Source organism: Mesoplodon densirostris, chromosome 7, assembly GCF_025265405.1.
Source record: "Mesoplodon densirostris isolate mMesDen1 chromosome 7, mMesDen1 primary haplotype, whole genome shotgun sequence".
NCBI classification, from domain to species: Eukaryota; Metazoa; Chordata; class Mammalia; order Artiodactyla; family Ziphiidae; genus Mesoplodon; species Mesoplodon densirostris.
In genome coordinates, this window is record NC_082667.1 from 12,028,650 (window position 1) to 12,172,828 (window position 144,179).

The 144,179-nt window shown below is 39.3% G+C and overlaps 5 protein-coding genes across 8 annotated transcripts; 3 read left to right on the top strand and 2 right to left on the bottom strand.

Moving 5' to 3' along the window:
- Positions 1 to 12,099: 12,099 nt before the first annotated feature.
- Positions 12,100 to 18,241, bottom strand: CNTF (ciliary neurotrophic factor). Its single transcript, XM_060105540.1, has 2 exons — positions 16,393 to 18,241; positions 12,100 to 15,147 (listed from the first exon to the last, which is right to left on the bottom strand). Exons 1-2 carry the CDS (start codon positions 16,504 to 16,506, stop codon positions 14,659 to 14,661), a joined length of 603 nt encoding a protein of 200 aa, XP_059961523.1. The 5' UTR covers positions 16,507 to 18,241; the 3' UTR covers positions 12,100 to 14,658.
- An 80-nt stretch (positions 18,242 to 18,321) lies between these two features.
- Positions 18,322 to 54,082, bottom strand: ZFP91 (ZFP91 zinc finger protein, atypical E3 ubiquitin ligase). 2 transcript variants are annotated; one of them, XM_060105536.1, is made up of 11 exons: positions 53,616 to 54,082; positions 48,579 to 48,607; positions 29,851 to 30,060; positions 29,559 to 29,595; positions 29,087 to 29,188; positions 28,036 to 28,170; positions 27,201 to 27,251; positions 26,698 to 26,776; positions 25,042 to 25,156; positions 22,513 to 22,612; positions 18,322 to 22,155 (listed from the first exon to the last, which is right to left on the bottom strand). In XM_060105536.1, exons 1-11 carry the CDS (start codon positions 53,957 to 53,959, stop codon positions 21,645 to 21,647), a joined length of 1,713 nt encoding a protein of 570 aa, XP_059961519.1. In that variant the 5' UTR covers positions 53,960 to 54,082; the 3' UTR covers positions 18,322 to 21,644. The 2 variants fall into 2 exon arrangements, with proteins under 2 accessions (XP_059961519.1, XP_059961518.1); XM_060105535.1 differs by having other exon boundaries at positions 29,087 to 29,191.
- On the top strand, positions 53,297 to 91,446 carry LPXN (leupaxin). Of its 3 annotated transcripts, none has more exons than XM_060105537.1 (9): positions 53,297 to 53,349; positions 62,508 to 62,665; positions 67,830 to 67,876; positions 75,299 to 75,398; positions 79,026 to 79,193; positions 80,118 to 80,291; positions 80,407 to 80,488; positions 90,084 to 90,232; positions 90,557 to 91,446. In XM_060105537.1, the coding sequence occupies exons 1-9, from the start codon at positions 53,310 to 53,312 to the stop codon at positions 90,824 to 90,826; spliced, it is 1,188 nt and encodes a 395-aa protein (XP_059961520.1). In that variant the 5' UTR covers positions 53,297 to 53,309; the 3' UTR covers positions 90,827 to 91,446. The 3 variants fall into 3 exon arrangements, with proteins under 3 accessions (XP_059961520.1, XP_059961521.1, XP_059961522.1); XM_060105538.1 differs by lacking the exon at positions 53,297 to 53,349 and adding an exon at positions 54,317 to 54,936; XM_060105539.1 differs by lacking the exons at positions 53,297 to 53,349; positions 67,830 to 67,876.
- An 8,807-nt stretch (positions 91,447 to 100,253) lies between these two features.
- LOC132494111 (olfactory receptor 5B21-like) lies at positions 100,254 to 111,787 on the top strand. Its single transcript, XM_060105148.1, is given in 4 exon segments — positions 100,254 to 100,262; positions 110,812 to 110,952; positions 110,955 to 111,408; positions 111,411 to 111,787. Coding segments are annotated over 4 exon segments (981 nt in total).
- Positions 111,788 to 134,272: 22,485 nt separating this feature from the next.
- LOC132493752 (olfactory receptor 5B2-like) lies at positions 134,273 to 135,220 on the top strand. Its single transcript, XM_060104539.1, has one exon. It carries the CDS (start codon positions 134,276 to 134,278, stop codon positions 135,218 to 135,220), a length of 945 nt encoding a protein of 314 aa, XP_059960522.1. The 5' UTR covers positions 134,273 to 134,275.
- Positions 135,221 to 144,179: the final 8,959 nt, after the last annotated feature.

A 144,179-nucleotide genomic window follows, 5' to 3' on the forward strand; every position in this document is an offset into this window, starting at 1 on the left:
GCATGAGGGTCGCAAATTCTAACTGGGAGGGTGCTGATAATGTTTCTGGCATGGGATGGGACTCTTGTCTCAGCCAGGCCCATTTTCAGATTTGCTCAGTTCTGCTGGCCCAGGAGGATCCTTTCAACAGAAACCGAATGCCCATTTCTGATGGTCTCAGTTCATTTCCTGGAATAGCCCTCCAGGCTCTAAAAACTGAGCTCTCCGACTGATACGAGCAAGATGGGGATCAGGGCATAATAAAAGATTTTGATGTGGAAAAAAGAAGAAAAGGGGCAAAATGAACCATCCTATAAGTAGGGTGGCTCTGTAAGTGATCATCCAAATCTGGACCCTGTTGAGACCGAGAGGAGGCACTGTAAATAATTATATAGGACATGTCAATCAAAAGATACGTCGCTCCACTTTTATAGGTGACTGTTTGCCATTGGGCCTGGGTCCACTTTATCACCTTGATCTCCAGCTAGCCTCTCCCCATGATACACATTCCCTGTGCTGATTCCCACATCATGTCAATTCCTGGCTGATGAAGTCTCTTTTTTTTTTTTTTGCGGTACGCGGGCCTCTCACTGCTGTGGCCTCTCCCGTTGCAGAGCACAGGCTCTGGACGCACAGGCTCAGCGGCCATGGCTCACGGGCCTAGCCTTTCCGCGGCATGTGGGATCTTCCTAGACTGGGGCACGAACCCGTGTCCCCTGCATTGGCAGGCGGATTCTTAACCACTGCACCACCAGGGAAGCCCCAAATACTATTATAGAAGATGCTCCCATTGGTCTTACTGCAAAGGAAATTCCAAGGGTTTTGGGAGCTGCAAGCCAGGAACCATGGACAAAAACCAAATATATGAGAAATATATGTTTGGCCATCTGAATAACCAAATGTATATTTCTTTTTTTTCTTTTTTTTTGCGGTACACGGGCCTCTCACTGTTGTGGAGCACGGGCTCCGGACGCACAGGCTCAGCAGCCATGGCTCATGGGCCCAGCCACTCCGCAGCATGTGGGATCTTCCCGGACCAGGGCACGAACCCATGTCCCCTGCATCAGCAGGCAGACTCTCAACCACTGCGCCACCAGGGAAGCCCCTGGCTGATGAAATCTTGCTCATCAATCAAGACTGGATTCAAAGGTCACCTCCCTGAGAATACACAAGAATACATTTCTGTTCACCTCCTCTCCCCCTACCCGCACATACGCCTTCAATTTCCCAGGAAGAATTTGTCTCTTACTCTTCCTAACCTCTTAAGCAGCACGTAACTACGAGCCTGTCACTGCATGAGTTCTCCTTCCAACCCACTCATGAGCTCTTTGAGTGGGAGAAAGGAAGGTGTTGCATGCCGCAGAGCGGCTGGGCCCGTGAGCCATGGCCGCTGAGCCTGCGCATCTGGAGCCTGTGCTCCGCAACGGGAGAGGCCACATCAGTGAGAGGCTGGTGTATCGCCAAAAAAAAAAAAAAAAAGAAAGAAAAAAGAAAGGAGGGTGTTGTGTTCATTGCAGTTATTTCCAGAGCTCAGCAGCAGGCAGAACACCTGGTAGCTGCTCTACAAGTTTGCTGAATGAAAGAAAACCAGAAGAGATTTTGGGAGGCCCCAGGTGATTAGACTCAGCTATCAAATCCTTTTAGTTTATCTGCCCTTCTGGGATTCTTAACTGTATTATTTCATGATTGAACCAGTTTTTTTGTTGTTTTTCTTTTTGGGTTTTTTTTTGTTTTTGGTTTTTTGGCTGCACCGCACAGCTTATGGGATTTTAGTTCCCCTGGGATCAAACCCGGGCCCTCAGCCATGAGGTCACAGAGTTCTAACCACTGGACCCCCAGGGAATTCTCATGAATGAACCAGTTTTAAGCTTCATTTTGCCCAGTCTAAGTGCTTGAATAAATACAAAGATAAGGGCTTCCCTGGTGGCGTGGTGGTTGAGAGTCCGCCTGCCGGTGCAGGGGACGCGGGTTCGTGCCCCGGTCCGGGAAGATCCCACATGCCGCGGAGTTGCTGGGCCCGTGAGCCATGGCTGCTGGGCCTGCGCGTCCGGAGCCTGTGCTCCGCAACGGGAGAGGCCACAACAGTGAGAGGCCCACATACCAAAAAAAAACAAAAAACAAAAAAACCCCACAAAAAACAAAGATAAATAAAATCAGTTTTCACTGTCTCAAAATATTCTAGGCAAGTAGACAAAAAGTAAAAATAAAAAGGATGGGAGAAGGGGAGGTGGTGGCATGGGGTAACCACCAAATCTCCAAGTTCCTTTTAGAGCTCTGAGTAACAGGGTGGACAGCCTGCTGAAATTCCATCCCAGCTGATAAAATGGGGACGGATGGACAACTTGCTGTCAGGGAGCTGTTCCTTGGATATCACACAATGTCCCCTCCTGGAACAGGCTTCTCTTGGGCAACTGGGTTGTTGCGATCTTACAGACACTGTAAGTCATATAAATCAAAGAGACCTTTCTCCTTATTTTGACTTCCAGAGAGCCTAGAGCCAAATTTTGGCCCCGTCTTCAACATTCTTGTTGCTAAACTCAACCTTAGTCCCAATTTTCTGTACTTATATTCCCTCTTGATTAACTCATTTTTCAAAATTTTGTAAGATATGCATTTACATAAAACACCATGTATTATTTTTAAAAACTAAAGAAATGGGTAACAGAACTGAGCAGTTGTAGAGGAAGATTCACAAGGGTGAACCTGGGAAACCTCTGAGCCCCAGCTTCCAAGCCCACTCCTTATCCCAGTCGCAATTTCACTACCTATAGCTTTAGGCTTGGTCCAAATCATCCTGTAGTGATTGTTCTCTGTACTTCATAGAGAGGGCCTGTTGTAAAGCAGATAGTCTCTGGTTATCTCAAGGAGTTCCTGAAAATTTGACAATGAAAACTAATTTTAAATTTAATTTAAAAACTATGTTGTTGTTTTTAAAACAGGTTGGAAGGGGACTTCCTAGGGGTCCAGTGGTTAAGACTCCGTGCTTCCACTGCAGGGGTCACAGGTTTGATCCCTGGTCAGGGAACTAAGATCCTGCATGCTGTGAGGCAGCCAATAAATAAATAAATAAATAAATAAATAAATAAAACAGGTTGGAGGTGCAAATAAAAGTGGCTGTGTGTTTGTTGTAAAAAGAATGTGGTAGCACTGAAAGGCTGGGAATCACTAAGTTATAGGCAAAAAAATCAGCAAGGTTGGGGGCTCAAAAATCAGACTGGGGTTCAAGAATCTCTGCTGAGCTTCATGGTTTGGAGAGTCCAGGGTGGGGAGAGCTCAGGAGGTAAGGGAGAAAGAAGGGTTTTCCATTCTTTCATTTAAATCATTCATTTATTCATTCTTAAGGGGCTCCTAAGAGGGATGACCCTTTACTAAGTGGGGAAGATAAAAAAACTGGAGGAGAAAATATAGGGGAAAAAAACTCTGTGACGAGTTAGGCAAAGATTTTTAGATATGATACCCAAAGCACCATTCATAAAAGAACAAATTAATAAATTGGACTTTGAAGGAAACCAGAAAGTCATCCCAAAATATGCTCTTTGACATAAAAATGATTTTGAACTAAAGGCAATTAAGAAGCAGCAAATGCAGGAAAAGCTCCCCCTTTTCTGCTTAAAAGCAGGATATAGGGCCTCCCTGGTGGCGCAGTGGTTGAGAGTCCGCCTGCCGATGCAGGGGACACGGGTTCGTGCCCCGATCCCGGAGGATCCCACATGCCGCGGAGCGGCTGGGCCCGCGAGCCATGGCCGCGGGGCCTGTGTGTCCGGAGCCTGTGCTCCGCAATGGGAGAGGCCACAGCAGTGAGAGGCCCGCGTACAGCAAAAAAAAAAAAAAAAAAAAAAAGCAGGATATAAATACTATTTTTACTGAGACAGACTCTTATCAGCCCAGAGAAGGCACCAGAGGAACCTGCAAACAAACTTTACTCCATTAATTTTCCTCCCATATATTTATCTTCCCATAGTTTCCCCCCCTTGGAAGCCTAAGCTTTTCTGTGTCCTGTCATTTCTCTACAAATTTATTATTCTTGTTGACGATGCTACATAAATTGGAATTCTAAGCCGCCATTTTGAGTTACTTTTGGTTCAGTTTTCTCCTGAGTGATGTACACTGTATGCTTTTTAAAAAAATTATTTATTTATTTATTTATTTATTTAATTTGGTTGCGCTGGGTCTTAGTTGTAGCAGGCTGGCTCCTTAGTTGTGTCATGCAAACTCTTGGTTGTGGCATGCGAACTCTTAGTTGCAGCGTGCATGTGGGATCTAGTTCCCTGGTCGAACGCAGGCCCCCTGCATTGGGAGCAGGGAGTCTTAACCACTGTGCAAGCAGGGAAGTCCCCACTGCATACTTTAATAAACTGTTGTTTTTCCCTTTTTGTAAAGAGTCTCAGCTGAAAATCTAAGGTGGGTAGTGGTAAAGTTTTGCCTCCCTTGCAACTTCATCAAAGTTAAAAACTGGGCTGAGAGGAGAAGGACTCAAAGCTCTGAAGCATAAAATTCATACAAATCTGGGGTCAGCAAACATGGCCAACAGCCTGGGACCTGTTTTTGTAAATAAAGTTTTATTGGAACACAGCCACACTCATTTGTTTACGTGTTGTCTATAACTGTTTCCATGCTGCAGTGGCAGAGTTGAATTGTTGCAACAGAGACCTCATAACACAAAAGTATAAAATACTTACCATATGGTCCTTAAGAAATAGTTTGTTAACCGTTCATATAAAGCACAGACTGTCCAGTGGATGCCAAGATACATTGATCCCTTCAACACTATGGTAACTAATTGGGGACTGAGGCTGCCAAATTTACAGTGCTTATCATGGTCCACTTTCCTCCTTCCTAGAGCACCCTTCTCCTAGAACCCAGATCCTCTCCAAGTTAGCAACATTATCATTTCTGTCAAAAAGGTTGGGAAACATCAATATAAACAGTGATCATTCTTCTACTACACACCATCTTCCATTCCCTTCATCACTATATCTACCTGCCTCCCTCCTCTCATTCAGGTAACCTTTGATGAGCATCTACATTATGCCAGGGAAAACACAGCTCCTGCCTTCAAGGGACCCACACCCCAGCAGAAGAGAGACATAGATATAAATAACCAATATGCAGTGTACTAAGTCATATAATAGCTATGTAAAGAAAAAATGTGACTTGTATATTCAAATACCTCAATTTGAATCCCAGCTCTGCCAATTCCCAGCTCTGCAACTTTGGGTGAGTCACTTAACCTTTCTGAACTTCAGTTCTCTTATCTGTAAAGTAGAAATGATTATAACCTTGAGTGTGATAGGTTGTTGTGAGGATTAAATGAGCTGCTTTGTGCAGAGCACCTAGTTCAGTGTCAGAGATCAATATTATCATTACCAGCAGCAGTGGTCGTCATAGTAATCAGTAGTAGAAGCAACGGTGATAGTAGATGATGTACCAGGTGCAAGTCGCGGCAAAGATGAGAGGGCAGTGATACAGGTGTATAGATCAGGGATGTTTTCACAAAGAAAGGGATATGTGATCTGGATCCTGAAGCAAGAACAGGAGTTAGTCATGTGGAAAGGGAGGTAGGGGCACAGATAGAATAAAATGAATAAAATGAAACACTTTAGAGATGCAAATTTTCCCAAGACAGGAGATGTAGAATGGGGTGAGTTCCTGATATGCCTTAAGTCTAGTAAAGCTGTAGTGACCATCAGAATCAGATCTGCACTTGGAGTTGGACAAGAGAACACTTTCGGTTCCCATTAGGACTAAGGCAGAAGAACCGACCTGACCTTTGGTGATTTGTATTTTTCCTTTCCTTCCTTCTTGTCAAGGTTTCTTTTATGCTGACTTTAAGAGGGTCATTGATCTAAAACCTTGAATGGTTCCTCACTGCCTATAGAATGAATCAAGATTCTTTAGCATGGGGTTCAAGACCCTTATTGTTGAGTCCCAACATTCCCAACTAGCTTCAACCTCAGTCACTCACCTCCCAACCCCTTCCTCCATGCTACCTATGCTCCACATTCAACTCAACATATGTAAAAACCAGGCTTGCAACCCCCTGTTACCCCCAATATCTGTTCCCCCTTCTGTGTTTCCTGCCTAATTTATTCACCCTCCTCCTAGTTGGCAGGGGGTGTTTTTGGGTTCCTCCCTCTTTCTAGGACTCACTATCCTTCTCCCCATCTTCCCATTCCAAACCTCTGTCATGATCTTCAGAGATTTTCTCTTTCCTCCACTCCCACTGTCAGTTATAATTCAGGTTTTCCATCATCTAGATAATATTTTGCTTCTAGTCTTGCCCCCATAAACCTACCTGTGCATAGTGGCTTGAGTGCTCATTTTAAAAATGTCAACCCTAACATGTCACTTTACAGCTTAAAATTTTTCAATGGTTTCCCTTTGCAGTGTTGATACCCTTTAGCCAAAGACCTCCAGGACAATACCTATAGTCAAACAAAGTTGAGTTTATTGGCTTGTTGCAATGGGCACCTCAAAAAAGAAGGGTTAGGAGGAATTTGAAGCTATAAGCTTTGGAGCTGGGTTAGTTAGTTCTGGGAAGGATTCAATGAGGCATAGTTTTGTTCTGGAGTTGGGTGCTGTCAGAAAGCAGGGCCAGTTCTATGATTGGTGTCTTGGTCATTTTTATCTAGGAGGAGCTGTTCTTTGTTATCTACGTGGAAATACTCTTCACACATTGACTTCTGTCAGAGTTGGCTGTAAACCTGTTGTCTGTGTTCAGCAGTTAGAAGAAAATCCAGTTCCCTTTCCTCACATAATCTTATTAGTAGTGAGGGAGAAAAAAGGTAGCCTCTGATGTCCAGAATTGAAATGACGGTCACAGCTGGTCTGCCACAGTCTTACAAGTCAGTCTGGGGCTCACAGCCAGTGATCCTAAACACGTTAAACAACCCCATGGAACAGCGACCTCACACAGCTCCCTGAGACCATGATAAATGCAGCAAAACAAGGTCACTTCATAGTTTTATCTGATCACACACAAAAGCAAGGTCACTGGGCCACCGACAAAATACCCAGTCATGGACTTGCCCCCATTTTCTGACAGCATCTAAACTAGAGCAAATTCCTTAGGCCCTCCCCCAAATCACCCAGCCAAAGCCTAAATCCTATATAAGTTCTTTCCAGAACTCTCTTGCTGAGAGAGAGTCTCCCACAGTGTGCGTTCTTCTTCACTGCAACAGGTGATAAACCCACCTGTTTACTTACAGGTGTGTTTCCCCTGGTCTTTGGCTGAGGGCCTTGGCACAGGCATGGTTCCCCTGCTCACCTGGTTTCAGCCATGTTAGCCTTCTTTCAGGCTAATGTGGCTTTGAGGACAGAAAGCTCATTCCTGCCTCAGGGTTTGCACTTAACCATTCCCTGGGACTTCTCTGGTGGCACAGTGGTTACGAATCCACCTGCCACTGCAGGGGACACAGGTTCAAGCCCTGGTCCAGGAAGATCCCGCACACCGCGGAACAACTAAGCCCGTGCACCACAACTACTGACCTGCGTTCCAGAGCCTGTGAGCCACAACTACTGAGCCCGTGCACCACAACTACTGAAGCCCGTGCGCCTAGAGCCTGTGCTCCACAACAAAAGAAGCCACCGCAATGAGAAGCCTGTGCACTGCAACAAAGAGTAGCCCCCGCTCTCCACAACTAGAGAAAGCCCACGCGCAGCAACGAAGACCCAGCCCAGCCAAAAATAAACAAATTAAAAACAAAAACAAAAAGCAGTTCCCTGTGATCGAAATACCTTCAGGTCTACTGGTGGCTGCCTCCTTGTCATCATTCAGATCTCAGCAGGAAATAACCACTTGAGAAAGGCCTTCATGGCTCCTACTCTCAGTAATTCTGTATCACTTTTTCGAGTTCCTATATAATTTTTAACACTCGGTTATATTATTGTGTGTTCCTGTCTTCCCCCACCAAAATGCAGATTCTAAGAGATCAGGGACTGTGTCGTGTTCACCTCTATCTCCTAGTGCTTCTAACATTTCCACAAATAGCTGAAACATACCTTACCTTGAGCAAAAGAGCATCTTCTTAATGGGTCTCTCTGCTTCCAGCAGCTTTCACCTCTAATACAGCTCTGACTTAGCTGCCTGAATTCCTTTTCTGAAACAAAGGGTAGATGCTAGCATTATCCCTCTTCAAAAACCTTTCATAGATTCTTTCTTCAAGGCATCATCCCCTCACTCCTTGCACCTCATCTTCCACTGGGGCACTTGGGGGAACATTCTGGAACATGCCACATGCCTTCCAGAAGCCAAATCTTGACAAGTGCTTCTGCTTCTACCTGAGATGTCCTTGCCCATCCCTCACCACCACCACCCCCCCTTATTTTTTCCTGAGGGCAAAATCCTAGTCATTTTTCAAAGCCTAGCTCCCAAAGTGCCTCTTTGTTTTTTGTTTGTTTGTTTTGTTTTGTTTTTTGCGGTACGCGGGCCTCTCGCTGTGGTGGCCTCTCCCGTTGCGGAGCACAGGCTCCGGACGCGCAGGCTCAGCGGCCATGGCTCACTAGCCGAGCCGCTCCGCGGTATGTGGGATCTTCCCGGACCGGGGCACGAACCCGTGTCCCCTGCATCGGCAGGCGGACTCTCAACCACTGCGCCACCAGGGAAGGCCCCAAAGTGCCTCTTTTGAGAGGCTTCCTCCAACCCTTCCTTCCTCTGGGCTCCCCCAGCCCCTCTTTAGATTCTCGTATGACTAACCACACCCCGATTTCTGTCACAGTTGAGTGTGTACCTGTTATCTTTCTCAGGAGACCATGAGTGTTTCCAGGGCAGGGAAGCATCCGCTCTCTGTGCCCCTGTTTCTTCAGTTGTAACATAAAAACCTTTGTACCTACCTCATTGGGTTCTTGTGGGGAGTAAATGAGTGAATGCACATACAGCGATTAGATCGATGAATGGCTGAGTAAACACCATATAAATGTCTGCTACTATCATTAATATTCATTTCCATATTCTTAGTGCTGGTCCAAAGTAGGTGTCATTATGCATTGGTTGGAATCTGGCAAAACACTTCTGAAAGATTTAGAGCTTTATTGCTGAGAAACAGGTTGAGAACTTTTATTCGTCTATTTAACTTATTTATGTAACTCCCAACCCTCCTTCCACCCCAAGCTTTGGGGATAGGAACTAGGGATTGCTAAGTAAGAAAAGAGAAAATAGTCCTAAACCTTTCCTAGTGGTGTCGCCTAACGGTTGGTCTGACCTAAAGATAAGAAACCTGCCTCAGAAATTTATTTTTACAATTTTCCCTGGGCCCTTTGTTCAAATGCTACTCACCTGGAAGGAATATTTAACCATTACCTCAGAATGTGTCCCATTTTCCTCATAATATTAGGGGAGGAGTGGGATATGGGACCACCAAATTATAATAGAGATGGGGTCTGGGGAGGCAAAAGAAGTCTGGGTTGGGCTTCCCTGGTGGCGCAGTGGTTGAGAGTCCGCCTGCCGGTGCAGGGGACACGGGTTCGTGCTCCGGTCCGGGAAGATCCCACATGCCATGGAGCGGCTGGGCCCGTGAGCCATGGCCGCTGAGCCTGCACATCCGGAGCCTGTGCTCCGCAACGGGAGAGACCACAACAGTGAGAAGCCCATGTACCGCAAAAAAAAAAAAAAAAAAAAAGAAGTCTGGGTTATGAGCTGCTGTTCCCAGAGCTTCCAAAGTCTTGTTAGAAGGAAGGGTGCCAGAGAGCCCTGGACGCAGGAGAGTGAAAGGATGCAAACAAAGAGAACTGAGGCTTCCTAAGATGATATTGGTCTAATGGAGAAGCAGGGAGGCCCAGTGGGGAATGTGCTGGACCAAATTATAGTTCTAATTCTACTTTGCAGCCGGGACACCAGGGCACCTCTCTGGCTTCCTTGTGCAATGTGTTTAATGGTGAGATTGAACTAAATGAAGTTTGAGTTCCTTCTTGTGTTGAGGAGGGTGCTGGCCAATGGCGGGGTGACTCCAAGTCTGAATGCATGCTTTAACACATCCTGGGCGGTGCCTTGGCTTGCGTGTTTCCTTGGCTCTTTACAGAGCCTGCCAGGCTTCTCCAGAACTTGTCTGATGCTTGTGAAAGCCATCTCAGTGGATGTAGTGAACAGCCTGGTCTCACCTCTCCAGAGAGGTGGATGATTCCTGGAGGCTGTGCGTGCAACTGGGTCGGTCTCTAGTGGCCAAAGGCCCATGGGCACGACAAACAGGGTGAAGTCTAGGCTGTGACCAGATGGATCCTGGGAAGCAACTGGTATTTCTAAGATAGTCTTTCCTCAGTCGAAAGTCTTCTGTTAATCCAAGCTGTTTGAGGTATTAAGTATACTTGATGTTTGTATGTCATTTACAAGTATTTTCAGATTCTCAAATTTGTCTAAACCATGTAACAACTTGTGAAGTTAGTTATTTCCATTTCATAAATGAGGGAGCTCAGAAAAAGTGACTTGCCCCAAAGTTTGGAAAACATAATAGGGTTTGTGACAGAGAGTGATTTTGTACAAGTCTGTAGCTGGCTTTATCCAAGAGAAGTGAATTACAGAGATGGAGAATGGATTTCAGTCTAAGATGATCTCGATTGCTAGGTGTACCGTGGCAGCTGGCTATTGTGGAATGAGCCTTGGAGCCAGAACTCTCCAAATCTGTCATATACTAGAGGAGGGACCGTGGACAAGTTAACACTCATTCTCATTTCCCTTGTTTGTGAAAGAGGAGCAAATGACATAAGACAGGGTAGAGCTGTCTGACATAGTAAGTAAATGCAGTATTCCCTTTCATACGACTTTGAACATGTGGATAAAAATACTCTTAGCCATGCTTTATATTTTCTCCTGTGTATTTTCCTCAATTTAGTTTCTGCCTTCAAACCAACTAGAAACAGGCTAGTAAGGATCCTTCTGTTTCAAAGGCTTGATTAGGGTTCAAATACTTGAAATTAAACCATATAAAAGGAAATCTTCCTCATCTACAGGCTAGCTGATAAATGTAGGGGGAATCTACCTTTTTGAGGCTGACTGGCCTTGGGAGTTGATGCCAGTGGCCTGGCATCATAGAGATTTACCTAGCACGCTTGAGTGAGCCTGGCCCTGGCTGGGAGGATTACATTTCATCCAGTGTTGAAATCACTTTAAATTCCCCTTATTCATCCAGATACAGAAATAAAAGGAGCAACTCGTGGTCTTGCTGAGGCAAAATCTTTATTGTTAGCCATTACTGAATCCTTTATCCTTTTCATTCTTGCATCTATCTGCCCAAAACAGACCGATCAAAGTAATATATTATATAAAGAATCACATGCACATGGATTTTCTTATCTCACACCCCACACATATTTCATCAAAAGATCAAATTACATTTTTACTCCATCTTTATCTGTAGACCTTAGAGCTCTATAGAAGCTTTTGAATGAAACAATGAAATTTTTATCATTTTCACTTTTTAAATGTACCAATGTTCAGAAGGTTTGTTCTTGGGTCTGATGCCTGAAGCTGAGGTAGGATGAGGCAGGAGGACAAACCACCCTTTTAAAATGCCCAAACACTGTTGGTAACACACACGCACTCACACACAGATAAATCAATTCAAGTGATATCCAAAAACTTTTTTTTTTTTCCTTTTCCTCTTCACCTATCCCTTTCTCATTCTGCTGGAGGGCCCTCTGCGTCCTGCATTTCTATTTTACTCAATAGGAGGAGTTGCTCAGCTACTGCATGAGGAGTTGGGGATTCACAAACAGAAGTCATTCTAAACAACTCGTCAGATATGCCTCCCACAAATATTTACTTGTCCTCTCCCTCTCTGACCAGGGGTCACAACAGTGAGTCATCCATTGGGCTTTGATCCACAGCAGCATGAAATAACAGCAATTCTAGGACTATGACCCGACACTTTCCATTTTTATTAAAATTCTCACTTCCTGGGCTTCCCTGGTGGCGCAGTGGTTGAGAGTCCGCCTGCCGATGCAGGGGACACGGGTTCGTGCCCCGATCCCGGAAGATCCCACATGCCGCGGAGCGGCTGGGCCCGCGAGCCATGGCCGCGGAGCCTGTGTGTCCGGAGCCTGTGCTCCGCAACGGGAGAGGCCACAGCGGTGAGAGGCCCGCGTACAGCAAAAAAAAAAAAAAAAAAAAAAAATTCTCACTTCCCTCAAAACCTGATTGTCTTAAAGTCAATTTTATTCCACGCTTGGACTTTCAGTTTGTGCTAATTTGCAAGTCTTTTCCAAATTATCCTCGTAAATCAATGCATGAAGTATTTATCAACTCTCATACATACAATTCCTTGACAGATTCAGGAGAACTGAATCTCTCCCCATAGAGAGGACTTTTCTGGAGGGAGTGGGATAGAGGAATCCCCTTTATGAAATAAGAGTTAGGGGATGGGAACTAAATTTATGCCTTTTAAGACCTTATTAATATATAGAGTTATATGTGTATGGCCTATTGTCAGTCACTTATTCAGTTTGTTTCATCCATTTTAGATGAGCATGATGCAAAGTCTACAAACTCAGAGCCACACGCTTATGTCTTTGTTATTATGGCTAAGATCCCACATGCCGCAGAGCAACTAAACCCGTGCGCCACAACCACTGAATCCCGCGCACCTAGAACCCGTGCTCCGCAACAAGAGAAGCCACCGCAATGAGAAGCCCACGCACCGCAATGAAGACACAACATAGCCAAAAATAAAATAAATATAACAAATGTATTAAAAAAAATTTGAGTCACGCCATTCTTCATTAAATAAAAAAGCCAAAAAGTACTGTACAGATAAATCTAAGCGCTTCACATTAATAAGCAAGTATTTTACCAATCAAAATACTGCTCTTAAGCACAAGAAACAATTTAAACAAGGAAAAGCTCGAATGAAAAAAGCCTCTATGCATTCACTGCAAAATTTTATACCATTACCAAAATTACAAACAAAACAAAATGATAAACTTCTAGTGGTAGTGGACCCAAATGTTTATTATTGCCTCATTTTCTTCTAACCAGGCAACTCTTCTCTATTTCTCCCCTCATGACTTTTATCTTTGTTTGGTACTCAGCCAACCTCTGATGAACTCCTCCCTATTTCTGGCCCTCACTGATCTCCTTCAACTCCACACCGCTTAAACCCATCTTACGATTCAGGTCCATCAATAGTATTGATCTCCTGTATGCCTACAACCGTTTCCACAGATGCATCCTGGGGAGCAGGGCCGGACCTCCCCTGTATTGCCACCGTGCCTCACCCAGAGTCCTCTCAGAATATTGACTTCATGGAGTTTTGGACATAAACCCAGGTAGGAAAGGACACAAGCTATGGCAGCTAGCCCCCTCTGACTCATGGTCCTTTTAAGAATACAGCAGCCTCAAATACGTGAACCAAATTGATTTGGGCCCCCCACCCAAGATCTTGAGTTTGAATTAATTGGTAGTGTGAAATAAATGATACACCTGAGAACTTCTGGATTCCCATTTGCACCACGAGTTCATAGGCCTGACTGTAAATGACCTTTTACATTAATGCCCACATTTACTAGTTGGTGCTTTTCATACCGTTTCTCTCAAGAACATTAAATGCAGAACTGTGCCCTTTGTTCTGAAGTATGGAGGCTTTGCCCTATATTGTTTCAGAATCACTAGCATTCCCACTGGGAACAGAGTGCGCCTCATTCTCTGCTCATGACTAAGTCCAGAGACTCTGTCTGGTGAGGGAGTTCTGTGACTTTTTAACCTGAGCAGTATTTTACCCATTGTCCATGAATGCCCGGGTTACAGTGCCTGTATCACTGCATTGCTGATTACAATAAATGTGAGGTAACTTGGTATAAGCTGTCCCCAACCCCAAACTCAAGAACATCAGTGGATACTTGAAAGCAAGCTGTATGACTGCACACTCCCAGCTTCCAAAGTTCAAAAGTCTGGTGGACTAATCTTAAGATCTCCACTACTCTCTTCTTTGCCAAATACGGGCAACAAATACTGCCTTTAACACTATCAGGACATAGTTGGGGGTTGCTTTTTCAGTGCTGGGGATAGATTACATGGATACATTTTCCAACCCTGTGCAGCAAAGAGGTGCAGTGATAGAGGTTCATAATCAGGCCCTTAAAGCGAAGGGCACTAGGCTTTGGAATGAGAAAGATCAGGGTGCCATTTGCTAGATGGGTAACCTTGAACGAGTTATAAATTTCTGTGAGCCTGTTTTTCATCTGCCAAATGGAAATAAAACCACCTCCCTCAGCAGGGTTGTGAAAATTATGATATACATAAAACTCCTGACATATTGCTTTAATATAGTACTCAAAAAATGTTAGTTACTGTTTTTATTATGCAAGAGTTTGAATTGACTAGAGTCGATGATTTTTAATTCACTATTTCAGTCTTCTCAGAAGAGTCATCCAGGACTAAAGTTAAAAGTATATGTGAGGCTGTTAAATTCCTGTAAAGGTTATTTAGTGGGTAGGAAAGATCACAGCACTGAGGTGGAAGGATGTTGTCCCTGCCCCCGCTCCGTTATGGCCCCAACACACGCACACACACTCACACATCCCTCCCCCCCCAGACTAAACCTGTACACCCATTTGTCCATGTCTCCAACCCTAGCTGATGAAAATGCCTGTGGTTTTAAAGGTTTTCAAAAATTAGAATGGGAAAGTGAGGCCTCAGAAAACTATATATATGCCACTAGAGGAGAAAGCAAGTAAGAGAGAGAGGGGTAACTGCTACATTTTCTTGTCCTTAGCAGTATAATGGCTCCCACGTCCTGGGATCCCAGTTTGACAAGATGAAATGACTCGAAGGTCATGGACGGACCTCACTGTCCACTGTGAAAGCTCTTGCAGCACCTTTAGGCCCCACAGCTTCTTCTCAAAGAGACCACCATCTCCAACAATAAGGGGCATCCCATCAGCCTCACTGGAAGGGATCTTGTGTTCCAGGAGCACCATTAATTCTTCCAGCTGGTAAGCAAAGGCAGAGACTTGGAGGAGAATGGTATGTATTGCTTGATGGAAGTCATCTTCAGCTGGAGTAAAATGCACCCGCTGGTCTTCTAACAACCTGGCCAACATAACATGGAAGGTACGATACGCTTGGAGGTTCTCTTGGAGTCGCTCTGCCTCACTAAGCTCACTCCACCGATCAGTGCTTGCCACTGGCACACCCGGCACAGAGTCCAGGTTTATGTTCTCGTTCAGACCTTGGTGCTTCACCTGGTCAAGGATACAGAAAAACTTCACATCTTCTGTAATCACTCCACCATTCTCACTTAATCTCTAAATCTCATATAAAATCCTATTCACTTCCCTGGTCAAGGATCCAAATTGTAAAGAAAATAGAGTCTAGATGAGGAACTCTCCATTTGGGAACCTTGACTGACTTTAGGAAGAACCTATCCTCCCAGAAATTATACGTACTGCTTTGACTACCTGTTCATTTTTCTTGGGACAATGTGCAGCTTTCACTAGGTTCCAAAGGTGGAAAACCACTGACTGGTCTAGAATAATTTTTCTTCCCACTTGACACTCCCTCCTGGCAACTGGAGTATTATAATCATACTGGAGTTTAAGTATTTTAAATATACCTGAAGACACGGGCCACACCTAAGCTCTAAAATATAGGCATCGTAGAATTTTTCTAACAGCTTTCTCCATTGCCCACTGTCAATGGTGAGGACAGTCCTTTATTAGAGGAGTCAATGGCAATTATTTTTTAACAAATTGGTATTTCAAAGAATCTGATTTCTGACTGCTGGAGTTTTATGAAGATAAACCAATACTCAGAGAACCTAAATTCAGAACTCTCCACGGGGGCCTGGAGTGTTTCCACAGCAGGCCTTAGATGAAGACCGAGGGGGATCTTCCTCTATCAGAAAACCTGAGATCCATGGTTAGCTCCCTAAGAATAGGACACTTCCCCAGGTCCCCAGTGATTCTTCTATGAGATTTTTTTGATAGTGTAGGTGACCTTTCTATTTAGACACAGGAACACTTTTTATTGTATAGGGTGGCTAATAATGTAATAGGAGAAACTGGTTGGTTTATACTGTTCTTCTCCCAATCCTATAAACCTAACTCCATCTTTCGTTTCTAAGTTCAAAAAATCAGAACAATGTACATGAAGAACCCAAGCTTAGAGGCCTCATGATTAATCTATTCTGGCAGAATTCAGACAAGTAATCAAATTAGGAACAGCCTCCAGGACATAAAGCCAATTCTACATAGAACCCCATGTATATTTTCTTATTCAAGGAACATGTCTCCTGAATAGCCTAGAGAAAGAAAAGGTCATATGACTTTCCTTAAGGGAAGGGGCCATGTCAATTGACAGGTGCCCAATATATAAATGACTATATGATTAGGGCTTTTGTAACTGATAACGGGGCTGGAATATGATGGTTAAGGGCTGGATCAGAAGAGATGAAGTGAAAATAGACGACAGCAAAATAGGCAACTTACATAAGATTCCATAAGAGCAGTCAGGTCTGAACGGATCTTCCTTGCTAGCCAGACAGAGCGGCTACAGAGGTCCCGGCGGTGAGGGGTCAGCGGTGAATGCTCTGTGAAAGCCATCCCCTAACTCAACTGTCCCGGAAAATAAGTGAGCTGGGTTTGTTTCTGTCTATACTGGTCCAAATAAGAAATGTGACTCTCGGGCTAAATCCACTGGGCATTTCCCTACTAATGGAATTCGGCACCCCCCCACCCCCACCCCGCCTGACTCAGAGGTGGCAGCAAATTCCTGGCTGTGGATTTCTGCGCCTGTGGAATCAAAGGCCCCTTTTCACTCAGCTTTCTGTCCTGCAGCGTCTGCCTCCAATTCTCTCCTCCACTCAGGGCCTAGTGTACTTGCTTTCATGTCATTGTTTTCCTTTTGCACTTGGCGACAAGGTCATTATCACACTGATCCTCATGACACCCCTGCCTGATGGAATCTATTTATATACACTTATAATCAGTTCATTTTATTATCACCCTCCCTGTGCTCCCCATGTCCTTTTCTTTCTTGGCCTGGTAAATTATTCAATAATATTAAGGTATTATTATTGATACAGCTGCCATTCATTAAGCATCTACCCTAGGCCAGACACTGCTAACGGCTTTAAAGCCTTTATTTGATCTTTAGAATAATTCTACAAGATAGTTTCCTCATTTTACATAAGAAATGGAGGCTTAAAGAAATTAAATAATGTGCACAAAATCCAATAACTAGGTTCAAAATTTAAATATAGGTCTTTGATTCTAGAACTGTTCCTCCCACTGAGTTTCCAATATCATTCTTTAGGTAGTTCATATTTTGTTCCAAGACACAAAGTTTACATGAAATAGATCCTGTAAAAATACAGCATTTTTTTCACTCCCATCCTTTTGCTGAGTATTTAAAGTTAAATTTACCCTTGATTAAAAATCAGCTAAGGAAGCATCTGTAATCTCAATCATGGTGCCTTCCTTGTAGCTATAGGATAAGGAAGGTAGTTTTAGGCCTGTTCTCTTCCAAAGGACAGGAAACACCCAACCCTGACTTGGTAACATTTCTGAGGCAGTCTCACTCAAGTGACAACATGCTTTTCTTTTTCTTCCTTATCCCAGTCATACCACATTGCTTCTTAACAAAATAAGAGAATGAGCTGGACTGTGAAATGAAGGCAGAGTTTAAAAGCACTTGGAGAGTTGTTGTTCTATTGCATTTAACTCTGTAGGTTAGAGGACGATACCAATTGGGTAAGAGTTACAAGTTTCATCCCCAAATGAATCAGTTTTCACTATTTTGTATCATGGACATTACCTCTAAACTGAAACACATGCCTTCTCAGGGGGAAATTTCCATACATAAACAATAATCAAGGGACATAGGGGAGAAAGAAATGAGGCCGGGGTGGCTGTCACAGTAGGCTTTTTAAGGTAGGAGGATTTTTTTTTTTTTTTTTTAACTTTGTATGGACATTGAGTTTTGTGAAGAAGCACCGATATTAAATGCTATCAAGGTTTTGTCATCATCAGAGCAAAATTAACCCCACAGCTTCCCTAACGTTCTCTTTACTAGATTAAGAATCCACCTTTCCTAAGGTTGAAACACGGAAAGGATTTCCAACTTTGTCAAATGATCATAGAATCATATGGCATCTCAGCATTAGAAATCAAGAACTGAACTAAGTCAAAAGCTAACTACCTGATTCTCAACAAGAGCAAACAACAGTATCTGCCACATAAAACCTGCTCTGAGGGCACTTGTTTTTCTTATTTGGCAGCATCAATTATTTCACCCCAGGATAACTGCAACTCAGTACAACCAAGGAAGACCAGTTGCTTCCATGAAGACAACTTTTATTTTTCTTCTTTACATATTTATTTTGGATATGCCTTACCTAGATTAAGAGAAAACAAGGATTTGAAAAGCAGAGTATCCCTTTTATTATAATTTCTTTTTACATAACCTTTTCAACCTAGATTCAGGTAACTACCTGTCTCTCCCACCAAAGGAGAAGGGTCCTGCATATTACAACAGGCAAAAAAGGCTTCTAGGAAATAAAATATTTTAAACTGATTCATTACAATTTTTCAATTTTCTTGAGTACACTGGAAAGTGGGAAAAAGACAGAGGAGGGAAAAATGGTGCTTCGAACAGCCAGACTGTAATAACCTTAGTTAGGTTTAGTACACTCTTTATATTTTTTTCTCCAAACAGGTTCTAAGGAAGTTCAAGTGCTCTATGTGAATGCTTTTCCATACCTCAATGTATCTATTTTTCACTCCCAGTAATCTTGGCCAGTGTTTATCTAAATTCTCTGAAGCATATTAAGTCTCAATTTTGCAAAATAACCCTGGGCAACCACAAACAAGGGGAAAGATGTATTTCTACAAGATGTATTTCTGTATCTTGTAGAAATAATATTTGTATCAAGTACATTTTCAGAATTTAGAATCGCTGACTCAAGATGGAGAATATGCTGTGGGAAGAGTTATTAAAAAGGTAGCAGAATTCGATTAAGAGTAGGAAATGTAGAATTTTAAGAGTTCCTTAGAAGGACAATGAAGTAAACGTATGAGGAGCAGAAAGGAAAAGGGAAAATAATCTAGTATAAGATAGTTTACTTTAACCAACTCTTTACTTTGCTAGCACCCCTTTTCTCAAAAGGAAAAAATCTTAAGTCCATGAAAATTATTTTAAAATTTATCGCAAACTGCTATAACTTATTGAAGCAAATTACAGGCAAATGAAGATGAGTAAAAAAGGGAGAAAGGAGAAAGTTTCTAATTATGAGAACTAACTAGCTGCTTTTGGTGGGGAGGAGTGCGACACAGGGAAGAATATATTTTCCCTCTATCTCATAAAGTTTTTTTTTTTTTTTAATGCAGTTTGCTTTTGTGTAGGTGGCTAAAACATCTGATGACTAACAACTGCAAATGTAATTTATGGAAACAAAGGATAAGATAAATGTGACGAAGACAGAAAGCAAGGTGGGGTATAGATGCTAGCTAGTGAAACAGTACAAAATGGACTTAATACAGGAGTGGAACTTTGCTATAGACCCATCCAGTCAATCTTATATTTTCAAATTTACTCAACATACCAAAGTCAACTCCAAATCCTTACTGTGGGCAGGAAAGCATACTCTATATCCCTCCTAACCTTGTTCCATTTTCTACCCTCACACTGAAGGGGATGGCAAATCTGCAACACCGAAAAGAAACAACAGTACATTTAAGACTGCTCACTGTAGGTGTTTCACTCCCTATTCCCTGGCATCCCAAGCACTGACACCAGTGGGTGTAAAGTAAGCCTCTTTCAGAGACGACGTTTTGTTACCCTTCTTTTTGGGGAAAAAAAAATCAAGAGAAAACTGATAAACTTTGTAGTTTTAGTGTTTGTGAAAAACAAGCTGCTCCTTATTTTGTTCTCAGCAAAACTTCATTCTTTCCAACAGCCGTCACACATTTCTGACAAACAATAGGGCAAGCCTTTAATTCCAGTTTCTGAGGTACGTAGGATAGACTGCCCTTCTAATTCTCTAAAAATGAGCCAAAATATGTTTTTAGTCTTCTGGAAGTTATGAAGTTGTACAAAACTCTCTCCCCCACGGACAGCAGTAAGTAATCCACCCCATGAAAATCCCTACCTCGAGGGAAATAATTCCTACAATTTCAGGTGAAAGCCAAAGCATTATACAGATTATTAACTTTGTTGAGGCCTTTCTTCTTCTGAAGTGTTATTAAAAGGGAAACAAAACAGAGCAATTTTCTTTTACTTACAACTGTATGACTCAGACTATTCCTTCACTGATGGCAGTGTCCTTCACTAATTGGGAGCGGGAATGAACCAATGATAAAGCAAGCAAAGCAAAGCAAAGCAAAGCAAAAGCAAAAGCAAAAGCAAAAGGAAAAGCAAAGCAAGGGGCCAGAGCTGGGATAATAGGGAGGTCTGTATAAAGAAATGATGGGGACAAAAAAGAAAATCAACAAATTCACAAGAGAAAACCTTTTATCTGTAATTCAGACCCTGAACAACCTTCCTGACCCCCTCAAAATTCCTAAATCTTGATGCTCTAAAAACTCAGACCACTAATTACCACAAATCTAACATACTTCCTTAAAGAGGTTTCCGGAAAAGCACTAGGCTACTGTAGTGATTTTGTTAGTGCTGAGGACCAGCTTTCTTTAAAGGCCACTAGAAAGCTATGATTTTAGAGGCTGGCTGTGCTTCTTCAACCCTATATCTTGCCTTCTACAAGTACCTCTTATGCGAAGGACCCCATGTCAGAATAATCTAATCTCTCCCAGCCCCACAAAATATAGCGACCAAAAAAAAAAAAAAAAAAGGAGAAATCAGACTTTGTTAATAAATAAGGAATCTCTGGTTCCACAACACAAAAACACACATGTTCAAAGTGCAAATTTCTGCCACTAGTCTGGGACTTTTCTGTCTCACTGATATAGAACCCTGTCTTATGGTCAGAGAGACCATGTAGACGGTAGCTCCCTCCCTGTTGGGAGCCTGCTTGCAAAGCAAGTGAGCACCACTGAGAACCTTATGGAGGTGTTGGGAGGGGGACTGAGGAAGGTGATGAGGTGAAGAGGCAGGAGGTGGTCCCCATGTATCCTTCCTTTCCTAAACCCAGGGGGAATGGAGGGAAAGGGGGTGAGAGATGTGTGCTGTTTTAACAGCTCACCCTGCTAAGGGGCCCTAAAGTGCCAAGTCAAGCTGCCAGCCTCCAGAGATTAGAATTACATGATACTTTGAAGATAAATGTGCTGCAGGGGATAGAAGCCAGAACCATAGGGAAGCAGTAGAGGAGGAGAAGGGGTTTAGAGAATATTAATATATTATTAAGAGTTAAAAGCTGATCCAGAGCACATCATAGTTACAGGCTGAAAAGGGGGATCTGCTGATGAGCAGGAAGTCTGCCTGGCTGGAACTGAGTATAAGAATAACCGTTACTTTAAGAGCTGCTGCTGCTTTTTCTTTGTCTAGCTTTCTGGTAAAGGCAACATCAATTTTATAAACGGGACAACAGAGGGAGAAGAGGGGATGTGTGTGTGTGTGTGTGTGTGTGTGCGCGTGTGTGTGCGCACGTGTGCTGTGATCCACAATGGAAAGAGCAGGCCCTTCAGTTATTTTACTAGATTTTAAATGCTTAAAATTTTTTTTTTGTCCTTTTTGTCTTTTAAATACAAAGTCTCAGCTGTCCCAGTGCCCCAAGTCTTCCCTTCCTCTAAGGTCCAGTAGAGTCTGAATCTTCAATCAGAACCTCTGTGGTAGCACCGAGTATATCCGAGTTCATGACCAGCCCTTCAGTGCCCCCACTGCTGCCACTTCCCACAAAGATCTTCCCATCAGCCATCAGGCTCACCCGTTCCGTCCCACTACAATATGACTTTGACATCCCTTCAGCTTCTAGCAGGAGGCACTCTCCAGAGGTGGAGTTTCCCAAGGGCTCAGGAAGAAGAGGAAGACCCTGACCGTCTGCAGGTTGTGTCAGGGACTCTGGATTAGTGCCCAAGATATCTGTGCTGGTGATGAGGGCGCCTGCATTGGCAGCCAGAGCCTCGGCAATCAGCACCTCAGGGTGGCTTTTTGCTTTGTGAGCCACTACGCTGTCCTTCTTCTCAAATTTTTTGCCACAGATATTGCAAGAAAACTGGTAGAAGGAGTCTGCATCGTGCTTCTTCATGTGCCAATTAAGGGATGCCTTTTGCCGACAAGTAAATCCACAGATCTCGCATCTAAGGAGAGTGAAAAAGGAAATGGCTGATCAAATAGAGGAATAAAGAAACCTCTCATTTAGCGTCAGGGTGAGAATTTAGAGGTCACATTTATAAGCAACAGTCAGTAATATATACTTCATGTGAAAGATTAGGAAAAGTTAATAGATAGAAAACTAATCTGATTTTTTCCCGTTTGTTTGAAAAAGAGGAAAATAAAAGAAAAACGTGACTAAGTAGCTCCCCTAATCAATACCCACTCTTTAATTTGGTAAAAGTAAAATAGCAGTGCCAGCTGAAATGTCTGTAAAGGGTCTAACCCTCAAGTGGGGTATAGGCACTTAGACCCCAGATGTTCACCAGTAAATAAGTACTCACTGTAATGGCTTCTCGCCAGTGTGAATCATCCGGTGCACTGCCAGATTGTGGGAACTCTTGAAGGCTCGAGCACAGTATTCACAGATATAATCTCGTTGATCTAAGAAGAAAAATAATGTGGTTATTTAGTGTTCCATTTAGAATCCGTCTTAAGTATTATTTCCTAACTTACAACAAGTAAGCAGATGATCAGGCAGGTGAATTTCGAGGAAAAGCAATACTGTTTTTAATGTATAACCACTTTGGATAAACAAAACTTTAAATAATATCATTTTTATCTCTTTTTAGTCCATTCATTCAGTAGCATATGAACCTATTTTAAAAAACAAAAATAGGGCTTCCCTGGTGGCGCAGTGGTTGAGAGTCCGCCTGCCGATGCAGGGGACGCGGGTTCGTGCCCTGATCTGGGAGGATCCCACATGCCGCGGAGTGGCTGGGCCCGTGAGCCATGGCCGCTGGGCCTGCGCGTCCGGAGCCTGTGCTCCGCGACGGGAGAGGCCACAACAGTGAGAGGCCCACATACCGCAAAAAAAAATAAAAAATAAATAAAAAATAAAAAACACAGCTAGACAGAAATATGAGAACTGGAATCCTAATCTCAATTTTACCAGTAATCCAGACCTTGGATAAATTGGTTAGCAAGTAAACAACTATATTTTACACAGCTTTTATTCTTAAAACAGCTTTTTTCACAGACTGTGAAAGCTGAATGCTTACATATAAAGAATCTGGCGTTCAACAACAACAACAAAAGAAGCTGGCATTCCCTAAAGAAAAGTGACCCACATATAAAGTGCTACTCATATCTTCTATTTCACATTTTTTTAAACGTTACCCAAGATAAACAATTTAAACTTCTCTCAAAAATTCTATGGGGCAAAGGAACACTGGACTTAATTTCTTATCAACTGGTTGGGGAGAAATTTGACAAACAGATGCTCAACATACATTTGTTGAATAAATGGCCACTACCCATTTTCTATGCCTTTCACTTAAAAATTACTAGAAATAGTCACAGTAAAAACACAAGGATAAGTTAAAAGGCAAACAGTATCCAATTTAATCTTACATTCCATCCCAAACAGTTCTAAAACCAAGTGTGGGAGAAGAGTCAAGTTTTTCTCAAACTTGAATGTACTGAGAACTCACCTGGGGATCTTATTAGATGCAGATGCTGATTCAGTTGGTCTAAGGCAAGGCCTGAGATTCTCCATCTCTAAATGGAGCTAAAGTGATGCCAATGTTTGCTGGCCTATGTTCTACATAATGAGTGGTAGGGTCTAAAAATGCATACTTCTAACTCAGGGACAATTTCTTAGTATCTCTCAGGTCTTGTTCACTTTTCCAGCTCCACAGTCGCATGACAAACCCATGTGGGGCATTCCACTTGCTTAAATAAATTATATTTTCAAGGGAGCCAGTAAACACTAATTTGGAAAAGGAAAACTCTCTAACACTGACATCATAAAACTGTATCAACCAAATATAAATATCTAGAATGGACTGAATTTCTAAAACACTGTTTGTCATAGTAGGCTTATAATATTTAACTAAAACAGTCTAAACTGGTTTTCAGAAATTACTCTTCTATAGGATAAAACAGTGTAGCAGGGAGAAGGAGTGGAGAAATGGCAGCTTCTATCAAGAAACAGTGGAGACAGCATACTCTCTGAAGAAACATAGTGTAATGCAAAGACAGTAGACTTTGGAGTGATTAAGACCTGAGTTTAAATTGTGGTGCTATCATGTGCCCGGCCCTGTGCAGTAAACAGCACTTTATAGGTTATCTCACTTCATCCTTGTAATAACTCAGTGTTATTGGTAACATTATTAGCTTTATTTTACAAATGAGGAAAAGTGAGAAGAAATTAAGTAACGTTCCTAAGTCACACATTTAGTAAATGATGGAAAGGGTATATATATGACACTGACCATATGACCTTGTGCAAGAGACATGAAATCTCTGCTACTGGAATTCCTAGTCTTACCCTCCAAGGATTATTAAGAATATAACATATAACAAATAATCAAGTGTCTGGCATGTGCTCAATTACCACTAATACCCAGCCCAATTTGTTCCTATTAGCTACACTGCACTGAGACTGTCAAGTGGATAAAATGAATGAGGTCTGAATCCATTCTATAACATGTATTACAAAGACATTCAGTTTCTCTTTTTGAGTCAATAGCTCCGACAGGAGGTTACATGTGAATTCAGTAGCTAGCCTTTACGATTCCAACAGGAGCAGAAGTCGGGAGCTTCTCAGTAGGTAACATGAACTCTGAGCAGACCTCCTTCCCGTTTCAGCTTTCTCCACATACTCCTCATTTTCAGTCCAGGTAGTTACTACGAGTATCTATTTACCTGAGGCAGAATTAGAAAACCCCAGTTCTGCTAAAAACTAGCTGTGTGACCACAGGCAAGTTACCTAATGTTGCTCAGACTCTGGTTTCTTAGCTGTAAAACAAACTTGGTGATGCTGAATCAGTGAATTTAGCTACTTGATAAACATTTTATTAAAAAAATACCTGTATGATGTTTGGCATGTCGTAGAAGTTGCTTCTGGAGCCTGAAGAGTCGCCCACAGGAGGGATGGGGACATACGTATTTCTTCTTCAGCAAATGCTGATATTTAATGTGGTGCTAAAACAGTAAAAGAAAGTGAAGGGGGATAAAAATTAAGGATTCCAGAAAGCTTAGCTTAGCTCATTCCTTTGCTAAGTCAAAAGTGCTGAAGGAAAACCAAATACTCTGTATATGAATAGGAACCAGTATAATAAAATGATTACAGGGCTTCCCTGGTGGCGCAGTGGTTGAGAGTCCGCCTGCCGATGCAGGAGACACGGGTTCGTGCCCCGGTCCGGGAAGATCCCACATGCCGCGGAGCGGCTGGGCCCGTGAGCCATGGACACTGAGCCTGCGCGTCCGGAGCCTGTGCTCCGCAACGGGAGACACCACAGCAGTGAGAGGCCCGCGTACAGCAAAAAAAAAAAAAAAAAAAAAAAGATTACGAACATAGGCTACAGAAACAGATAGATGGTGATTCCAGTCTGGGTCTGTCATTCACTAGCGGCATGATCTTAGAATATTAATACTTCCATATGGAAGTATTATATGGAGGTAATGATAACTGTGTTGTAGTGTTGTTGTGGGAATACAGAGATCATATATTGTACGGTGCTTAGTGCAGCAAATAGTACATGACAAAAGAAGCGTAGCTATCATTATTATAATAGAACCAGAATCAGAAAGTAAGGCCTTAGTCTTATGTTATACTTGCTGCTAAATAAAGATCAAACACTTCTTAAGCTTTAGTAATTAGTATTTCACCTTCATGGTTTCTGCCAGACCTAAGTACAAGCTGTATCTTTACTCATTAAAAAAAATATGGGACTTCCCTGGTGGCACAGTGGTTAAGAATCCGCCTGCCAATGCAGGGGACACGGGTTCGAGTTCTGGTCCAGGAAGATCCCACATGCCATGGAGCAACTAAGCCCATGCACCACAACTACTGAGCCTGTGCTCTAGAGCCCGCGAGCCACAACTACTGAAGCCCGCACGCCTAGAACCCATGCTCCGCAACAAGAGAAGCCACCGCACCACAACAAAGAGTAGCCCCCGCTCGCCACAACTAGAGAAAACTCGCACGCAGCAACGAAGACCCAAAGCAGCCAAAAATAAAATAAAAAATAAAAAATTTAAAATATGTAGAATGCACAGCAATTTATATAAAATTACTTTTTAAAAACCCTGCTCACTTAAAAAAACAAAAAACCTAAAAACTAAACATTTTAGAATTTATTCTAAATAGGATTCAAAAAGTCACTGGTTTTAGTTGCTAATTTTATTCTTTAAAAATACACATTAAAATAAAATCTGTTCCACTGTGTCTTGGTGTGTTGTTATGCAATCATTTCTTGTATCAGGAGTATTTACACCATGAAAAACACTGGAATATTCCAAGATCCCAAGGAAATATTTAAGCTCAGGTTCTAAATCACTTAAAAAAAAAAACAACAGAAACTCAACTGAAGTAATCTGATGTTTACAAAAAGATTTTCCTTGACATTACACATTTAATGAAAAAGCCTACACAAGTCCACAAATTGTAAACTCTCATGAAGAATGAGAACTGGTAATGGAACGTAACCTGCAAGGCTGCCTTATTTAACAACTTCACTGACCTGCAAATAGCGAGGGTGAGCAAGAACAGTTCCACATCCTTCCATCTCACAACGGACATACTGGATTGGAGGCTTTTTTCTATTAGCAATATGTAGGAGAAAAGTTAGCAACAGAAAAGAGGCAGTCTGCACAGTGGCCAAACTGCACTATAGGGAATAGGTATTTTACAGTATGAAGAATTAAAATCTCTAAGTTTATAGCTTGCACAGAATTTATGTTAGAAGTAACCAAAAATTGCCAGATGTTTAGAGTTTTTAAAAAAGAGCACAAAACAAACTAGTAACTCCCCAAAAGGCAAAGAAGTGTTAAAATTTTTAGAAATTTTAAGATCCTGCAATGGAAATAAAAACATAGTAACTCTGCATCAAGGACACTAATGAAGTTGCTTTTGTGAAATTTTTAACTAGCCATTCCCACAGGATAATTATGAGGGCTGAACATGTGAGTGAAGTGCCCACCACCAGAAAGAAGGCACAACACAGCATGAGTATAAATTACTCACCTCCTTTTGGGTAATCGTGGACTTTTGTCATCTTTTCGCCTTCTTCCTCTCCTATAATTAAAGAGCAGAGTAACTGTCCACATATTTCAGATTGAAGCTTATATAGTAAAGGAGAGCTGAGGACATACCCTCAAGACCAAAGAGCAGGTGGCAGAAACATAGGATAACCCAGAATACATAAAGCCAAAGATGTATCTGGCAAACCAAACAAAGATTTCACTCTGAAGCAATTTCACTCACAAATAAGTCTGCACCACAAGTTAAAATATATACCTTTCATAAACTACACATTTCTAATGGAAGATTTGGATAAACCTCAAGGTTACTACTTGAAGACTTGTTTCAGTGAAAACACTATCACTTATATTTAATCAATTTGAAAAGTAGAATAAACGAGTCTATTATCTAAAATCCCTAAGAACATAAACTATACTCTCCTTGCAATAGAGACAAAAGCCTACACACTTAAAAAAAGCTATTTCTGCAACAGGAAATAATTGCTAGCCAAAAGTTTTCACCTGATCAAGCTTATTTCATCATTTGCTTTATTGCCCCTCTTCTGAGGATACATATTTGCCATACTTTTCTTGCTACCTCTACCTCCTCGGCATCCCTATAGCTATTATTGTCCTACCCACTCAACTGAACGTCTCTTAAGTATTGCTTTGAATTAAACTTTTGAAGCTTTTGAGCAGAGTCTTTCCAATGAAATTGTCATCTGCTTGAGACAGCAATTATGTATATGTCAATATCATTCCTCACACTCCTACCCTTTTTCCACTAGTGGCTTGAAAATCTGTTAAATTTCCATTTTTTGTAGGAATTGCCTACTTACTTCCTAGGAGGCTCCTCATCTTCTCTAATTTCATTCTCTTCTTCTTTCACCTCTACCTCTACTTCCACTTTTATTTCTTTCTTCTCTTTCTCTTCTTTCACCTTCCCTGATTTTCTCCGTGGCTTTGGGGTTTCCCTGAAAATACAAATACATTTCAATACTGGTATCCAGCAAAGGACCCTTTCAAGGACAACTGTGACAAAAGGGTAAAGCCAGGAGTTATCAATGATTTATTATAAAATTATGCTCCTCAGGCTTCCCTGGTGGCACGGTGGTTAAGAATCGCCTGCCAATTCTGGTCCGGGAAGATCCCACATGCTGCAGAGCAACTAAGCCCGCGCGCCGCAACTACTGAAGCCCACACGCCTACAGCCCACGCTCCTCAACGAGAAGCCACCACAATGAGAAGCCCGTGCACCGTAACAAAGAGTAGCCCCTGCTCGCCACAACTAGAGGAAGCCCCCTCGCCACAACTAGAGAAAGCCCACGCACAGCAATGAAGACCCAACACAACCAAAAATAAATAAATTAAATAAATTTAAAAAAAAGAATATGTTCATAATATATAAAATGAATAAATGCAAAATTTAAAAAATTAAAAAATAAAATAAAATAAAATAAAATTATGCTCCTCAGTCCATGAAATGTGGTTTCTAGCCAGCTATTCCTCATATGTACATCATACATATATTTAGAGCCTATGAGACGACCCACCCCCTCCGCAAGCTAACAATGCCTTAGAATCAAATCCCACTATAGCTGTAAAGAGAAACAAAAGTAAAAAATTCTAAGTATTCAGGCAATTCATGATACCTTAAGATAAAACAGGCAGACATCATAATAATTTGAATATGATCAAAACAAAGGTCTATAAATGGAAGAGAGGGCAGTATGAGGGAGTAATAAGATAATGTTAGATTCGCAAAACAAGTGCATAATTAATTACTCATTTAAAATTAAGTCCATATCCATTAGTTTGGCAACAAGGTGAAATAAAAGCATGCAACAATGCTTTCCTAACTTATTTTTCACTGACAAATCTGAGACATACCTTTCTAAGTGGGGTTTGTAGGTCTCATCTCTTGGATCATCTTTGAATGGTATTTCTTCTTCACTGATCAACATCTCTTCTTCCTCCTCTTCCTCCTCATCACTGCTAAAAAGAAGCAAATAGAGATTAGAAATTCCAGCTGTACGAATTATATCTGACTTGATTTTATTCAGTAATTTATTTAGAGGTAGCTGAAGATTTACAGTAAGTTATCTAGGATTTTCATTCTTATGGTGTAGTTGGACTGCAATCTAGCTGCTTTATCCTAAAGAATAATAATTGGAACAAAAAATACATAAATCCTAGACATGCTATCACTTCATTAAATAAAGGCAAGGCAATGATAGCTCAGTGACACTAAGAGTTAAAAAACAATTGACAATTGTTTCAAGTAGAAAACAACTTCTGAGTCATGTGATATGAGTGACTGTGTTCTATGTCCCCAAGGGTTTAAATATGAAAAGTTTCTTACCTAATGCCACCTGGAGACTGATGCTCTTCTGCAACATCTAGAAAAAGTCCAAAACAAAACTTTATCTATGTAGGTATAAATATTTTCTCTCTGCAGCCAAGAGACTCAAACCAAATTACTGCCTAGGGTAATTATACAAAAGGAGAATTATCTGCAAAATATCAAAAAGGAATCCTTCCTATAACACCACACTTACCCCTGAAAGTTAAGCTGTTCTGGTAAATGTTCAACATTTCATTTAAAATCAACAGGCAACTGGTTATTAAATAACCATACTCTATATTCACTGTACCATAATCAAGCTGATCTGTATTTGGTTCTGACTTGCAGATGAGTTGCAATGAACCAGTCTTGGACCTAGAGCTTCGGGTGTTCTCTGTGTCACGATGCCGAGAGGCAGATGTCCTGGTACTGCTACGCCAGCCCCGGCTAGGCTTAGTTGCAGCAACGGAAACTTCCTGAGGGACGGTAGAACCTTCTTCCTCTTTCTCTTCCTTGGGATCTAAATGAAAACATACACCATTCTTTTAAAGTTTATAGTTAACCAATAACAATCTCTGTATATCTACTATTATAAATATAGTCAATGGAAAGATGATAAATGTTTTTTTCTCCCCCCCACCCGGGGTGGGGGAACCTCAGAATTTTACTGATATAATAGAAACAACAAGATGAGAGGAAAATTTGATAAAACTTGTCCTTATTGTCATCAGTCTAAAGAAAAAACTTTGTATGTTGCAAAGTAGTCATTTTACGTTTATAGTATATTTTATATACATACTAAAAAATAACGCTAAGAGAAATATACCTAAGATATAACCTTTTGTTCTATATTTTAACCTTTAGATCTAAGACAGAAGAAACTAAATTGAGTGAGTGGTCCCAAAAAGATGACCAGATCTACTATAAGAAAGAAGCATATGTCTAGACGATTTAATAATCAAATAACGCTTCAAGTAAGTACTGAAGGGGAATTCCATAAAGAGGAATTCCATGGTAGGAATGCCTTCCCTTGATTCTATTCAATAATTTTACTTAGTAAAAGTGAGCCTATATTGACCATGGAAGATCCTTTTAATAATCTCAGAATGGAAGTCCTTTCTAAGAATAGCATAGAATTTTAGGTCTTAAGACTGATACATCTGACTATATAAACATAAAGTTTTCTGCATGGCAAATTCCTCTATAAGCAAAGTCTAACAGCCCAACAGAAAAATGGCAACTCAGTAAAAACATATGGTTTTCAGATATATGAACAAACAAAAACAACTGACAACAAAGCTCAATCCACTCATAACAAGAGAAACTCAAATGAAAATCATATTGCTGTAGTATTGTTCCCTTAGCATATTGGCAATGATCCAGATGTTTGTATTGGCAAGGCTGTAGGAAAATAGGAACTCTTAATAGAGATAACAGTGTGAACACCAGCAAAACCTTTCTATAAAGGACAATTTGGCAACATCTATCAAAATTATAAGTACATATACCTTTTCACATTAATTTCAACTACTAGGAATTTATCCTACAAAACTACAATCACACTTATAAAACCCACATCCATAAAATGTCCAAATATTTATATATATGTGTGTATACCCGTGGTATAAATAAATAAATAAATCTATCTATTTATATCTATATATCACAACACTTCTGGACAGATTTCAAAAAACTGAGATAAATACTGGTCACCTTCCAGGGAAGGTCCAAAAATACTTCCAGTAATTCCACCTCAAAGTATCTACCCTAGGAAAATAAACTGGCACATGGAGGTTCACTATAACATGTTTATAATAGCCAAGAGATGGAAACAACTTAACTCTCCACATTAAGGAGCCACTGTTTATTAAATAAACCATGATATATCGCCAAGATAGAATAAAACATATGGAGGTATCTGTAAAGAATGACATGGAATTACTGGCAAAAATGTTGTTAAATGGAAAAAATAAAACTTCATACACACACACACATATAGTATGGTAATTTTTTTTGCTTAACCTTTAAAAAAATGATCTGAAAAACTATAGTTTCTTCCACTGTGGAACAAGGTGGTGACTGGGGGATATTTCAGCTTTAACTACATTGTTTGAAAGTTTTATGAGAACATATTAAGGTAATGAAATAACATTCATTTGAAATGCAGATATGAATAGCAGTGGGAACTTTAAAAAAACGGACATAATTATTAAAACAGATATACGTTTCCTTTGATTTCCCTTTCACCATTAAAATGCCTTTCTTACCTTTCTACTATCTGAGCTACTTCAAGTATCAAAATAATAATAATAAAAAGTTTACAGTTGAAAATATCTTAAAGATTAACTAGTCTAAGTACAATCCAATGAATTTTCCCCTTAAAGTAACTGGAATGCCAATGAAGACAACTTGTTCAAGATTACCAAGTTATCTAAGCAGACCTGGATTTAAAAATCCTGTCTTGAGACTAGTAATCAAGGACTTTTACATGTAGGTCATGGGTGCCTTTAAGAAAATTTCTTCAAAGGGAGCAATTCAATACCCTCCATAAAGTACTGAACATTAAATAATGAAGAGAAAATTATTTCTTTTACTCAACCCAGCTACGCTAATTTGGACTTTAAACCTATTTCATAACTTCCTATACTCAATAAAGCTCTTTTATACTTCATGATGAAAGGACTGTATGCCCACATCTTCTCATACTGTCGATATTATCCACTGGACAAATAACAGCAATTTGATGAGAACTGCTTATCCTTATAAAGCACAATAGCCTATTTTATTGAATAACATACCCATTCTGTAAAACTCTATAGTTTAAAAAAAAAGCATTGTCAGAGAGGGACATCAGCAAAAATGTCCCTTGTCAGGAACACACACACACACCACACACCTGCCACAATCAACTTTGTAAGAACTCTGGGATATAGTCATAGGTTTACAGCAACCAAGTAAACAGTGAAGCAAGAAAAAAGTTAAACAAGCCATGTAAGGAAATCTCTGTCAAATCACACATTGGGCACAAGCTTAACCAAACAGAGCCTTTAGAGAGACCACACATGACAAAGAATATGATTTTTAAAAATATGCTCAAACAGCTAAAGGAAGTCACTGACAAAGGGCTAAAGGAAATCAGGAGAATGATGTCTCAACAAATAGAAAAGTGCCAACAAAAAGACAGTAATTATAAAAAGGAACAAAACAGAAATTCTAGGGCTGAAAAGTATAATATCTGAAATGAAAAATTGATTGAAGGGTTTCATTAAACAGCAGATTTGAGAAAGGAGACAAATCAGCAAACTTTAAGATAGGTCACAACTACAGAATCTAGTCAGAAGAATAGAAAGAAACAAATGAAGAAAAATTAACAGAGACTAAGAGACCTGTGGGGGACCATTAAGGAAATCAACACACAGAGTCCCAGAAGGAGAGCAGAGAATGGAGCAGGAAGAATACTTGGAGAAACAAAGGACAAAAACGCCCCCAAATCTAAAAAAAGACACAAATCTACACAGACAAGAAACTCAACGATCCTACTTCCAAGTAATGTTACATTCACAGGTACTCAACATCTTTTGGGGGGAAACAAACTGATAGCAAGTGGCTCCATCAATATCAGACAAAACAGACTTCAAGCCAAAACACTGTTTTAAGAGTCAAAGAAGGGGGCTTCCCTGGTGGCGCAGTGGTTGAGAGTCCGCCTGCCGATGCAGGAGACACGGGTTCGTGCCCTGGTCCAGGAAGATCCCACATGCCGCAGAGCGGCTGGGCCCGTGAGCCATGGCCGCTGAGCCTGCGCGTCCGGAGCCTGTGCTGCGCAATGGGAGAGGCCACAACAGTGAGAGGCCCGCATACCGCAAAGAGTCAAAGAAGGACACTGTATATTAATAAAAGAGCCAGTCAATCAAGAAGATATAAGAATTATAAACCTATACATACCTAATATATGAAGCAAAAAATTACAGAATTGAAGGGAAAAATAGGTATTACTAAAATAATTTGGAAACTTCAATATCTTACTTTCAGTAATGAATAAAATAACTACTCAGAAATTCAAATAGGAAATAGAGGACCTGAGCAACACTATTAAAAAAAAATTAAACCTAACAGATATATAATACTTCACACAAAAACAACAGAACACACCATTTTCCCAAGTACACATAGAAGATTCTCCAGAGTAGACCATATATTAAGCCACTCAAGTAATTTAAAAAGATTGAGGGACTTCCCTGACACTGTGCTTCCACTGCAGGGGGCAAGGGTTCGATCTCTGGTCGGGAACTAAGATCCTGCCTGCCATGGCGTGTGGCCAACCACCACCACCACAACCACAAAACAAAAGAACAACATATCATAAAACATGGGCTGCAGCAAAAGCAGTGTTCTGAGGGAAATTTATAGACATCAATGGCTACATTAAAATAGAAAAAAACCCCACATGTCTAATCAATAACCTAACTTCACACCTTAAAGAAAAAGGGGGCAGAAAGGAGCAAACCAACCCAAAGCTAGCAAAACGAAGGAAATAAAGAGTAGAGCAGAGATATCTAAGCAAATAGTAGACCAACAGAGAAAAATCAATGAAACCAAAAGTTCTTTGAAAAGATCAACAAAATTGACAAACCTTTAGCTAGACGGAGGGGAAAAAAAGAGGAGGCTCAAATTACCAAAAATCTGAACACACTTATAAGAAGTGAAGACACTGAATTAGTTAGTAATCAGAAACCTCCCAGTGAAAGAAAAGGCCAGGAGGAACCACTTCCCAACTCATTCTGTAAGGCCAGCATAACTCTGATACCAAAGCCAGACAAAGACATCACAAGAAAACTACAGACCAATATTCCTGCAAACCAAATCCAACACATATTAAGACTATGCAGCACATTAAAACTACGATCAAGTGGGATGCATCCCAGGATTATGAGAGCGGTTCAACACACAAAAATCAGTTGATGTAATATACCACATTAATAGAATGAAGGAAAAAAGAACCCACACGATCATCTCAATTGATGCAGAAAAAGCATTTGACAAAATCAACAAACTTTCAAGATAAGAATGCACAATAGGGCTTCCCTGGTGGCGCAGTGGTTGAGAGTCCACCTGCCGATGCAGGGGACACGGGTTCGTGCCCCGGTCTGGGAAGATCCCACGTGCCGTGGAGCAGCTAGGCCCGTGAGCCATGGCCGCTGGGCCTGCACGTCCGGAGCCTGTGCTCCGCAACAGGAGAGGCCACAACAGTGAGAGGCCTGCGTAAGGCAAAAAAAAAAAAAAAAAAAAAAAAAAAAAGGAAAGAATGCACAATAAACTAGGAATAGACTAGAACTTCATCAACCTGATAAAAGATATTTATTAAACCCCTAGAGCTAATAAACTCACTGGCAAAAGACTGAAAACTCTTTCCCTAAGATCAGAAACAAAATAAGGATGCCCTTTCCCTCCACTTCTATTAACACTGTACTGAAGTTCCAGTCAGAGCATTATTAGGCAAGAGAGAAAAAGGGCACATAAATAGGAGGAGGAAGTAAAACTCCTCTATTTGCAAATGAAATGACCTTATTTCTAACGAATCTGCAAAAAAAAACCCGAACTATTAAAGGTAATACACAAATTTAGCAAAGTTGCAGAATACAAGATGAACAGACAAAAATTACTTTAACCATACCAGCAATGAGCAATCCAAAAAGGGAGTTAAGAAAATGATTCCATTTACAATTCAATCAAAAAGAAAAAAACTACTTAAATATTGCTAAAATGGCAATATTCCCCAAATCTACAAATTGAATATAATCCCTATCAAAATCTCAGCTTCCTTTTTTGCAGAAATTGAAAATGTGATCCTAAAATTCATATGAAAATGCAAGGCGCCTACATTAGCCCAAACAATCTTAAAAGTGAATTGGAGGACTCACTTTGTCCAATCTCAAAACTTACTACAAAGCTACAGTAATCAATCAGTACTACAGTGTGGGACTGGCATACGGATGGACATAAAGACCAATGGAACTGTACTGAGAGTCCAGATATAAACCCATTATGTCTATGGTCAAATAATTTTCGACGTGGTTGCCACGACCATTAACGGGGAAAGAATAGCTTCTTCAACAAATGGATATCTACATGCAAAGAATGAAGCTGGACCCTTACCTTATACTATACACAAAAATTAACTCAAAATGGATCAAAGACCTAATTGTAAGAGCTAACACTAAGTAACTCTTAGAAATGAAGAAAATCTACAGAATGGAAAAAAATATTTGCAGGTCATACATCTAGAGTCTAATATCCAGAATATAAAAAACTCTCAATTTAACAACAAAAGACAAACCATCCAATTAAAAAATGGGCAAAGAAGTTGAACAGTTATTTTTCTGAAGAAGATATACAAATGGCCAAAAGTCACAAAAAAAGATGCTCAATATAAGTCATTAGTGAAATGCAAATCAAAACCACAATGAGATTACCACTTCATACACACTAGGATGGCTACAATAATAATTTTAAAAATGAGAAATAACAAGTGTAGGAGAGAATGTGGAGAAATTGGAACTTGTACACATTGCTGGTGGGAATGTAAAATGGTGCAGCCACTGTGGAAAATATCTGGTAGCTCCTCAAAAAAAAAAATAAACATAGAATTACCATACTACCTGCCAATTCCAAATGGAGTATTTCCATACAAAGGAATGAAAATATTTATACATGCTACAACATGGATTAACCTCAAAAATCTTATGCTAAGTGAAAGAAGCAGACTCAAAACAAAAAACCTCACATATTGTATGTACAAGTCTATATATAAGATGTCAGAAAAGGCAAATCTATATAGACTGAATTACACACTTAAAAATGTGTGAATTTTAAGGTATGTAAATTATGCCTCAATAAATATTAATAAAATATGCACTGTAGGGCTTCCCTGGTGGTGCAGTGGTTGAGAGTCCGCCTGCCGATGCAGGGGACTTGGGTTCATGCCCCGGTCTGGGAAGATCCCACATGCCGCAGAGCGGCTGGGCCCGTGAGCCATGGCTGCTGAGCCTGCGCATCTGGAGCCTGTGCTCCACAACGGGAGAGGCCACAACAGTGAGAGGCCCACGTACCACAAAAAAAAAAAAAAAAAAAAAAAATGCACTGCAGCACTAGTCATAAAGGCCAATAACTGAAAACTACCCAAATGCCCATCAATAGTAAAATGGATAAATTGTGATACATTCCCCCCCAATGGAACACTACATAGCAATGAAAATAAAAAATCTATAACAAATACAACATAGAAGAATGTCACATACAGTGAGCTAAAGAGGCCCTACAAAAAGAGAACATAATGTATTATTCCATTTATATAAAATTCAAAAACTTGCACAACTAGTTTGTGCTGTTCAAAGTCAGAATGGTGGTTACACATAGGTGTGGTTAATCATGTTCTGTTTCTTGAGCTGGGTAATGGTTACATGACTGGACTTGCTTTGTGAATATTCATAAAGCAGTACACTTCCAGTAAGTGTACCTTTGTATACGTATGGTATGTCTTGAGCAGCCAATCAATCAGTAAATAAAATCACCTGTAATGGGGGGGACACCTGAGAAATATCAAATGTCCTTCAATCAAGTAATAGTTAAATAAACACAGAACATACATGCGTAGTAGTCATGGTTGGATGCCCACCAAGTATCTAATTCATCTCTTCCTCTCTCCTTAAAGAACCAAATCCACTATTAAAAAGAGGGTAAGCTAATGGTTTTGAAAGTGTAGTTTGCAACCTCCTATGGGTCCCCAATACCCTTTCAAGAAGTTTTCAAGGTCAAAATTCTTCACAAAAAAACCTCATGTGATTTTGATTTGGATTATACTGCATTTATAGATCGATATGGGGAGAAATAACATCTTAACAATATTGAATCTTCAAACTCATGAACAAGGCACATCACTCCATTTATTTAGGTTTTTAATTTCACTCAGCAATGTTTTATACTTTTCAGTGTATAGGTATACTTCACATCTTTTATCAGATTCATCCCTAAGTATTTTGTACTTTTGATACTATTGTAAAAGATATTTTTAAAATTTTATAATTTCAATTTTTTGTTGCTAATACACAGAAATACAATTGATTTTTGTATGTTGATCTTATATCCTGTGGGGTGACTTCAAGAGGCCTTGCAGCTTTTGGACCATTGACCTGCACCTACCATGACATGAAAATGTCTGAACTGAAAGGCCATTGAGGAGAGGGACAACTGAGAAATAACAAATTTTTGTATCTTAGACCACTAAGTTTTTGAATGGTTTGTTATACAACAATGCATAAGAGTTTAGAGAGTCACAGTAAAGAAAATGGGGTTTAGAAATTCTCAAAGAGGTAAAGTTACAAACAGAATCAGTCAATAAGAAGGCAGGATTTAAGTTGGGAGTTCAGGATCAAAGAAGTAAGCCACACGCAAGGAAGCAGGCAGGCAAAAGACAGAACCTCAGTTACCTCTAAGGGAATTAACTGCACTGAAGCTAAGGGGGTATTTGCCTGGATGTAGTTAGATCAACCTGGCTAGTTTTAATTCAGAGGAGCTTGATCCTTCTTGGACTTAAAAGGTCAGGGGTCATTAAATCAGAGCTTATTTCTTTTTGTCAGTGGTTCTCATCCACCCATGATCTCAGTGTGAGGATAATGTTATGCTTGCATTTAGAGACGGGTGTCTCTTCAGGGGTTTCAGATTCTTATATGCCGAGTGTAGGCTTGCCCACTCAGGACCTTAGGCTTCTTCTGCTTCAGTTTTCTTCTACCAGGGTATTCTGTTGCAACTCTCAATTGGTTCTGGCAGGGAAAGGAATCTCAATATAAAATCACTATTACATATAACAGAATAAACTATTTTGAGACGGTTCAGATACGTTGAATCATAATCAGCAAATCGTTATAAAGTTATTTTTTTATATGTAAGGAACAGAAAGACTCATTTACCTGAGTGATGAAACATCCCATAACTGAAAGGAGCTGATAATCAAGGCTTTCTAAGCCTATGTCACAATCCACACTAACCATAAATGAGGTATGTCTGCACTTCAGGAAGAACCACAGGAGGTCTGGATGTTTGAATTAGAAAAATGGTTTAAAGGTTATGGGGCACTGCCAACATGGAACAAGATGTTGAGCTGATCATTCTCATACTGAGAGAAATAATATGGTTCCTGTTACCTTAAGATAAAGGGCTAGGAAGGAAATAGGATAGATAAAATGCCTATCTAAAGTACTGTCAGCCTCTTGAGACGTAAGCATTATAATAGTCAGAACTTGAGTTTCGGAAACCTGATTGTACTACTCTCTGTGTATTTCGATAATTAGCTCTACTTTGTTTTCCATAAATAATTAGTAAAGCCCATTTTGAAATATTAGCCAATCTCAGCAATATTAAAAGAAGTCAGGGAAAGTGAGTCCTTTTAAAAAAAAACTTATATTTAAGCCAACTTTAGAAGAGTATCATTAATATGTGAAGGAGAGTCTTTTAGCTAAATCTGACAGCATACCTGAGGGTTAAGAATGGAAGTATACATGCCTTTTTTTTTTTTTTTTTTGCGGTATGCGGGCCTCTCACTGTTGTGGCCTCTCCCGTTGTAAAGCACAGGCTCCGGACACACAGGCTCAGCGGCCATGGCTCACGGGCCCAGCCGCTCTGCGGCATGTGGGATCTTCCCAGACCAGGGCACGAACCTGCGTCCCCTTCATCGGCAGGCAGACTCTCAACCACTGCGCCACCAGGGAAGCCCTACATGCCTTTTTTAACTTAGAGATTTTTCTTCCAGAGTTCTTTTCTATTCAAAACTTACAGTATTTTATTTTCACTAGGAAACCAGGTTATCAACAAAGAAACTCAAAATGTTTCAAAAAAGAACTGTGAAGACAATGTTCTGTACATCCTTTGTACAGAAACTCAAATGGTAAAAATTAAGTTAGATTTTTCTCATTAGAGTGGGGAAAAAAAGGTGGGAATTCCTGTTCTATATATTAAAGGATGACACAAATATTGTTTAAAAGTACTGGAAATGAGAGGAAAAGAAATAATCAAAGGTATTCCAACTCAGGAAAACAGAAACACTCTGATGAAATTAAAGCTATGAAAGTTATTAACTAGATAAGGCAAATAGTCAGAACTTTAAACGATCTAAGTAAATTCACAGATCTGTTATGAACTCATTTGGTGATTCTGTCTAGGCAATCTTTTCCAAACATCACTACTCCGTAACAGGAAGAGTAACTAAAAACAGTAAAATGATTTTGAATAAAAGATGAGACCCGAACTTTTATACAATCAAATTTTCAAGCACCCAGGATTCCAAGCTGTTTCCCATAAGCTCCAATTTCATGAGCTATTCTTTAAAGGGAGAAAAAAAAAAAAAAAGGAGGGGGTGTCTTATAGGTAATTGCTGTATATTTTGGTATTTACATTGCATAAAACCTGAAATCAAAGTCTCTGAGAAGTCCTGCAATAAATAACTTTGATGACTCAAACACTGCCCACATTTATTTGACTCTGTAATATTTGTTATTATTCCATGAAACTCTTGAAACATTTAATAAAGATTAAGATACTACTGTCTCCTTTTTTACGATTTAGCTTGGGCAGTTCTGGTTGGAGGTTTGAAAAGTGAAAGAAATTAAAATTAGCAGACAAAATAACACTGGGATTATTAATAATTACATTTAGTCAAACCACTCCTTTATTTCATTACCTTAAGTATAACACTGGTTCAAAACAGAGACCAGAATGAAAACATAAAGCCAAGTTAAAAAGGCATTAGCCAGGTTCCATCCCTCAGAATGCCTGCTAACATTCTTGGAAGCTCCACAATGATGATGATAATCTCTGGCAGTGGTAAACCAAGCTTTCATGTTTTTTTTTTTTATTAGTTTCTGCTTTATAACAAAGTGAATCAGTCATACATATACATCTGTTCCCCCATCCCTTCCCTCTTGGGTCTCCCTCCCTTCCACCCTCCCTATCCCACCCCTCCAGGCGGTCACAAAGCACCGAGCTGATCTCCCTGTGCTATGCGGCTGCTTCCCACTAGCTATCTACCTTATGTTTGGTAGTGTATTTATGTCCATGCCTCTCTTTCGCTTTGTCACAGCTTACCCTTCCCCCTCCCCATATCCTCAAGTCCATTCTCAAGTAGGTCTGTGTCTTTATTCCTGTTTTACCCCTAGGTTCTTCATGACAATTTTTTTTCTTAAATTCCATATATATGTGTTAGCATACGGTATTTGTCTTTCTCTTTCTGACTTACTTCACTCTGTATGACAGACTCTAGGTCTATCCACCTCATTACAAATAGCTCAGTTTCGTTTCTTTTTATGGCTGAGTAATATTCCATTGTATATATGTGCCACATCTTCTTTATCCATTCATCTGATGATGGACACTTAGGTTGTTTCCAGCTCCGGGCTATTGTGAATAGAGCTGCAATAAACATTTTGGTACATGTCTCTTTTTGAATTATGGTTTTCTCAGGGTATATGCCTAGTAGTGGGATTGCTGGGTCATATGGTAGTTCTATTTGTAGTTTTTTAAGGAACCTCCATACTGTTCTCCATAGTGGCTGTACCAATTCACATTCCCAACAGTGCAAGAGTGTTCTCTTTTCTCCACACCCTCTCCAGCATTTATTGTTTCTAGATTTCTTGATGATGGCCATTCTGACTGGTGTGAGATGATATCTCATTGTAGTTTTGATTTGCATTTCTCTAATGATTAATGATGTTGAGCATTCTTTCATTTGTTTGTGGGCAGTCTGTATATCTTCTTTGGAGAAATGCCTATTTAAGTCTTCTGCCCATTTTTGGATTGGGTTGTTTTTTTGCTATTGAGCTGCATGAGCTGCTTATAAATTTTGGAGATTAATACTTTGTCAGTTGCTTCATTTGCAAATACTTTCTCCCATTCTGAGGGTTGTCTTTTGGTCTTGTTTATGGTTTCCTTTGCTGTGCAAAAGCTTTTAAGTTTCATTAGGTCCCATTTGTTTATCTTTGTTTTTATTTCCATTTCTCTAGGAGGTGGGTCCAAAAGGATCTTGCTGCGATTTATGTCATAGGGTGTTCTGCCTCTGTTTTCCTCTAAGAGTTTGATACTTTCTGGCCTTACATTTAGGTCTTTAATCCATTTTGAGCTTATTTTTGTGTATGGTGTTAGGGAATGATCTAATCTCATACTTTTACATGTCCCTGTCCAGTTTTCCCAGCACCACTTATTGAAGAGGCTGTCCTTTCTCCACTGTACATTCCTGCCTCCTTTATCAAAGATAAGGTGACCATATGTGCGTAGGTTTATCTCTGGGCTTTCTATCCTGTTCCATTGATCTTTCTGTTTTTGTGCCAGTACTACACTGTCTTGATTACTGTAGCTTTGTAGTATAGTCTGAAGTCAGGGAGCCTGATTCCTCCAGCTCCGTTTTTCGTTCTCAAGGTTGCTTTGGCTATTCGGGGTCTTTTGTTTTTCCAAACAGATTTTGAAATTTTTTGTTCTAGTTCTGTGAAAAATGCCAGTGGTAGTTTGATAGGGATTGCATTGAATCTGTAGATTGCTTTGGGTAGTAGAGTCATTTTCACAATATTGATTCTTCCAATCCAGGAGCATGGTATATCTCTCCATCTGTTTGTATCATCTTTAATTTCTTTCATCAGTGTCTTATAATTTTCTGCATACAGGTCTTTTGTCTCCTTAGGTAGGTTTATTCCCAGATATTTTATTCTTTTTGTTGCAATGGTAAATGGGAGTGTTTTCTTGATTTCACTTTCAGATTTTTCATCATTAGTGTACAGGAATGCCAGAGATTTCTGTGCATTAATTCTATATCCTGCTACTTTACCAAATTCATTGATTAGCTCTAGTAGTTTTCTGGTAGCATCTTTAGGATTCTCTATGTATAGTATCATGTCATCTGCAAACAGTGACAGCTTTACTTCTTCTTTTCCAATTTGGATTCCTTTTATTTCCTTTTCTTCTCTGATTGCTGTGGCTAAAACTTCCAAAACTAAGCTGAATAAGAGTGGTGAAAGTGGGCAGCCTTGTCTTGTTCCTGATCTTAGTGGAAATGGTTTCAGTTTTTCACCATTGAGGACGATGTTGGCTGTGGGTTTGTCATATATGGCCTTTATTATGTTGAGGAAAGTTCCCTCTATGCCTACTTTCTGCAGGGTTTTTATCATAAATGGGTGTTGAATTTTGTCGAAAGCTTTTTCTGCATCTGTTGAGATGATCATATAGTTTTTCTTCTTCAATTTGTTAATATGGTGTATCACATTGATTGATTTGCGTATATTGAAGAATCCTTGCATTCCTGGAATAAACCCCACTTGATCATGGTGTATGATCCTTTTAATGTGCTGTTGGGTTCTCTTTGCTAGTATTTTGTTGAGGATTTTTGCATCTATGTTCATCAGTGATATTGGCCTGTAGTTTTCTTTCTTTGTGACATCCTTGCCTGGTTTTGGTATCAAGGTGATGGTGGCCTCGTAGAATGAGTTTGGGAGTGCTCCTCCCTCTGCTATATTTTGGAAGAGTTTGAGAAGGATAGGTGTTAGCTCTTCTCTAAATGTTTGATAGAATTCTCCTGTGAAGCCATCTGGTCCTGGGCTTTTGTTTGTTGGAAGATTTTTAATCACAGTTTCAATTTCAGTGCTTGTGATTGGTCTATTCATATTTTCTACTTCTTCCTGAGTCAGTCTTGGCAGGTTGTGCATTTCTAAGAATTTGTCCATTTCTTCCAGGTTGTCCATTTTATTGGCATAGAGTTGCTTGTAGTTATCTCTCATGATCTTTTGTATTTCTGCAGGGTCAGTTGTTACTTCTCCTTTTTCATTTCTAATTCTATTGATTTGAGTCTTCTCCCTTTTTCTCTTGATGAGTCTGGCTAATGGTTTATCAATTTTGTTTATCTTCTCAAAGAACCATAGCTTTATTTTTATTTTTGTATTTTATAAATTTATTTCTGGCTGCGTTGGGTCTTCGTTTCTGTGCGTGGGCTTTCTTCAGTTGCGGCGAGCAGGGGCCACTCTTCATCGCGGTATGCAGGCCTCTCGTTGCGGAGCACAGGCTCCAGATGCGCAGGCTCAGTAGCTGTGGCTCACGGGCTTAGTTGCTCCGCGGCATGTGGGACCTTCCCAGACCAGGGCTCGAACCCGTGTCCCCTGCATTGGCAGGCAAACTCTCAACCACTGCGCCACCAGGGAAGCCCCAGCTTTTATTTTTATTGATCTTTGCTATCGTTTCCTTCATTTCTTTTTCACTTATTTCTGATCTGATCTTCATGATTTCTTTCCTTCTGCTATCTTTGGGGTTTTTCTGTTCTTCTTTCTCTAATTGCTTTAGGTGCAGGGTCAGGTTGTTTGCTCGAGATGTTTCCTGTTTCTTAAGGTGGGATTGTATTGCTATAAACTTCCCCCTTAGAACTGCTTTTGTTGTGCCCCATAGGTTTTGGGTCGTCGTGTCTCCATTGTCATTTGTTTCTAGGTATTTTTTAATTTCCCCTTTGATTTCTTCAGTGATCACTTCGCTATTGAGTAGTGTATTGTTTAGCCTCCATGTGTTTGTATTTTTTACAGATCTTTTCCTGTAATTGATGTCTAGTCTCATAGCACTGTGGTCGGAAAAGATACTTGATAGAATTTCAATTTTCTTAAATTTACCAAGGCTTGATTTGTGAGCCAAGATATGATCTATCCTGGAGAATGTTCCATGAGCACTTGAGAAAAATGTGTATTCTGTTGTTTTTGGATGGAATGTCCTATAAATATCAATTAAGTCCATCTTGTTTAATGTATCATTTAAAGCTTGTGTTTCCTTATTTATTTTCATTTTGGAGGATCTGTCCATTGGTGAAAGTGGCGTGTTAAAAGTCCCCTACTATGAGTGTGTTACTGTAGATTTCCCCTTTTATGGCTGTTAGTATTTGCCTTATGTAGAGGTGCTCCTATGTTGGGTGCATAAATATTTACAATTGTTATATCTTCTTCTTGGATCGATCCCTTTATCATTGTGTAGTGTCCTTCTTTGTCTCTTCTAATAGTCTTTATTTTAAAGTCTATTTTGTCTGATATGAGAATTGCTACTCCAGCTTTCTTTTGATTTCTATTTGCATGGAATATCTTTCTCCATCCCCTTACTTTCAATCTGTATGTGTCTCTAGGTCTGAAGTGGGTCTCTTGTAGACAGCATATATATGGGTCTTGTTTCTGTATCCATTCAGCCAATCTGTGTCTTTTGGTGGGAGCATTTAGTCCGTTTACATTTAAAGTAATTATTGATATGTATGTTCCTATTCTCATTTTCTTAATTGTTTTGGGTTCGTTATTGTAGGTCTTTTCCTTCTGTTGTGTTTCTTGCCTAGAGAAGTTCCTTTAGCATTTGTTGTAAAGCTGGTTTGGTGGTGCTGAACTCTCTCAGCTTTTGTTTGTCTGTAAAGGTTTTAATTTCTCCATCAAATCTGAATGAGATCCTTGCTGGGTCGAGTAGTCTTGGTTGCAGGTTTTTCTCCTTCATCACTTTAAATATGTCCTGCCACTCCCTTCTGGCTTGTAGAGTTTCTGCTGAGAGATCTGCTGTTATCCTGATGGGGATTCCCTTGTGTGTTATTTGTTGTTTTTGCCTTGCTGCTTTTAATATGATTTCTTTGTGTTTAATTTTTGACAGTTTGATTAATATGTGTCTTGGTGTATTTCTCCTTGGATTTATTCTGTATGGGACTCTCTGTGCCTCCTGGACTTGATTAACTATTTCCTTTCCCATATTAGGGAAGTTTTCAACTATAATCTCTTCAAATATTTTCTCAGTCCCTTTCTTTTTCTCTTCTTCTTCTGGAACCCCTATAATTCGAATGTTGGTGCATTCAATGTTGTCCCAGAGGTCTCTGAGACTGTCCTCTGTTCTTTTCATTCTTTTTTCTTTATTTTGTTCTGCATCAGTTATTTCCACTATTTTATCTTCCACCTCACTTATCCGTTCTTCTGCCTCAGTTATTCTTCTATTGATCCCATGTAGAGTATTTTTCATTTCATTTATTGTGTTTTTAATCGATGCTTGATTCATCTTTGGCTCTGCTAGGTCCTTGTTAACTGTTTCTTGCATTTTGTCTATTCTATTTCCAAAATTTTGGATCTTGGAAATAGAATCTTGGATCATCTTTACTATCATTATTCTGAATTCTTTTTCAGGTAGACTGCCTATTTCCTCTTCATTTGTTAGGTCTGGTGGGTTTTTATCTTGCTCCTTCTCCTGCTGTGTGTTTCTCTGTCTTCTCATTTTGCTTCTTACTGTGTTTGGGGTCTCCTTTTTGCAGGCTGCAGGTTCGTAGTTCCCATTGTTTTTGGTGTCTGTCCCCAGTGGCTAAGGTTGGTTCAGTGGGTTGGGTAGGCTTCCTGGTGGAGGGGACTAGTGCCTGTGTTCTGGTGAATGAGGCTGGATATTGTCTTTCTGGTGGACAGGTCCACGTCCGGTGGTGTATTTTGGGGTGTCTGTGGACTTTTTATGATTTTAGGCAGCCTCTCTGCTAATGGGTGGCGTTGTGTTCCTGTCTTGCTAGTTGTTTGGCATAGGGTGTCCAGCACTGTAGCTTGCTGGTCGTTGAGTGAAGCTGGGTGCTGGTGTTGAGATGGAGATCTCTGGCAGATTTTCGCCGTTTGATATTATGTGGAGCTGGGAGGTCTCTTGTGGACCAGTGTCCTGAAGTTGGCTCTCCCACCTCAAAGGCACAGCACTGACTCCTGGCTCCTCAATTTGGGATGATTTGTTGTCTATTCATGTATTCCACAGATGCAGGGTACAGCAAGTTGATTGTGGAGCTTTAATCCGCTGCTTCTGAAGCTTTCATGTTTTAAGCGATCACTTGGTGAATGAATTAATAAACACTATTCGCAAAGCAACTTTCCATTCTTTTACATATACCCATCAGGGTTAAGTAAATGTAGTAGTAACAGGGACCTATACTAATATGTTTCTTTACTATTATTTCAGCTTGAAAAATGAACATGGCACTTTGCAATTTAATAATTCAGAAACAACAGCAAGCTGTTTTTTGTGTGTTCCAAGTCATTTATTCTAACATGTCCAAAGTTCTTATCTTTAGTTGAAGGACAGCACATAATTTCAAGTTGTTTGGAGCAAATAAGAGTAAAAACAATCCTGAAAACATCTCTTCAATGTTAAGAAAACAAAAAGATAGCTGTACCTTTAGAAAATCAACCTCCATTTCTTTATTCACTGACCTAGTTGTATAAGATAAGATATACTTATGTACCTATATATACTGTTCATAGAGTTGAACAGCTACTGTAACAAGTAAACTAATGCAGAGGCTGAGATGGGGGTTGGAGAGTATTTCTTTGAAATTTTACAAACTTAACAACAGCTACCTTTTATTGAGTCCTTACTGGATTCAGTGTACTGGATTATTTGCAATAAAAGGAAGAACTTGAATTCAAACCCTGAGCTCTAACTCTAGATCCAGAGTATTTAACTAGTGGATTAAAGTGGGATTGATTGAGACTGAATTAACCACAATGCAGTTTTAATCTCTCCTCAACTGCAAAACTGTACATAACATGCCTACCTCTGGTTTAAGAAACTGACACAAAGAGTGATTAATTTATCTCCAGCAGGGTTCAAAATTTCCACCGCATTCTGTGAGCTCACCTCAAGACAACCCAAAATAATTTCTTTAGACGTAGTCTTTAGACACAGGAGGTAATTTTAGCTCTGATAAAGGCAGGTTGCGGTTTTTGGTTTTTGTCTTAATAGAAACTGCTCTGGTACTTGACTGCCACCTGTCTCTACATTTCCCCCTCATCCTAAAATTTCCAAAATGATCTCTGAGTAAGGAACACAAGACTTTCCATTCTTGGCAGACATATTCTAAGTATCAGCAGCAACAAAATCCGAAACTTGCTAAACAAAATAGTCATGCACAACTTTCTACACAAAAAACTTGCCTAGTACAAAATACTTACGCCTGGTATACTATCAAATATTAGCTTTAGATTCTAAAATTCAGAGAAAAAAGAAACCTGGTCACTGACGTCTAATTATTTACAAAGCAGCCACCAATTCAAGTTACTGGTTCCTAACCACACTGTCATTCTTCTCAATGGCATATATTCAGGTTTTACACTTGCCTTATACATATTGGCAAAGCATTCTTTGTAAGAGAAAAGTCTACAGTAAGAATAATAAGTATTTATGTTATATATATATACATAATGAATTAACTGATCAATCCTTTAGGACTGGACCAAGATCAGACACTGTAAATGAAATATGCTTAAAAGTATCTTTGTTCCAGTTTTAAGAAGGACACTGTGTATCTGAATGCAGCATCAAGGAACACAGCCAATAACTAGGGGAAAAAAATTTAATAAATGAGCAACTGGCCCAACATGACAGGGGCAATTTTAATAACCCAATCTGCAAAGCCAGAATAGTCTTTTTAAAAAAGCATTTAAAAGGATAAAGTGAACATCAGCTTCCCTTCATAATCCAGATAAGCAGAAGAGTACATTTAATACATATATTTGGTTTGCTATTTGAAAGACCTAATGACCCGATTTAATTATTCACCAGGCTAAAATCTTAGCAAACTTTTCTCTTCACATTCTTCAAACTGCATTTATAACATGAGTCTCTACAAGCATCAAGAGTTTGTCTATACTTTACTCTCTATACTCTGTATATATACAGTCTATATATACTCTGTCTATATCATTCCTCTCTGTTACTTTACTGAAAAACCAAATAGTTTTAAAAATTGCAATAAAGTGACATCAGATAATCTGATTTCCCATTACTAGGTTTCTAAATAATGCCAAAGTGTTCCACTTGCCCAAACCTGCTGTTAACTTAAATTGGTTCTATCTACTCTAGTAATTCTTTACTAAATAAAAGTCACTTTTAAATAGGAACAATTTGAATTATTAGGCTGAAGCTCATTCTAATTTCTATCAGATTATAAAGCAGTCATATAATGTACATGAGGTAACAATGATTCAGTCTTACCTTTGTCAGATGATACTTTTTCTGTGCATCTGAAAGAAAAGAGAATCAAATATTAAATGAATAACCTTGCACACTTTCTTAAAACACAAATATTTACCTCTTTCAGGTTCATCTCCAGAGTGATGCAGAAAACATCTAGAGTAGTACTGTCCAACAGAACTTTCTGGAGTGATGAAAATATTCTACATCTGCACTGTCCAATACGGTAGTTGCCATGTGGCTACTGAGTGCCTAAAATAGCTATGTAACTGAGGAACTGAATTTTCAGTTCTGATTAACATAAATTTAAATAGTCACAAGTAGCTATCATATTTGACAGCACACAGCTAGAGTATCATTCAAAAGTTGTTTTTAACTGTAAAAAGATAATACAAAGAAAATATTGCTAATTTTGTTGTATTAAATGGTCATAAGAGAAAAATGTCCTTATTCTACACAAATGCAGTAACTTGGGGTGAAATGAAATAATGTTTGAGATTTCCTCTAAAACACTTCTACCGAAAGAAAAAGAGGGGGAAGGGGGATAAAGGTAGCAAGCATGGCAAAATCTCAATTGTTAAATTTAGGTGATAAATACTGGGGTTTCATTATACTATTTCTCTACTTTGTGTTTATTTGACAATTTTCATAATAAAAATTTAATGAACCTAAAAGAAAACCCTAAAATTATTCATTTGTTAAACCCAAGTCAAAATCTATTTCTAAAAAGGCAACAGACTGGACCTCAGAAATAAATGTAACTTGCACTTTACAAATTGGATAGGAACAGTAAAGAGGCTAATGTGTAATAAACTACTGGCTAAAAAAAATGTCATCCCCATGTTTTTAAGTCAGGAAAATTTCTATCACACATAACTGTTGAGTACGGTACAATGAATCCCCTCATAGCCATTACCCACATTCAAAGTTGACATGTCTTGGATATTTACCATAAAGATGCCACACAGCATCTCTGAGCAGTACAGTTTTCTCTTTTTCTCTGAAAGCAAACCTAACACAAATGAAGACTCTTATGTTACAAAAGAATATCTAAGCAAATACAGAAGCCATAGCATAATATAAATATTCCGTTCTCTTTAGAAAGACTAGATATCATTTTCTCATCCCATTTTTTTAAAAAAAGCTTGGTATAATAATTTTAAATTATGTTATTAATGTCCCAATTAACAACTAACACAAGAATACTGCTAATCATGTTAACTCTAAATGAAAAGTACAGAAACAATTGTTAGATCTTGAAACACTATACAATTAACTTTCTGAAAACCTTCTGGAATGGTTCAATGTTTCTTTTACCACACTGATCACTGTTAAGAGGAAAACTCAGGATTTCAGGCTTAAATACAATTGAAGCCTTCTCCAAAGAGTCATAAAAGTTTTTCCAATTCAGAATATTACTGCCTCTTCATTCTCACTATTATGACCATCGCTTTTTCCTTACAAAAGCAGCAAGAAGGTATCGTGCTAAGGTTTACTACCATTTTACTTTCAGCAAGAAAATAAACCCAAAATGGAACTCCATATACCAGAAAAGAGAGCAGTATTTGTTTCCTTCATTTGCAACCCATCTGAGCCTGTAGATTTACCTCTAGTAATATTCAGTTTTAGCCTATATTCCCTGTGGTGAGGAAAGAACACCTTTCCTCAACAGCTAAATCAGAAATTTAAAAAAAGTATTTAAGTGTTAAATTCTGAAATGCATTAGATAACTAAAGGACTTACTATCACATGGGAAAAAGAAAATAAGCCTTTTGCATTTAAAGTAGTCTTATTTTAACAATTATATTGTTTCCGTATTAGCAGAAAGCAAGAATGTTTTAACTTATGAATCAGAAATAAGCTGGACTGTGTGGGTGTGTGTGTATATATATAAATTCCCATATACATACATACGTGTGTGTATATATATACATATATACACACACACATATACATTTTTAAGTTAGATGAGTATATAAATATCTGTATTTGAAACATAAGAATCTTAACTCTGGAATTTATTGGCTAAAATACAGCAAATGAAAAGCCTAATTCTTAGTACTGATACATAATCTTTCTTCAAATTTGGTTTATCTTTCCTTACTATTAGCCTTTAAGTTTTAATTTATAATGATTATAGATTTAACTTCATGCCTTTTTCTTGAGCACATTCACTGAAAAATTCTTTATTTCCCTTCATAAGAGTTCTTACTCTTTTCATTAATTTCTGAACATTTCAACGCAAATAGAAAAGTTGTTACAAGCTTAGGAAAGTTTCTAAAAACGGTAATTGTCATCTAACTATAAAGCTCATTTCACAAATCATAAATTATCAACTAAAGATGAAGAAGCATATTTAAGGAGCTTAAGTGACTTGCCCAAGGTCACTTAGTAAGCAGTAGAAAGCAATGTTTTTTCCTCTGTTATTGTGCCTTGTAAGAGGAAAAGAGGTTACAATCAATCCAAGTCTCTGTATTTACGGACATTATTAAGCTACTGTACACTCTGCTGTCTCTTCTATCAAGAGAAACAAATGTAGGTTAAACAGCTGATGACTGGGAATTTATTGGGGGAAATGTTATTTGGAAAGTAGGGCTGAATCAAGGTGAGAAGGCACTTGACCACGGTTCAGTAAACTGAAATGTCTTAAAGGATTGTTTCTCACTTAATTAGTTTTAAAATTTATTTTATCATTCTGAAAACCTGTAAACCATGTACACATTTGACAAAACTCCACTAATCAATGCATCTTCCTCCTTTACTGCAAAGTCCTTGAGGATAAAGACCATGTCTCATTTTCCTTTATAAACCCTGGGTCAACACAGTACCAGGACCAGTTACTGCTCAATCAAGGTTTGAGCTGAAATGCTTTAGTTTTTTGATTTCCAGGGCATGCAGTAAATTAAAAATGTGTAACAAAAAAATTATTACAATGAAAATGTAATGTAACAATCCAATCAAAACTGGATAATTTTATATATATATATATGTATATATGTATATATAAAATTAAGAGAGTTCTGAGGCTAACCGAAGGTAAAAGAACACTACTATCTTTTATGATGTTGGATGAGAGAGAAAGGGACTTTAAGAATTAAGACTATTCTTCCCTCCCCACAAGGAATATTGTGAAGAAAAAAACTGAAGGGGTTTAATTAAGTCATCTTCATCCAAGTTCAACTACTGTAACATTTATAATGTGGAAATAAAAAAAGACTCATTAGTACTTTTTTGCCAAGAGCTAGGGAACTTAATAAACCATGACAGCCGGTAAAACTACCACTCTAGGTATAATTATCTTAAGAGATCATTTCTATAAGTAAAACTGGTGGATCAGTGGGAGGGAAATGTGGCAAGGAGATATAGGTATATTTAACTTTCAAATGGGTAGGTGAAAATACAAGGGAATTTAAAAAAATATATATTAAGTTATTAACCTTCCTGTGTATGGTAACAGAAAAAGAATTAAAAATCCAATTTCACAGAATTTACATGAAAAAGACCACTACACACTAGTTTTACCTCTACCAAAGACATCACTGCTCAAAACAGTCATTTTTAGTAAATATTTCCTACATATCATGCTTTGTATTAAGTGTTTCACACGGTGTACTTAAGTCTCACAAACGCAGCTCACTGAGATTAACATTATCTCCTATAGATAATAAAATTGAGGCACGAGCAGTTTAATTTGTCCAAGGAATTTATATCCAAATAAGGCTAATTTCTTCAAATTTATGATTAAACACAGAAGCTTAAATTTTCTGTGACCATGAAATTCATTTACAGCAATTAGAATCCTACTTGCAGCTGAACCATTTTAAGTACATATTTTTGTTGTCCACAGAAATTTAGTTTACACAATTCTCTAAATTATGTTAATTTAAATAACATTTAATAATTTGAAAGCACATATAATACACAATATACCTTTGAATTTTATTTCTCTTTCTGACCGTCTTCTAAGACAAGCATGCCAAGGTCACAGACTTCACTCTTAATTTCAGAACAGGAGTGTTCTAAATCTATCGGGTCTGTACAAGCAAAATATTGCCATGCTCTCTGCTGGGGAGGTAGGGTGGTGGAGGTCGGGGGGCATTTAAAACTGTTTTCTCCCCCCACCTTCAACTTTCTCTGCTTTTACTAATTTTTTTCACTTTAAAGTCAAAAGACACAAATGCCTTCAGTAACGAATTCAACGGCTAATGTGATTAATTTCTAGAATTTACAAACACGTGTGCTTCAGTATTTTCAGCACAGGAACATTTTAATAAACAACTTAAAATATTTATATTTCTGGTCATCTTAGTTTCTCTATGATCTCTAGGTAATAAAGAAATTACTTTCAGATTATTCTAATTTTAAGGACGAAGTTCCTACGTTAAAACATATGCAAAAACAAACACATAAAAGCTACCTGTCAAAAAGAATGAAAGAAAACGCATCTCATCTTGTTACATGAAAGACTCTACACTTAAAATTGGCAAGCCACGTTTTATCCGACTACTAAGTCCCAGGTTTTTAAAATGAGTGAAAAATGATGTGAAAATTCAGTAGAGTGAAAAAAGCTACATAACGATACTAGTACAACTGGCTCTTGAGCTAATTAATGGGACGGGGCGGGTGAGGGAGACGACACAATTTTGAAGGCTAAAATTTAAGCTCATGCTGTAGATTTCCTAATGGGGATGTGATGTAATACTGGAGAGCCGCCCTAAGCGGGAAAGGGATAGGCTGACAAAGGGAGCGCAGATGCCAGAGTGCGGGAGAAGCCTGAGGCGGCAGGGAAGAGGTGGGTCACTTAGGAACAGAAGAAGTGTATCCTACAAAGGACGCCTTCAGGGAGTGGGGAAGTGGCCGGAAAGACAGGCAAGGGGGGCGGAGGAAGCCAGAGAGAAGTGATAAGACGGCCAGGGAAGCGGCGTGACATCTGCCATGCGAGCCGGCAGGGGGCAGAGCAAGCAGGATGTCACGTGGAGTGATCGCTACGGGAGCCGAGAGGGTTGCGTGCGGGTAGAGGGGGGTCTTTCCCACCGCCTGAAAGACTGCGTTACTCACAGGAGTCGCGGACTCTTCTTGCCCTGAGCTGGAGACGGGGGCTTCGCGGCCTGGGACTGCTGCCCTGGGGCGTCGGGAGGCCTGGCGCTGGGGCTGCTCCTCCGCCGGCGGGGATACTCGGCCTTCCTCCGGCGGGACACAGCGGCGGCGGCGGCCGCAGCGGCCCGGCCCCGGTCCCGACCTCCCCTCAGCACGCGGCTGCTAGTGGTCCCCCCAGGGGCCGCCGCCGCCGCTTCAGGGGGCTGTTGTTGGGGCTCCTCCGGAGCCGCCTTGGCCGCCGCCGCCTCTCCCCCTTCCTGGTCCTGCTGCTCCGGGGGTCTCGGCTCTTCCGTCTCCCCCGGCATCGGGACTCGTCCGCCCCCCACCCCCTAGTCCCAGGCGGCGGAGGCGGAGGCGGCGGCGGCCGCGGCGCTGCTCCCCCCGCCCCCCGGAGCGACCGGCTCACTCTCACTCGGCGCTCCTCGTTCCCCCCTCCCCTCCGCCCGGCTCCGAGGGCGCCCCCCCCACCCCCTGCCACTCAAGGCCTTCTACCGCAGGCGGCGCGCGCGCGCCCGCCACAGACGCTCAGCGGACCAATCGGAGAGGAGGAACGGCTTCTTCGCCCCGCCCCCCGCGGTCTCTCACGCAGCGGCGTACCGGTTCCCTCCCCCACCCCTCCCTTCAACCAATCAGGAAACGGCTCCAAGGGAGCGCGCGAGGTTTTCTTCCCCGCGCACCCGTTCTCACCGTTAAACGGCTGCGTCTCGCGACAATGCCAAAGTGACCTTTATCCCCCACCTCCGGAGCTCAATGCGCACTAAGGGCAGTGGGAGGGGCAGGTCTCGCGAGGAGGTTGGTGGGAAAAAAACGCACCTCTTTCCCCGCCTCGCGCGCACCCTGGAATGGCTGCGCGCGCACCTGCCTCCCTAAGGAGCCGCTAATGCCACAAGGGCTCTTTCTATCCTTCTTCCTTAAGCCGCGGAAGTAGCCTCGGCGTTCTGCCCCCACCCCGATCCCACTTTCCTGTCTGTAGCCTTTCTGTCCCCAGCGCCGCCAGGTCTTGCGGGGAGAAGGGGGAAATTTTTTTGAGCTGTCGCTTCTCCTTTAAGAAAAAAAGCCCCGTCCGCTGCCGGATGAAAGTCTCTGAAAAAATGGCGGCGGTAGGACAGAGGCGGGGTCGTGAGGGCAAGGAGGACCCGCCTTTTGGCGCATGAGCATGGTTAACTTGCCCAGGGGCATCCTGGGAAATGAAGTTCAACTTATCCTACGCCTTAGGAAAAAAGATACGAAGCCAGAGGCGGAGAGGATGTTGGGAGTGTTTGACTGATGCGCGATGGGAAAGGTAGTTTACTCTTTCCGCGTTTCGAATTTACTCCTCCGGGGAGGCAGTGTTTCCGGGTTAGGCCTCAACGCCTGCGCAGAGCTGACCACAATTGTGGGCCCAGTAGCTGGTGGGGTTTACCTGGCAGGGTTTTCCGTAGTTTCGTACTTGGTGTTAGCGAACCATTTGTAGGGTGGACACGTAATAGCACTCATCTTTGTCTGGTTAGGTGGCACCTCATCTGGGACCGGTTAGCGTTTATATCTGCAATATTCGTCTTCTGTGTCTGACCCACTAACCTGTGAGCGTCTGGAGGTCACGGATTGAATCTAGTTCCGTTGGATCCTGGGGGGGGCTAGCACAATTCCTACCACTCATTTGATTCTTAATAAAAGTTTGTAGAAATAATTGTAGAATTGCTTTTTTACTAGATGTTGTCGGGGCCAAGGAACTGGTATCGGCTGCTTAACTTGGCTGTGGTCCCTGGGCTGGAAGGAAGGGAGGTGAAGGGTTGTTAGTGTGACCTACCCGGAAAACTGAAGGCCTCCCTCACACTCCCCACCCTGAAACCATCTGCTTCTGCGGTTTTTAAATGTTTCTGCTGCACAGGAAGCATGGTCAGAATAGCAACTTTGTCAGAAATTACTTTTCTCTCAGCTAGCATGTGAAACTAAATTGCCCTAACGCATCAAACGGGAGTTTCCGTTTGCTTATCTCCAAGTTGCATTTGGTGATGGCTGTGAGCTTTTTGCGTTGCTTCCTTTTTCCTTTCATCCATTATAATCGAGGAGCGATTTGCAGGAACAGTTCTTACCCCTGGAAACTAAAGCATTCGGGGTTAAAATCTCCAACGTAAGTGAATGGAAACAAGATCTCGGAATCCAGTTCTAAATTTCACATTAATCATTTAGTTAAACTGCAGATGGAGTCCAATATCTGCAAGACAAATGCTGAAGAGCATTTTTCCTTCCAGTATTTTGGCTCAGTTACCACTTCAGATTGGGCAAATGTTCGTATTCTCTGTTGAGTGTTTTGCACTTTCATGCGGGCAATGGCATTTCAGTTGTAAAAACTGTTTAGCATAGTGTGGATGGGAATTTTTCAAACCTATGTTTGCAGTGAGCAGACTTTTAGAATGGCACTGACATCCAATGGCTGCTCAAAGTAATGCAGAGGTGGGATCTCCTTTACATTAAAAAAATTTTTTTTAAGTCTTAGAGTCACAATGGAATGGAGAATGAACGATTCCTTTAGATCATCCTTAAAAAGACCACTGTTGTAGAGGAAAGATTACAGGCTTTGAAGTTAAATCTGTTATAGTAAGTAACAAAGCCACCTACTAATTATCTTTAGCAAGTTTCTATTCCTTGTATCTATTTCACCACTGGTAAAAATGGGGATAATATCTATTTCACAGGACCGTAATTTTAGTTCTTTATGTACTGCCTTCTCATAGTAGGCCTTTTGTAATTGTTTTATTTTATTCAAGGTGAATAAAATCACAGTGGTAAAAAAAAAAAGTGAAAGTTAACCTCAGTGTCACTTTTTAGAGAAACTAAGACAATATAACTAGGGAGGAATTGTGCTTAATCGAGATGTCTGCAGTTTAGAACCTGGTGTCTTAAATCTTCCAGTTTCATTCTTTATGACCCCTATAGTTGTTTGCTTTTTTTTTCCCCCCCCGGTACGCGGGCCTCTCACTGTTGTGGACTCTCCCGTTGCGGAGCACAGGCTCCGGACGCGCAGGCTCAGCGGCCATGGCTCACGGGCCCAGCTGCTCCGCGGCCTGTGGGATCTTCCGGGACCGGGGCACGAACCCGTGTCCCCTGCATCGGCAGGTGGACTCTCAACCACTGCGCCACCAGGGAAGCCCTACTTGTTTGCATTTTGAACCACTGAAATAAACTTGGCCCTGAGAATCCAAATGTGAACCTGGTCCTGAGAATCCTGTTCTGCCTTTTTTAAAAAATCTTTTAATTTTATATTGGAGTATAGTTGATTAACAATGTTGTATTAGTTTCAGGTATATAACAAAGTGATTCAGTTATACATATACATGTATCTATTCTTTTTCAAATTCTTTTCCCAATGAGGTTGTTACAGAATATTGAGCAGAGTTTCCTGTGCTGTACAGTAGGTCCTTGTTGGTTATCCATTTTAAATATAGCAGTGTGTCCATCCCACACTCCCTAACTATCCCTACCCCCCACTACCCCTCTGGTAATCATAAATTCAGTTCTCTAAGTCTGTGAGTCTGCTTCTATTTTATAAGTAAGTTCATTTGTATCTCTTTTTTTTTCCTGCCTTTAATGGGTTGATGATCTATTCAGAAAACCAGGTAAGCACAATTTCTGGATAATTAAGCAAAATGAATTGGGTGCTAGTTAACTCTGATGGAAATTTATGAAGGAGATTATGCTTCCGTGGTCCCTCAGGGGAAAAAAAAAAATCAGATTCCATCATGCACAGTTACAGCAGGATACCCACACTGGGCAAAAACACAAGTGCAAATCTGCCATTCCCATGAATTCAAGATGAATCCAGGCACATAGTAGGTTCTCAAATTTTTCAAAGTTAGTTTTGACTCTTTATCACCCTGGCCAATGCACAGCCAGAACTCAAATCCAATTACTCACCTTTTATGTCAGGCTCATTTTTTAGAACCCTGACCTACAAAAAGAAAAAAAAAGAAAGAAAGAAAGAAACTCACCAAATCAAAAGAGAGGAAGTGCTAAGCAAATACAGGAACCAAAAAGGGTTATAGAGGCTGCTTCACGCTGGCTCGTTCAGTTCCTTTGCGGTCCTCTTCTTCAACACATGCCAAAACAGTTCCTCACAACCTGTGGTACCAGAGCATCTTGGGTGTGTGACAATGGAAGAGTTGGGTGAGTGAGGAGCTTCTTGGAGGAGAAACTGAGGGAATGAAGACTTGGCTGCCATCTCCATGTGTGGTAGGGTATACTTCTAGCCAGATGGAGGATAGTGTTGGAAGATTTTATTTTCACTTCTTTCCTGACCTCAGGCCAACCAAGAGTGAAGCATGAGGAACTACATTATTTTGGGGAACTATGGGTTTGCTGTTTGCAGAGGCACAATAGGCAGAGAATTTGGTGCTAACCACAGAGTAAACGCTGCACAATTACTTTTGGGCTGAATTGTGATTGAAATTGTCATTTTATTATGGGCATTTTGCCTCTTGGGGGCTGCTGGAGATCACAGGGTGGTCACAGAGTTGACAAGTTCAGAGATGTGATTTGGGGGGAAAAAGAAAGAAAAAGGAGGGGGCTTAAAGGGTGTTCTGAGAAGAAATGGAATAGAAGTACAAGAATGAGGGATTCTCAAAGGCTGGAGAAAGGCCAGAGCGGTTTCATTTGTTCCATGGTTTAGTATTAAATAAGACACAGCACTATTACTTCAGTGCTTTCATTGCTAAGATTTTTATTGAGAGCAATTCTGAAGGAACAGATTACCATGGCCTGCAAATATGATACCTCCTTCCACTCCAAAGCAACTGAAACCAGCAGTGAAGCCATTGGCCACACTGCTCAGAGAGATCCCTGATTTCAAACCTTTGGAGTAATGTAAGGTCTGTCATCCTTGGGACTCATTCCATATCTTTTGCCAACTTTTGTTGCTGTCATCCTTACTAACACTGAATCACCTTTACCCAGTGTTCACGCTGCATAATTACACAGTGTCCTGGGTTTTTGTATGTTTGGGGTATGTCAAAAGTGCAAATGACAACAACAAAAAACATCTTGCATGTTGTCTTTTTTAAAAAATGTATTTTGAGAGCTGGAGGAGTAGAGGAAGGAAGGAAGGCAAATTACAGGAGGGAAGAGATGTTAATGAAAAGGAGAAGGGTATTTAATGTTTAATAAATATTGAACTGTTCTGGAAATAAAGTCTATTTTGATAGTTGGAGTAGAATATATTTTGGATTTGGGGTAGACTCCCAGTTCTTATCCTATGTGAAGGTTGGGGAAGTTCACATTTCTGTACGAGTTGCTCCAGAGTCCAGTTCTGCTTTTTTATTTTAGGGATACCTCATGGCTTTAATGTAGGTAATTGGCAAGGGAAGTAATGCTTATTCAGTGACTTAAGCTACATTTGTACATATGTTAATCATTTTAGTGTTCCAAGCAACCTTCTGAGATAGGTTTTATCCACTGTTTTTTTTCAAATGAGAAAACTAAGAAAAACAAAATAACTTGTTCAATGTCACTCATAGGAGCATCTGACACCAAAACCGATTAAGTGACAAGGTGTTCTCCCTTTTTAGCAGTTTGTTGGCTCTGGTGTTCCAGCCAATAGGATAACCCAGATAATTAAAAAAATTTTTTTAAAGTAGATTTGCGCAGTTTTGCATTTCCTCAGCAGGATGAATGGTAGAGAAATTTGGTCCAGGAATGTGGAAAGTACCAAGTAGCCTGGAAGGTAACATTCATGTATGCCAAGTGGCCTGGAAGGTAACATTCATGTATGTTATCCAGGTGGCTAAACCTCATTAGGCTGTTAATAGCTACACCTCAATCGCTTCTTCAAATTGTCATCAGCTCAATAACTACCCAAAAGACCTAGGGTGGGTGTTTCTTCTCCAATGTGGAGAAATAGCATGGAGGACAAGTCAGCCCAGGTGGGCCAATATTTCCTCTCTGCAGTACGGCCCCCAAGGTTAGTAGTTTATATCCACCCAGAAAGTCTTACCTAAATCCTCATTACATGGGGATGCTAGATAAAGGGGAAGCGGGAGCAGACAATGGCTCTGAATGAAGTCGTTACAGTCTAGTGAGACCCTCAAGACACCTCACTTACTTCCCTTCCTGTGAATGTTGACACTGTTTGATTTCCACAGATGAGGCGCTATGAAAATGGACTGCAGCGTGTTCAGTCTGATACCCCTCACCCTGCACCAGTAATCCTGTATTTGTCATGCTGAAATTAGTCATCTTCAAATTACAGCATCTGGCCAAAAGGGAGATAATCTCGGGGTGTTGGTGATATGTACACTCATAGGAAACAGGAAGAGAAAGGACTGTTAACTCATGACCCAGAAAGGAGTTTTAGTAACTCTGGTTAGCTGGCGCTTCTAAGGGTAACCTTCTACTCTTAGTGGTATGGTTTTCTTCTCTTGTAGAGGGTCTTCCCTCTCCCCTCATCTTTATTGTAAGTGCCTTTTTAAAAAATTTTTTTAATTTTATTTATTTTTGGCTGCGTTGGGTCTTCGTTGCTGTGCTCAGGCTTTCTCTAGTTGTGGCCAGAAGGGGCTACTCTTAGTTGTGGTGCGTGGGCTCTAGGCACGCAGGCTCAGTAGTTGTGGTGCACAGGCTTAGTTGCTCTGCGGCATGTGGGATCTTCCTGGACTAGGGATCAAATCCGTGTCCCCTGCATTGGCAGGCAGATTCTTATCTGCTGCGCCACCAGGGAAGTCCCTATTTTTTATTTTGAATCCAAGAGGAACCATGACTTCTGTTTGGAGCAAAGCTTAGGAAATAGAAAAGAAAGAAGCTATATCTTAATAGAGGGCTATAGAGTAAAAATTTGGAACTCAGAGATTTGGCATTCAGTTTGGCTAGTAAAGTCCTGAGAGAAAAAGTTTTACTTTCTATTTCTACCTTACTTTTTCTTTTCTTTCCTCTTCTTTTTAAAAACCTTTTATTATAGAGAATTTTAAAATTTACAAAAGGAAAGAAAATAGTTAAAGAAATCTGCTGTACCCATCAATCACCTTAAACAATTATCAACTCTTGGTTAATTTTATTTCATGTATACATCCACCTATTCCTTCCATTCCTAGATTATTTTAAAGTGATTTCACACATTGTATCATTTCATATGTAAATATTTCAGCATAAATATATATATACATTTATACAAATAACCATAATACCATTATCATATCCATACTATCCTTAATAGTAATTTCTTAATGTCATGAAATACCATTATCACACCTAATATATTAACAGAAGTTACTTAATATTATCAAATATCCTATCACAACTAAAATAAGTTAACAGTACTTACTACTTACTGAATTTTCAGTCACTGTTCAGTATTACTAATTGTTTCTTTGGTTGGTTTTTGCTTGTTTATTTAAGAGTCATACATTGAAATCAGTTGTAAGTCTCTTATGTCTCTTTTAACTTATTGGTTCCCCCTCTATCTCTTCTTTTCCATTACAGTTTATTTGTTGAAGGATCATTTGCCCTGAAGAGTTTAGCTCAGTTTGCTTATCTCTAAAATGGTGCATAAAATTCATTATATTTGTGAGCTGGATTCTTGAGAAAGATCTGTAGAGGATTTCATTTGTAAGAAATGTTTAGATCTTTTCTTATGCCATTAAGAGATACCTATCCCTGAATATCTGAAATAAAATCTTTTTTTAATGACCTGTAAAGTTCATTTTCCTCATCTGAAGGCTTTAGAGCTGGGCAGATCCTTAGAAATAATTAATCCAGTATTTTGCAAAGTTGAAAAACTACAATCTGTGGTAAGAAATCCACCGGAGATCTACTAGTGGGTCTCAGTCCACAATTTAAAAAAATACTGTTGTGATACAATTGCTTTATTATGTAGATGAGGAAACAGCTTCAGAAAAGAAAGTGTCATGCCAAGATGATCCAGAGAATCCACGTGGGAATGGGGTCTGGAATTTCTGACTTGCAGGGGCCAGGGATCAGATAGCCCAGGATCAGCCAGGTTCTGCACTCAGTAGCAGTGTGACCTTAAACAAGGTATTTGTCTCTTTCTTAATCTACAAAATAAGGACAATGCTATCACTTGCCTCAAAGCATTAGGATGACTAAATATATAAATATATAATTAAATATATAAGAACTATATACACTCCTGAACACAATGCCTGTCCTGTGTTAATTTTATTATTAACATTAATTTCCTCAAAACAGAAAGGTAACATGAAATAAAACAGAAAGGTAACTCATACAATAAAGTCCATTGGTTTTTCCCAAGAAAACTACAAGAGAAACAAATCTCAGCTGTTTGGATTGCAGCATCTTGCTTGACTTTGCAACATCTGTTTCCCCTCCAATCCCTTTTTCTCGCCACACCTTAAATGACAGAATACTTATACTTTTCTTTGAGAATTTTGTTATGTGCTGGGGATATAAGAAAACAAATTATCAGGATTAAGAATAAGTTTTACTGTACTGGTATGTTTTGGAAAACTGTAATATAATTGCATATATTTTTCTGATGGGAAAAAATATGTAGCATTTACATTTTTCTGATTGGAGATCTTCATGGGTGATCCACTCAAAATAAATGATAAAATGAATATGCTGCAATATAAAAAGTCAAATTGTAGAATAAGACTATGAAATTGAATGCAACCATAGGAAATAAGGAGCAGGCTACAGTATGCAGAGGGCATTAAACATCTCCTGGTAGAATAGACCATATTCTTGAAGTCAAATAAGGAGTAAAGGAGGCTGTTTGAATTTAGCCTTCTCTTAAGACCCAAGAGAAGAGGGAGATAAATGGAGGCACAGGGGGGATATTTAAGAGGATAATTGTTCCAGAAAATGTACATATTCTATGTCATGATTCCCTTGTATCTTTTGATATAGATGCCTTGCTGGAGGAACTGGAATACTCCACCCTCCAGGAGAGTGATGAATACTCCAACACAGCTTCTCCTCCCCTGGATCAGCATTCCAGAAAGGAGAGTAACCATGCTGAGACCTCAAATGCCCCTTCCATTCCAGATGACTCAAGTCCCTTTCCGGTAACTTTTCATTTATTGGAGTACCTTGAATATAGATACTTGAGTGCATTTCTGAAAATTAATTGTATCTTACATAAAATGATGCAAAAGGAAAATCATATATCCAAGAAAGAGAAAAGAATTACTCAATGATAACTTAAAGGTGGTTGTTTTCAGAAAGAAGAGGAGAATGGAGAAAAATCATCAGAAAAGAATAAACCTTTGAGAACTTTTTTTTTTTTTTTTTTTTCCTGAGGGCCTGGTAACAGGCAGAGTATTCCCTAATTCACTTGGGATATTCTGATATCACCATCTGGGTATCAGAGATACATGTTGCAGTTTGACTGGAATGGCACTCAGTAAGGCCAGAGGTCACTTGAGCAAAGGCCAGGCAGCAGCTCAGCCAGATCTTCTCAGGATGATTTTTTAGGATCGCCACTTTCCAGCTCTTATTTTCTGCTGAATATATTAGGAAATTCAATTAGTATATCCAGAGATGACGAAGCTCTAGGGAACCAACACAAACAAACTAAACTCATGAAAGATTATGTATAAAAACACCCCAGAAATCCAATTTATTAATTTCTGGTTAGAGTTTAAACTATCAAGTAGAACAGATACTAGTATTTGCTGATATATGTATTCCCTTCCTATGGATAAGTCTACATGCATCTACTTTATGATTAGAAGGTTACTTGATGAGAATAGATTAGTGTAAGAGGAATTAAGTAAGTGCTCTTCATATCTGGTGTTTCTCAACTATGATATTCTGATTCATCCTTGTACACTAAAGGAAATCACTAGTAGCACAGACTTGAAATTTGAGCCTATGGGTAGGTTTGCCTTTTAACGGTTCTTCCCTCCAGCTACATACATACAGTTTTAAGAATAGACATTTATCTCTCTACTAAGGAGCTATTGTCTTTGTTCTCACTGTGAGATTATAGCCATAGATTCCTAACTGATCCCCTATCCTGACCGCCCCCCCTGCAATTTATTCTCCAAAAAGCAGCCAGGATAATCCTGTAAAACTTAAATCAGATCATCTTATTCTTCTACTCAGAACCCCAAGATGAATTCTCATCTCATTTGGAATAAAAGCCACAGTCTTTACACTGACTTTATGGGGTGACCTACGTCTTGGTTCCCTTGGAAGAGCCTGGGTTTATGCTTATTTTCTTGACATCCTATTACTGACTTTACCTTTTACCCCAGATTTTCCACTTTTTGTGTGTGTGAAATTTTTAAAATTAGTATTTGCCTTAAAGTAAACCAGCATGGATTAATAGACCTCCATTTGGTTCTTCTGACTTCTCTCACAGTCTCATGTAGTGGCATATAAAACACACGTGCAGTGAACAGAGTTCTTATTTTATTGTAGCTGGATCTAAAAGACTAATGACCACTTGTCTCCCATTTCCTGATCCTGATAAGACAAAATCTAACTGACAGCTCCCTTTGAAGGATAATATGCAAGGTGCTGGCTGTTAAAGCTAAGAGTTCAAGCACAGGGGCAAGGGCAGCTAACTCCTCTGGTCTTAGGTGGTGGCAGGAAAAACCTTGAGGTTTTTCTTTCCCCCCTGATGGCCACTTGGTATAGCACCACTCATGCTGTGCTGTGGTCCATGTGGTGGTCTGTGAGATGCAGGGAGCCTTTCAGGGTCAGAAAGAAATATGGGAAATTGTGACTTAAGGTCATACAAGTTGTGTCTAGGAAATAGAGGCTGAGCATTCTTGTCATAGAGTACAGTATAATCTAAATGTTCTTGTTAAATCAGTTTTGTCACTAATTGTATATTAAAGCTATAACTGTTAGTTTTATTATTTGGTAATGCTTTTAAATTTTGCAACAAACGCTTTCAGCAGCATTTGGCTCAAACCAAAGCGAAAACTGCACATTTAATTGTCTCAAGAAACTTGATGATGGGACTTCCCTGGTGGTGCAGTAGTTTAGACTCTGCACTCCCAATGCAGGGGGCCTGGGTTCGACCCCTGGTCAGGGAACTAGATCCCACATGCATGCCACAACTAAGAGCTCGCATGCTGCAACTCAGGAGCCCATCTGCCACAACTAAGACCCAGAGCAACAAATTAAAAAAATAATAAAATAAAATAAAGTTGATAATGGATGTGTGATCTAAGTATTTGTTAACATTTACCATCCACTGTGGGGGGAATAGAATTATCACTGTCCATTTGAAAACCACAAGACACAAATATGGGGAAGAAGCATCAGGATCTACTTCAAAAATTAATGTCTAATTTAAGAAGAATGGGCCAACAGATGATAATTCAATATGTGAAGCTGCAGGAGGTGTGTTTCCATGTCATTGAAAAGCACACCTTTCCATTTGGATCAAATTACTCTTCCAAATTAATTTTGCTCATTTTCAATTCCAAGTTTTATTGTGCTTGTCAGTAAAGTGAATTGGTGATGATTAATGAATTGATTCCCTTTGCAAGTCATCAAAGAATACCAGATTAAATCAATTAGAGACTGCAATTAGAAAATATAATTTCAAAATGGTTTAATTTTTACATCCAATACAAAGAATCAAAGCAAAATATTTAGAAGTTCATTCTTTTGTCTAAAATGAGATTGTTAATGCCATTGTAAATTTAGTTGAACAGTTCAACAATGGAGATAAAATGTTGTTTGGGGGGTGATAATACTAATACAGATTTTGGTGGAGCAGAGCATAGTGGTAAACTCAACATTCTTACATACTTAAAGGCCTAGGGAGCAGATACGCAGTTGAAATTGGTTGTGATACGCACAAAATTCATGACTGCATCCAAATAAGCTTTAGTATTCCTCCCATCAAAATAGAAACTGCAATTGTTAATTTACAAATTATATATGTATGTATATTTGTACACAATCAGAGTATATATATATAGCTCATCTGCAAAACTTCTGTGACAGAAGCTCTTGTTGAATGTAAAAATATATTAGCATGGCTGTATGTATTTTCTCTCTTCATTGCCTGTGAGCCTGAGCCTTTGAAAAACCACTTTGTAAAGCAACCTACATTTAGGCCACATTATGTGCAAAATCAGTTGGAAATATTTAATCAAATTATTCAATGAATGTATCATGAAAAGTCAGCTTTTGAAGTTTTTAACAAGTTGCAATTATGTGAAACAAAGCTTACAAAAAGGAAGAAGCTCAGATTTCTCCCTACCAAAGCCTGGGAGGAATTCAACACATCAAAAGATGAGAGTTCAAATGGTTTAATTACCTGACTTGAAAATCGGTGCTTTGGAAACATCTTGACTTTGACGGACCTCCTGATTTTAAGTGGATAAATTTATATTCCCACCAGAATGGGATGAAATTGTAAAGGCCTGTGATTTTGCAGTATCTACATTTGATGAAGTGTTAAAAGGCATCACAAATAGAGACAATTTAAGAGCTCTGTCCTATAAAAATATTATTGAAGAAAGGTGGGCCAAATGGAGGCAGAAATACAGCCCATGTGAAAATATTGGAGCTGAAATAATTACACATTTTAATATAAAAAATAGAATTCAAAATATCTTCCGTTTAGCAGAATCTTCTCTGAACTTATAGGTTCATCAGCATCTGGAGAGAGAGTATTTTCTCAGTTAAAACTATTATGGGCTATGGAGAAGCAGTGTCGACAATTTCGAATATACTAACCATAAAATGAAGCTTTGTAGAAGATTGCAATTTTATAAAAAATATAAAAATAAATAAGATCATATTGAAAAGAAAGACATTTTTCAGAAAAATTTTCACATCACAATGTTAAAGGCAACAATGGTTAGGTAGCCAATTAAGGTATATATAAATATATCTATATCTCAAGAATAATTATTTACTTATGCTATTTTTAAATGTTTCAATAATCAATATGAAAGCTTTAAAATTTTTTTGCTTTCATGTTCATAGCTGTGTGTCATTTAAAAATATTCTAGAAAATTTTATTTTGAATAGAATTAGTTTATTGGTCCACCAATATAATAAAATAAAATTTTTGGTCCATAAATACATATTTAAAAAATTAATGTAATATTAATTATTTTTTAATCCCCTCTTTCACTCTCAAAGGTGCCTCAGTTTGAATAAGGAATTATATGGTCACCCTACTTGCATGACTTGGCCCCTTATACTCTTTGCCCCTGTCTCACTGGTTCACTCGCCTCCTATCTGTTCCATAGATGCTGCAGGGTGCTGTCTATCTGGATCATGTTACCCTTGATATCTGCATGCTTCCCTCACCCCGTATAAGCCCTTGTCCAAGTGCCCCTTTCTCAGTGAGTCCTTCCCCAACCAATATATTTATAAATGCCATCCCTCCCCCATTTCTTATCTCCTACCCTTCATTAATTTTTATTATTTTTTTACATATTAATTTATTATCTGTTTCCCACCACCATAATGTAAGGCTCAGGAACCATTTATGTTCCTTTGTTTTGTTTTGTTTGTTGACTCCTGCATCCCCAGCCCTGGCACATGACAGGCACTCAGTAAATATTTGTTCGTGAAATAAACTACTGGCCAACTACCCTTTAGAGTCACTCATTATTTCTTTTGGTATGTTAAATTTAATTGTGTTATAGTCTTCCCCTAGACACCATCCTGTCTAGTTAAAGGAGCTTTGCTCTGACTCACTTTGTTTGTTTTATGGTTCTTTTCTGAGTACGATGACTTCTCTCTGTCAGTGCTGTTAGGGCAGGGAGAGGGACACCGTATTTGTTCACATGCCAGCTACTGTGCTTAGAATTTGGCCTTTCTGTGTGGGATGGCTGGTACTCCTCTGCCTTGTGAAAGGAGATTTCAGAGATAGGCTAGTTATCGTCCCCTTTAGAAGCTAAAAACATATTCTAACTCTGGGTGTAGATAAGTACCAACATTTTTTTTATTAAAAAAATTATTTTATTGAGGTATAGTTGATTTACAATGTTGTGTTAATTTCTGCTGTATAGCAAAGTGATTCAGGTATACATATATATACGTATTCTTTTTCGTATTCTTTTCCGTTATGGTTTATCACAGTATATTTTTAAACATCTTTATTGGAGTATAATTGCTTTACAGTGGTGTGTTAGTATCACAGGGTATTGAATATAGTTCTCTGTGCTATACAGTAGGACCTTGTTGTTTATCCAGCATCCAACAGAAATTCATTCTTTCTTCTCTTTCACTTGTATGTCTTAGGTGCAGCTCGTGTGTACTACCAAAATCCAGGAGCCCCATGTCCACAGGTATTTTTTAAAATTAAATATTTAAAAAATTAAGTTTATGAGATAATTGTTATCACCTGTGTTTGGACCATAATTTGCTTTGCAGGTGTTTATTACTAGAATTCCTACTACCCTCCCCCTTGTTCCATGATCTGTGAGCAGAGGTGGATTTCTGCCCAGCTGACTTGGCAGTTTCTCAAGGAGCCTGGCTTTTAGATGGGTTGTCCAGGCTGGTGGGCTCTGCTATTTCCTTTACCACCTGAAAAAGTGTAAATAGTCCAAGTCACCACAGATGTTTTGGCCCAGCCATTTCAGATATCATGCTTCAGTTCACAAAAGAGAAAACACCTAAAGAAATTTCAGCAGGATGCCGACAAAATCAGACCTAGGATCAGGGCTGCACTAAAACAGTGTGTCTCCATGGAAGATTAATGAATATATACTTCTTTCCATATTTGCTCAAAATTTATTTAGTGGTGGAGGGATTTCCTTTTAATAAAAGTTACACATTGAAACAGATCCACTTACTAAATTATCTCTTCCAGCCAAAGCAGAATTGACAGTCTAATAAAATTAAAAGGCCACTTTTCCTGTTCTCTCTTCAGTTATAGCTTGCAATTTTTTTAAAAAAGTGAGACAACATTCTGGGAAACAAAGGGTTTAAAATGTAGATAGTAAAGGTCCATGCTTGGTGAAGAGTACTACACCACATATTATTTGGTTTCAGAATTGCAACCAATAGTGCACACATGGTGTAAAAATAAGGGAAGGACCTGTGCTATCTTTTGAAGTATTTTTACAACTCCCCACTTTAAGGCACTTTCTACTTTGATGGGAGTGAAGCCAGTTTACTAATACATATGCCAGCTTATTCCAGTTCTAGGAAGCTGCCTGGTGGGCGTGTCTCCTAGGCCTTCCTGTCTCTCCCCCTTGTAAAAAAATGAAAACAAAGCAAAACAACAACAACAACAAAACAGTACCTGGTACAAAATAGGCTCTCAGTTAATATTGATTTTTTTTAAAATTGAGAAAACCAAGTCTTTAATGGAAATACTAATAAACCCAGGAACGTATACGATGAGAACCAGCCCAACCAACAGCCATTTTCCTGTGTATCTGGCATTGCGATCAGTTGATGGCATGCCAATGGTAACTTATTGACACCCCCTCCTCTGTAGTACAAATCTGTGATCTATTTCCCATCAGACCCCTTTCTCCCTCTTCTCTTGCTCTGCTCTGTACTCCAGGGGAGCTGAACCCTGCAGGTTGGGTTTTCCAGGCTCCAGGGTCTGTAGGCTTTTACTGGTTTCATCCAATGGGAGGCACTGTGAAGAGACTGGAGGGTGAAAGGCAGGGAAATTTAGGGCCTTTGCTCCCCCAATCTCTCTCCCCACAGTGTCTCTGTCAGCAGTTATATCTACTTTTATGGCTTCAGCTGGAGAAAAACAGGTCTGCTGTGGTTCCAGTTTATGCCTGTTAACCTGGGCTCCTGGGCTCTGGTAACTTTGCCTCTTTGCTTTGTCCCTTTGGCCTCATGGCTTCCTGCTGTAGCTAATCTCTGGGTTCCCTCAATGTTTTCTGTTTGCTTCTTAGCTCTCCCATCACCTGTGTAATCAAATTTCTGGATTAAATTCCTTCTTCTTACTCCTAGTGTTTGTATTTTCCTGAGTGGACCTTGATCGATGTACTTAACCATTACTGAATGATACTTATTGTGTAGATCTGAGTGGGAGAGTGATATGAAATCCAGGTGGCCTAGTAAATATGTAATGGACTGATACAAACCCGAGGCTGGTATAATTCAGAGCCAACAAGGCTCACATGTGCAGATGGAGCATGAGACACAGAAACAAGATTCCTGCATTGTTTCCACCATTTCCTCTGGCTTGCTTAAATTAACCAAACATTAGTTTCAACTTTAAAAGTACCAATACCTTGAAATACTAGTCGTGAATATAACAATATGATAGTATTTAGAAAAGTATCTTTTATATGAACAGAAATAATTTTGGTAAGAATAGGGAAGGAGACTTCATAAAAATATTGCAGAGGAATGAATGGGGAAAAAAAATGAAGCCCCTCACTTGAGAATTCTGGATTTTTTTAAATGCATCTCTTGTATTTGTATTACTAAAACCTCTGAGTAATGAAGTTGTTGCTGATGGCATGCTAAGCGCCTGTATCATCTTCAATAGGTCTGGGGACAAATCAAAGGAGCTCTGATTGAGGTTTCTCTCTTTTCACAAACATTTCCTGTAGTGAGGCAAACATCAACTCTTCAAGGTCTCTCATTTCTTATTTAGAAGTTTATATTGTTGACTCAATTACTCTTAGGGTATTTTGGCAATGATCTATTTCTCTTTATACACTGCACTAGGAGTCTGGTTAGAAACCAGTAAGAGTTCTTTCAATAAGCACAAGTATACCCCACCTGTAAGATGGACAGGCTTTTAGGATTATACAGACCCATATAAGAAACTACATTTATTCTACACTGGGGCACAGGGCAGAAGAATGTGTTCCCAGTCCTGCTGCCTTTTGTATTTCTAAGACACATGCCTGTGGCAGCAATTACTAAGGGATTATGACTGAAAAGAGTTGTGAGAGAGAGCTCCTCTGTACATTGTTGGAAGCCTCCAAGAACTAAATCAGTCTCTTGTAATCAGTCACCTGACCGTTTTTGTTCTTAGATTAAACACCCCTACTCCCCCCCAAAAAAAACCCAACTTATGTGGGGCAGGAGGCCATGTTGTACCTAAAAGACAAAGTCTTTTAAGAAGGGAAGAGATCCACTTCCTCCTAAATTTTCCTTGTTAAATACTCAAACTGAGTCAGTAGCAGGACATGTTGTACCCAAGAGATAGCCTTTTTTTCTTAAGAGAGGAAGATAAGCATCTTCCTTCTAATTTTTCCCTAGCTGATAAATACGTAAAAATAAGTAAAGTCGTAAGACTTTGTTGTCATTTTTGAAAATATATTTAGTGAAAGACGTAGAATATTTGGTTTTATTTATTGCTTTGTGTGTGTGTGTGTGTCTCTGTCACACACATACACAGTTTGGTGGGTTGTTAGCTAAGCTTCTTGGTTAATGTTGATTGCAAACATTATTCCAGAGTCAGTTACCTATATAACCCAGTGATTCCACTTCTCAGAGTGTACTCTATGGAAATAAATATCAAATATTTATGTAGCAGTATTGATTATAACAGTGAAAATCAGAAGCAATCTAGGTGTCTAACAATAAGTGATTGATTTAATAAATTATGGCACATTATGCATTTGAAAACTATATAGCCTTTATATATCATTTTAAAAGATAATTTAGTGATAGAAAACACAAGCTTCACAGTCTGCAGGCCCAAACTCTGTTATTTGCCATCTGTATTGGGTAGAGCAAAGTTTTTAACTTCTCTAGGCCCCAGTTTTTTCATCTGGGAGTGATAAAACTTACCTTTAAGGTTTTTATGAGGATTTAAAGAGAACATGTGTAAAACCCTTTACAGAGAGCCTGGTATAGTATACACACTCAATAAATGTTAACTATTACGTTTGCAAAGATAAGGATGTGCATAAGGATATGGAAAAATGTTAACTTTAAAACATGAAAAAAACAGTAATATTCAAATTTTCTAAAATCATACACAATCATAGAAGAGTGTAAAAATAGAAGCCAGCATGTCTAGAGTATTAACTGCCTCTCAAAAGGAAGAGTATGTGTGGTTTAGTTTTTTCTTTGTATTCCTCCGCAGTTTTAAAATGTTCTACATTTAACATATTAATTTTATATTCAAAAATAATTTTAGTAGGACTCACAACAGTGTAACTGTATTAATGTAGTATATGGAAGGTTGTTTATGGAATCGTTATTTATGAATGTGTGCATGTGTGTATAACTAAGATATACGTGAGAATTGTACTGCTGATGCCCCATCTGCCCCCCCTACCGCCTCATCTGTTTTCATCGTTTCTTTTCTAGTATAGAGGGCCTTTGTTTTGAAAATACAACTTTATGTACACAATTATTTTATAAACTCACGTATATAAAAAGTCAGAGAGGTACCTTCTGCTTAATATTGCTGTAAACCTAAAACTGCCCTCAAAAATAGTCTTTAAAAAAAGTCAAAGAAGGGACTTCCCTGGTGGTCTAGTGATTAGGACTCCACGCTTTTACTGCTGGGTCCGAGTTCAATCCCTGGTTGGGGAACTAAGATCCCGCAAGCCATGCTGGCACCACCAAAAAAAAAAAAGTCAAAGAAATGCGAGATATACAGGGTAAGATGTGAGACCACCTCCAGTAGAGTCTTTCCTCCCACCACCTAATTACCAGCTCCTTAGGTAACTGTGCCGGTAGGTATGTCTTCTTACAGACCTTTGTGTATGCATATTCATACTTATGTATTTGTGCTTTTAAAATTACATAAATGGAAGGATATTTTTCATACTGTTCTGGGCCTTGCTTTTTTAAGTTAACAATATAACTTAGAAGTATTCCTTAGTTCATAAAATTCTATGTTGGCATTCTTTTTAGCAGCTGCAGGGTTATTCTATAGCATGGGTGGACCACAATTTATTTGACTATATTTTCATTTAGTCTAGTTTCAATTTGCTCATAAAAACTATTCTGTTTTTGTGTTTTAAGGAATGTCCTTGTATGTATATCTTTACAGATATGTCCAATTTTTCTGTAGGATAGAGTCTTAGAAGTGAAATTGCTGCACCCAAGGGCATATGCATTTGAAATATTGATAGATGCTGCCTTGCAAAGGGTTTTATAATTTATGTAGCTACCTATAATATATGTAAATGTATATGTGTAGATATAACCCTGACTTTTGCCAACACTGCATATTGTCAATCTTTCAAAACTTTGATTCACGGGAAAAGAATGGTATCTCACCATTTAATTTCCATATTAAAGATTGAGATTGAGTATATTTTTATGTAGTAAACATTCAAATTTCTTTTTCTGAAACTTACTTTTTAAAAAATCCTTAGCTCAGGTTTCTCTTGGGTTATATTTTTACTATTGATTAATCAACTTTTAAATATTTGAATATTGTTTATGTTTTAAATATTTATTCATGTTAAATTTTTAAATACTATATCAATATTTTTTTCTTTTTTGACATCACTTCAGAGTTTTATGACTTTCTTAGGAAAGTCTTTATTACTCCAAATTATTAAAAAATCCTCCATTTTCTTCTAGTATTTTTCTTTAAACATTTATATCTTGAATGCATTAAAAACACATTTGTGTGTACAGTGTGTTAGGGATCTAAATTTATTGTGTTCCAAATAGGTTATCATGTACCTTGATTCTAATAGTCTGTTTCTGATTATTTGAAATGCCATGTTTACCATATGCAAAGTGCTCATAGGTACCAGAGTCTGTTTCTGGGTTTTCTAGTCTACCCTACTTTTGATCTACTTGTCTGTTTCTTTACCAACATCACACAAATTAAATTATTATCACTCTATAGGATACCGCATCTACTGGGACAAGTTATCCCTGTTTTTTTTTTTTTCTTCAAAATTGCCTTGAGTGTTCTCGCTTGTATTGAATTTTAGCATCAGCCTATTAACTTGAATAATTCGATTATAATTTTTGTATGGATTACATTGAATTTATAGTTTAATTGGGAGAAACTGACATAATATTATACATCTTTATTTAGGTGGGTCTTCTTTTTAGTGATTTTTCTTCATAGAAATCTTACACATTTCTTGTTAGATTTATTCTTTAATACTTAATATTTTTTTTCTTGGTATTGTGAACACATTTTTCTCATTGGATTTTCAAATCAGTTACCCCTGGTCTATAGGAAAGACACTAATTATTTCATTTTATTCTTGTATCTTGTAGCCATCCTGATTTTTAAAAATTCATTATAATAGTTGTTATATCATTTATCTGTCATTTTCTAGGAATATTATTATATATTTAAAAAGAGTGAGAGTGCTTTACGTTTTTCTTTAAAATATATAAATCTCTTATTTTTACTTTTAAATGCATTTGCTAATGCATTCTTGAATAATATTGGAGACTAGCAATGATAGTAGGAGCCTTGTCCTCCTCTTCCCTTAATTAGAAATGTGTTTAGTATTTGACTATTAAATATGAGGCTTGTTATAGATTTTTATAGACATATTTTGTCAGGTTGGAATTTTTCTTCTTCTCCTCGATCTTCAACAACAGGAATGGTGGTTAAATTTGTTTTCAGTTGCTTTTCAGTACTTCTCAATATGTTTATAAAGATTTTCTCTTTTTCTGTTAGTATAGTGAATTAATAATAATCCTTTTTGTAATGTTGAACCATTCTTGGATGACTGGTGTGCACACTACCACACATACACACACACACACGTACACCATTCTGTCTTTGGTTTTAGTACCAAGTTTCTGAGATATTCATTGAACCTACTGGGTGATTTTTCCATATTTTATTATGTACTTGGTAATTTATACAATGCTCCCAAAAAGCTGTTAGTTTTTTTGGTTTGTTTTCTGTTTAATTGATTTATGCTTTTATTCCTTCTGTTTAATTATTATTTTATTTTTTATTTTTTGAGAGTCTTGAGTTGGATGTTTCATTTGCTTCTGGTCTTTTTTATTTTTCAATATTGCACCTAAGTCTATTTATATTTTTCCTTTCAATAACATTTTGCTTTCAACTCTGAAGAGCATGTGTGATTTTATAGCTATTTCTAAACAGTTTGAAAATTGTTAATTTTTTTTCTCCCAAGAATTACTTAGAATTACTTTATTTTTACCTAAGTAGATAGAATATGGTCTGTATGATTTACTTCTTAGAATTTATTAGACTCTATTTTGTGTCCTCACACGTGGTTCATTTTACTAATGATTATTCAGATATTTGAATAAAAATCTGTTTACTCTTTCTGGGGCCCATGGACCAATGTCTTCTCTGTATTTATTTATTTTTATGTATTTATATATTATATAAATGTTATATGTTATATAAATATATATTAAACATATAAATATATAGTATATATATTATATATTTTTTTTTCTTTCACTTGACAGTAACTGAAAGAAGATATAATACTTTATAATTTTAAAAAGAATGCTGTTAAAATAAAAAATACACATTGGACAGTGGTCTTCAAACTCTTTTCAGAGGCTGCTTTTTTCCTGGTTGTTGGGGGAGAATGACCACCCAGCTACAGGTCCGGCACTTTTCTTCATGCACTTGATAACAATAGTCAGTTTTTGAGATGACCAGAGGGAGACATGGAGACAAAGGCAGGGAGACCTCGTTCAGATGTTCGGTACCTATTTTTGAAAAATAGTCTCTGTGTCTAGTTTTAGTCATATCTAAGGGGTTAATAGTTAAAACTGCGTTTTCTGGTATTTTATGCATGGCCTAACATTTATTTGAGTTTGATGTGTTGGTATGACTTTTTGTTTTCTCCCTATAGTGAGGTCCAGGAGCCAAAGGAATCACCACCACCTCCTAAAACCTCAGCAGCTGTGCAGTTGGAGGAGCTGATGGCCCACCTGTGTGAAATGCAGACTCAGGTGAGCACAGTCCCTGTGATACAGCCTTCAGGGTCGTATCTCTGTGAACTCAGCTCTGCATTCCCCCTTGAGAAACTCTCCTAAGTCATTATTCATTTTCCCATACTAAATTTAATTCAATGGATGAACTCAAATTTGTACTATGTATTTTTTTAATTGAAGTATTAATTGATTTACAATGTGTTGTATTAGTTTCAGGTGTACAGCAAAGTGATTCAGTTGTGTGTGTGTGTGTGTGTGTGTGTGTGTGTGTGTGTGTGTGTATAATATAACTGATTCTTTTCCCTTATAGGTTATTACAAAATATTGAGTATAGTTCCCTGTGCTATCCAGCAGGTCCTTGTTGGTTATCTATTTTATATATAGTAGTGTGTATATTGTTAATTCCAAACTCCTAATTTACCCCCCTTTACCCCTTTACCCCTTTGGTAACCATAAGTTTGTTTTTTATGTCTGTGGGTCCATTTCTGTTTTGTATATAAGTTCATTTGTATCCGTTTTTGTTTTTTTTTTTTTTTTTTTTTTTTTTTGCGGTACGCGGACCTCTCACTGTTGTGGCCTCTCCCGTTGCGGAGCACAGGCTCCGGACGCGCAGGCTCAGCGGCCATGGCTCACGGGCCCAGCCGCTCCACGGCATGTGGGATCCTCCCGGAGCAGGGCACGAACCCGTGTCCCCTGCATCGGCAGGCGGACTCTCAACCACTGTGCCACCAGGGAAGCCCTGTATCAGCTTTTTTAAGGTGTATTATCTGGACATAAAAGAAACTGTGATACGGGTTCTGATCTCAAGGGGCTTGGAGTGTGCTTGATAAGATGAGGCATAAGACTCTGTGACACTTATAGAATAAAAGACAGATCGTTTGCCATTAAAGCTGGATAAAGTGTGGAAGGGCTGTTAAAGAGAACCCCCTGAGTGGGATGGAGGAGACCCGTGGGCAATCTGGGTCAGGGCAAAGGAGAGCAAAGTGTGGCTTTGACAGTAGGAAGGATGAGTCCTAAACTCATACTGAGATAAAATCTGGCCCCTTGTTCTAGTCTCCAGAGCATGGGTGGCAAGCTCACTGACCTGGCAGGGAATGGAACTCACATAAATGGACCTAAGAATTTATTAAGGGAATTATCATCTAGAATTCATTCTTTTTTTAAACGATTTTATGTTGGAGTATAGTTGATTAACAGTGTTGTGTTAGTTTCAGGTGTACAACAAAGTGATTCACTTATACATATACAGGTATATATTCCTTTTCAAATTCTTTTCCCATTTAGGTTATTACAGAATATTGAGCTAGAATTCCTAAGGTAGAGAATCCATCCATTCTGAATTGGTTGGGGGATATGATATGCACCCATGAAATGACTATGAAGTAATTTCAGGGCAGTGTATAAAAATGTGTGTGATTGGAAGGGCAGGAAGCTTATCTCTGAGGCTCACCTTTGGACTTCCAATGCCCAGCACTGTTCCTGATACATTATGAATAGTGCATACTTATTAGAGGGACAAATGAATAAATATCAGAAACAAGGTTTCTTTAATGTCTACAGTAAAGCTGGGTGCATTCCTCATTGCACTGTATATCTGAAAAGACTAGAAAGAAATCTACATTAGGAATTTTTTTTTTTTTTTTTTTTTTGGCCATGCCACTCTGTATGTGGGATCTTAGTTCCCCGACCAGGGATCGAACCCACATCCCCTGCATTGGAAGTGCAGAGACTTAACCGCTGGACTGCCAGGGAAGTCCCTGCACTAGGAGTTTTAATTGTGTGGTGTTTTTAAATTGGTTTAGCACGTGTCTTGGTTGATTTATGTGTTCAAAAAATGTCTGTTTATTTTTTGAATACCTTTACACTGTACAAAAATCAAAAGTACAAAAGTTTACACTGAGCTGTTCCCAGCCATCCAGTTCTGCCCCTTGGAGGTAGTCAGTATTTTCTACTTTTTACGTACGCTTTCAAAAGAATTCTGGAATATACCAGCAAATAACTATAGATGTAAATGTACGACATGTAGCTATAGATACATTATTGTGTTTTTACTTAGGTACTTTCAGGCCTTTTCCATGTTAACCTTTTGAACACTACTCTCTTCAGCATTAACTAACATTATATAATAGAGGAGGAAGGAAATGTGTCATATGATAAGATGCTTGAAGGGAAATGAGCATTTTGGATTAGTGAGATAATGTGAGGTTATTCCAGGCAGTAAAAAGTGGATAAGTAGAGGCCTGAAGGCAGACAGTAGCAGATCACATTCAGAAGACTGCAGGGAACCTGGCGGGCTTTAAACAATGGAGGCTTTTTACTGAGGAATAAAAGATGAGATTGGAAAGGTAAAGTGAGGGCAGTGGATGGGAGACTTTGAATGTCCATCTGGTGCTACAAATTCCATGCTGGAAGCAATGGAGAATCATTGTAGTTCTCTGATCAGGAAGTATTAGATAGATGGTTGCAGTAGCCCAGTTGGAAAGGAGTTGAGAGAGATGGGATCTCAGGACAAGAGTTGACAAAGGATAAGTTGGGCCATTTGTAATTTGTTCTGTTTTGTAATTTGAGGTTTTTCCTTTGAATGTTTTATAATCACTGTTTTGGAGTTTTGCTTTAATAAATCCAATCCATTAGCAAGTCTTATCTGACAACTTCTCACCGTCTTCTCCACTGACACTGGTCCAAGTCATTTCTAGTTTGAGCTGTTATAATGGTCTCCTGCCTAACGAGTGCCTCTAATTCCACTCTGGCTTGCCCGCACCTAATTCCTCACTCGGCTACCACAAGGATCTTGTAAATCAGATTCTTTCACTCTCATGCTTGAAACAAAATGGTTCCATCACCCTTGGAATAAAACTGCGGCTTTTATCCTGAGGGCCCTATGTGATCTTTGCCTCTTTTTCCATCATTTTTTCCTGACTCACTCCCTCTGCTCTAGCCCTACTGACCTTTTTACTTTTCTTTTTATGTGTCAGACTGTCTCCTTCCTCTGGGCCTTCCTTCCCTCTGGAATGCTTTTCCCACAAATATCAATATTTCTAGATGTCAGTGCATCACTCAAATATCTGCTCAGATACCAGCTCCTTAGAGAGCCTTCTCTGATCACCCTCATCTAAATCAGTTTTTCCTCTCCATTCCACCCTCTGTCATTTGCCTCAATATATAACTTATATCTTATCTCCACCTGAGATATACATCATATATTTATTTCTTTAATTGCTTATTGTCGATTACCCAGAGAATGTAAACTGCATGACGGCAGACACTTGGTTGGTCTTGTACATTGTTCTATACCAAGAGCCTAGAGCAGTGACTGGCACAAACCAGGTGCCCAATAAATAGTGCAAAATAAATGAATAAAAAGAAGATAAGGTTAATTGTTGCCCTGTGGTCATCATAAGAGATAAAGTATCATCTTCATATATTCAATTTCCTATTGCCAGAAAAGATTTGCAAACAGAGGAAGATTAGTCAGATTTCTTTTGCCCTGAGGAACTTGGAATGAAAAGGAAATGAAAGCATTTTTATTGGTGTTACAATGTTAGATTCTCCCAGTGCCTTGGAGGAAGGTTAGTGAAAGACTAAGGGATTATGCAGAAGATGCCAGTGAGGATGATTCTCTTTATGGTTCTTTTCTTGATACAGGTTACAGTGAAAGCAGATACCAGCAAGAAACACTTACCAGACAAGCAAGATCACAAGGCCTCCCTGGACTCAATGCTGGGGGGTTTGGAGCAGGAACTGCAGGACCTTGGAATTGCGACAGTGCCCAAGGGCCATTGTGTTTCCTGCTGGAAACCGATTGCTGGAAAGGTGGGATAGGCCAAGATGTTGATCCTACAGCCGTCTATGTCTGTGTGTATGTCTGTCTTCATCCCACTAAGGATTGCTCTTTCTCCTTATATTCTAAGACAGTTTAGTAATAGTTACTGATCCCTTACAGTGCTCCAGGCACTGAACAAAGCACTTTACAAGTATTCCTTTATTTAATGGTCACATTAGCCCTTCAGTGGTCACCAGCCCCTTATAAAGATGAGGAACCCGAGGACTCAGGGTCATTAACTGACATGTCCAAGGTCTAGTAGGAGGTAGCGGTAAGATCCAAACCCAGGAGAGTCTGGCTCCTGAGTTTGAGCTCTTAACCATTTTCTTGTACTGCCTTCACCCAGAGGAACTTTCTCACTGCTCCCTCTGTTCAAACATTCTGGGTGTAAATCAATTGATTTCGATTTTTAGCTGCACTCGGCTCCATATCATGACCACAAACTCCTGCTCGGGCATCATCCTTCACCAAAACCATAATAAAGGGCTTTGAGACCTGATTTTGCATGGGGTGTGAGATGAGGTGTTCAGATCAGAGGAATAAAAACTGTCACTGGCCTTCTCCTCTTCCAGGGATCCCTTCCATGCCAAGATATAGTTAGTTATCTCTTGTCCATCACTACCATGCTCTATTTTGTTTCTCCCATCCTCTGGGGCAGTATAGTGGAAATGATCATTTATAGGCTTTTCTCAGTGTGATCACTCAGGAAAGTTGGGCACTGTTTTACTATCCATAAAGTACAGACAAGAGACCACATGGGTAGAACCTAGGTCTAGGCCTCAGTGTTGTGTAACTCCAGGGGGAGTCGCTTACATGGAATACTGTTGGAAGAGCACCCTCCAGAGTCGTGCCCCCTATGGACCCTAGAGCCCCCAACTGGGCCCCCACTTGCCAGGCTTTGTTTTGCTCTCCAGGTGATCCATGCTCTAGGGAAAGCCTGGCATCCAGAGCACTTTGTCTGCGCTCACTGCAAAAAAGAGATTGGCTCCAGTCCCTTCTTTGAGCGGAGTGGCTTGGCCTACTGCCCCAAGGACTACCACCAACTTTTTTCTCCACGCTGTGCTTACTGTGCTGCTCCCATCCTGGATGTAAGTAAATCGCCCTTCCCCCTGCTTTCATGTAGCTTTTACTCCTCACTTAGAGCTGGGGTCATGTTTTACAGCTCTGTAGCATTTTAATCTCTCCGGTGTGTTTCTTTTCCAGAAAGTGCTGACGGCCATGAACCAAACCTGGCACCCAGAGCACTTCTTCTGCACTCACTGTGGAGAGGTGTTTGGTGAAGAAGGTATGGCCCAGGGTGGTTACAAGGAGACCAGCAGAGCTTTTCCCTGATGTGCTTTGCTGGTCCTGGTTCTTGCCTCTACCATCCAAGTGCCCATTTCAGTACCAAATGCCATCCCTCCCTACCTTTTCCCAACATCGATGAATTTTGTTTAAATTGACTTTTTTAATCAAAGAAATACAAATGCATAGTTTAAAAATGCAAATATTACTTCAAGAGTAATATTAAAAAGAACAGTCCCTTGCTTTTCCTTTTTCCACTGCCAAATCCAGTTCTCCTCTGTAAATTTTTTAGCTTCTTCTATTATTTATTTGTATGTTTTAAATAATATATTACTATATACTGATTTTTTCCCCCCAGTTTTAACCATTATGTATTAACTTTCTACCAGGAGAGATGAGGATTTAGAAATTTTATTACTACCCCACCTACCCCCAACATAACTCCTCCCCCATTCTCTCAGTTATAATTAGGTCATAATTATAGGCCAGATCAGCATTCAGTGTGTATATGTTGACAGTCACATAAATATTGCTCACAGCTGAGCCACGTAACAAACTGATATAGTAGAGCATGGATTTTGGGGTTAGACCGTCTGGTTCAAATCTGGGCTGTGGTATTTATCAGCTATGGGATGTTGTTCAAATCATTTAACCTCTTTGTACCTTGCTCTCCTCATGAGTAAAATGGGCCTAATAATAATACTTACCTTCTAGGGTCATTATGCAGATTTTAAGAGACAGTATCAGTATAGCGTTTACAACAGTGCCTGGCACATGGAGACTGGTAATGATGATGATTATCATTATCATGGTGTCCTTTTCATATACATTTGTTTTTTCCTGAAGTTAATATTTGGATCCCTTTTTCATTAGCTTAATTCTCATTGTACTTATCACTAATTTATCTGACAGAGCTGTGAAACCCTTCTCAAAAGGGCCAGCCACATCTGGTAATATGTCAGTTCCATGTGTTCTCTTCTTGGAGACATCTGTCCAGGATGCTTTGACCCTTCTACTCCTGCCTAAAACGGTTTCTCCTCAGGCCTGCTGAGAAGCCGTTATTCTGGGCCGTTATCTTGGGAATTATTTTTATTATTTCCCTCTATCTTTCAATACATGTTATTGCCTTTATTTTGGTGGAGCACACCTCCAGTAGCTTCTGAGAAAGAATGAATAGGAGGTAAAAGTTTTGAAACCTTGAATATCTGAAAATATTTTTCTACCTTAAGTTGCCCAGACATAGAATTCTAGGTGGAAACTATTTCCCTTCATCATTCTGAAGACATTGCTTCACTGTCTTCCAGCTTCCATGGTTGAGAAGTTTTTTCTTAAAATTTTGTTCTTGTTCCTGATCCTTTCTATGTGACCTGTTTTTCCCCTTTTGCAAGCTTTTTTTCCTTCTGTTTTCTGAATTTTCTTGATTTTCTTCTGACTTCTTTTCATGTTTCTTTTGAACAAATATGATTCATGCATGGAATCAGAAAGCTTCTTTATTTTTTCTGTTCCTGTCCTTTTAGAATTAACTCAGTGGGAAAAGTTTTCTTCTAAATAAAGATTTGGGCAGTCCCATGTCTTTTTTATTGTTCTTAACGAACTCTTCTAAATAGAAAATCAATTTAAGACACAAAACACAAATCTACACAAATCTAAGTCCTTAGGTAATTCAGTCTGTGTAAGAGCTAAAGCTTTCCAACTTTAAAGTGACAGCTACTCTCTTCCCTGATGGGGCCTTTAAGCTGCAGGAGGCCAGGGAAGGGGGTTGTGGCCTTTCATTGGTCCTTTCTTGCTTCCACTCTCATACCCATTGCTAATATTGATAGCTGACCCCTCCAGGGTTGAAACAGGGGTGGAAGAGGTGAGACTGCAGGACAGGAAAGTTCTAACTTGTCTAATTTGCTTTGTGCTCTCCGGGCCTGGCAGATATTTAACTCTGACTTTCTTTTTTTACTTGGATGTTTTTGTGGATTCAGTCCGGATCCAATTACAAATTCTTGGTGGCCCTTTACATGTCTTGGCTGGCCGTTCTCCCCTTAGTACATGGATCTTTGAGGATCCATTGCACAGAGACTCTTTTCTGCAGGATTTTCATTGTTCCCTCAAGGTGATCACTTAGAAATGATTATAATGGTTCCAGATTAACTCTTTCACTCATAGTTTCAAATATGGACCATGGGAAACTTGCATATTTCTCTTGCAGTCAGTGGGGACTGCAGTTAATTTCAGGCATGTCACTCTATTCAGCTGCCATAAGCCCCTTCAGCCAGATGCTCACCTGGGATGAATCAAGTACCATCAACTATATCCCGCTAATGGCAGGGGACACATACCCAGCTCTCTGAGTGACCCCACTGAGTTCCCTCTCTTGACTTGAGGCTAGCTGGAACCATACCGCATGCTTCTTGGTGGTGGTGGTGGAGCACACATAGCACAGTTTTCTCCAGAGAAATCCCTCTCTCAATTTCCCCTTCTCTTTACCTGTTTTATATCCTAGGTGTGAGTGAGGAGTTCAAGATTTGTGCAAATAGTCCGTGGCTATCTACTTTGAGGGATGTCTTGCAGCCCACTTTGAACTTTGATGTCTATGACACCTTGATGCCTTATATCTTGTTACAATGGTCTTTGCCAAATACTGCTGACTTTTGATTGCCCATTTTTTATTTAAGAATGAATGAGACACTAAAATGCTAACTGGAAGCTCTGTGGGTAAGGCAGCACGTGTTGACTGGTGGACTCAACTGTATGGTACTCAGGTAGGGTGCTCTGGCCATTTTGCTGCGGGACCCCTGACTATTAATATTTTAGGTCTTTCATCTTTTTTTTTTTTTTTTTTTTTGCGGTATGCGGGCCTCTCACTGTTGTGGCCTCCCCCGTTGCGGAGCACAGGCTCCGGACGCGCAGGCTCTGGACGCGCAGGCTCAGCGGCCATGGCTCACGGGCCCAGCCGCTCCGCGGCATATGGGATCCTCCCAGACCGGGGCACGAACCCGTATCCCCTGCATCGGCAGGCGGACTCTCAACCACTTGCGCCACCAGGGAGGCCCAGGTCTTTCATCTTGAATAAATTTTACCAAAGAGATATTCTCCTTTGTTGACATTACAAAAGTTAGTAAAAGAGATTGGGGGATGGGGTTTTCACCATTCAGCATGCCAACTTTTATTTAATTCTCAATTTTTAGTAGAAAGCTTGACTTCTTTTCTTATGATGTCCAGTATCCCTGATCAATGAGACCCTCTGGTTTGAAATTTATAGAAACAACCACTGCATATTATGGTAAGATGAGAGATCTGATTTTCTGACAGCTCTTTAGACTTTCAACCAATCCTGTTTTCAGCCCTGAAGACTATTTTATGCATTCAGTTCCTGAGCCCCTTTGATGTTTTGGAGCTCAGGATGGCTTGAGTTTTATTGGCACCTCTCCTCTTCAGAGATTTAGGTTTCAGTTTGCTTTTTCTTTCTGCCAAGCTACATGCCACTCTAATACCTACTTTAAATTTTGGAGAATTTTATTGATATCTCATCTGTGGCATGTCCTTTCCTTTTCTCTTTTTTCCTATGAGTCTTTCTGTTTTAAATAATTCTTTAACTATTGTGGTGATGTTTCAAGAAGGCGTGAAGATAAACCTGTGTGTTGTGCCATTCTCCTGGAGGTCAGGTCCTAAATATCAGGCAGGTTATTATGTATATTCCTAACTATTATTTATTTAATCCCCACCACAACTTTGAGAGAATAATTTTATCCCACATTTTACCAAGCTATAGATGGAAACACTGAGCATCAGGGTGGTAAAGTGATTTTTTTAAAGTCATGCAACTAGAAAATCAAAGAATTGGAATTTAAATTCAGGTCTCATTTCAGCAAGTTCCATGTTTTGTTCTGCACCATCATAGCTGCCCCTTGACAGACTCAATCCCTCTTCTGCTGTTGTCGTCTCTTTACTTTCTTGGCACCAACACGGTACACTTTATTTGAAGACAGACGTGGATAGAGTAGCACTGATAAAATCCATTGTCAAAGTGCTTTGTAGTAATTTGCTTGCTCACTGAAGCTTGTTCAATGCTTTTCACAAATCATTAGGTCTTTCATTTTTAGATTGCACTTTGGTTAAGCAGCATTTTTCATTGAGATTTAATCTAAGTCATGGTCAGTTTATATTGCACTGGTAGCCTTAGAAGTCTGAGGGTTTGTTGAGTAGAACAGTCAGCAAGTGAATACTGCTCACAGATGATTATGATGTGGAAGTTGCCTGAGAGCAGAATAACAGGATGCAGACATATTTCAAGAAGAGACGTAAGTTAGATACAAAAGAAAAATACCCTATTCGTAGGATGATCAGAAAGTGCCATGAAGGTAGCTAGTTCTTACTGTTTTTGACTTGGACTCCTTCTAACCAGACAAGGCTGATTTGGTCATTTATGACTTTACATGAAAATATGAAGCCACACCTAAAACATACTTATTGAGACAAGTGACAAAAAAGGCCATTTACTAATCAGAAGCTCCTCTTGGGTTGTATTTTTGTTTTCATCCTTTGTTTTCTGTAAATGGGTCTCCTGCCATATGGTTAGTCCATTAATTAGTCCAAGGCATCCTGCCTTGCCCCAAGTCACATAGTCACACACAAAGTTTCTGTAATGACAGCTTAACTACTTGAGCCTCCTGGGAAATTAAATTCGTCTGCATTTTTGTTTCAGTTCAGAGAATTCCTCTTTAAGGTTCAAGTTTCTAAGCACATTGGGCCTTAGCATCCTCCCGTAGGGACCAGGTCCTCAGTGCCTATGTCTTTCTTTTTCATTGTTCATTATCCAGGCCATGCAGGTGCTCCCTAATTTCCCCTGTGGCTAAGAGCCTCACCAGAGTATAAACACCCTTCTTCTCTCTAAGGCACTTTTAATTGTTAGTGTTTCTCATCTGTCCTCCAGAGGTAATTGGCCCCAGAGAGAGCCTCCAGGAAAGTTAGTGCTGAAACTTCCTCAATTTATTGGATTACTAAATGTAGGGGTATCACAGCAAGTTTGGCTGATTGCTTTTGATTCCTCTCCTGAGACTCACCTGAGTTGAAACGGAGGCTGTTACTTCTCTGCTGTCTCATTCTTGAGACCAGATGCCCTGTAAATGCCTAGATGAGGGTCGTTCCTAGGTCAGTCGGAATGTCTTATAATTTTCTCAAGTAACACCTACTTATAGGCAAGCACAGTTTTACGCCATTTGCTTTATGAAGCATCAGCATCACCTTGGGGACTTGTCAAGAATGCAAATTTTCGAGCCCCATCCCAAACCTACTGAATCAGAAACTCTGGGTGGGATGGGGCCCAGCAGTCAGCATATTGACAAACTCTCCAGGTGATGGATGCACGTTATAGTTTGTGTGCCACACAAAAGCAAGAAAGATGGTTGTGGGTGTTGGTTTGTTTTTCTTAAATAGCAGGACTGCCTGCTTTCAGTTTATTTATTTACTTACTTACTTATGTACGTATGTATGCATGTATGGCTGCGTTGGGTCTTCGTTACTGCGCACGGGCTTTCTTTAGTTGCGGTGAGCGGGGGCTACTCTTGCTGTGGAACACAGGCTCTAGGAACGTGGGCTTCAGTAGTTGTGGCACACGGGCTCAGTAGTTGTGGCTCATGGGCTCTAGAGTGCAGGCTCCATAGTTGTGGCACTTAGTTGTGGCACTTAGGGGCTTAGTTGCTCCGCGGCATGTGGGATCTTCCTGGACCAGGGATTGAACCTGTGTCCCCTGCACTGGCAGGCAGATTCTTATCCACTGTGCCACCAGGGAACCCCCATGCCTGCTTTCAGTTTTGTACTTGATCAGACTCTAGACATTCTTCGATAAAGTGAAAAAGCAAAGTGAGCTCTTCTGTGTCTCAGGGGTAGAAAAGAAGAATACAGGACAGCTTATAAAATTATTAGTTTACGTTCTTAGATATAGAGACCTCAGAAGTCTATTAAATTGTCTGCTTTTCAAAGAAAGCATAGTTGAACAAGGTAAGGCATATCAAAAAGTGACCGCAGATAACAGACCACTGCAGCTACATGATTTGGGTCCCAAACCTGGCTACTCCTATTGCCTGTTTTTGGCCTGGCTGCTACTATCAAAGCGTATTTCTAGAAATAATGTTTCTTGGATGGGCTGCTTTCGAATCCACAGTGCATGTCTTGCTTACATGCTATTTTGGTGGGGCACAGTTAGAGAGCTCTCATATTTACAAAGTTAGTGGGTTGTGATATTTGGGCTCAGCTAATACTCTCAGTTCCCACAGAGAGGTCAAGGTCAGAATGCATTTAAGCTAGGGGTGTGACATCCAAGTTAGGCTTTGAAGTTAGGCCTAGATTTGAATTTCAGCTCTTCCACTGACATTGGTTATATGTAATTTCTTTGAGCTTCCCTTTTATCACTTGTAAAATGGGAGGAATGCTGTGAAGAATATAATTTTGATTTAATACTGTAGGGAGAGCCCTCAGTTGGAACCAGTACAAAGTACTTCCCTGCACAAATGGGATTGCTAATAGTCCTCTTCATTTTAGATAGACTCTCCTTGTAAATGCTAAAGAGAGTTTCTTCCAGAAAATTTCACCTGTTTATACATGTTCTAGTTAATCTTGAAGTGGGACAACCCTCTTCTGAAGCTGATGGTCTCAATTTTGCTATTGTAATATTGTTCACATGTCTGCTCATTCATTAAATATTTATTGAGCAGCTACTATGTATGTGTCAGTTACTATTCTAGGTACTAGGGAGACAATAACAAAAAACAAAGTTCCTGCCTTCATGGTGCATATATGCTAGTGAGAAGGACAGACAATAATCAAACTAGCCAACTAACTAATTAACTAACTTGCTCTATGTGTTAGGAGAGGTTGTGGGGAGAGTGACAGGGTTCTGTTTGAAATAGGGTGATCTGATAAGTTGTTCTCTTAAGCAGACTCCTGAGTTAAGTGAAGAACCAAACCATCTGGGTATCTTGGGAAGTGATTTTTGAAGCAGAGGGAATATATCACTTGAATAAGCGCTTGAGGATGCATTAGTTTATTATATTTTTCTTTTTTTTAATGTAAAGACAATAAGAAGACTTTGAATAAAATTTCATTTATAACCTATTACCTTCTTAACCTAATGTAACACAAAATTTGCCCTACCAATATTTTTCTACATTTATTAATATTTATGTATACAAAAGTTATAGTGTATCTGAAATTCCTTATATTTTACTTAAGCGTTTCTCCATGTTGTTTCATAATTTTATAATAATAATTTAAATAATATCAGTTATTCCATTAGGGCTTTCTTTATGTAAACAAATTATAATGGATTATATGCCTGAAGATGTTCATTGAAGCATTATATTTCCAAATACTGAAAACACTGCAATAAATGTGCTTGTAATAGTATAGTTAGATTACTTCTGGTGTCTTAGTAGTGTTGTAATGACTATCTATTTTTTAAAATTAATTAATTAATTAATTAATTTGTGGCTGCGTTGGTTCTTCATTGCTGCACACGGGCTTTCTCTACTTGCGGCAAGCAGGGGCTACTCTTCGTTGTGGTGCGCTTGGCTTCTCGTTGTGGTGGCTTCTCTTGTTGCAGAGCATGGGCTTTAGGCACACGGGCTTCAGTAGATGTGGCACACAGCTCAGTAGTTGTGGCTCACGGGCTCTAGAGTGCAGGCTCAGTAGTTGTGGCGCACGGGCTTAGTTGCTCCGCGGCATGTGGGATCTTCCTGGACCAGGGCTCAAACCCATGTCCCCTGCATTGGCAGGTGGATTCTTAACTACTGCACCACTAGGGAAGTCCTGTAATGACTATCTTTAAACATAGAATTTTCTTCTCTTGAATTATTTGTACGGATTAATTTCCAGGATTGAGATATTTATATATTTAAAAGAAATCTTTTTTTCTTAATCTTTATTGGAGTATAATTGCTTCACAATACTGTTAGTGTCTGTTGCACAACAAAGCGAATCAGCCATATGCATACACATGTCCCCATATCCCCTCCCTCTTGAGCCTCCCTCCCATCCTCCCTATCCCACCCCTCTAGGTCATTGCAAAGCACTGAACCGATCTCCCTGTCCTATGCTGCTGCTTCCCAGCAACCAACTATTTACATTCGGTAGTGTATGTATGTTGATGCTACTCTCACATCACCCCAGCTTTGCCCTCCCACCCCATGTCCTCAAGTCCATTCTCTATGTCTACCTCTTTATTTCTGCTCTGCAACTAGGTTCATCAGTACCATTTTTTTTTTTAGATTCCATATATATGTGTTAGCATACAGTATTTGGTTTTCTCTTTCTGACTTACTTCACTCTGTATGACAGACTCCAGGTCCATCCACCTCACTACACATAACTCAATTTCGTTTCTTTTTATGGCTGAGAAATATTCCATTGTATATATGTGCCATGTCTTCTTTATCCATTCATCTGTTGATGGGCATTTAGGTCGGTTCCATGGCCTGGCTATTGTAAATAGCTGCAGTGAACATTGTGGTACATGTGTCTTTTTTTTTAATTGCGTTATGCGGGCCTCTCACTGTTGTGGCCTCTCCCGTTGCGGAGCACAGGCTCCGGACATGCAGGCTCAGCGGCCATGGCTCACGGGCCCAGCTGCTCCGAGGCATGTGGGATCTTCCCGGACCGGAGCACGAACCCACATCCCCTGCATCGGCAGGGGGACTCTCAACCACTGCGCCACCAGGGGAGCCCTATTTTATATATTTTTTAATTTTATAAAACAATACTTTAAATCATGCATCCAGTTAGGAACTCTTGTATTAGCTATATTTTTCTGAGATATAATTAGCAGATATTTTCCTCAGTTTGTCCTTTGTCTTTGTCTTTCCTTATGATATTTTTTCGTCATGCATAAGTCATTCATATGTATTTTTAATGTAGCTAAATTTATTAGTCTCTAACTTGCTTTTGAAATGTGAGCTGTTTTTATCACAATTTTCTCATTCCTCGATTAAAGAGGAACCTATCCATATTTAATTCAAGTATTTGTAGGGTTTCATTATTATATTTAGATCTTGCATTGATTTGGAAATTATTACTTAATATTACTTTATTTTTAAATATTAGGCACTAGGGATATAATGTGACCAGAGCAACAATATCTGGTTTCTTTCAGAGCAAATGTTCCACTGATGGACGACAGACCACAAAATTTCATATAATGGAAAATGTTATAAGGACAATACAAAAGATGAAGTGTATATACAGGCTAAAGAGATGCCTCTCTAATAAGATGATATTTGAGCTGATTTCTGAAACACAAGGTGAAGCTAGCCATATCAAGGCCTGGGGCAGAACTGTACAGGCTGAGGGAATACTCAGTACAACGGCATCGAGGAGGAATAGACCTTAATGCTTATTAAGTGCTTACTGTGAACCAGGCACAATATGGAAACACTTTACCTGCATTATCTCATATATTTCTTCTAAGAGCCCTCTGAGGTAGGTATCTATTAGCACCACTTTGAATATGAAGACCCTGAGTTTGGGAGAGTTTAAATCATTGGCCTCTTCTCAGTCTCTAACTTGGTTTAAGGTCTCACAGTGCAGTAGTGAACCTTTGATTTTTCTCTCTCCAGGCTTTCATGAGAAGGACAAGAAGCCGTATTGCCGGAAGGATTTCTTAGCCATGTTCTCACCCAAGTGTGGTGGCTGCAACCGCCCAGTGTTGGAAAACTACCTTTCAGCCATGAACACTGTCTGGCACCCAGAGTGCTTTGTCTGTGGGGTCTGTATACTCACTTATCTCTTGGATTTAGGGAAAATCAGGACTCTCCTTTCTGAGAGGCAGCTGGTAAGAGGGTTCACAGCTCGGGGTGAGAATTTGACAGGGGCCTTCTTAAAAGAAACACAAAACACAGCCTCCGTTGTGGGCATTTGCTTGTCTGTCTTGCAAATGGGAAATATTCTAGCCTCTATTTGTCAAGAACCCGAGTGAATTCCTGCACCGGCAGGAAACTGGCAGGGATTTCAAGGCTGAAGTTTTGCTGATGATTTTACTGTTTGACATCTGCCTCCCTTTTCTTTTTCTTCTCTCCACCACCCCACCCAGGACTGCTTTAGCAGTTTTTCTACTGGCTCCTTCTTTGAACTGGATGGACGTCCCTTCTGTGAACTCCACTACCATCACCGCCGAGGAACCCTTTGCCACGGATGTGGGCAGCCCATCACTGGTCGCTGCATCAGTGCCATGGGCTACAAGTTCCATCCTGAGCACTTTGTATGTGCTTTCTGCCTGACCCAGCTGTCGAAGGGAATCTTCAGAGAGCAGAATGACAAGACCTACTGTCAACCCTGCTTCAATAAGCTCTTCCCACTGTAATCTCAGCTATACCTACACCCTCTTCTGATTTGCTATAACATTTAAACCAAGAGAGGAAAGAGTACATTTGTAGTTACTGACCTTCTGCTCAATAGGCTTACAGAGAAAGCAAAGGTGATGAACTAATAAGGGAACGTCTAGATGTTACATGACTAGGCTTGTGGTATTAAGTTTTGATTTAAAGTCTTACTTTTTTTTTTTATCAGGTACTTGAATTTAGATCTGGGACCTGCTGTCTAGTGCCTCTGCAGATCTATTTTCCACATGCACACATTCATTCCACACTGGTTTACTCACATTTCTCCATTTTCACCCCTATGATGACTCTACTCAGATATTCTCTTTTCTGGCCCTCATAACTGGGTCTTTTAAGCTACCCACATTTCCCTGTGACCCACTTTCTCACCATCACTGCTGCAGACTTTATTCTTGCTGTTAGGAATCATGATATCACTCTTAAGCTCCTTGCATTTCCCTTCAGTGTATTTCTTTTTCAAGAGAAAGTAGATTTTTAACTGGACAACTTTGAATACTGACATCATTGATAAAGTAGCTTGTGGTTTTAATGACTCAATGTCATATTACTTTGGTAAATAAACTTTCTGCTTCCCATGTTATGTACTAGGCATAATGTGCAATTAAATTTGTATCATACCCCTTGTTTACTTCCATACAATAAACACTTTGTTTAAATCAAAAGAAATTAAAAGGGGGACTCCTAGTCACTAACTTTTCTCTTAATTTGGATTCATAACATTCACTTTATTTTATTTTTTGCACTTTGGTGATTGATTAAAAGATGGCAAAGCTTCTTAAAAGTTTTTCATCACTTTGTTTACCTATGGAAAAAGTGATTTCCTCTAGGCAATTCCAAATTCATATTTGCATATGTATGAATATCTCCAAACTCATAAATTTGTATCTATTTGTCCAATTTTCTCGGATATCAATTATATCTCAATAAAGCTGTTTGAAAAAATGAAACATGCATCTTCCTTAATTCATAGTTGTCTCATAAAGACAAACAAGATGGCTGTTCTTAGAGCATCTCTGAAGAAAGATGCTATAAAACCTCATTTCACCATTTTCCAGTTAGAATTAGGAAATCCCAGGCCCACCTAAAAAAAATCTCCACTTAATTATTTTTTCCTCTGAAAAATATTATAAGTAAAATTGTCAGGCTATTAAAGAATCTGACTTTCTCATGTCCTATCTCAAGTCAGCTTCAGAAGGAGTCATGCTTCCTCAAAACAAATATTAATAAGGTCTATACCATATCTCTCTTACCATGATCTTAAAAATAACTGTTTCATTATTTGTTATTAAAAAATTTTCAGGGACTTTCCTGGTGGCGCAGTGGTTAAGAATCCACCTGCCAATGCAGGGGACACGGGTTCAAGCCCTGGTCCAGGAAGATCCCACATGCTGCGGAGCAACTAAGCCTGTGTGCCACAGCTACTGAGCCTGCTCTCTAGGGCCTGCGAGCCACAACTACTGAGCCCACAAGACACAACTACTGAAGCCCATGTGCTTAGAGCCTTGCTCTGCAACAAGAGAAGCCACCACAGTGAGAAGCCTGCGCACCACAACGAAGAGTAGCCACCACTAGCAGCAACTAGAGAAAGCCCTCGTGCAGCAACGAAGACCCAACGCAGCCAAAAATAAATAAATTTATTTTAAAAAGTTTTTTTTAATTACTGAGGAAAACTCCTTCACTGGAGGTATTTTTAAAAATAGGGCTGACTTTGATGTCTTTAGATTATTAATGTGGGCACAGAATTTCTTGGAGAACTGAAATGGATTAAATGATTCTTGCTAAGCTTTATCATTTTGGTCTCCTTTATTGGAACGGATGATAAGGGGCTTTTGAAAATTAAAAGGAAGTAGTAACAGTTAATTCTATAAAGTAGGAACTCCAAAGGCATCCAAACTATGTGGGAGGCCACCCAGGTAGGGAGCCAGCAGCTGGGTTTTTGTCCTGTTTGGCTGGCTGAGAGTACCAGACTAAGCAAAATGTGTGTTCGATTTCTAAACATCCTCTTTACTGCATATGACTCTGTGATGTCATTTGCAGATGTTAATATGGTAGCTTTGGGAATTTGACAAAGGAAGCTTGGGTTTTAACCCTTAAGAAAGAACATTCAGGTGCTGACTTTTTTTTTTTTTTAAGGATTAGCTCTTTTGAGATTTCAGTAGAAGCTATGTATTTAAAAGTTTCGAAGAAAAACCAAAGTTAACTAAGGTGAAATTAAGAAGTGAAAACTTTTTCTTTTCATATTGAAAGTAAGTGGTTATATATTTGTTCAAAAGGAGATGCTGCCTTCAGGACCAGGGTTTTAGCAACAAGGAAACCACTCAAAAATTTAAAGTTCGCCTGTTTAAAAAAATACTATTCTCACACTGATATATACCTGTTTACTCTTGGTTCTGAGTAAGTTATAGCTTTTAAAACATAAATACAGGGAACTCTACCTAATGCACTGTGGTAACCTAAATGGGAGGGAAGTCGAAAAGGGAGGGGATACCTGTATGTGGATGGCTGATTCATTTTGCTGTGCAGTGGAGGCTAACACAACATTGTAAAGCAACCAAACTCCAATAAAAATTAAAGAAAAATGTAAAACCTACCCTCAAAAGACAGGTTTTCTCCACCTGTGAGGTTATTCATTTTTATAAAAGAATGTGCCGTAGATTGGGAACTCTATTCTCAAGGAGGAAATCCCCAGTTTGGCCAATGATTCTTTGGAATAAGTATAGAGTCCTCCAAGGTGATACTTCGATAAAGATGGCAATCATTTTTCTATACGAGTTCTAGCACCTAACCTTGTAGGATGGCTGCTGGCTACAGTCTCCCTGTTTGTGACCAGCAGAAGAAGAGAGAGTACTTTTCTCTATCTTTGCAAGCAAAAATCCTGAGATCATCCTAACTGTACTAGCTTAGGTCACATACCCACCAGTGATTTTTGCTGGGGAATTGTACTATGCAGCTTGCCTTAAACCAAACTAGATCATTTCCAGAGTTAGGGGCAGGACTAAGTTTCTAAAAACACAAGGGCTCTGTGGAGGAGATGTGAATATTGAAAAATCTGGGTACTGGTAAAAAGAGGGCAATCTTGAATTTATATGACTATATGTTCAAAAACAAAAATATTAAAGAGCTTCTGAGTTTCAAGATAATATGGAAGGTAAACTAGATCTTTCCAGGGCCCTGAGGGAACATGCCTGAGAACTTTACAGGATGTAAACGCAGAGGAGAGCCAGGAACATGATGTTAAAAGCAACATATGGCAGAGATACTGATCTTCCCTAGGCCCTGGGGGGTGGGGTGGGGCACGGCATTAAGAAACATCAAAAAGCAGCTTCAGCATGAGAATCTGAGAAGGGAGATCTTCTAGCTGAAATAAAGGTGAGAAGGAGTGACAACTCTCTCTAGGGGCAAGTGTCTCAGGTGTGAGCAGGTCCTTAATAAGGACAGAGGCGGCAGCCACTAAAATATGAGACTAAAAAGGTGACTCCTTACCCTCAAAATATTGTGGAGGTTGTGTTATTAGATAAAACTCTCCATCAGGGCAGCATGTAAGTGCTGAGAACCCAGAGGTCAAAGGGGAAATGGAAATCTACTGGGATCCCCTGGAGGAGGAAGAAAGAATTCTCAGATCAGTGCTGGTGCTTGAGTTGTGCTTGTTACAAATGTATAATTTTGCCCAGAGGAAGCAATGTCTCAAATCTATTCGGTAAAATACTGTTAATGTAGGAGGTTCCTCCTCTGCAGTTATGGTAAATGCATGGTGTTTAAATTAACTTCCTGTGAAAAGACATCTCCTAACTGCATTTAGGTTGACAGGCCATGGATTCTGATAATTGCATAGACATTCTGGCATCCTGGTGAGAGCAATCCATCTTGCCTCCCTATTTTAGGTATCACCAAATCTCAACAAATATTGCATTCTAGGAATAACATTTCTGCCTGGGAAAACTATCCCAATTCCAGTGAGAGATATCTCAGATCACGGGTGTAAATGATACAACTCCTATAGCTGAGAATGAACAAATCAAGAAATCAAACAGGACTTTACTTCCTGTAAACTTTAACTCAGAGTCGGTGAGACAATTTGATTTTGGATTTTATTGCCTTTGGACTTTGATATGCTATGTTGCATTATATGACAGGACTAACTGGGGATATGAAATAGAATGAAAGGACATTTCTCAGCATCATTTTTTTCAGTCTAGTTTCTCCACAAGGAACTGCATGGCTCCCATTTTTCAGTCCATGTGCATAGGTGGGGCTGACTTTACCCTCAGCTCCAAGTCTCAGGCCTGACCAGTAAATGTTCTTTGTTCTTCTGGATCAAGGTGATTGGATCAGGGGTAGATATGTGACCCTAGCAAAGCCAATCAGATTGCTCCCCAGGACCCTCCCTGGACTTACTGGGAAAGAGGCCCTCTGATTTGTTTAGGATTCTGGCTCCGAGGATATTAAAACCCTTTGCTGCTGAGAAGTAGTATCTTTAGCATCACTTGGGGAGCCTGAGAACGAAGCCTACACAGAGGAAAGTAGAGATAAGTAATGGAGAGGCAATGTCTTCTTTTTTTTGAGCCACTCAGTCTTAGCATATCAGCTTCTTAGCTTCAGACTGGGAAGCTGTAACTTTTCTTTTTTTGCTTCAGCTGATTTGAGTTGGAATTGTGTCACCAATTAATTGAGTAAGCAGAACAGACATATTCTTTCTTTTGTAAACTTAAAGTATTGTGAAAAAATGAATAAATGAACAAGTAAACTCTATAGTGGTACAGAATGTACACTGCATGTCACCATGAAAAACAAATAGACCAAAAAACTATCTGCTCACTGCCCAGTACTTTTTACATTAGAGCACAGTGAAATGCTGTATTTTAAGTCTGAGGTATCCTGTGCATGGCTCATATATTTAGAAAACAAACTTCTTGTTCCTGTCCAATTTGTTAGTAAAGTTGAGTAACGTGTATCAATATCACTAAGGGGGCAAAAAAGAGGGAAGGGTGCTGCCATCCTCTGAGATGCAAAAATGTGTTGAAAATCATGTTATATATGCTCCTTTGTCTAGTGCCCCTGCATAGAAAATGATTAAATCTTTAATGTTACTGTAATGCTGTGTATTTGTAGTGAAAAATAGTTTAAAAAACTTGATGCCTTACTTGCAAACAAAAAGGGAAAAAGATTGGAAAATTATAAGAGAATTATATTTACCTTTATCCCAAAAGCTGGTACTTGAAGAAAATTGGGTTTATAAGGTCTTGAGGAAGAGAAAGAAGACATTTATAGTGATGCTGAGAGGAGATTGTAGGGATACTTTTTAGTGCTCTGGAGGTTGAGGGTGATGGTTTTCATTATGTCCAATGACACTGGGAAAATATGACTTTCCCTGTCTGGTGCCCTTGCATTTTCAGATATGAGTTAAGAAATATCGGAGGCTGAAAAATAAGGTAGGGGAGCTTAGAGGGAGAGAGGTTTTCCTAAAATAATCTGAAAATTTTGAAAGAGAGGGAAAGAAGGAGGGGAGAAAGTTATGGGATATACAAGAGAACTTGTGAGTTGGACAAGGTGAAATTTCCAGAGCTTCCAGTAAAGAAGGAAACATGGGGAAACAAGAAGGCTGACATACAACACACTCTGTGAGGAACAGTGGGGACACTACGTCTCATCCTGGAGTGTCTTTTAGTTTGGGTTTTCCTAGAAGTGGACCCTGAGACTAGAATTCGTGTGCAATAGTCTATTTAGGAGGGTGTTGCTGGATGTACAGGTGGCGGGGGGTGAGGGAATGAGACAGCAAAGGGCCAATTCAGCGTTCGTTAATGAACAGGTTGCTGCTGGGGAAGTTGGAGCTCAACACTCTTCGTGACCTCTGAGGTTTATTGTAGACCACGTGAGATGCCAGCCAGTCCCCCCCACCCCTCCTCTGCCTCCCTCTATGCAAGCTGGACATGCTTCTGACCAAAGAAAACCTTTAGTCTGAGTCACAGGTGCTTGCAGTAGGAAGCATCAGCGTGCCCCTGGCCATGAGTACCACCAGATATGTAATCTTAGAGCATCTGTTGGGGAAAGTTATAAGGAGGTAAGCATGTAAGAAAAAATTCACTGGAAAGGTCTTCGAGCCACTGATGATCACATTTGGAATGGGTCGTAAGCCATTTGTTTGCAGAATTTTAAAATGTTCCCAGTTCTAGAAAGCTTAATGCATTACACTAGCTTACAGCTAGTGTAGTAATGGTGGAGGGGATTTAGGGAGGAAGAGAGTGGGCAATGGGATTATTATTTCCGTTTTACTTATGGAAAAATGATCAATTACATGAATAGGCCAAGATCACCCAATTTTAGTGATAGCCCTAGAACCAGGCCAATGTCTGTTTAGTAGCCCTTGCCTGGGACACTTTCTCTTAGGCTTTACTTCAACAGTGTAAAATACATCTCAGAAATATGTCCCATAACTGATTCACTTCGTTATAAAGCAGAAACTAACACACAATTGTAAAGGAATTATACTCCAATAAAGATGTAAAAAAAAAAAAAATTCCTAAAAAAAAAAAAAAAAAAAAAAGAAATATGTTCCATGAGGTGAATTTTCAAGGGATGAGTGAGGGCACTAGGGCAGGGTGATCCAGTGGTGCAGCCTATGTTGTTTAGGGGTATAGTGGCAAGAACTGTAGCCTTGGTATCAGACAGACCCAAGTTCACAGGCCAACTGTACCACTTACAAATTATGTAAACATTAGTTAAGCTATTTATCTTCTCCGAAATTCAGTTTCATAATATGCTCAGTGTGGGTAATAATACCTCCCATGTGGGTTTGCTGTGAGGATTAACCAAGATAATAAGTGCGAAAGAGCTTTGTAAACCTCCAAGAACCATACAAAAAAGGCATTAACAAAATAGTCCAAGAGATATGCAAGGAAGTCAGTATAGTTTCCTTCTGCAGAATTTCCATGGAGACTGTGAAACCATGGCAGGCTTTTAGTTGTTTTTGTATGATTTTAGAAATCTTTTTTAGGGATAAGGATGCAAGCTGATGGAATTGAAAATGCTGGAAGATTAGGAGAAGAGCTTAAGTGTGAGCTGCTAATCTTCCTTTGCAGCAACATATTGACAAAGTAATGCTCAAGACAGAATGATTTCCATGGCACAGGAAATCCTTCCAGTTAGCTGCTTCCCCTAGATAGAAAACAGCGAACCCAGGTTAAGGAAGCAGAACCAAGGGAAAAGAGTTCAGGAACCTTCCAAGGCCATGATGTTCACTGCCTGTCAATGGCTTAACCATAATTCAAGCGAAATTCCCAGGCATCATTATTACTTGTATTAGTTTTGCCAGAGGTGCTATACCAAAACACCACAGACTGGATGACTGAAACAGCAGAAATTTATTTTCTTGTAGTTCTAGAGGCTGGAAGTCCAAAATCCAGGTGTCAACATGCTTGGTGTCTCCTAAGTTCTCGTTCCTTGTCTTGCTGATGGCCACCTTCTCTCTGTTGTCCTCACATGTCCTTTCTTCTGTGTATGTGTCTCCCTGGTGTCTCCGCCTCTTCTTCTTTTTTTTTTTTTTGTGGTACACGGGCCTCTCACTGTCGTGGCCTCTCCCGTTGCGGAGCACAGGCTCCGGACGCGCAGGCTCAGCGGCCATGGCTCACGGGCCCAGACGCTCCGTGGCATGTGGGATCTTCCTGGACTGGGGCACGAACCCGTGTCCCCTGCATCGGCAGGGGGACTCTCAACCACTGTGCCACCAGGGAAGCCCTAGGGACAGCTTTATGATGTGGGTCTTGACTTCAGGTGTAGGCTTCTGTCCAGCTCTACTGCTTACTAGTTCTGTTACCTTGTGCAATATCATCTGACTTTTTATCTTCTCTTTGTTCATTTACTCAGTGGACATGAACACCTCTCTTGAGATATATTGTGGAAACTAAAACTGCGTTAGAAGGGTAGCTCTAAGGATGATCAGAGTTGAGAAGTATTTTTTGGATGTTTGTGTGCTGAGAGGACGAAGGTCACAGAGATGGAGATATTGGAGTCTTAAGATGAAGAAGGTAATCAAACTAGATACAACAGGGGACAGATGAGATGGAGGCTGAGATGAGGTGTTATCCTAAGGAATAAGGGTGGTCCATCTTCTATGAGTTTATATATGCAAATGTGCTGTGATACAGCCGATGGCTGTTGGTTTCCTCTTTATAGGCGAGGGGGAGATATATTTCAAAGCACCAGTTTAAACTGTTTCTTTTTTATTTTTCACTAACAAAGAAGCCCTCAGGGTTTGCAAATCTACAAATAGATAATTTTCCATTTTTATTCTTTCCATTTTTATTCTTAATGAGAAGCATACAGTGCTTTTTAACATTACCACGTCTGGTGATCTGAATGTTAGTTTGGTGAGTTAAAGACAAATAAATTTGCCTTAAGTGAGCTCCTCATATGACATACCTGTTTCTAGTCCAATTTCTTAAATAGAAAATCAGGTAGGACTTGCATAATTTGGTAGGCAATTACTGTTAACAGGACTGTTCTAGGTTCCAGGGGAAAACCTAAGATAATAAGACTTAGTCTCTGTCTTCAAGGAGCTTACAGTCTAGGAAGAGCCACACATTCAGCCCTAATACGAGCTTGTCCATACAGGAGGGTTTCTTCCTTGGCAGCAGAGGTCAGGGCAGTGAAAGACGAAGGACCTGCAGGTGGGAAACGTGGAAGTATTCAGTTCTGGGAAAGGAAACAAAAGGAGGCAATTTGGAAAAGTGATATAAAGAAAAGGAGGCACACATATTTCTCAGAACCTCAGAGAAAAACTTCATGGTAGAGAAGGCTTTAATTTGAATCTTCACATGGAAGCAGGAAAAGAAAACTGGGGCATTCCAACCTGGGGCAGGGGTGTGGGGCAGGGCGGAGAAGCATGAAGTAAGGCAAAGGGGAAAATGTGCCTGATATGGTAGGTGGAGAAAGGAGCTCCTTTATTGAGGATCTAAGGTGTGCCTTTCTGGGTGTGTGTGGATAAAGTAGGATACTTGGTAGTAATAAAGAGAATGAACATAATCACACTACTCTATATAAAATAGATCATCAACAAGGACCTACTGTAGAGCACAGGGTACTCTCCTCAATATTCTGTAATAACCTATATAGGAAAAGAACCTGAAAAAGAATGAATATATGTATACGTATAACTGAATCACCGCCGTACACTGGAAACTAACACAATATTGTAAATCAGCTCCACTCCAATATAAAATAAAAATTAAACTAAAAAAAGGAAGAGAAATAAAACTGCAAAGGTTGGTTGGGGCTAGTTTGCTTTGAATGTCAGGCTGGAGAGGCTGCACATTAATCTGTAGCCAACATGCAAGTCATCGAAGTTTTGAACATGGTGGATTGAAGGGAGGGTGCAAGGCAGAGGGAGGTGGGACCATGCATGAGGTGAGGTTCCAAGCTTCTCACGCACGTGCCATTGGCCCATCAGATTTTATCTACAAAATACATATTTGAAGAGAAAATTATTAATAATTTGAAGATGACAACTGCAGAGCATTAAAGCCCAAGGATGGGGCCCTTCTGAGCATGGGTCCCCACGTGACTACACTAGATGCATGTCTGTGAAGCAGGCTCTGGAGTGGCCTTCAATAGAAGGGAGGTGGAAATAGTTGAGGCTATGGTGCAGTAGACTGAGGATAGGATGGGAGATGATGTAGATGATAACGGTAAGGGTAGAAGGAGAGATATTCATAGAGCATAAAGGTCTATTAGGGTGGGAGAAAGCCTTTTGAGAGTTTTGGGGAAAGGATGGGTAAATTAAGCATGCTTGTGGACACGGGGTAAGAGCAAGTAAGAGAAGGTATGAAGGATGGGACTAATTGCTACAGTAAAGATCTCACAAGAGTAAGTAGAGATTGGATCAACGGTATAGATGGAGGGGGTGGGAAAAGAAGACGGCACGGTCCGAGCTAGGAAGGCAGAAGACAGCCTGAATTTATTTATTTTTATTTTTTTATTTTTATTTTTTTTGCGGTACGCGGGCCTCTCACTGTTGTGGCCTCTCCCGTTGCGGAGCACAGGTTCCGGACGCGCAGGCTCAGCGGCCATGGCTCACGGGCCCAGCTGCTCCGCGGCATGTGGGATCTTCCCAGACCAGGGCACGAACCCGTGTCCCCTGCATCGGCAGGCGGACACTCAACCACTGCGCCACCAGGGAAGCCCGACAGCCTGAATTTAGATGGAGTGGCTGATGTGACATTAACATCAGCTGGCCCCAAACTTAGTAAAGAAGATGATGTCATCCACGGAGAGTGCAGATACCTCAGTGGGGCTGAGGACTCAAGAGAAGCTCGGGAAATTCTGGGGAAATTGATAGATGGAAATGAGTCAGGAGTCTTAGAGCACGGGTTTCAATCATGCTGTTAATCAGCGGTGTGTCTTTAGGCTGATCACTTCATCTCTGTGAACTTGTTTATTCCTCGATAAAATTAGATATTTACAAGATAACACGTAGTTATACAGCGTTCAGTATTCTAAGTACTTTACATCTGTTCACTTAATTCTCACAACGATCCCATAATGAGAAAGAGAGGAATGGAGAGGCTAAGTGACTTGTCCGAGCCATCCAGGCACTGGTGGGAGAGCTGGGGTTTGAACCCGTGCATCTAGCTCTAGGGACTGTACTTATCACCTCTGAGCCATGGTGTCTTGGGTACCTTAACACCTAGTAATCTCTTAAGTCTTAAAAGGTGCTGACATCCCATGTGTCCCTAAAACTAACTTTTTTAGATGGACTGGTAGCTTCTTCACTCTTCTTGTAATCCTTGCAGGAAAGGCTTGCAATGACCGCAAGGTGGCAGCATTAACTCAGAGATACCTGGCCTTGCACTAACCCCGAAGTCAGAATTGGCCCCTTTCTTCCCCTTTATTTTTCTCAAACCCCAAAGTATACTTATTTGAAGGTGAAGTCACAGCTTGATCTTGTGAGGAGCCCGACAGTGAAGGAGCCACAGAAGTCAAAGCAGAAGTATCCCCATAGGAATGAAGAGCCTTTGAGAGGGAAGAGGAAGAAGATAAATCCAGGAGCACGAGGAAATGATGAGTTATCCGTTTAGTAAGCAGCGGATTCTGGGTCTCTCACTCGCCAAGAGCCAGTACTATTCCATTTTACCATGTTAATAGTCTTCATTTTAAGCAGTTTAATTTCTTTAGAATATTAAATGCAGATAAAGGAGAGTACTAAATTATTTTATAGAGTCCGATGTTTTGGCTAGATTGTCTCAGTTGTTAGATGTTGGACCTACAAGGTGAAGTTTTCTCTTTCCTTCTCTCTTTCCTTTCTCCCCCTTCCCCTTCCCTCTTCTCTTCCCTTTTCCTTCTTCTTCTTCTTCTTTCTCCTCCTCCTCCTCCTCCTTCTTCTTCTTTTCTTCTTTTTCTCCTTCTCCTTCTTCTTCTTTTTCTCCTCCTCCTCCTCCTCCTCCTTCTTCTTCTTCTTCTCCTTCTTCTTCTTCTTCTTTTTCTCCTTCTTCTTCTTCTTCTTCTTTCTTCTTCTTCTTTTTCTCCTTCTTCTTCTTCTCCTTCTTCTTCTTTTTCTCCTCCTCCTCCTCCTCCTTCTTCTTCTCCTTTCTTCTTCTTCTTCTTCTTTTTCTCCTTCTTCTTCTCCTTCTCCTTCTTCTTCTTCTTCTCCTTCTTCTTCTTCTTCTTTCTTCTTTCTTCTTCTTCTTTTTCTCCTTCTTCTTCTTCTCCTTCTTCTTCTTCTTTTTCTCCTCCTCCTTCTTCTTCTTCTTTCTTCTTTCTTCTTCTTCTTCTTCTTTTTCTCCTTCTTCTTCTTCTTCTCCTTCTTTTTCTTCTTTTTCTCCTCCTCCTCCTCCTCCTCCTCCTTCTTCTTCTTCTTCTTTTTCTCCTTCTTTTTCTCCTTCTCCTTCTTCTTCTTCTCCTTCTCCTTCTTCTTCTTCTTCCTCTTCTTCTTCTTCTTCTTTCTTCTTTCTTCTTATTTTTCTCCTTCTTCTTCTTCTTCTTTTTCTCCTCCTCCTCCTTCTTCTTCTTCTTTTTCTCCTTCTTCTTCTTCTTCTTCTTCTCCTTCTTCTTCTTCTTCTTCTTCTTCTTCTTCTTCTTCTTCTTCTTCTTCTTCTTCTTTCTTCTTTCTTCTTCTTCTTCTTCTTTTCTCCTTCTTCTTCTCCTTCTTCTTCTTCTTTTTCTCCTCCTCCTCCTCCTTCTTCTTCTTCTCTCTTTTTAATCTCTCTCCCTCTTTCTCTCTCCATCCTCCCTTTGGTTGTTGTAGTGATCAAATAAAATAACAATGAGGAAAATCTAGTCTTCAGGTTGAATGTGTGGGTCAGAAGATTAGATCCTACAAAATTTGAAGAGTGGTGCAAAAACATCCTTGGCCTCTTAACACCTAGCTTGCCACTTACTTGGCCACTTCTTATTTTATCAAAACAATTTAAATTTATTCTAACAGAAATTTTTTTATAAAAGGAAAAGAAAAAAATGTAAATAAGCTTCACTTTTGTAGCTGACTCTATTGGAACATGCATTTGTGAGTCCCTGAGGGAAGCAGGACCTTTTTCTGGATTCTGAGAGCAGCCCTGTTCTTCTACACTGATTCCCAAAAGGAGCAGTAGAGCACAGTGTAAAACTATGTAGACTTCAAGTCAGACAGACTTGAGCATCTCCTTACTTCCTGGAGTGACAAGCTGCTCCAAGTTGGTGGGTTGTATCCCTTGCTCTAGTCTTGGAATCAGTCAGTTCTCCAAGGAGTTCTTTTGATTGGAGATTATTATTAGAAGCCAAGATTAGGGTGTTAGGTATATACTGAAGTTTTCACAACTGTAAAACTGGAAAGATAATATCAATACATTTCTCGTAGAGTTGGGTGAACAGTAAGTGAAAAAACACACTCATATAGTACTTAGCAAGGGCCTGAAACATAGGAAGCATCCAATATGTGATCATTCAGTAGGGGCTGGAATAGAAGACTGCTTCCTGTAAGCTCCATGCTAAAGCTCATTTAAAAGCAAATTGATTGGAAAAAAATTTCATGAAACTGTTTTGATACATAAAAGTCCTTGTAACTTGAGGTTCCTTAGAGCTGGATTTAGGCAAATGGAAAATTTGATGAAGTCTATCATCTACATTTAAAATTAGAAATTATAATTTCTAATTTTAAATAAAGATGAAATTAAAATGAAAATTTCTCCCCGTTTAGTCTTAGAGAAAGTGCCAAATCCCAAATTCTCACAGGACGTCTTCTATAGGCTGAGTGGGGATGGTTGGACCCTGCAGCTCCTTTGAAGGCATTTTTGATGGAACTCGATCACCAATCATTTTATCCCTTGCTTGAAGGCCTGGAGCTCCCCCTGGGCCTTTAAGCCTTTCCACATCACAATAATCTTTCATTCCCTCAGGAAAGTGGTGTTTTTTTTTTTGTTTGTTTTTTTCAGTTGTCTTTTTTTTTAACATCTTTATTGGAGTATAATTGCTTTACAATGGTGTGTTAGTTTTTGCTTTAAAACAAAGTGAAACAGTTATACATATACATATATCCCCATATCTCCTCCCTCTTGCGTCTCCCTCCCTCTCACCCTCCCTATCCCACCCCTCTGGGTGGTCACAAAGCACTGAGCGTATCTCCCTGTGCTATGTGGCTGCTTCCTACTAGGTATCTATTTTACGTTTGGTAGTGTATATGTCCATGCCACTCTCTCACTTTCTCCCAGCTTACCCTTCCCCCTCCCCATATCCTCAAGTCCATTCTCTAGTAGGTCTGCATCTTTATTCTAGTCTTGCCCCTAGGTGGGAATGTAAATTGATACAGCCACTATGGAGAACAGTATGGAGGTTCCTTAAAAAACTAAAAATAGAACTACCATATGACCCAGCAATCCCACTACTGGGCATATACCCAGAGAAAACCATAATTCAAAAAGAGTCATGTACCAAAATGTTCATTGCAGCTCTATTTACAATAGCCAGGACGTGGAAGCAACCTAAGTGTCCATCGACAGATGAATGGATAAAGAAGATGTGGCACATATATACAATGCAATATTACTCAGCCATAAAAAGAAACGAAACTGAGTTATCTGTAATGAGATGGATGGACCTAGAGTCTGTCATACAGAGTGCAGTAAGTCAGAAAGAGAATAACAAATACCGTATGCTAACATATATATATATATGGAATCTAAGAAAGTGGTGTTTTGATTACTCGTTTGCATGTTACTGAGCTCTGGATTGGGGTTGAGTCCCTCCAGAGGCTCCCACATCTACATAGATACCAGCTTCTGGCTGATCCCAGGCCTCTCATACAGTTTAGTACCTCTCAAGCTCTGAAACAAGCTGCATCCGCAGCTGAACTGCTTTTACACCTACTTCGTAGCCTCAGGAAATCTTTTACACTTTGAAATCTGAGGTCTTCTGAGACTGAACAGCTTTTCTTTTCTTTTGCAGGCTTCAAAACCCCCCGTAGTTGAAGGCAGTTCTGAATTAAGGTCTCAGAATTCCCAAGGAACTAGGTATGTTTTCCCTGACTTATTTTTTTCAACATTCTTTGTACTGTGGGTAAAAATAATGGGTTTTTTAGGAGAAAGGGGCTCAGAAGTAGGTATAAAAAAAGGACTCAATTCCATTTTCCCCACTTTCCTCTGCCACATGAAAAACTGAGACAATGAACCTCTCCTAGGTAATTTTTGGGTCATCTTTTCTTAAACAGAAACTGACATAGTCATTTCTAGGTAGAATGCTGCTACCAGCTGGTGGTAATAAAATCTGGGACTGAAGTTCATATGATTGATCAATAATTTTTCAAAATATTTTTTTGTTGAAGTATAGTTGATTTACAATGTTGTGCTAGTTTCTGGTATACAGCAAAGTGATTCAGTTATAGATGTATATATAATATATAAATATATATGACCTTGTCATTTATCTATTTTATATAGAGATAAATATTTTTATTTTGTACCTGTTAATCCCTATAAATATATATGACCTTGTCATTTATCTATTTTATATAGAGATAAATATTTTATATTTTGTACCTGTTAATCCCTATAAATATATATGACCTCATCATTTATCTATTTTATATAGAGATAAATATTTTATATTTTGTATCTGTTAATCCCAAACTCCTAATTTATCCCTCTCCCACCTCCTTTCCCCTTTGGTAACCATAAGTTTGTTTTCTATTGATTGACAGATAGTTTAATGAAAAGATAAATTAGTTTGTATTGAGCACCCACCATAGACCACACAGTGGCTAGATTTTCTCATATTTTATCTTCCTTAATCCTTTATTGTCTCTTTTTTCGTGGAATTTAGTCTTATGGTTTTCCGTTGAGAATCTTCTTTTGGAAATCCCCCAGTGGGATGTGATAGCTGAGGGTGATTCTTCAAACACCTTTAGAAACAATTTTGATAACACTTTTATTTTCAGATTATCTGTCTTGGTAGTTTCTACTTTTATAATCCCTTAATCCTTGAAGTTTTAATGGTTTTCAGTTTTCAACACACTTTCTTATTTGTTATTTATTTATTTAGCCACACCACAAGGCTTGTGGGATCTTAATTCCCTGACCAGGGATCAAACCCGGGCCCTCGGCAGTAAAAGTGAGAGTCTTAACCACTGGCCCGCCAGGGAATTCCTTCATATTTGTTATTTATTAAATAAAGCAGTTGATCACAGGCTACCTTTAAATATTTTTTAAATGTATTTACTTTTCCTAGGCTCCTTCTGATATTTATTTTAGGCCTATGCAGAAAAGCTTGGCCTTTGTAGGACTTTGGTGGGAGGGAACACAGCAGCAGTAGCAGCAATGGGATTTAGATTCAGGCCTTCAGGGATGGTGCCGGGCAAAGCAAGGCTTTCCTCTCTCTGCCCTGACTCCAAATTCTCTTTGCTGCTCTGGATCCAGACATATTTATTAATAGTGACACAATGCATAATAGAAAGTGTTGTCCATCAACAGAACATAGAAATACTTTGAATATTAATTGATAATATATGAAGATGGCAGTCTGGGGCAATTCAATATAGCGAGTGCATGATAACTGTTAGAAATCAGACCTACAGCTTAGGTACGTATAATTGGGTGGTCAGTATTAACCATGAAAATTGATTAAACAAGCATTTGAGAAGGTGTTTTGGAATAGAATTCAGAATCCACACTAAGTTAGCCGCCTTTCATTTTTGGAGTTTTTCTGCATCATTTACCCTACCTTGTGTTAGGGAAGAGGTTGGTTTATGAAATAGGAAGGTGAGTATCTCTTTAGTTGAAGGACCACAGTGCTTGGCAAGCAGTCTTCCCTTCCTAGACTACCCCACCAATGAGCAGCAATATTTGGCTGGAGTGCTGGATCTTGAACTAACTGCTTTATCTCACCAAGTCTCAGCTTCTTCATATATATACATCTATACATGAATATGGGTCTGTAATATATGTGTATGCTGTAAAATATATAATATACATAACTCATGGAATTGTGATTTAGTAAACTGTGAACACAAATAGAGTTTTATAATCTCTAGAACAGTGGTTCTCCACCAGGGATGACCCTGTGGATGTTTGGGACATTTGGCAGTACCTGGAGACATTGTCGTTTGTCACAGCTGGGGAAGGGAGCAAGCTCCTTGCATCTAGTGGATGGAGGCCAGGGATACTGCTAAAGCTCCTACAATGCACTGGACAGCCTTTCCCCTGCCTCACCCCTGCCTGCAACCAAAGAACTGTCCAGCCCATAATTTTTTAAAAATTAATTTCTATTGGAGTATAGTTGATTTACAAATGTTGTGTTAGTTTCTGCTGTATAGCAAGGTGAATCAGTTATACATATACATACATCCGCTCTTTTTTAGGTTCTTTTCTCATATAGGTCATTACAGAGTATTGAATAGAGTTCCCTGTTATACAGTTGGTCCTTATTTAGTTATCTATTTTATATATAGTAGCATGTATATGTCAATCCCAATCTCTCAATTTATCCCTCCCCCTCCCTGTTTCCACCTTTGTAACCGTAAGTTTGCTTTCTACATTTGTGACTCTAATTCTGTTTTGTAAATAAGTTCATTTGTACCATTTTTAAAGATTCCACATATAAGCGATACCATATGATATTTGTCTTTTTCTGTCTGACTTTCTTCACTCAGTATGACAAGCTCTAGGTCCATCCGTGTTGCTGCAAATGGCATTATTTCATTTTTTTTTTTTTTTTTTTTTTTTTTTTGCGGTACGCAGGCCTCTCACTGTTGTGGCCTCTCCCGCTGTGGAGCACAGGCTCCGGACGCGCAGGCTCAACGGCCATGGCTCACAGGCCCAGCCGCTCCGCAGCATGTGGGATCTTCCCAGACCGGGGCACGAACCCGTGTCCCCTGCGTCGGCAGGCGGACTCTCAACCACTGTGCCACCAGGGAAGCCCCTCATTCTTTTTTTAATCCAGCACATAATGTTAATAGTGATGAGGTTGATAGATCCTGCTCTGGGGCTTTGTACAGATATTGCAGTTAAGAGGCCCCAGGTTCCTAATATATAATATCAGGAAACTGCCTGTCATCGATGATAGGATATTGTGTCTGTTAAATTATAGAGTACACACACATGACAAAAGTCGAAAGGAAAAAAAGAAAAAAGAAGGACTGGCTAAATGTAATGAAAGTGCTGCTGGTTGGAAAGTTAATTGACACATTACTGAATGTAAATCTGTCAATAAACAAAAGAAGGATAAAAATATAAAATTCTAGGAATTTATCTTAAGGAAAAAGAAAGGGGCATGAGAGGACATCTACAAGGGTATTCCCTGGAGCACTGTTTATAAAGGTGGAAAGTGGAAACCAGGACTGGAATTTTATCATGGTTCCTGACCAATAGCATTTCCAAACTGGCTGAGCCAGTCTTGTGATACCAGCTGCGACACTCGTGTGTGTAATCGTCATCTGAACAGGACAGGCTGGGCTGTCTCCTTTTGTGGTATAAAAAAGGCTCCTTACCAATCTGATCACTGCAGTTGCAGATAACCAAGGTCAAGCAGAGCTGAAGCCTTTTCTCCCTTAAATCCCTTCTTTTTCCCTTTCTCTCTTCCTCTGTCTGAGCCTGTTGCCACCCATTCTGCCACCAGGGACAGGAAAAACCTAGAAGCAAGTCAGACTGAGGGAAAACAATAGGAGAGAGAGACAGGTCACTAGAATTAGGACACAAGTCTTTCTCCAGGCCTGCCCATCCCCAGTCTCACTGTTAATTCTGAATATTTTTTATACTACAAGTCTTAGCTAATATGTTGGCAGAAAAGGTGGACCCAGCTAGAGAACAAGACCTGGATCAAAGAAACGAAAAGCATAAGGCTCTGCCTTCCAGTTGACAACTATTATTCAATAAAGATGAAGTCTTTACACCACGTTTTAATAACAAATGGAAAATTTCTTCCAATTAAAATAGGGAGAGGGAAAGTCAGTGCATTCACTTTATGCTTTGATCTTCTGCTTTAAACCGTGTCGGGAAACTAATGCAGGAAAGATTTTAAACATCCCAGGGTGTTGTTCACTAAATATAAGGTTATTTTTCTGAGTGAGACATGTTTAACCTGTTTAACCTGTTTGTTTAACCTGTTTGTTGTGGGGTTAGTTAGCATGAAAAATGTTTAAACACTTTGCTATTGATGTTCTAATTAATTCACCAAATATTTAGGTATGTGATCAAAGGTTCATGGTAGGCTGTGTGGTTGCTCAACTAATTGTGTGAATCACTCAAGTCTCAAGTGCTTTGGGAGAGCAGAGAAGGGAGAACTTAATTGTAATCAGGATCAATAACAAAGACTTCTGATAGGAAGTGGAGAGGTATAATCTCAATTTAAATATATAAATATAAAATACAATTGAATTACTGTTGAGGGATAAACTTATAAAGACATTAAAATTGTAGTTAAGAGCTTTGGATTTGATATCAGAGAGACCAAGGTTTTAAGTCCACTTTCAAGACTTACCAGTTATGTGACTTTGGGCGATATTTTTCTCTTCTTCTCTTCTTCTCCTTCTTCTTCTCTTTTTTCTTCTCCTTCATCCTCTTCTTCCTCCTCCCCCCTTCCTCCTCCTACACCCCCTCCTTCTTCTTCATCTTCTTATTATTACTATTATTTCATAATAATAGCTCTCCAGTCTTTATCTAAAAGCTACTAGATTTTAGGAGCAGATAGTAGCCAGAAAAAAGAGACCAAGTATAAAATATACTGACAACTGGAAATAATCTAAGTAAAAAGCAAAATGCTCTATTTGCATATTTTCTATCATGGAGCATTGTTGAAAAAGGTGAACATTTTGAAATAAGAGTATTATCATATATACTCCTTGGGTATATTTTGCACAGTTTACACATTTATACAGTTTCTCCTTGTGTAAAATGAGGAAAATAATATGATCAACCCCAAAGAGTTGGTTTGAGGATTAAATAAGTTAACTTCAAGGAAAGCTCTTGGAGCAGTGCCTGGCATACAGTAAGCTCTTAGTGTGCTTAATACCATATAATTCTATTGGCATACAAAACATCAGGAAATCTCTGTAGAGGCTATACTCTTAGGAGTGGAATAAAAAAAAAAGGAATGAGGGATTTATACTTTGTACTTCATACTATTCTCTTTTTGATTTTTTAAAAATTGAATAAACAAAATCTTAAAAGCTAGGCTACAAGACGTATCATATTTTGTTTCACATGATGTAAACAGGTAGAATAGTTCAAGCTCTGATTGTATGGACATTGGGTTCAGAAGTATAAGGATGTGAATCTAACTCTGACCCCTACTAATTAGGTCATTCTCATCAATATTAAGCTCCCAAGAAAGTAAGCATAATAGTACTTATCTCACGGGATTAAATGCTGTAATGTAATACAAGGGTCTAGCAGGTGCCTTACACAGAGTACTTTCTCAGTATATATTAGTTTTCTATTTTTATATCATCCCTCTATACTTTCATCTGTTTCACTGGCTCCTCTTCTTTAATTGCCAGGCTAAATTGAAGTTAACCTCAGTGGAGAATAGCACAGAAACAACAGAGTTCATCCTCTTGGGATTAACAGATGACCCCAACCTCCAGGTTCCCCTCCTCCTGGTATTTTTGTTCATCTACCTCATCACTTTGGTTGGGAATGGGGGGGGATGATGCTGGTCATCTACTCAGACTCTCACCCCCACACTCCAATGTACTTCTTCCTCAGCAATTTTTCCTTTGTTGATCCGGGTTACTCATCAGCCGTAATGGTGGCTGCACTGCACTCAGGAAACAAACTCATCTCCCACAATGGATGTGCTGCTCAGGCCTTCTTTGTGGGTTTTGCCACCGTCGAGTGCTACCTCCTGGCCTCCATGGCCTGTGACCGCCATGCAGTGCTGTGTAGGCCCCTTCATTACACCACCACCATGATAGCAGGTGTGTGTGCCCTCCTGATGATGGGCTCCTATGTCTGTGGCTTCCTCAATGCCTGTGGCTTCCTCAATGCCTGCATCCACTCAGCAGACACCTTCAGACTCTCCTTCTGTGGTTCAAATGAGATGAATCACTTTTTCTGTGAAGCCCCTCCACTCCTGGCTCTCTTGTGCTCCAACACATGCATGAGCAAGTTGGTGGTCTTCTTTGTCGTGGGTTCAATGTCTTTTTCACCCTCCTGGTCATCCTCATCTCTTATTTCTTCACATACATTGCCGTTTGACGGAGGCATTCTGCGGAAGGAAGGAAGAAAGCCTTCTCCACCTGCGCGTCCCATCTCACGGCCATCTCCATTTTCTATGGAACAATCATCTTGTACTTACAGCCCAGCTCCACCCAGTCCATGGACATGGACAAAATAGCATCTGTGTTTTACACGGTGGTGATTCCCATGCTGAACCTCTTGATCTACAGTCTTAGGAACAAAGAAGTGAAACATGCTCTCTGGAAAATACTCAACAAACTTAATTCCCTGTCTCTAAGTGTGAGTAGGAAGTAGGCAGGCAACTAAGGGATAAACCTTCCCCCCAGACCTAGATGCCACCTCAACTTTTGAGGTTTGGCAGATTTCAGTTCTTCTCCAAAACAGTGGTTACTTCTGCTGTTAGTAAAAGTGGTAAAAAAAAAAAAAAAAAAAAAAAAAAGCAGCCCTTTGAAATGTCTCACTCAGAAAAATAACCTTATATTTAGTGAACAACACCCTGGGATGTTTAAAATCTTTCCTGCATTAGTTTCCCGACACGGTTTAAAGCAGAAGATCAAAGCATAAAGTGAATGCACTGACTTTCCCTCTCCCTATTTTAATTGGAAGAAATTTTCCATTTGTTATTAAAACGTGGTGTAAAGACTTCATCATCAGTGAATAATAGTTGTCAACTGGAAGGCAGAGCCTTATGCTTTCCGTTTCTTTGATCCATGAGTTTGAAAGTTAAAGTGTCTAATGCTGACAAAGGATTTTTCAATATTTTTAATAACGTCTCAAAGACGCTTGTAACTGAAAGGACAAGGCACTGGACCAAGAGTCAGGTGACCCAGTATGAAACCCTTCTAACCCCGATCCTTCTGCACCCACTCTTATTCCCATCCTCACTCATAGACTGTGTACTTTTGTATTCTCCATCTCCTTCTGTTAAAGTGTTAGGACAACTTTGGTAGAAAACAATAAGCCACCTTGTGTATATATGTTTCAGTAGATAAATTGTTTAAACTTTAACCTGAATAAGTATATCTCTTTTTAGAGTTCCTGCACTCTGTTCTATGCTTTTGGCCTTGGTCTAATCTAACATAATAACCAAAACTTACAGAAGGTTTAAAGAGAAAAATTTTTTTCCAAGGGCCTTGAGAAGGGATATTTGTCTTCTGAATTAAATGCTTGCATTTCTCGTCATCCTTAAGTTTGGTGAATCTATTATGAATTCACACAATAGATTTTTGTGCCCTCATTGCATCTGTTTTTTCAATATTTCAGTTCGCCTCTGGATCCCTGTTCTATTCAGATGTTCTGTAATTAGATGCAGCAAAAATTAAAAAGCCTGTGTTAATGTACTTCTTAAGATGGGAATGGCCTGATGAGGCACAGCACAAGTCTACCTTCAGGTCTTGTTTCCTGAGCTAACTGGTGTGAGCGGATGTGTGTGGGTGGGAAGGGAGCGGTGATTAATTTCACTTCTCACATATCAACTGCTTGATGTTTATAGCTACGACTAGTCTAAGCTGCCACATATTTCATGATTTCAAGATCTCCAAAAAAAATTTTTTTTTAAATCTTAAATGTGAAAACCAGAAATCTTGGTGGGCTAAATCAGGGAGCTTAGAAGGTCATATTAGTTTTGAGATGATCAAACTCCATTATGCACAGGACAGCCTTGGTCTGAAGAGGGTTGATCATGGATCTTGTGGAGAGAGAAGCAAAGAGGGACATTCGGCTGACCTGTAGGAAAAACTTTCTCAAGCACATGGTCACCATCACCTAAAGGGATTGGGAGCTTCTTCTGGATCCAAGGCCTTGACAACCTAGACTTGCCTCATCCATCCTCCCACCTCCCTACCTTAGCAGTGAGGATTTTCCAGTAACACACAGAAGAGCAACCTTTAATGGCCAGGATCCACTTCACCAAGTAGTCCTTCTCAGTGACTTAAAGAAGTTACAGAGCTCAAGGTACCCAGATTTGGAGATGAGTCTGGGAAGCATCTATACGAGCATTGAGTGTGTTCCACTCAGAGCTCAGCTTCTTTTCCTACTTGATAGATATCATTAACTCCTTTTCCTCTTCTTCCTGCTCCTCTTTTCCTGCTTCCTCTTTTCTCTTCTCCTCTTCCTCTTTTTCTTCCTTTTTTCCTCAACCTCTTTCCATCTTCAGCCCAAGCAAGAACTTCCCTCACCACTAAGCAGTTAGATCACTGTGAAAAATTAAAGTCTACAGTTTTTATATGAAAACTGTTACAGTACCTAGTAAGGTGTGTTTCTGGGCATGTTTCTTTCTGCCTCTATATCCCAGTTTAGGCAGAAAAGTATGTGGATCTTCTAAGAGTTAAAGGCCTAATGACTACATATTACATTTTCTATTGAAGTCATCTCAAACTAGCACTAGAGTTGACTGCAAATGGGTATCAAGGTCCTAGTTCTAGTATCAAGAGCTGGATGAAGATTCTTACCCTTCTTATCAGTTGTGTGACCTTGAGAAAGTCATTTGATCTCTTTGAACCCAACATACAGGATAAACTGTGAAGATACCATGAAATAAAGTATGCAAACATGCCCGTCATAATGCATGCATGATTTATACAGCTGAGAGTCCTGCAATAGCTCTCACTTCTCTGTTCTTGTACTTCCCACTTTTGGCTCCTGAGCTCCCCCACTCTGTCCACCCTATCCACGTCCAAGCCTTTATGTCCATTCATTGTTTAATTTCCTGTCCTCCAACCTCCCAGGCTTACAGCAGACACATTTCAATCTGACATCACGTGAGTATTCGTTTACATAAGCTACTCAGAAGGAGATGTCTTGTTGCCAGTAAGACATCAATTTACAGAATACAGATTACCATGGGGAACTTTTCACGTCCACATGGGAAATCTCTCAAATGGAGAAAAAATGCTCATTTGGTTTTTAACAACACCCACCCTCTCCCTGCATGAATGTCCTCATGAAGGAAAGACACTGTGAGTAAGACCTGAAGCTCAAGTTAGCACAGTAAAGGCACAGGAAGATTTCCTTCCTGAAACGTCCAAAAACAGAATGTGAAAACACATATATAAGGACAATTATTTACATCAGGGTAGATTATCCTTTTGAAAAAGGATTCATGATTGAATTATTTTAAATAGGAGTCTCCCTTTGTGCATGAAATAATTTGTTTAGCTTTTATGTATATGGAAAGAAAAATTAAAATATCAAGAGTCCTGGACGATTGAAGCCAGCATTACAGAGGTCATAGACTCTTTAGCCATGAAAGAGTCTTTAAAAATAATCTATACCAGTTTCTCTCATTTTACAATTGAAAACCCTGATTCCCACAGTTTAACTTGCTTAACCTCCCAAGAACCAAATCTTCCTTGACTCTTATTCATCCTCTACTTTCTATAAAGTTCTTGATGTATCAAAAGACATTTTTACTTTCATTTGTTCACTAGGAGACAGACTTTTGTGCTTCAGTCTTGCAGTTGAAGAAATCAACTCTTTGAAAAGCTTACTTGCCTAGCAGTAACAAGAGGAGCCCAGATTTGAACATAAGTCTTGCTTTCCTGCCCAATTCTCTGAGAAAAAAAAGTAGCCTTGTATTTCAGTAAATTTCAATAGATGACTTATTTGGTGTATAAATCATTTAAAGACAGTCTTTCATGATATGTCCCTGCTGTGTGGAAAGGCATGCTGGAGAATACAAACACATTTAAGAATATAAGATATAATTCCTACTTCAACAAAGCACATCCTCCTGCATATATGGTGACCGATGTAATACACTTTGAGATTCATGACTCAGTGTTCAACAACTTTGTTGGCAGGAATTTTTCCTATATGCTATGAAATATGCATCAATCAGGGCATATCAGACTTGATAGTTGGAATTGGCTCTTTGAATGCTGCAACCCATGACGATAGCCAAGCCCCAGCCAATACTTACTGGGCACAAGCTGCAGGAAAGACATGGTGTGAGGTCTGTGAAGGAACCAGTAATAGACTACATTGTTCCTGCTTCAGGAGAAGCTTGCAAATAGTGCAGTGGAACAAGGCACATACTTCAAGATAGATGACCACTAAAGGCATTTGTGGTTATTGTCAAGTGAGTAGTATAGAAAATAAGATTTGAACTCTTCAGAGAGGGGAAAGAATCCTGTGGGTGGAAAAAGCTCCCTGGAGGAGGTGGAACTTGAGCCAGAATCTGAAGAGATGATACAGAGAGTCCAGAAGTCCAAGACAGGAGATCTGGATTCTAGTCAAAACTCTACCACTTACTGGTTCTGAGATTGGCATAAGCCACTTAGCTTTGAGCCAAGTTCCTCCTCATCAAAGTGGAGATAAAAGCACCAACCATGCCTTCCTCAAGGGTGTTATGAGGGTCAAATGAAATAATGGGCAGGAAAGCATTTTAAAAATTGCCACCCTTGTTCTAAGGGCATTATTGCTGCTGGTAATTCTATTAGAAGCAGAGCTGAATGGGGGAGTTCCTGACCTATAGGGACCCATCTGAACTCAGGTGTGGAGATGGCATTGCATATGGCAGAATCTTCTGTTGGCAGGAACTTGTAAGAAAATAAACTATTCAGATTAGAAGTAGGTAAATCACCAATTCCTCAGTCCATTACTTCTAGTCAGTTAAGACTCCTTCCCATCAAACTGGATGAAGAGCCTGGGCTTATGGGAACAACTGTGTCCCCACAGAGAAATCATGCTTCTACAGAGAGACTTCTGTAGGATACCACCACTCAGCTATGCAGATCCAAGCCCTAGATTCCTACCTCCTGTTTATAACATGGGATTTCTCAGTGGATGGTCTGTGATTATTTCACAAGCAAGGTATGTTTGTGTGTTAGTTGAGGGGGGTGGGGATAGATAAGATTACTGTAGTGTATTTAATCAGCAAAAAGTTAGCGTGCGTGTGTTTGTATAAAATGCTTTTGTTTTAAACTTTCTACAAATCAGTGAGAAAAGTCAGACAACCCAATAGAAAAATACAAAATTTAATTTTCCAGTCTATTGTTCATGTTAATTTGGTTTATCTCTGGTTTGAGGTAAAGATGAATAAGGCTGATGTGAACGTTTTTGTCATGTATGTCAGTGCACATATGCCTTCAGTTCTCTAGAGTGTATCTATTTTAAAGTGTAATTGCTGAATCATAGGCTATATACAGTTTCAACTTTACTGAATAAAATGTGTTATTTTCCAAAGTAATTGTGCCAATTTATACTCCCATAAACAGTGTGTGAATTCCCACTGCCAACACTTGGTATAACTGGGTTTTAAATTATGCCAATTTGGAGAGAGGTCAGTGTTTTCTTATTGTTGTCTTAATTTGCATTTCCTTGATTACTGATGAAACTAAACACACGTGTTTCTTTTTTTTTCAAATCTTTCAGCCATTTTTCTATTGTTGTGTAAAAAGAAAGCACACCACAAACAGATACAAATGTATGGGAGTGGAAGTACAGAGGCTGCTGCTCTATTCTTGACTTAGGTGGTGGATATATTGGAATTTGCTATTATTAAACTAAGACTAGATGTTTTATGCACTTAAAAATATATATGACTGTCTCACAGTAAAAATGTTAAAAAAGGTAAGTCAAACATAGCTCCTAAAATCAAAGCGTTTATGTACATTTCTGTTATGTACTTTTCTGTATAAGATATATTTCACAATAGAAATGTTAAAAAAGATATATCAAACAGAGCTCCTATATTCAAGACGTTTATAGTATAAACTAAAGTGAGGACAATATCTACATATAAGTAACTTTAATTCTATGTGGAAAATTATAAACAACTACAAGAGATACACATAAAATGCTATGGTATTTGTTTTTCTCTTTCTGACTATACGGAATCCAAAAAAAAAAAAAAAAAAAGGTTATGAAGAACCTAGGGGCAGGATGGGAATAAAGATGCAGACCTACTAGAGAATGGGCTTGAGGACACGGGGAGGAGGAAGGGTAAGCTGAGACAAAGTGAGAGAGTGGCATGGACATATACACACTACTAAATGTAAAATAGATAGCTAGTGGGAAGCAGCCGCATAGCACAGGGAGATCAGCTCAGTGGTTTGTGACCACCTAGAGGGGTGGGATAGGGAGGGTGGGAGGGAGGGAGACGCAAGAGGGAAGAGATATGGGGATATATGTGTATGTATAACTGATTCACTTTGTTATAAAGCAGAAACTAACACACCATTGTAAAGCAATTATACTCCAAAAAAGATGTTTTTAAAAAATGCTATGGTAGAATAAAGGAAGGATAGATCCCGGAGTGGGGACTTGAAGAACATAACATTTGTTCTGGACAAGAGATACAGTGAAATGGGAAGGACGGTATGCAGATGTATTCAGCAAACAGTATTCTGTTTGTCTGGAATGTAATATTCATGAAGAGAAATAATAGAAAATAAGTTTGGGATGCTGTAAATTGGTGCCCAACTGTAGAGGCTATTCTCTTTCAGATTAAGATTTTCAAGTTTATACTATAGATTCTGACTCCACTAAAGAAAGTTTAGATATTGTGCAGATGTCAGAGCTAAAGGCAAAATCCCAACTACTGTAGGAAAACATTTAAAACAGGTTTGCTTATGCATCTGTGTTCAAACAAAGCTTTTGTTTGCTTTAGGCAATTGTTCAGCATTTTATGTGTGAGCACATATCCACCTAAAAAGTTATTCCAGCACGTGTTGGAACAGAAATTGGTCTTTTTTTTTTTTTTTTTGATGTATCCAGAATCCACTTTCCTTCTTAAAAACGTTCTGACTTTCTTGGAGAATGATCTCTTAATTATTGGGTTGATGGAGGAAGAATTCCCTGTGCCCACCCAAGTTTATGGAAACTGAGGCAAGGAGAGTCTTTCCTTCCCAGCCCCCCTAGATAGAGAACCCTGAATTGTAATGCATTAGAGATATAGAGAGGCAAGCATGAGTCCTAAGCTCAGCCAATAACAAGTTCTCATTTCCCCCCATTTAAATCTGAAGCAAGTGATGCAAGGGCAGCATGTAGGCTTGGAGGCACTTGCCCCATTAGTGGGATTCTCATTAGGTCATTCTAGCCAGGACATGGTTTCTTGGCTGCTGACTTCTGTTCCTTAGCCTCTGAAATACCCTTGGTTCCTACCTTTGGTCTAGTTTCCCTTTGATTCTGTGAATGTCTTGATAGTCTTTCAATCACCCCCATTTTTCCCTTTATATTAGCCTGAGTTGGTCTCTGTAAAAAAAGATAACTGATATATCTAGCATGTGAAAGACACTCCTCCAGGGACTGTACAGTGCACAAGAGACAAGCTCCCAGCCTCAAGAAATTGAAAAATAGAGTAGAAATGTAAAATGTTAAAAGAATAGGGAAAAAAACCCTCAATAATATGAGCCCATAAATACTTCAACGGGCATTTCAGTAGGAAAATGAATAATGCCGAGAAAGCATTGCCACAAAATTTAACTTACTTCAGAAAGCTAAGTAATTACCAAATCATCCATTTTTTAACCAATTTTTCATGCTGACAATGTTGATTAAGATCTGGGGTTATTGGTACATAGGAATAAAAGAGACCACCGTTGCATGTTTAAGACAAGGAACTTGAGGCCCAGGGAGGGGAAGTGGTCTCACATCCAGAAACTGGCAGAGCCAGATCTTGTGACATATTCCATCACTGCAGACGCCACACATACCACAGTGCTCCTGGCTGGTGGCTGCAACCCACTCTATGCTTGAGAACACCCACTTTTGCTTCTCCTGGGATGTTTCTGGTAGAATCACCCTTTGCTCTTATAAACACATTACTGGTTCTCTCCTCAGATAATGTCACTTTATACCTGCATGACACGTGGGCCTGGCTAGAGCTGGGCAGAAAGTTATATCCAAGAGCCAACCTGTGCCTTTCACGTTAATAGTAGCATCTTCTCTTTGGATCCCTAGTTGGCTACTCTTCACATTTCCTCTCTTCAATTCCAAGCACCCCTTATGTCACTAATAGTAAATATATATATATATATTTATTTATACATATATAATTCTTTTTTTATATTTTTTTCCATTTTGGTTTATCCCAGGAGATTGGATATAGTTCCCTGTGCTATACAGTAGAACCTTGTTGTTTATCCATTCTAAATGCAATAGTTTGCGTCTACCAGACCCAAACTCCCAGTCTATCCCTCCGCCTCTCCCCCTCCCCCTTGGCAACAGGTCTGTTTTCTGTGTCTGTGAGTCTGTTTCTGTTCTGTAGATAGGTTCATTTGTGCCATATTTTAGCGATATCATATGGTACTTGTCTTTCTGTTTCTCACCTATTTTACTTAGTATGATAAACTCTAGTTACAACCATGTAGCTGCAAATGGCATTATTTTGTTCATTTTCATGTCTGAGTGGTATTCCATTGTATATATGTACCACATCTTCTTTATCCATTCCTCTGTCAATGGACATTTAGGTTGTTTCCATGTCTTGGCTATTGTAAATAGTGCTGCTATGAACATACGGGTGCATGTATCTTTTTGAATTAGAGTTTTGTCTGGATATATGCCCAGGACTGGGATTTCTGGATCATATGGTAGCTCTATGTTTAGTTTGCTGAGGAACCTCCATGCTGTTTTCCATAGTGGCTGCACCAGCTTACATTCCCACCAACAGAGCAGGAGGGTTCCCTTTTCTCCACACCCTCTCCAGCATTTGTTATTTGTAGAGTTTTAGTGATGGCCATTCTGACCAGTGTGAGGAGGTAGCTCACTGTAGGGTTTTTTTTTTTTTTTTTTTTTTTTGCGGTACGTGGGCCTCTCACTGTTGTGGCCTCTCCCGTTGCGGAGCACAGGCTCCGGACGCGCAGGCTCAGCGGCCATGGCTCACGGGCCCAGCCGCTCCACGGCATGTGGGATCCTCCCGAACCGGGGCACGAACCCGTGTGCCCTGCATCGGCAGATGGACTCCCAACCACTGCGCCACCAGGGAAGCTCCTCACTGTAGTTTTGATTTGCATTTCTCTAATTGGACCTCGTATTTGAACTCCCTCCAGGAATTGCCTTCAGCTGAAGGGAGACACCTCACTCAAGGTAACCCACATCCAAGACTGGTCAGTGAGGGATACAAAGGCCTGGCCCCTTATCTCCTTGAGACATTTCCTAAGGGCCATCCCAGCCCCAGAGATCCCCAAGGGATTGGCTGAGGCCTTTGTTGCAACTTCACCACAGTCCAACTTCTCGCTCTGGTCCCGCTGCCATCTCTCCCTCATAGGTGCTGTTCCTAAGAACCTTCCCCAGGGAGCCACCTGCATGCAAATCTCAGTCTCAGAGCCCATTTCCCAGCAAATATGATCTAAGAAGTCTCCTCACACACTCTAAATTCTGTGATAGTTTCTGAGGGTCAAGTAATATTGTTTTACATTCCTCAGGATCTTGATTTCTGTTGCCAACAATCGCAGAGATAGAATCCTAAATCTCCAGACTTGTTTTCTGAAGAAAGCAGAAAATAGTAGCCCTGAGGTTTGTTCACACAATATTCATACACCCTACAGATGTAAAGAGGCTTAGAGACCACCCCCACTTCCCTAAATATTTTCTGAGGGTTTTCTGTGTGCTAAAAGCTCCGCTGAACACTTTTATTTCTTACAATTACTCTATTAGCATTTACTTTATTATCCTAGTTTTATTTTTTATTTATCTTTATTTATTTTTTAATTGAAGTATAGTTGATTTACACTGTTACAATGTTAATTTCTGCTATACAGCAAAGTGATTCAGTTATGCATATATATATATTCTTTTTCATATTCTTTTCCATTACGGTTTATCATAGGATATTGAATATAGTTCTCTGGGCTGTACAGCAGGACCTTGTTGTTTATTCATTCTACATATGATAGTTTCCATCTGCTGACTCCAAACTCCCCCTCCATCTCTAGTTTTATAATTGATAAAACCAAGGCTTAGAGCTGTGGAATAACTTCCAGAAGGACGAAAAGCTGGAGAAATGTCACCATGCTCTACTAAATGGTAAGTGGTTTGAGGACAGGCACTCTGTCATCTTTACTTTTGAATCCCTAGCACCTAACTTAGTACCTGGCACATAGCAGGTGTTCAATGCATCTTCTTTTATTTTTATATTTTTAACTTTTGATTTTGTATTGGAGTATAAATGATTAACAATGTTGTATTAGTTTCAGGTGTACAGCAAAGTGATTCAGTTATACATATACATGTATCTACTCTTTTTCAAATTCTTTTCCCAATTAGGTTGTTACAGAATATTGAGCAGAGTTCCCTGTGCTATACAGTAGGTCCTTTTTAGTTATCTATTTTAAATACAGCAGTGTGTACATGTCCATCCCAAACTCCCTAACTATCCCTCCCCCACACCCTTCCCCACAGTAAGCATAAGTTCGTTCTCTAAGTTCACGAGTCTGTTTCTGTGTTGTATGTGAGTTCATGTGTATCATCACTAAAAAAATTTTTTTAGAGAAATATCGTATGATATCGCTTATATGTGGAATCTAAATCAATGCATCTTCCTGAAAGGATTAATGATTAAACCTTCAGGGAAAGGGAATTATAATTTTATTGATCACTTTTATCATGCCAGGTATGTTTTCTATATTTTAATGTACAGTACCTCTTTAAAATTCACAATACATCTGTGAGAGGTGAATTAATTTTTTTCATTTTCCAGATGGTGAAACTGAGGTTCAGATACACAGGTGCTAAGGGGTAGAACCAGGATTCTAATCCACTCTGTTTGTTGGCTCTCCATGCCTTCTACTCTATCTTGACCTTCCCACCATCTCCTGTTTCTCAGATGAGGAAGCTGAGGTACAAAATCTGTAAGTGTCTCTACCCCAGTCATACTGCTAGACAGTGGTCCCAGATTTTCTGTCTCCCAATCCTCAACATCAGTAGGTCCCCCACTTGGCACGCTCAGCATCCGTAGGACTCCAGCTGCCTTTTCCAAATGGGGTCGGCAAAATGTCATTCTCACTGAGATGGCAAAACTCCTCACCAAATATAAAACTGAAAATGTAGGCCACTTGCCCATGTGATTGTATTTCATAACTCAGAGCTAAAAATAGCTCTCAGCTTGCTTGGCCTGTTTATAACATATTAAAACCTCATATTCAAATTCACTCGCCTCTTGGATTAATGTCAAGATTATGATTTTCCAGGTTTCTTTCTCTTCCCATCTCTATCTCACCCAGCAGGGAGTGGATTATCCTTGTCCATGTTATTTTCCACATGAATTACTGAGTGCCTATTTTCAAAGAGGAATTTTGTGACCTTATTGTCTTTGCTGTACCTGCAGAGTCCATTTTGGAAGGCAGGAGAGAGGTGGTTAAGGGCACAGGCTCCAGGGCTGGAGGGGGGTCAAGGCTGTGTATTCTTTTTTCTTTTTTTTTTTTTTTGCTGTACGCGGGCCTCTCACTGCTGTGGCCTCTCCCGTTGCGGATCACAGGCTCCGGACACGCAGGCCCAGTGGCCACAGCTCGCAGGCCCAGCCACTCTGCAGCATGTGGGATCCCACCAGACCGAGGCACGAACCCGTGTCCCCTACATTGGCAGGCAGACTCTCAACCACTGCGCCACCAGGGAAGCCGTCTTTTTTCTTTTTAATTTAATTTTTATTTTATATTGGAGTATAGTTGATTTACAATGTTGTGTTTCAGGTGTACAGCTCAGTAATTCAGTTATATATATATATATATATATATATATATATATATATATATATATATATATATATATATATTCCCATTCTTTTTCAGATTCTCTTCCCATATAGGTTATTACAGAATACTGAGTAGAGTTCCCTGTGCTATACAGTAGGTCCTTGTTGATTATCTATTTTATATATAGTAGTGTGTATATGTTAATCCCAAAACCCTAATTTATCTCTCTCCCTCACATTTCCCCTTTGGGAACCATAAGTGTGTTTCTGAAGTTTGTGAGTCTGTTTCTATTTTATAAATAAGTTCATTTGTATCTTTTTTTTTTTTAGATTCCACATATAAGTGATATCATGTGATATTTGCCTTTCTCAATATCATGTGATATTTGACTTCACTTAGTATGATAATCTCTAGGTCTATCCATGTTGTTGCAAATGGCATTATTTCATTCTTTTTTATGGCTGAGTAATATTCCAGTGTATATATGTACCACATCTTCTTTATCCATTCATCTGTTGATGGACATTTAGGTTGCTTCCATGTCTTAGCTATTCTAAACAGTGCTGCAATGAACATTGTGGTGCATGTATCCTTTCGAATTATGGTTTTCTTCAGAGAAAGTCTATGTATTCTTGAGCCAGGCATGAAACCTTTGTCTTAGTTTCCTTGTCATTGAAATGGAGACAAAATAATACCTCCTATTTCCTGGGGCTGTTGTGAGGATTAAACAACAACAAAAAATTCATGGTCAATGTTTAGCTCAATTCCCAACACATACCACACACACACACACACACACACACACAGAGTGCACAAATAGAACTACTGAAAACAAAAATCAACAAAACAAAAAATCACCACCACTTAGCATGACCAACTTGTTCCAGTTTGCCTGGGACTTTCCAGCTTTAGTACTGAAAGACTCCAGTCTTGGGAAACCTCTCAGTCCTGGGAAAATTGGAACAATTGGTTACTCAATTCCCCCTCAATGAAACAAAAAAAAATGTTCTGAGTTATTCATTTATTCATGAAGCTTTTATTGATAACTAAAACATTTCAGACATTTTGATGGCATTTGAAAAGTAAGCATGACCAAACACTGAGTCCCTACAAAATGCTCAGCATAATGAGAGAGAATCATGAATTATACATGGCAAACTATATACAGTCCTTCCGAAAGTTGGCATGAAATGTTCAAAGAGTAGAACTCTGAAATGCGTTGCTCCTGGGGGATACTTTGTATGAATTTCATGTATTGCACACTTCTGTCTAATAGGGAATTTTTTTTTCTCCAGATACTAATGCTGTCAGGGAGTTAATAGGTTTACACAGGAAAAAGCATTTCCACGAGGAGGTAAGTTAAACAGCTTTCTTTACTGCAGTACTTCTCAGCATTTTTAATAGGCTAGTGAGCATTTGAATCTCTAGGATGGGGGTGTTTTAAGTATTGTTTCCAAACTTTAAGAATTTTGACAACACAGAATTATTTGTAGGGTTTATGGAATGATGCCAGCGTTCCACGGGGCTTTGACAAAAAGAAAATCTAGGTGTTATCTGGCACTGGACATACAAAACTAGGACTAGGGAGAAAAGCGCCAAACCCCAGCTCCTCATAAATAGAGCAGCTGTGCTTCAGTCATAACAGTCTGAGCTGTGGTTCTTAACCTTTTTTTGGTTCATGAACCTCCTTTCAGAATTTGATGAATGCATATGCACAGAGGAAAAAGGCCCCAAACTAGAGGCTTGAACTTTGCAGAGCATACTGGAGAAATGCTATATCTCCTGAGGAATTGAAAAATCTTGTTCCCTAAGAGAATTTTGGGCCTTTATAACAGCAGAGATGGGAAAAAAAAAAAAAAAAAAAAACCTGCAAGGACTGAAATAAATTCTGACACAAGATAGAAATACTCAAGTGTAGTCAAGCTTGAAGAATAGTGTGGCATGCTCAAAAGTAGTACTTAGACAAATGATAGTAATTATTTATATATATTTTTTGTTTGTTTGTTTTTGTTGTTTTGGGTTTTTTTGCAGTACACAGGCCTCTCACTGTTGTGGCCTCTCCTGTTGCGGAGCACAGGCTCTGGACGCGCAGGCTCAGCGGCCATGGCTCACGGGCCCAGCTGCTCCACGGCATGTGGGATCTTCCCAGACCGGGGCACGAACCCGTGTCCCCTGCATCGGCAGGCGGACTCTCAACCAACTGCACCACCAGGGAAGCCCTATTTTTATATATTGAATGCTTGCTATGACATGCATTACCTTATTTAATCAGAAGGTAGTTTATCATGGTAGTTTAAGCTGTGGCTTCTAAAATTTAAAAATATATATGTATTCCTCATTCTTTTTATCTGTGCTCTCTCCTCCAACCCACAGAAACCTTTGGAGTTACTTGTGCTAATGTCAGTATTACAAATGCAAGAAGCTTAGGTCTCTACCACTTAGAAATAAATCACTTCCAAAACCATACAACCCATATCTAATTGTAAGAAATCCAAGAAATAAAAATTTCATCACAAGATTTATAAAATGAAACAAAGATTAGTGTTGGAAGAGAATAAAGTTGGAGCACCAGCCATGTGCTGGATTTTACTCCCAGTCAGGCTATGACTTCAGACGTCAAGGGGCACAATAGACACAGGAGGATATTTACTTCCAAAGGGAAAAAAAAGAAAAAAAATCCCACATGACTTATGGAAGTAATGTTGTCTGAGGTCTTTGTGACTGGTTGGATGCCCCAGCCTGTGTTTCATTTCCTGCTCTGATGTCCATATCAGCTGCTTCTAGGAATGTTAATAACCTCTTTTTCTGTATTTTTGAGCACAGATGGGTATGCTGGAGAAGAAATAACAATTCATACATCCATGACTTTGCTTAGCAAGTTCCCTAAGTACTTGGTCCCTACAGGCAAGATTTTAATTAAAATATTCAGTACATGAGGCATGGAGCTGTGGATGGATCACAGGAGTACTTGTTCCCTGAGAGCTTCATGTCAGAATAATCCCCTTCAAGACATCAGTCACTGGACCCTTAAATCCCAATCTGGCTTTATTCAGACCCACTATAGTGAGATCAACCTGTGCCCAGAGCAACCTTGTTCACTTGATTTTATTTTGTTACAAGGGAGTCCTCAGGGTCTCACTGCTGGAGGCCGTTTCCTTCACAGTGACATTGCTGTGATACATTAGTCAGAATGACCTTGGATAGCCCTCTGATAACAAGAGGAATCTTTTATCTAGACTGAGTGATTTACCAAGGATTTCACATCCTTTGTCTTATTTCATCCTCAAAGCACTCTGTAAAACATCAAGGGTGGTTATTAGTAATTCCATTAAAAAGTTGTAGAAAGTGAGACTAAGCGAAGTGAAGGAATTCATTTTGTTCCCCTCTGAAACGAGAAATCTAGTATTTAGGACTTTTGAGGTTTGACATATAGTGCCAAGGAATCCGCTCATGGTCAAAAAGCTGTATTCAGGGCTTCCCTGGTGGGGCAGTGGTTGAGAGTCCTCCTGCTGATGCAGGGGTCGCGGGTTTGTGCCCCGGTCCGAGAGGATCCCACATGCCGTGGAGCGGCTGGGCCCGTGAGCCATGGCCGCTGAGCCTGTGCGTCCGGAGCCTGTGCTCCGCAACGGGAGAGGCCACGACAGTGAGAGGCCTACATACCACAAAAAAAAAAAAAAAAAAAAAAGCTGAATTCAGATGGTTGAGATAAGATAATTCAGAAGGTACAAACTTACAGTTATACAATGAATGTCATGGGGGTATAATGTACAGCATGGTGACTATAGTTAGTAATCCTGTATTGCATATTTGAAAGTTGCTAAGAGAGTAGATCTTAAAAGTCCTCATCACAAGAAAAATTTTTGTAACTATGTATGGGAATGGATGCTAACTAGACTTAGTGTGGTGATCATTTTGTAATACATACAAATATCAAGTCATTGTGTTGTACACTCGAAACTAACATATTGTTACATGCCAATTATACCTCAAAAACAGAGATAATTTAGATCTCAGTGCCAAGTGGAAGCCATAACCTGCTTCTCCTATTAAGTTATCATCGGACTTCATCTTGTAAGGATGTTGGTGGTTATGGTGCTATAACCAGAGAGAGAAAATTAGTAGAAAAGGAATTGGGATTACATCTTTGGGCAGCTTTAGGAAATGTTGATGTTAGCATAACTTAAAGGGTAGCAGAAGCCATCTAGTCTTTCTTTTTCCTTAACAATTAGGAAACAAGTGTTTTATATTATCACATTTTTGATACTCAAATACATATATTCAGTTCAATATATTTCAGTTCAAAAAGCTTTTGTCTTTGCATGAAATTGTTGAACTTTAACACTCAAAGTAATAACTGATACAGTTGGGTTTCAATCTGCCTCTTGTTTTCTATTCAGCCCACCTGTTCTTTGTTTCATTTTTTCCCTTCCTTTTGGAATAAGGTTATCTCAGATTAAGTAATTAACTACTTTTGCTTTTTTGTCCCCTATTATTGCAACTTTCATCCTTCACTTATTAAGTTGTACCTTAATATTTTTATTTTTCCCTCACCAGGAAAGAACAGTATAACATTTTGATTCTGATTGCCTCTCACCCCTTTTTGCTTTTATTGTCATATATTCTAACTTTAAATATAATTTAAACTTTAGAAGATTTTTTCAACATTATTTTTTAAAGTTAATAAATTTATTTGTATTACTCACATATTAGTCTTTCCAGAGCTTATTCTAATTTCCTGTATTTTCATTTTGGATCTTTTTGTTGTTTTTCAAAGAACCTCCTTTAGTATTTCTTTCAGTACAGGTTTGTGGGCAACTGGATCCCTTAATCTGTTGTCTGAAAGGGTTATCATTTTGTTTCATTTTTGAAAAATAGGATATCTGATTATAAAATTCTAGATTGTGAGTTACTTATCCTTAGTACTTTTAAAGACATCACTCTACTCCATCCTGAATTTATTATTTATTTTGAGAAATTTGGTCAGTCTCACTTTTGCAAGTTTGAAAATAATGCTTCTTTTTTTCCTCTGGCTGCTTTTAAGATTTCCTTTTTGACTTCCATTAAATTAAAATATGATTCCAAATGTGAGGAACAAGCCAGTTGTTTGAATGACTTTACTACTTTTTTTTCTCACACTCCTTTTTGTAAAAAGTTAGTAGAGTTTCCTTAAAAAAGTAGGTCCAGGATTAAATATAGTTGAGGAAACACTGGATTTGTCAAATATGAACTTAACTTTAAATTCACATATAAGTAAATCTCCATGAAAGGGTTGTGCAGCATATCACAAATATTTGAGTAAATATTACCATCTTGAGGAAATAGAATTCTGTGGAGCACTTTTTGAGACAGGCAGCCTTACTGTGATCTACTTTCTACCATAAACCAGGTCTTCTGTACTGTGTATGTAACACCCTTCTTAGCATCACAGCATAGAACTTAAATGTAATGCTTAGGATTTCTCTAGCCTGAATTCTCACACATACCTGCTGTGTGTCCTTTGCAAGTTCCTTATTTTCTCCAAGTGTGTTCTTTTGACATTTTTAAAAGAGAATAGTAATAACGTCTACACAGGGTTTTTATGAGTACTATATTAGATAGTGCCTAGCATGTAACATGTTTAGCAGCCATATGTTATACTATATATGTTATATGTGTAACATATAAATCTATATATTATATATGTACATTATACTATTAATGAAATTAACATCAGAGTCATTGTAAATGCTAATAGTAACTGACCTGTACTTCACTGACCATAATCATCACTTATTATTTGTAGCATAATATTTGTGTGCATGTTTTATATTCCAATTTTAAGTTAAGCGTCTGTATTTCTTGGGGAAAAAAGGGTTTAATACACGTGTTCTCAAGGCATGTTTGTGAGCTAATAAAAGAATAACAATAATCATAATAAAATTTTTGAGTGATTATCACCTTAGGCATAGTGGCTACAATATATATATATATATGATATATATATATGATATATATATATATATATAATCTCCTTCCAACTATATTATGATGTGATGATGTCTACAGTACCATCATGCCAATCTTATTTCAAGTGCTTGCTAAAGGTTTCATAAGTACAAAATGGAGAGTCTGGTATTTAAATCTCGATGTGTCTGTCTGCATATCTCTCACACTATATAGATACTGGTAAAAGCACGAACTTAGAGGAAAGAAAGATTCTAATGCATTTCCAGTAATAAGAGCAGCAGCTGTTTCTACCAGGACAAGCAAAAAAAAAAAATTTAAAAAGACTCAAAACATTAGCAGTATAAGATAGTGATTAATGATATATGCAGAGTCTAAATACCTTGGTGTGAGAATTCCGTTCAGTCATGCCTTGATATAGTAGACATTAATTACTCAAAAATCACAAAGTAAATCCTAGGAATTACTGCACTGGGGCTTTTAAAACTCATAGGTTGTAAGGAATACTTTTTAGGTATGATGGATTCGCCTTGAGAAATAGGTTATCACTTGGCTTACAATAATACAGGTTCCCAAATCAGTTGGAATGAAATGAACTCCAGTCTAAAGCTAAATGCCAGTCCCAATGGTTTTTGCTTTAGGCAGGACAAGATTTGAGTTATTCTTACCAGCTGTCCGTGCTGGTCCTATGATACATACCAGTCATTCCTCCTGATAATTTCTGTGTTTGGGATGAGCATTTTTGTTTGTTTGGATTTGTTTACAGATTTTGTTCTGTAAAGAACACAAGGAAGAGGTCTTGCTTACTCTACTGCAGTTACTTGGCTTCTTTAGATTCTGCCAACTTCTTTGACAACTTGAGGTCTTACCATAACTCTTCATGTCATTTGGGGCAATCATCCATGCTACCTTTATTCATCTTTTATGTATTGGCTAAGGTGTTAATTCTCCTGAGAAAAACATTCTGACCAATCAATTCAAAGTAGATTTTTACTGTTCACTCTCATATAGGCACCTTGTTCTATTTTTATTATATTCTTATTTGTGTGTTTGTTTCATGTTTGTCTTCTCCAATATAAACTTAAGCAGGAAACTAAGAACCATGTTTGTTTTGCATGGATATGTACCCACAGGGCCAGGACTATGGCCGAACTCATTTGGGATCAATAAAGAGTTGAATGAATAATTAATTCTTATCAATGATACAAATATTTCAAGTGAATTAAGGGATGCAGTTCTTTCTGGGATCCATTTGGCTTAATGACAGACCTCTGTCCCTGTTCCTCCGTGTTTATGTCAATATGGGGCCCTTAATTTCAGTTGTTACATCGATCTTAATTTCAGAAGTAATGATATAACTTGATTTTAGCATTCAAAGAGAATTAATACAAGTTATGTTAATGCACTCATGGTCTCCCTCAACAAGCAGAGCTGGATTCCTATAGACACATTCACTGCTTGTTCTCCAGTAGTGTGAGATAAAGACCTGTTGTTGCTCTCATGGGGGCTTTGTCCCCTGGGAGTTCCATGGGTGTGTAACACTTTCACTCTTCAAGTTCTCATATGACTCCATTGGACCTTATATTATAGGTAACAGACCAAGTGCCAGAGTCCCTTGACCATTCATCCATTCACCCGATTGTCAATAGTTGTGTAATACCTACAATGGCCTTCCTGCAAACTGGTGTTCTCTGAGAGCCTGCAGTAATGTCCAGGGAAAATACCTGCAAATAATCAGACTTTGATTATGATTATGATGATTGCCCTTTCTTAGGACATTACAGGGATTCTCTTATTTTCTCATGACAGTGGCAGTCTTTTAGGGAGGATGTTGTTGGGGGCTACCTTTCTAATATCTTCATTTTACAGACGAAGATATAGAATCTCAAAGCAATTAAGTGACTTATCTGAGAAGAAAGATCAGTAGATCTTACCATAGAATTCATGTTAGCTACTTCCTATGCAATTAAGTATTTTTTTTCTCAATATCATCTTGCTCCAGAGGACTTTTTCCCTTTTGATCAAAGACTTAGAAGAACATCTCAGTAGAATGTTTCCTTTCTTCCACTGACTGAATTTCTGATTTGAGACTCACATGTGAATGTGCTGAATTTCCTGTTCATTGTTCAGGGAGCCAGATACGCCTCTGATCAATCTACATTCTGTATAAATTTGCAGGGACAGACTTTTCTAGGAAAATACATCAAGACTCCAGTTTCCCGTTTGATTTATACTTAACTCAATATTGAACGTTTTGAATGTTATTATGTGTCTGTGACTTTTAACAAGAGAATATGTTACAAACACTGTGGAAGTTCTTAAGGAACATACATATTTATCTAGTAAAAAAAATTAAAGGAACAAGAGGGTCTTGAATCCCTGCTTTGCCACATATGAGATTGCATAACTTGGACAAGTTGTTAAATCTATCTTAATATCAGTTTTCTCTTTTGGAGTACGGAAATTTTTTTTTTTTTCGAGGTTCGCGGGCCTCTCACTGTTGTGGCCTCTCCCGTTGCGGAGCACAGACTCCGGACGCGCAGGCTCAGCGGCCATGGCTTACGGGCCCAGCCGCTCCGTGGCATGTGGGATCTTGCCAGACCGGGGCATGAACCCGTGTCCCCTGCATCGGCAGGCAGACTCTCAACCACTGCGCCACCAGGGAAGCCCTGTAAGGGCACTTTTGATTAGTGCCACAGAGAGAGCTTCCTCAACAGAATTTATACATTCTACCCTGGCAGATTTTTCAGATCAGACTAAAAATTGAGGATTTCCAGAACTTTCTTCCAAGAGACAGGTAAGCTTCTATATTCCATACACATTTTGAGCGAGAAGTGTAATACATGTAAAAGCAGTCATGAAACTGATACTATGAATTGTTTGAGCTCAAAATAGAATGTCATAAGCATTTTTCTGAAAGAAATTGGGAGTCAAATTACAAAATACTTCCGTTAGTAGGAAGTTCGGTTATACTTATGAGACACTATGTTATATTTCTAAAGAGGATGGGCAAAATCATAAGACAGAGGATTCTCTGATTCAGTAGATGGTTATTTCATGCTGTTTACTATCTTCCCCTGTTACCGTAGGGGAAGCTCACAAGAAAAGTTTGAATTGACTGTTGTTTAGATTCCAGAAGGGTCCTCATGAGATTATGTAGATCTGTATCCCATTCACTATTATTTACCTCATAATCTCACTCTTTTCATGACATCTAGAAAAGTTGACAGAGCAGTCATTCAGAGCATAGGTTGTAAAATGAATCATATATTCATTTAAATCTTGAATTTACTACATATTACACATGTAATTTAGGAAATAACTTCTCAAAGTCTGTTTAATTATTTAAAAATATTGATAATAGTGTTAACTTTTACTGTGAAGATTGAGACATATCTATATCTGAATATATAATTCTCTTATTAAAGATCATAGGAAACAGCATATGCTATAAATTGTTGTAGGTTATTTTATCATGTTTGTCAGAAGTTTTTAAACACAAATGCCTTTAGAGACTAGGAATGTAAAGTGAACTGGCAGCATGGCAAGAGAAAGATTTTAGAGAAAAGTAAATGCCAGAGAATAAATGTACTTCTAAAGGCTCCAAATTCCAGTTAAGAAATAGAAATAAAAACATGGAGCTTGCCCCAGAACAGATGTGCAGGCTAGAATTAAACTCCTGGTCCATGATTTATCAATCCTTTATTTCTGTGATTCAGCTAAGGAATGAGCGTGAAATGAGTAAAAATGAGTTTTAGAGAAGAAAACTCCTTGACATATGGATCAGAAGGAAAATAAAGCAAGCTAGGCTGAATGTCCCTGAATTTTCATTAGAAATGGCTGATTTAGAGTTAGAAATCCCGGAGGGCCCAGAAAAGGCTAAATGAACAAAATGTGTAAGGAAAGGCAAATTGAGAAGTGAGTGTACAGGACTTCAAACTCACCCACACATTGAGACCCTGCATATCACCACCCACCTTTCCTAAACCAAGATGGAGACCATCATTTCATCCTAACGATAACATAACAGTTCATCAGGATTGTGTTAACACCCAAGTTGTGCTTTTAAAACAATGGATTATCTCTTTTAACTATTATAATAATTCCTTTTGAAAGATTCTATTACCATCTTCATTTTATAGATAAGAGAAAATGAGGCTCAAGACGTTATTTCAGTAATAATATCTCCCAGGTAGTAAATGGTGGGGCTGCTTTTTTTTTTTTTTTTTTTTTTGCGATATGCGGGCCTCTCACTGTTGTGGCCTCTCCCGTTGCGGAGCACAGGCTCCGGACGCGCAGGCCCAGCGGCCATGGCTCACGGGCCCAGCCGCTCCGCGGCATATGGGATCCTCCCAGATCGGGGCACGAACCCGTATCCCCTGCATCGGCAGGCGGACTCTCAACCACTGCGCCACCAGGGAGGCCCGTGGGGCTGCTTTTGAACACATAGGCCCCTCTTTCCAGAGCCTAAGCTCTGACACTATTTCTCTTTATAATTGCCTTTCTGGTTGTACATGCCTGTACTGCCGCTGTGCTAGTTTCCCCACTATATCTAGTTTACATATATATCTTAGTTTCTGCACTGTGCATCTACAAGCATTGAGTTTGGTCTAGTGTATACAATGAATATATATGAATTTAGTTAAAATAAATTCAATTAAACTTCAGTTAGGATCATGTGTCTTGGAAGTCACTCTGCCTGGGTCCAAAGCTTGACTCTGTCAGCTGGTACATGTGTAAACTTGCTCAAAACACTTAACCTTTTGTAGATTTGTTAGAAGATTAACCATATTTAAACAAATTAAACATAAATGTGTACTTGGACTGAGCACTGTATAAACATAAGCTGTTAATAGATTGAAGTGATCTGATTTGGGACATGTATTTATGACAAATATGTGACCTAAGACAAATAATAATCTCTTTCTGCACCTCAGCTCAGGTTGTTCATTTGCACAAATGGGAAGTTGGCCATATAATCCGTATGGATCTTTCAGCTTCAACAGTATGTAACTATAAGATAATTTATTTACTAAGGTTTTTTTCAATCAATGCTTTAGATCAGAGAATCATGAAGAATAATTTATTGCCATCATAAAATGAAAAAATAACGGAGTGTTTATATATTTAAATTTCAGTGCAATCTCTTTGCTGTTTACCAGATGCTCCTTGCTTTCCCATTACTACAGAGAATTTAGTAATACACATGGAGAATGGTACAAATGTGACAGATTTCATCCTGGTGGGTCTAACCAATGCCCCAGAACTTCAGATTCCCTTCTTTATTGTGTTCACCCTCATTTTCCTCATCAGTGCTTTTGGAAACCTGGGGATGATCACATTGATCCTGTTGGATTCCTGTCTCCACACCCCAATGTACCTTTTCATCATTAATCTGTCTTTGGTGGACTTTGGCTACTCCTCAGCTGTCACACCTAAAGTGATGGCTGGGTTCCTTAGAGGAGACAAGGTCATCTCCTACAATGCATGTGCTGCTCAGATATACTTATTTGCAGCCTTTGCCAGGGTGGAAAATTTCCTCTTAGCCTCAATGGCCTATGACCGCTATGCAACAGTCTGTAAACCCCTACATTACACCATCACCATGACGACAAGTGTGTGTACATGTCTGGCCATAGGCTCCTATGCATGTGGTTTCTTGAATGCTTCCATCCATGTTGGAGGCACATTCAGTCTTTCTTTCTGTAAGTCCAATGTGGTCCAGCACTTTTTCTGTGACATTCCAGCTGTCATGGCTCTCTCTTGCTCAGATAAACACATTAGTGAGGTGGTTCTTGTTTTAATTTCAAGCTTTAATGTCCTTTTTGCTCTTCTGGTAATATTGATTTCCTACCTTTTCATATCGATCACTGTCTTGAAGAGGCACTCAGCTAAGGGATATGAAAAAGGTTTGTCCACCTGCGCTAGTCACCTCTCTGTAGTCTCCATCTTCTATGGTACAGTCCTCTTTATGTACTTACAACCCAGCTCCAATCATTCCATGGACACAGACAAAGTGGTGTCTGTGTTCTATGCTATGGTCATTCCCATGCTGAACCCTATAGTCTACAGCCTGAGGAACAAAGAGGTTAAAGGTGCATTCAAGAAGGTTTTGGGGAACGCAAAATTCTCTCTAGCCTTTGGATTTTAATGTTGTGTGATGTACAATAATCTAGTTTCATTTCTCTCAGATCATCCCATTCTCTTTTTCAGCCCTAAAATGCATTCAATTCCTAAAGTTATATCTTTACCACTTCAAAATATGTTATTTAGGGATAATAAAATATGTCCAGACATGTAATATTTGGGCTAGTATGGTTCAAGGAAAGAATAAGATGTTTTGCGTCCTGCTTCTCAAAAACATTACTGCTGGCAATTCGATTTATTCACTTGTTACACAGGCATTTTCTCTACTACATGCCAGGGGAAACATACATGTAAATCAGTGGGACAAACAAGGCTATGAACGGAAACACACACGTGTGCTCTATGTGGACATGTGGTCACATACACATGACAGTGGTATAAATGTAAGCAATAAATAAAGTGTAGGTAGTTTTTAATAAAATAATTTAAGATAACTTTTGGGTTATTAGAATATAAATTTATGTCTAATCTTATTTATTTAGTTGACTCTTCTAAGAGTCTTTTTTTTTTTTTTTTTTTTTTTTCTTTTTGCGGTATGCGGGCCTCTCACTGTCGTGGCCTCTCCCGTTGCGGAGCACAGGCTCCGGACGCGCAGGCCCAGCGGCCATGGCTCACGGGCCCAGCCGCTCCGCGGCATATGGGATCCTCCCAGATCAGGGCACGAACCCGTATCCCCTGCATCGGCAGGCGGACTCTCAACCACTGCGCCACCAGGGAGGCCCTTCTAAGAGTCTTAATTAGAAAAAATATTATGTAATTCTGAATGACAGTATGTGCTTTATTGGCACACATTATGGAAAGACACATAAATATTACTTTTTTTTTTTTTCGGTATGCGGGCCTCTCACTGTTGTGGCCTCTCCCGTTGCGGAGCACAGGCTCCGGACGCGCAGGCTCCGGACGCGCAGGCTCAGCGGCCATGGCTCACGGGCCCAGCCGCTCCGCGGCATGTGGCATCTTCCCGGACCGGGGCACAAGCCCATGTCCCCTGCATCGGCAGGCGGACTCTCAACCACTGCGCCACCAGGGAAGCCGCATAAATATTACTTTTAAATGGAGTTATGTTTCTGTCTTGACTGAGTCATTTTGTAGAACCAAATGTTCACATTAAATTTTTTGAAAGGATGAAAGAGCTAGAATAGAAAAAAAAATGGAGGAAAATAAAAGCATTTCAATTTTTCATATATGACTTTTGAACCAGACACCCTTTTAGGTACTAAGGCTAGAGTTGTGAAAAAAGCAGATGAAGTCAGTAATACTCTCATGGGGTTTACATTCTAATTGGGGGAAAATACTTACAAGTGGACATATAAATATACAATGCTTTGTTATAAAGCAGAAACTAACACACCATTGCAAAGCAATTATACTCTAATAAAGATGTTAAAAAAAAAAAGTCCAGGGCTTCCCTGGTGGCGCAGTGGTTGAGAGTCCGCCTGCTGATGCAGGGGACATGGGTTCGTGCCCCGGTCTGGGAAGATCCCACATGCCGCGGAGCGGCTGGGTCTGTGAGCCATGGCCTCTGAGCCTGCACGTCCGGAGCCTGTGCTCCACAACGGGAGAGGCCACAACAGTGAGAGGCCCGCGTACCACAAAAATTAATTAATTAATTATTTTTTAAAAAGTCCATTGGAGGCAAAATAAATAAATAAATATACAATGAGTGTTAATAAAGGCTATGTAAAATAAAGCAGAGTGATAAATAAGGGTGCATGAAAAGGAGGAATTTTATGAAGGAGGTAAGTGATTGTATCTATGATATGGTATCATTTAATCAAGCACATAATGAAATAAGGGGACATCCTAGGTAGAGGAAACAGGTAGTAAAATGTCCTGCGCTAAAAGTATGTTTTGAATTGTCATAGAGTAGAAAAAATCAGAGTTTATACAGCTAGCTGAATGAGTAGAGGAATGATGACAAATGATGTAACTCAACTGAAGTACGAGTGAATGAGTTGCAATAACCATTTAAAAGCATTTAAGGACAGAACAACGTGTGACATTATTGTTATTCTCGTTATATTTATTTAACACAATGTGAAGAGTTGGTGGTCATATGTGCGTAAATCGAAAACAGCCTTTATTTTCTCTCCTCTTGTATGCTGCCATTTAAAAAAAATTATTATGAGAACATGTTGTTTTGAACAAATAAATCAGTGCTAACATAAATGATAATTCTATGAGAATGCTATGTTTATAGATAAAATGTACCAACAAAAATTTACATACTTTAGCAAGGTAGAGAGAGAGCAAGAAAATGGCACCTGCCAGCACCTCTGGTGGACACTTTAAGAATAGCAAATAAACCTCCACCACATAGAGTCTGGGAGCTTTTCAAACTGCTGGTTCTGCCCTGGGCTCTGGGGTGAGGGAATCTGTGCATGAGCCCTTTGAGAGCAGTTTCTCAGTTTGCTATAGCACTTTGGGGCTCACGGATTTGAGCCCCATTTGTTTTCAAAGCCAGATGCTTTGGGGGCTCATCTCTCAGGTGCAGGTCTAAAGAGGTGGGGTGCCGGATGTGGTGTACAAACCCTTTGTTCCTCAGAGAGAAGCTCCTGAGTAATGAGTTCCCTCCCAATTGTGGGTTGCTCTGCCAGGGGTGGGGTTTATGTCTTATCCTCTCCTATCCACTTCAGTGTGACCCTGCTATTGTCTGATGCAGAACTGATTATCTGTTCTCAGAACTTTTTCAGAGGGAACTGTAGTATGTGTAGGCATAGATTCAGTGTGTCCATGGGAGGAATTGAGGTCAGGATCTTCCTATGTAGCCATCTTGGAACACAAAAAAAAGGCTACTTGTACCTGATGTTAGGTGGGGGGACAGTTTTTCACTTTTGAAAATTGTTAGCTGTGGGTTTTCATAAATGCACTTTGTCAGGTTGAGGAAGTTCACTTCTATTCCTACTTTTCTGAGTGTTATTTTTCATGAAGGCATGTAAGATTTTGTCAAATGCTTTTTGGTTTTGGCCGCACTGAGGGGCATATGGGATCTTAGTTCACCAACCAGGGATTGAACTCGCACCCCCTACATTGAAAGCATGGGGTCTAACCACTGGACGGCCAGGGAAGTCCCTTAAATGATTTTTTTGAATCAATAAGACGATTATGTTTATCCTTCATTATATTGAAATGGTTTACTTCACTTATTGGTCTTCATATATTGAACCATTCTTGCATTCCTGGGATAAATCCTACTTAGTCATGGTTTATAACCTTTTTAATATGTTCACTGATTTATTTTGCTAACATTTTGTTGACTATTGTAGCATCTATATTCATGAAAGATATTGGTCTATAGCGTTTTGGGGGGGTTTTTTTTGCTGTTGTTTTTGACACATTTTGCCATCATGGTAATGCTGCCCTCACAGAATGACTTAGGAAGAGTTCTCTTCTGTACTGTTTTTTGAGTTTCAGAAACACTGATATTTATTGTTTTTTAAATACTTTTGGAATTCACCAGTGATGCCATCTTTTCCTGCTTTTGCTTTTGTTGTTGAAAAGTTCACATTGATTTAATCTCTTCCTGTTATATGACTGCTCAGATTTTATATTTTGACACAATATTGGTAACTTGGGTTTTTCTAAGAATTTGTGTATTTCATCTTGACTATCGATAGTTGTACAATTGTTAATAGTATAGTATTATAACCTTTTTTATTTCTGTAAGACTGGTAGTAATGTCCCGCTTTTTATTTCTCATTTTAGTAATTTGAGTCTTTGCTCTTTTTTTCATAGTCAGACTACAAAGGTTTGCAGTTTTTGTTGTTTTTTAAAAGAATCAACTTTAGCTTTGTTGTCTCCTCTATTGTTTTTATTGTCTATTTCACTTATCTCCACTCTAAGCTGTATTATTTCCGTCCGTCTTTAAGCTTTGGTATTAGTGAGCACTTCTTTTCCCTTAAAGTGTAAAATTAGTTATTGATTTGAGATCTTTCCTCATTTTTAAATGAACACTCACAGCTGTAAGGATCTCTATGAGCACTGTTTTTGTTAACTATTCAATATTTGATGTGTAGTGTTTTCATTTATATTTGTCTTAATGTATTTTTTATTTCTCTTCTGTTTTCTTCTTTAACCCATTGGTTGTATAAAGCATGGTTTTTAATTCAAAACTGAATTTTCTTAAAATATTCTTTCTGTCCTTTTCCTTTTCTCTGCTGATTTTTTGTTTTTTTACATCTTTATTGTAGTATAATTGCTTTACAATGGTGTGTTAGTTTCTGCTTTATAACAAAATGAATCAGCTGTACATATACATATATCCACATATCTCCTCCCTCTTGCATCTCCCTCCCACTCTCCCTATCCCACCCCTCTAGGTGGTCAAAAAGCACCGAGTTGATCTCCCTGCTCTATGCGGCTGCTCCCCACTAACATTTTACATTTGGTAGTGTATATATGTCCATGCCTCTCTTTTGCTTTGTCACAGCTTACCCTTCCCCCTCCCCATATCCTCAAGTCCATTCTCAAGTAAGTCTGTGTCTTTATTCCTGTCTTACCCCTAGGTTCTTCATGACCTGTTTCTTTTTCTTCTTCTTAGATTCCATATATATGTGCTAGCATACGGTATTTGTTTTTCTCTTTCTGACTTACTTCACTCTGTATGACAGACTCCAGGTCCATCCACCTCACTACAAATATCTCAATTTTGTTTCTTTTTATGGCTTAGTAATATTCCATTGTATATATGTGCCACATCTTTATCCATTCATCTGTCGATGGACACTTAGGTTGCTTCCATGTCCTGGCTATTGTAAATAGAGCTGCAATGAACATTTTGGGACATGACTCTTTTTGAATTATGGTTTTCTCAGGGTATATGTCCAGTAGTGGAATTGTTGGGTCTTTTGGTAGTTCTATTTTTACTTTTTAAGGAACCTCCATACTGTTCTCCATAGTGGCTGTATCAATTTACATTCCCACCAACAGTGCAAGAGTGTTTCCTTTTCTCCACACCCTCTCCAGCATTTATTGTTTCTAGATTTTTTGATGATGGCCATTCTGACCATTGTGAGATGATATCTCATTGTAGTTTTGATTTGCATTTCTCTAATGATTAATGATGTTGAGCATTCTTTCATGTGTTTGTTGGCAACCTGTATATCTTCTTTGGAGAAATGTCTATTTAGGTCTTCTGCACATTTTTGGATTGGGTTGTTTGCTTTTTTGATATTGAGCTGCATGAGCTGATTGTAAATCTTGGAGATTAATCCTTTGTCAGTTGCTTCATTTGCAAATATTTTCTCCCATTCTGAGGGTTGTCTTTTGATCTTGTTTATGGTTTCCTTTGCTGTGCAAAAGCTTTTAAGTTTCATTAGGTCCCATTTGTTTATTTTTCTTTTTATTTCCATTTCTCTAGGAAGTGGGTCAAAAAGGATCTTGCTGTGATTTATGTCATAGAGTGTTCAGCCTATGTTTTCCTCTAAGATTTTGAGAGTGTCTGGCCTTACATTTAGGTCTTTAGTCCATTTTGAGTTTATTTTTGTTTATGGTGTTAGGGAGTGTTCTAATTTCATACTTTTACATTTACCTGTCCAGCTTTCCCAGCACCACTTATTGAAGAGGCTGTCTTTTCTCCACTGTATATTCTTGCCTCCTTTATCAAAGATAAGGTGACCATATGTGCGTGGGTTTATCTCTGGGCTTTCTATCCTGTTCCATTGATCTATATTTCTGTTTTTGTGCCAGTACGATACTGTCTTGATTACTGTAGCTTTGTAGTATAGTCTGAAGTCAGGGAGCCTGATTCCTCCAGCTCCGTTTTTTGTTCTCAAGATTGCTTTGGCTATTCGGGATCTTTTGTGTTTCCACACAAATTGTGAAATTTTTTGTTCTAGTTCTGTGAAATATGCCAGTGGTAGTTTGATAGGGATTGCATTGAATCTGTAGATTGCTTTGGGTAGTAGAGTCATTTTCACAATGTTGATTCTTCCAATCCAAGAACATGGTATATCTCTCCATCTATTTGTATCCTCTTTAATTTCTTTCATCAATGTCTTAGAGTTTTCTGCATACAGGTCTTTTGTCTCCTTGGGTAGGTTTATTCCTAGATATTTTATTGTTTTTGCTGCAATGGTAAATGGGAGTGTTTTCTTAATTTCACTTTCAGATTTTTCATCATTAGTGTACAGGAATGCAAGAGATTTCTGTGCATTAATTTTGTATTCTGCTACTTTACCAAATTCATGGATTAGCTCCAGTAGTTTTCTGGTAGCATCTTTAGGATTCTCTATGTAGAGTATCATGTCATCTGCAAACAGTGACAGCTTTACTTCTTCTTTTCAGATTTGGATTCATTTTATTACTTTTTCTTCTCTGATTGCTGTGGCTAAAACTTCCAAAACTATGTTGAATAATAGTGGTGAGAGTGGGCAACCTTGTCTTGTTCTTGATCTTAGTGGAAATGGTTTCATTTTTTCATCATTGAGGACGATGTTGGCTGTGGGTTTGTCATATATGGCCTTTATTATGTTGAGGAAAGTTCCCTCTATGCCTACTTTCTGCAGGGTTTTTATCATAAATGGGTGTTGAATTATGTCGGTATCTTTCTCTGCATCTATTGAGATGATCATATGGTTTTTCTCTTTCAATTTGTTAATATGGTGTATCACGTTGATCGATTTGCATATATTGAAGAATCCTTGCATTCCTGGAATAAACCCACTTGATCATGGTGTATGATCCTTTTAATGTGCTGTTGGATTCTGTTTGCTAGTATTTTGTTGAGGATTTTTGCATCTATGTTCATCAGTGATATTGGCCTGTAGTTTTCTTTCTTTGTTACATCTATGTCTGGTTTTGGTATCAGGGTGAAGGTGGCCTTATAGAATGAGTTTGGGAGTGTTCCTCCCTCTGCTATATTTTGGAAGAGTTTGAGAAGGATGGGTGTTAGCTCTTTTCTAAATATTTGATAGAATTCGCCTGTGAAGCCATCTGGTCCTGGGCTTTTGTTTGTTGGAAGATTTTTAATCACAGCTTCAATTTCAGTGCTTGTGATTGGTCTGTTTATATTTTCTATTTCTTCCTGGTTCAGTCTCGGAAGGTTGTGCTTTTCTAAGAATTTGTCCATTTCTTCCAGGTTGTCCATTTTATTGGCATATAGTTGCTTGTAGTAATCTCTCATGATCCACTGTATTCCTGCAGTGTCAGTTGTTACTTCTCCTTTTTCACTTCTATTCTATTGACTTGCGTCTTCTCCCTTTTTTTCTTGATGAGTCTGGCTAGTGGTTTATCAATTTTGTTTATCCTCTCAAGGAACCAGCTTTTAGTTTTATTGATCTCTGCTATTGTTTCCTTCATTTCTTTTTAATTTATTTCTGATCTGATCTCTATGATTTCTTCTTTCTGCTAACTTTGGGGTTTTTTATTTTGGTTCTTCTCTAATTGCTTTAGGTGCAAGGTTAGGTTGTTTTGAGGTGTTTCTTGTTTCTTGAGGTAGGATTGTATTGCTATATACTTCCCTCTTTGAACTGCTTTTGCTGCATCCCATAGGTTTTGCGTGGTCATGTTTTCATTCTCATTTGTTTCTAGGTATTTTTTGATTTCCTCTTTGATTTCTTCAGTGATCTCTTGGTTATTTAGTGGTGTATTTTTTACCTTCCATTTGTATTTTTTACCATTTTTTTCCTGTAATTGATATCTAGTCTCATAGTGTTGTGGTCAGAAAAGATACTTGATATGATTTCAATTTTGTTAAATTTACCAAGGCTTGATTTGTGACCCAAGATATAATCTATCCTGAAGAATGTTCCATGAGCACTTGAGAAGAAAGTGTATTCTGTTGTTTTCAGATGGAATGTCTTATAAATATCATTTAAGTCCATCTTGCTTAATGTGTCATTTAGTGCTTGTGTTTCCTTATTTATTTTCATTTTGGATCATCTGTCCATTGGTGAAAGTGGTGTGTTAAAGTCCCTTACTATTATTGTGTGACTGTTGATTTCCCCTTTTATGGCTGTTAGCATTTGCCTTATGTATTGAGGTACTCCTATGTTGGGTGCATAAATATTTACAATTGTTATATCTTCATCTTGGATTGATCCCTTGATCATTATGTAGTGTCCTTCTTTGTCTCTTTTAATAGTCTTTACTTTAAAGTCTATTTTGTCTGATATGAGAATTCCTATTCCAGCTTTCTTTTGATTTCCATTTGCATGGAATATCTTTTTCCATCCCCTCACTTTCAGTCTGTATGTGTCCCTAGCTCTGAAGTGTGTCTCTTGTAGACAGCATATATATGGGTCTTGTTTTTGTATCGATTCAACCAGTCTACGTGTTTTGGTTGGAGCATTTAATCCATTTATATTTAATGTAGTTCTCGATATATATGTTCCTATTACCATTTTCTTAATTGTTTGGGTTTGTTATTGTAGGTCTTTTCCTTCTTTTGTGTTTCCTGCCTAGAGAAGTTCCTTTAAGATTTGTTGTAAAGGTAGTTTGTTGGTGCTGAATTCTCTTAGTTTTTGCTTGTCTGTATAGGTTTTAATTTCTCCATCGAATCTGAATGAGATCCTTGCTGGGTAGAGTGATCTTTGTTGTAAGTTTTTCCCTTTCATCACTTTCAATATGTCCTGCCATTCCCTTCTGGCTTGCAGAGTTTCTGCTGAAAGATCAGCTGTTAACCTTATGGGAATTCCTTTGTATGTTATTTGTTATTTTCCCTTGCTGCTTTTATTATTTTTCTTTGTATTTGTTTTTTGATAGTTTGATTAATATGTGTCTTGGTGTGTTTCTCCTTGGATTTATCCTGTATGGGACTCTCTGCACTTCCTGGACTTGATTGACTATTCCCTTTCCCATATTAGGGAAGTTCTCAACTATAATGTCTTCAAATATTTTCTCAGTCCCTTTCTTTTTCTCTTCTTCTTCTGGGACCCCTATAATTTGAATATTGGTGCATTTAATGTTGTCCCAGCGGTTTCTGAGACTGTCGTTAATTCTTTTCATTCTTTTTTCTTTCTTCT

Excerpts from the sequence above, each read along its gene's own strand:
- LPXN (XM_060105537.1), top strand. The coding sequence starts at position 53,310 with ATGCCAGAGTGCGGGAGAAGCCTGAGGCGGCAGGGAAGAG. Across the intron at positions 62,666-67,829 it reads ATGACTCAAGTCCCTTTCCG|GTGCAGCTCGTGTGTACTAC; the intron begins GTAACTTTTCAT and ends TGTATGTCTTAG. Across the intron at positions 80,489-90,083 it reads AGAGGTGTTTGGTGAAGAAG|GCTTTCATGAGAAGGACAAG; the intron begins GTATGGCCCAGG and ends TTCTCTCTCCAG.
- LOC132493752 (XM_060104539.1), top strand. The coding sequence starts at position 134,276 with ATGGAGAATGGTACAAATGTGACAGATTTCATCCTGGTGGGTCTAACC.
- ZFP91 (XM_060105535.1), bottom strand. The coding sequence starts at position 53,959 with ATGCCGGGGGAGACGGAAGAGCCGAGACCCCCGGAGCAGCAGGACCAG. Across the intron at positions 29,192-29,558 it reads CAGTCTCCAGGTGGCATTAG|CAGTGATGAGGAGGAAGAGG; the intron begins GTAAGAAACTTT and ends GCTTCTTTTTAG. Across the intron at positions 28,171-29,086 it reads TACAAACCCCACTTAGAAAG|GGAAACCCCAAAGCCACGGA; the intron begins GTATGTCTCAGA and ends TTGTATTTTCAG.
- CNTF (XM_060105540.1), bottom strand. The coding sequence starts at position 16,506 with ATGGCTTTCACAGAGCATTCACCGCTGACCCCTCACCGCCGGGACCTC. Across the intron at positions 15,148-16,392 it reads CTGCTCTTATGGAATCTTAT|GTGAAGCACCAAGGTCTGAA; the intron begins GTAAGTTGCCTA and ends ATCCTTGACCAG.